The following is a 144,179-nucleotide window of genomic DNA, read 5'->3' as shown; positions in this document are numbered from 1 at the left end:
GTTACCTCTGCAGCCTGATCTTAGAAAGGCAGCAGGGAAAAGAATGGATGAATATATTTATCCATATGGTTTTATGTGAAAAACATAAAACCACTTTTTTAAATTGATGGTTAAATTATAGTCAGAGAAGCTCTCTTCCTAATTCTCTGCATTACTGTTTTCAACTTCTAGTTCTCTTTCTTACAATTGCCCTTCATTTTTGCATATATATATTTTAGTGTTTGTATTCAAATCTCATTCTACATTCATTAGATATTACTGAACCGAAACATGAGATCCAAGTGAAGGAGCAATTTATTCCAAATTTAGTGATACCAAGCATCATTAATGGAAATTACTATTCTAATTGACAAATGACGATCTGCCTGTAATGAAATTATAGGGTGAAAAGCTAAAGAGTTACTTTAGGAGAGAAGAATAAGGTGGCGTTTCTGGTAATACCCGTTTTTATCATGAGAGATAATAGGCGAACTCTAATTGGAGTGTTGATGAGGACACTACAATAGGGCCTCCCTCGAGAAGGGATTTCTAGGGTCTATCATTTAAAGATAGGCCCGCAATTTCACACAGATTTTAATTGAAATCCTGTGGAAAAAAAGAAGGAAGAAAACTTAATAGCTTTTGCCCGAGCGCTCAACCAATCAGAGATAGAGGCACCCATTGACTTGGGTAATTATTTCAGACTTTAATTCTTGCGCCCAGAGAGTGATTGTGTTTGTTCTTGACTGAAAAGCCGCTGTCAAAGACGTCATGTTTAGAGGATTTTGAGGCAGGAGGGGGTGCCTGGTGGAATTATGTTTAACGAAAGTTAATTTTTTGTTTTTATTTGAGCTGATTTGATTGAAGGACATCCACCAAGCTGGAACCAGGGAATATTCAAGGATCTGCTCACCGAGGCTGTGGCTTTTCACTGACAAAGGCTAGATGGAAGATAGATGACAGTGATTTATGCCTGGATATGTAATTTAATCACAGTTCCTCTCCAGCAGGGGAAGTACAGTGTAACCATGATGAGTATATTAATATATGAAGATTAGCAAGTGGTTACCTTGACAGAAAAAAAACTACTTCTTTGCTTCCAACTGTATAGTTCAATATTGTGATATGATATTGTTTCCTGCAGTTATTATACCAACAGGTATAAATCTAACCTTACAAGGTTCCAGCTCCCTTTGACCGAAGAACTTGATGTTTAATCGTGGTTTTGACACTCTGGCCTCATAGGCATCCTGCAAATACAGCAGGAGAGCCAAGAAGGAAAATAAGGACAAATTGTTTGATTACAAACTTTTACATGTATTCATTTATTTTGTGCTGATTTTTCCGAAATTAGTTTATATCCGTGTCTGTTTTGAGTTTAGGATCACTGTCGGCACCACAGTTCTGACTGGGTGATAGGTGAACAAATCGCAAATCCATAAACACAGACAGGAAACGTATGCAGTCCTCCAACTTTTTCCAAGTTACATTCATAATCACAAACTAAACAAAACACTTTTGGGACCATCGAAGGAAATCAGAGTATCTGCAGAAAACCCAAACTTTATTTGGGAAACGTGCATTTATCACACAAAAATGATGGCTGGGCACAGGACTTTATATAGACCTTAAGTAACGTTGATTGGCCGATTACGTCATGGCAGCATAATCTTCTTAAAAGTCAAATGTTCAAAATATTGAAAATAATGTGCTTTATATTGATATGATTTTTTTTCCTTCATTTTTGCTTCTTAGGAATGTCCACCACTTTCCAGTAGCATTACCAGTCCACAACCTTCTCATTGCTGGTCTTCATGCAGCTTTACTTAACAGATTGGTAAAAATACAGAATAAGCCTCCAGTGGATTTTTAGGCATCTTAAAATCACCATAGGAGCTCCAAGGTGATCATTTCTGACTAAGCTAAGTCTTCATAGCCGTCAAAGTCTAAGAGATAGAGCATCTTATAACTGAACGGAAAGAGGCTGATAAAGTCCAAGTACTTTTAAAATCCATCCGTCTGTTGTGTTGCACTTATCTGGCACAGGCACATCATCTGAAAAATGCAAAGAGAAGTCTGTAAAGTTACCACACACACACACACACACACACACACGCCCACACACACTCTTTTCAATTGACTAAACTCTGAGTTCCAGTCCACAAACAACACAAATGGCATCAGGGATATCAAGCAGCCTAGGTGGAGTCTAACACCCATTGGGAGCAAATTTTCTATATGAAAGGAATAGATTGCCTGTAAGAGCCACGTCTGTCACTTGAAGAACCCCCAACTAAATACCGTGAGTACATGGTTGTAAGGATTTTCTGAAACACATATAAAGCAGGGCAACAAATCTGCCACTCTGATGGTAAAGATGTGGTCCATGGTTCCACAGCCAGAAGGAAGCCTTCAGGATCTCATTTAAATTCATTACAATTCAGCTTACTTACATAGTGCTAAACCTCAGTGCCAGCTCTTGTGTGAAATCCTTTGCACTGCCACCAAGGAGCTTTTTAAGTACAATGGAAACTTCTCCCAAAGTGATGAACTTAGCTTCTTCTAGAATCAATCAGGCTGTATATAAGTGCTCCAAATATAAGATATTAATCTTGAAATAAATTACAATTCCTTTAAGTCAAGTAGATTTTTTTCTCGTTTATTTGCTTTAACAAGCTCATGCACATTTTGCAAAATTTGTTCTGTTTTGGTGCATTTACCAATTTCACTTGGACCAATGTACCAAGTTATGTATTTGAAATGTCTTCATTGAGGTTTTCCACCATGAGCACATTCACACATCTGAGTCACATGTGCCTACTGTACACTCACAATGTGTTACTTCATCTCTGAAGGGGCCAATTAAGCCTTCATGTGTCTCTGCATGTCTATCTTTTGCTTCTCTCTGTGGTGTTTGTGTTCGGTAGTTATTGTTCTTTTGTTTTCCGCTCTCTTCGGTCCTATTCGCATGGAGTTTTGGAAAATAGAAAGTGTCCAGTTGCTTATCTGTTTCTGACTGAAGGTGGGAATTTGTCTTTCTCTGCCACATCCAGCCTGTCAGGAGTTTGTTGTCTAAACCGGGCAGCTTGCCTGAGACAGACACAACACAATAACTCTCTCAGAGGAAGAACCCTTCTCTGCCAGAGGCACTGGGATGGTCAGCTTGTCCCATTTATTGTAAAAAGACTGAAAAAAAATAAAGTGTGCCAGTGACATTTTACGGAACATTGTTGCGTAGCGTTTTTTACAGAGGATGACATTTTTAATTGACATTTTCTGCGACATATTTGTGTGGCAGCAGAATTACGGCACCGTTGACCTTTAGAGAACTACGTCTCTATTGCTGACCACTATGTCTGTATATGTATTCCCTGACTATGCCTATACACCAAGACTACACACTTTGAGTCAGTCCAATGTCGAAAGCCATTATGTGAATATATTGATCATGCTAATGAAGCAAAAAAGCTAGCTAAGTATGCAGACGGGAAGGTCAAGCAGTGGCACAATTGACAAGTAAGTGTCAAGGACAGGACGGATGGAGATTGATTGAGTGTGTCAGTGTTTTTGTGTGTTTTGTGTGTCGAAAACCAAAGACACATATAGAACATGGGTTTTAAATAAGGTTTTTGGTCTTGTTTGTAAAAATGAGGCTACTGTTGGTAACTGTACGCAAACACTGTTTTAATTAACTGCAACTTTTTTTGCTCTGAGGGAAAAGTCAGTAGATTAACTATGTTGCTTGATGTGTGATGAATGCTGTCACCTTGTGGCGTCCCTGCTGAGATGGGGTGCGTGCAAGAATTTATCCCCACACAGACAAAATGTAACGCAGCAGCCAGAAAATGTCAGAACTGGGAATAGTGAACAGACGGCAGAGTGCTTCCATGGCGGCCGGGCGTCTTTTGTACATGCGTATCGGGAGTGAATGTCAGAGGGAAGAAGTGTTCTTCCCCCTTGCCACAGATAAATCACATTGATCAGGCGCAATATAGAATGAGCCATGAGGTACAATGGAGGAGTGCCATACATCTGCTGTTGCTTTCCTTCACAGGGGTACATTATCCTCCTGGAGCTGCACGTCTGTAACTAGGAGTGTAGAAACTTGCTCTAAGTTTGTTAATAAGAACACCTGAATGATATTCCAGAAAAGTGTTTATAGGCATGCAGCTTTTAAGTACATCTATTTTTTTTTCTTGGTGACAAATGAGACTGTTGTTTGTTCTTTTAATTACTCTTAAAAAATATGGAGCACAAGACGCTTAAAATAGTCAGTTTTAGAATAATTTCCACTCTATTCATTTGGCTTCACAGGAGCTTAGGACATTCTTTATGTCTTTTAAAATTAAACTACTAATGTACCAGGTCTGGATCTCGTTTTTAGGTGATGCCACTGCATGAGTAAAAGGGAAAAACACTGAGTGGAAGAGGAGGGAGCAGTGGGTTGGTAGATTCCTGCTGACTTGCAACATGAACAATGGAAGACTCGGCGCTGAGAACAACTCATCACTTTACAAAACACACACTGGGCTGTGTTCACACCTGCAGCTTGGCTTCACTGGGTCAGACCAAAGTGTGGGGAAAGACGGCTCATTGTTGATGCTCACTTTTAGTTTACTTGGTGTTCGCACTAACGCATGACAAATGGATTTCTGCAAACAGCAGATGGATAGAGAAGTAGCACATTGGACACTAATGTGTGGCATAGTATATAAAGCCAAACAAAACAGACACAATTAAATTTACCAGTTTAAAAAAGGAAAATTCCCAAAATGCATTACTGTGAAGACAGTTTTCTCATACATTTATACCTCCCAGTCTGTTCTACTGTCTGATGGTGGAGCCTTTGAGATTTTCTATGAGAAATTCTGTCATCTGTATCTTCCCTGTCTGCAAAGATCTTGTGCTTACAGATCTGATTTCTGTGACGTCAGACTAGAAAACAGCAATGAAACGTCAATTCAAAGGATAAAGAAATTGGCAGGTAAATAAAACAAAATCATGCATACAACAAAGACACAAAATACGACATTGATTTTTCTAGTGAAAAATTAGTCCAGGATTTAGTACAGGACAACTCAAAATTTGTCCCCTTATTCACAAGACAAGTGGTTATAACTGGGACACCAGAGAAGTGCTATCGTAACTCTTCTTAAAGTAGTGGTAATACTGTTTTATATCTTGTCATATATGCTCTTGAATAAAGTGTATTTAGTGAAACACAGTGCTGGTATACTGGTATCAGTGGAGTGGAGTCTATAGCATTCTGCTGTGACTGCTTAATCATTTTTTCACAATATCAAGGGACTAACTAACAATCTGAGATTTACATTTCCATAATGTGTGAATGCCGCCAAATGGTTAAATTGATGTCAGATGAAATAATCAAAGTAGGTCAAGTGCAATAATTTTGTATATCCAGGTGAGTAAAGCATTTCCATATCTGCGTGAAATTATGTTACATTATTTGGGTCACCACTGCGATGCTGAGATGCAGTTGCATTAATTCTGTTGCAATGGGGCAAAAGTAAAACCTGCAGCGCCATGCTGCAGGATTTTTAGACAAGTCCAATAAAAATCTGTGGCAGGCTGGCTTACAGGCGATCAAAATGCGTCTTAAGTGAGTCGGAAAGGTGAGGTGGGAGTGTTAATTTCCAGAGAGATCCCCAAGGCCATTAAAACAATAATCAGATACCCAATAGTGTAACAGCCCATCCAATTGACCAAATAGTAAATTATTAGGATTTAGACGGTGATGGATGCTAGGGGAAATGTGATAGCCTACCATAGATTATATCCAAGCAGTCCTTTTTGGTGGCAATTTTTACACACTCTAAAGTTGCAGCGATTATTGTGACTGGGTGTATTGTGCAGAACTACATTTGTGTATTTTCAGTCTTTATTGCTACTGCAAAACCTACTTCTTTCTCGATGCAGGAGATCTGTCCAAGGTCTAAATAGAACTAATGGATATCAAATGACACAGCTCACAGTATTCAGAGTGTTCCCCGTCCCAACTCTACTCCCCAGTTAGATGGCTGCACAGACTCTCTGTCATCACTACACTACATCTGTGAGCCACAGCATTTTTTAATTTTTCCCTGAGTTAATTGTTACAGGGCTGTCGTTACCACATTTGGCACAATCTTCAGCTTTCTTTTAACACTAAAGATTAATTCCTGGCCACTGTCTAGTTTACACATTTAACTAGAACATCAAACTCTGTTGTGATATTTAGCTACACATAGTGAACAGCAGATGGGATTTTGCTCAAATCTGATGGAGCCAACTGTAGTGGAATCAAGTCTGTAAGTCTCTGTTTCTCTTACATCTAATATATAATTGAAAGCCCTCTTATGCCGACAGAAACATTGCCGTAAGTTTCTGTTAAGTTAAACACGCTTAGTTTGTCTTGCCAATAACTATTCTGTGCACTCAAAGCTGAATTTGAATGGAGGAGATGTAGAAAGAGGAGCCGATGGGATGTGGGGAATCTGAGGGAAAGCCTGACAGTGTGTGGTACCCTGAGGGACTCCCAGCTATCTTTTATTCATACTAATTAGCTTTCTAACTAAATTAACTTCCTACCCCATAATTTGCAGAGAAAGACATTTGTAATGCGCACACACCCTGACTATAAATTCATGCATACACAATGAAAAGAATCTTAATTTATGCATATACATGTGTGAAAATGGGCCAGTACTCTAATTATGTATAACAGCAGCCCATTATTGTTTTTCCACTCCCAGTTTGCCTTGATCTACAAATACAATTATGAGTGTATATGAAGCTTTTTTATGTACATTAATGTACTACATGACCACTTAATTATCCTTTCTAATCATATGTGAAATACTTTCTACATGAGATGAAAGGTCATAAGGTATAGTAAGGACAGTTCATTTGTTCAATTCCAGTTCGTTATCTAGACACTCTAAAAAATGTCATTACATAAAAATAAAGAAACCTTCTCCTATTTACTTGGATTCCTCTGGTATAATTTCTACTGGGCCAATCAGTGAACAGAATGAGAAGTTGTGAACGATGACGCCAATTTTCTGCACTGTTGTAGAGTTGCCTCTAGTTTTAGCAATGGCAGCAGAGGAAGCTTGGCACTTCTCTCCAGAGGACGGTTGTTTACATCACATGCATTTTCCGGTAAGCTTTATATTATCAAACTGGTGCATTACAATGGCGTAGGACCAGGACCAGTACAAGGCATAAGCAAACTAAGCATCAGCTTAGGGCCCAAAGGCCACTAAGGGGCCCCCTCAGTGGAGATTTTTTTTTTTTTTAGTAATAATTTCTATATTGTTGTAATATCAAAAACACACAATTTCACTATGAAGTGATTTGTTTTTACAATAATATACTGTATATTTGATAATGTATGTAGAAATCGTTATTTTATGGATAAAAAGAAAACAAATTGCTCTAGGGGGCCCCTGGTGGCCGCGGTAGGTACCGCACGTTTCGCCGGTAACATGAGCCGGTAGAATGTGCAGAGCGGATCCAAAAGTTCAAAGCTCAAAAGTAAAGTAAGCAAAACAATGTCTCAAAAAGGACTTATCCTTCAGGGAGGGAGAAAAGAAAAAGGAAGAATAGAAAAAAGCCCAGATAAAGTTTGTTTTAATGTGTCTTGGTAATGTAATGTAGAAAATTTGTAAAGCTGCTAATAGAAAATTAGCTTGATAGCAACCTGGAACGTTCAACAGCCAAACATTTATGCTAGCGTCTTTGTGCTTGTGTGAAACTGAGTTTAAACTTTAAATGAGTTGATTCTCATCTCTGTATATTTCTGAGGTATTTTGACTACAAGACGCCGTGTTTGATAATGATAATTAAAACTTCTCAATGTTTGACATTGTCTAGCAAAATGTTTTTACGTCAGGCTACAAAGCTGCTACATCGATGAGCTACTCTATGCTGTAGTTGGGGATTTGTTGTTTGCTACTGAGCTTAATCATTTTGTGGCTAAAACAAACATTATTTTTACATCAACTTCTAAGTTATGTGAAACTTCTGTTAAAATCATTTGAAGGCATAAAATCAGTCCAGTTCCAATCCACATTCTCAGGTGAGAAAGACTCACCTGGTATAAATTAAATGTTTAGCTATTGGAGTTACGCTTAAGAAAAATTAATTTAATCAAAGAATATCATGAATATGTGTGTAGGGGCTGCACTGATTGCAGTTTTCTGGCCGATCCCCGGATCTTTAAAAAGCCTGACCTGCCGATTTTAATATTGGCTGATATGAATTTGTTTTGTCTGAAATGTCGCTAAATATAGCAAGAAAGTTGCTGAGTTGGCAACATTGGGATGAATATTGTTAACTGTAAACATGCAGACCTGACCTGGTGGGCCGGTCTGTCAGTCAAACCTCTCACTGTAGAGCAGAAGAGGACAGAGGCTGATTTTAAACCTTTGCTGATGAAGATAAGATCAGTGGATAAGATGGGCTTCATGTGTAAGTATCAGCCGATCACAATCCCCCAAAATTAAGGAAATTGGCGCCCAGAAATTAACTGGTCAATAAATCAGTTGGCCAATAAATGTGTCCTATTATGTATATGTATATAATGTAAACAGCACTGCCAGAGATGCAATAAGTTTATAGCAGGTGTGTGAATGATCTAATGATCAGACTGCTGATTGCAGCCAGTCCACACTGTTAGCAGAACTAGAGGGCCCCAAAACCACATTTCGCTTAGGGCCCCATGGAGGCTTGGGCCGGGCCTGCTTAGGACAGAGGGCAGTTTTTTACCAGGCTACCTCTGCCCAGTCACAAAGCCTTACTTTAGTTCGTCTTAAGGAAAAATGAAGGTTCTTCAATGAACAGAGGAAGTTGTGATAAACTGAGACCTTTGCAGTAAGGAGGAACAAGGGAAAGGTCATTGTGGTGGATGGAAGAAGGGCAGTCTTTGCAGTTTTGCCAGTTCAATAAACAAAGAGGGGAACGGTGGCATTGGCTGCTCGGCCAGCAGTGGACAGTGTGTGTGGGCCAGTTCTTTATCGCTCTCTCTTATAGGACAGTGAGTCAGATGTACCACAGAACAGCGGGCTTGCATACCAGCCACAAGGCAATCTCAGAACTACCCTAGACGGTCCTTGTGCTGCCACCAGATGTATTAAGTGCAGGTTAAATAAAATGTTGTCACTACATTCTGTCCACAAGACAACCATGCTGAATTTTGAAAAAAAACAAGGCTGAGAAAGCCAGTTTTTGAGTCAGAAATCTGACTTCAGAAGATGTTCTAATTGATTTTTTTAAAATTGCATAAGCATTAGGCTAACTTTCTATATTGTCTATTAATATGCGAACAAAGTGTTTGTTTTTGATATGTGACTTTTGGTTAATGTGGGATTCAATGAATAGCAGCAACTCAGTAACACTACTAACATCTGCTCTTTGTTAAGCCTTGTTTTCCTTATTTGCTCCATTTTAAGTTAAATAAGAATGTTTTAGTGGCCCTTATTTTCACTTGGGTGTTCATTAAGCAAAACCCTGTCATAAATTAAAATGTTGGCATGTTGTTTTCCTATACAGATGGCAAATACAATGATTTATTCCAAACCCTCCTCTTTTTTTTGTTCTTTTTTTTTACAGGCATCTTTTTTTGGAAACACACCATTTGGTGAAAGTGTGGACGGCGTTTGTTTGCCTGTGCACTCCATACAGGTGAATAATTCACAGCTTTGCTGACTCCATAGAAATTTAATGAGGCTCTGTCAGAGTGAGGAGTAGCGGAAAGTTTCAGTGGGATCAATAAAACAGATTTCATTCTCAATCTGCTTTATTGATGACTTCTGCTGACCAGGAAAAAGATGTCTCAGACCCGTACTCCAGACCTCTTTTTTTTTTTAAAGTATCAGCCAGTTTTCAGATTTTAGATTCATTCTTTTTCAAGTGAAAACTGTCAAAAACAATGTATGGAAAAATGAAGTTTGAAAAGTTCAAGCTTTATATAGACATCTTGGGAAAACTTTCTACTTTATCATGATGCTGTTTTATTCTGAGCTGTTTAAACTGGGCACACCGCTTTACAGATTTAATGAGCAACAAGGGCAAATGTAGAGTTCAGTGCCTTGACCAAGGACAAACGCAGGTCATGCAGTGAACATGTTCACAAAGTACTAACAGCACAAAATCATTAGAAACTTCTTAACTTCTGTAGTGAATTTACAGAAGTCAATTTCACACAACTTTTCCATGCCATTCACAAGACTTGAGAGCCTTATCTTTCACCCCAAAGTTGTGCATCAGTTATACTTTTATATTTTGAAAATACTTTTGCAAATTTAAGGCTAAAGTAATTATAGAAATACTGCAAATTAAAGATGTTTGACTTGGTTATGCAACACAAGGTTTCCTGTTTCTGGTGCTGTTTTCATGTGGAAATCCTTTGGGTTCATACCAGCTTTCTTCACTCCCGTTGGACTGCAATTAAGCTGGTTGGAGTGATGTGATGCCAGAGGCCTTAGTACGAGCTACTTCACACAGGTCCGCAGAGAAATAACAGAACTTACCTCTCTCAAACTCTCTGTCTTACTCAATCTGCCATCAGACCCTCTGTTTGATTTCTTTTTTTCTTTCTGTCTCATACTTTCCTCGCTTTCTGTCGCTGGTCTTTCACTCGGCTTTCAGTTGTTTTTCCTTCGTCCCTGTCTCACTCTCACTTCTTCTTCTATTTTGTTGACGTTGTTTTCTTAGCTGACTAATTTAAATAAACTGCCAGGGTTTAAATGAATTATTGATCATGGTGCAGGCTTTTAGAGGAAGACTAAGGTCCTATTAATCGTGTTGTGCATTGGATTACAGTTATCTTTTAATTAGTCAACGAAAAGGCTGGACTGAATCCTTACTACACAGCATCCTGCCATAGCTAATTTAGTGAAACGCAAAGTAAACTGAAAATTAAATGAATGTGTTCTTGAACGGGTTTTTACATTTGCAAGATGCAATGTGTAAAAAATAAATAAGCAAACCTTTTCTTTGGTCTACTATTTAATAGTGTTTTTCACATGATAACAATGAACTCACACCTTCGTCTGAATAAGACCTCGGATGGATGTTTATTTTATAGTCTGAACTATAAGAAGAAAAATAATAATGGAAAAAAGACAATTACAACATTATGCTCTTTCATACTCTCCCTACATAAATTTCTGGCATACAAAATGCTTCCTTTGTCAAATACAGCATCATGTTCATGCGTTAGATTTTCCTCTTTCTGAATGTCAGGGTTTGTTTCAGGACATGATGAATATGGCAGCTTGAGTGTCTTAACTACAGATAGCACACAGAGCGTTTTAGGCTTCAGAGGATTTCAGGATCACTGCCTAATAAAGATCTTTTACATTTTAATCTGGACAGGTTTTCCAATTTTCCAAAAGGATGTTCGGTCGCATAGTTCAGTTTCCTTAATTTATTCAATGACTACAGATTAATTTCCCTTTGCCATTGATTTTTAGCTCTTGCAGTATATGGACTCTATTGATCCACACTTCTCTGTCCTTTCTTCATCTTCCGCCTTATCTGATGCAAACCTCCTTATGATGGCAGAGGTGGCCATATAAACGAGGACAGACCAAGAGCAGGAAGAGGTATGCATGGCTTGGCAGAACAAGAACAAGCATGTGCAAAGAAAAACAAAAATCCAAGACTATTATGTCATTTTGTTGACACCTAAAGAAATGGTAAATGAAGTCTTTTTATTCAACCCTCCAGCAGTCGTAGCATGACGCTCAGAAGGAGCGCGGCAAATGTCATGGTGGGACAGCGGCGAAGCTGCGGGGTTGTCCCTGTTAGACCGTCAATTTCTGAAGCCCCACAAAAACAAAAACGCACACAAAAAAACAAAAAACCTCTGGGGTATAAATGCTCAAGGGTTAAAATTAGGTCATACTGCTATGAACATGTAGAAAAGTGAATAAATCCACAGAGCAGTGGCAGACAGCTACTCGCGTAGCTGGGGACACAGTCATCCCCAAAACTATGAGCTTCATTGTGGGCAAAAGTAGAAAAAAACAGACCTACATATCTACAAAACCTTGCACACTAACATGAAAGATGTTTGAGAAATGTAATGCTTACACTTAAAAGTGTCAGTAACGGATGTTACACAGACATATAGATAATTTTAATGGAGTTCAAATAACAGCAGAAGATCCTGTCAAACATGTTTAGCTTAATAAATAATGTTTGCGATCCATGTTTTCATTTTTTTATAACTGTTGCAGGTACTTGATTAAATTTCCATTTGGTAGTTTTCTACAACTCAATTTTCAGACTGCGTTGAATGTGAAGTTCTAGTTCAACCTGAAATAAGATACAGACGCCTCTGTTTATTACGACAGAAGCTACAAATATCCTGTATTCAACAGGGTAACATTCTCATCAAGCCAGCCGTGCTTTAGCTGATATTGAGATTAGTTTCTGTGCATGTAGGCGGCATTTGTGAGTGTGTGTGTGTGTGTGTGACAGACTCAGACCCCATACAGTCAAATAGAAGCTCTCACCTAATGGGGAACTTATCTCTCTTGAACACACGCCGACCGTAACTGACCTTCACCACCTGCTAATTGGCATAGGCAGGTTTTAGCTTTTACAAGACTGCTGTCAAGTGTGTGCATGCCCAAATGCGCATGTGTGTCTTAGATTTCAAGAGGAGAAGTTGAGGAAACGTCTGCCCTTGCGTCCTTTTCCAATTACCTCATTTAACCCTTTTGGGACCTTTTTCCCCGCCTCCTCCGCCCAAGAGCACCACTTACGGTGAAGTATCATATTCCTCTTGTTAGCCTGTCACTCCTACCAGTTATAAACACTCCAGTTTCCTCTGTTTCCATTCTTTCAACAGTTTTCTTGGGCGTTTTGAGGGCACTTGTATGACAGAGTTGGGTTTAAGTTGTAAGAAGGAATCATTGTTGAAATAGAAACTAAAAGGATCGTAACACAAGTAAAGCAATATATTCCAATCAGTTGAGATCCTGTGGGGTTTTTTGGAAGCTGTCTCCAGTTCTCTAAAACTTTTTCAGGATATTAGTTCAATACAACAGTTTAATGTGACTCTACCACAGCTTTTCCAAGAGGGATGAGACGTTAGATATGGAATGGACAGAGTAATCACCGCATAGAAAGAGTTGGTTGGTTGGTTGGTTGGTTGGTTGGTTGGTTGGGCAATTAGATTAATGGATATATTTTTAGAAATGAGCGCAGAGAATAAAATCTGTAAGTTTCAATATATTTTCATACTTTTTCAAACCTGTAAAAATCCTTAATGAAATTCCGCACTTTACTAGACACTGTAGGAATCCTATGCAAAGTCACCAATATTAGAGCTTCTTTCTAAGAGCAACAGCAAATGTTGATGTCTGCTGCTGTTATAGAATACAGGATGAGTGAAGTAAACACCCTCTTCTTCCCTGTGGCTTCAGAGACAAGCTTAAAAAATCTGTTTTTACTCAACTTCCTTTATAAAGAATACCAAAATAAAAAAAAGATTTCCTGACCTTCAGGATGTTGCCTTTGCATCGTTGCTTGTTAAAGCAAGCTGTCAGTAAAATCCTTGAATAGCCTAATTTATCTCATGCCACTAATGTCTGTCAAGTGCGGTTCTTTGCATTAGAATAAACCCGCCACATTTAACATTTCCAGCGGTAAGAACATTAATCATTGTGGTGGAGTGGCCTTAGATCTGATTGCTTTAACTGCTTCCCCTTCAGAAAGAAAAGAAGCAACGATCAAAGTCGGCGCAACCGAGCTTGCCACATCGTGTCTCCCCATAATAGGAGAAAGACAACATTACACATCGCTTCCTCATTCTCTGAATTATTCAGTCGCACCTCAGGCTATTGTCTATTGATGTTTCTGGATTTATCCAATCTACGACTGAAAATCCTGACACTAGCTGCGTCTAACACACCCGCCCATACCAGCACTCCTAATCATCACTATTTTATCGTGTGGATGTGCCGGTTTTAATATTCATAGTGAGGAAAGCGCTACAAAGTTGGCTGTGCGGCGATTTCATTTGATATTCTTCCCCAGATGTTGTAAAACATCACTGAGCGATTAGCATACTCCAGTTGGAAGTAATGTAATAATAATTTCATGAGGCCACACCCGCTAATGCAGGAGCATTTTGGGTATTATGGGGCATTAGGCGAAATACTGTGGCTACTGGCTAAATATATGTTCCATTTACATTTGCAAACAGCAGCTGATTGAAAGTCTTAAAAGCTTTAGTGATTTAAATTATCCACACAATTCTGATTATCCCCCCCTAAAAAAAAAAACTCCACTTCTCCAGTTTTAGGCACTATTTTATTTTCAGTGTAACACTTAATGGAATGAAAGTAGTTTGACTAAGTCGTTAATTGTGTTTCCAGACCACTTGGTTTCCAACCTCAAATTTGTTGCTTAATGTTCACCAAGAGCCCAACGCTTGCTATTAGTACAAACAGAATAGTAGTTTAATTTTTGTCCTTGCCAACAGCTTACTGAACTCAGCCCACTGAGCTGCTCACACACTGGAAGAGGACTGCGCACATGAAAGCGGAGACTGAACCTAAACATTTCAATGTGGGAGCTCGCCCTTCTGCCGTCATGTTTTCTACCTAGCTGGACTTTGCTTCAGCGAGTAAGAGCAGCTGTCTCTCAGCAGGTGCGAAGCCCACACACACACACACACCACAGACAGGAAATAACAGCTTCACCTGGGCCAGCACTCACCTGTGCTGCATCCTGACTCTGTGTCTGCTTCCCTGTGGGAGGGAGAAAGTCTCCAAACCTCAAACCACGCAACCTCTTTTCTTTTTTTTTTTTTGCCTTCTCTCCCTGATGTTTTGCTCTTTACCTTAGTTTTTGATTAACTAAATATTTTTATTTATTTGCTCTACAGTTATTCAACAGGTTTCCTTTCTGCAGGGTCAGCAGACAGTGTGAAACACAGCACAAAGGTTTAGGCTCACATCGATGAAGCTCTGAGTCTGTGCCTCTCGGTTTGAGCTCAAGGAAATGCCAGCTGGATGCTGCCTGGATTTTGAATAAACAATCGGCCGCTTGTCCTGTTGACCTCATGTTCTAAAGCACAGACAGAAAACAACGCTGGCAAGAAGAAACATTGTACAGTTGCAGAGAGACTAAATGCTGATTATTCAAAGTTTTATGAATATGTGTTACTTAATTTGCATCCCACATCTCGAGGTCTCGATGCATCGAGTTCCTGAGTTTTTTGTTTGTTTTTTCTTCACTTTTTTTTTTTTTTGTGAACAAGCACATAAACAGTCATCTCTAATAAAGTGACTACTGAGTGTATATATTATACTTTCAAAACCAGGACAGAGGTGTTCAGTCTAAAAAAAGATTTTAACAAATCCCCCAATGTTCCAGATGAGTGTGAATGAACTAAATGTCCAGCTGACATGGTCTTAGCCAGGCTTCATTGACTATCTAATGTAATTCTGTTCTCAAATTGCCATAAATACAATAACTGCCTGCCTAAGCTATTTTAAGCATGTGGGGGGAAAAAGCATGTAAAACCAAAGTATCTACCTCCTGTAGTGATTTAGAAGCTTGTCTAGCTCACGTCACTCACTTGCTGTCGTTGAATTTTTTTTTTTTTTTTTCCTCCGAAGAGTTTTTGCGGCGCTAGTGGCTCGTATTTTTTCTACAGTAGGCAGACAGGAAGGAGGGTGAGGAGAGGGGGGAAGACATGCGGTAAAGGTCGTGGGGACTGGGAGTCGAACCCGCGACGTCCGCGTCGAGGACTAAGGCCTCCAAACGTGGGGCGTGCCAACCCCCTGCGCCACCACAGCACGCCCCGTCGTTGAATATTTTGGTGCACAATTCTGATGCATCGCATCACTACAACTGCGAAGGTTTATTTGCACACTCACTGAGGAATTGGAAAGCTGTCACATCTACTATTTGTTCTGGTAATTAGTCGCACCTAAAGCAACAATGGCCTAGATCTGCATGATGTCTTCAACGAGGAGAGTGTAAACATTAAAAACAGACATTTGTTTTCCTTAAATGATAAAAAAAATTGTCACTTTTTTCTAGGTGCAACCAATAATCTTACTGTCACCTAAGGAGACACAAAATGCATATATTTATAGAGATTAAACTACAGTTATGCAGCCAATAAAGCAATGTTTTATTTATAATGCACAATCTCCACTGTTTGTTTAACAGACTGAGCTACAGTTCGACCCTTAAGGCTGCAGATGATGAGCTCTAACAGTCTGTCAGCGACCTTTCTTAGCTTTCTTCCTGATCAAAGTCTTCACTCAGCATCACCCGCAGGTCCCAACCCTCACTCCTTCACACTCAATGCGCTGAAGAACAAAGGCTGGAGGAGGACGTACAGAGGAGGAAGGAGAAAGTGAGGCTGAAAAAAAAGAAGAGAACAGGGATAGATGGGCCTGGGAGGTCACGTTTGATGAGAACTCTGGATCTCCTGCAGATGCACAATGAGAAAGGTCGGCTCAGCTTATCCGATACAGAAACGCGAAGGAGGCGGGTAGAGGACAAAAGACTGGGTGGAAACGATCTGAAGACTCATGAAGAGGAGGAGGAGAAAGGAGGGGAGGAGGAAGGAGGCTGAGACTGAAGGGGAACCTCATCGGACAGGCGAAGCAGCTTCAATTAAGATTGGTCAACAGATAAAAAGCTTCACATGTTTGTGTGGGAGAGTGTGACGACCTCAATCATTGTGGATGTTTAAAGTGAGCAGTGAATGTGTCCTCTGTGTTATTGTGAGTCCATACATATGCATCAGCTTTTGTGTAACCATTCAACTGTTTTTGTGTCCGTATTTTAGAGCCCAGACGAACGTCAGCATGCATGTGTTACAACTACTGTGCATAACCTGAGAGTTTCCGTACCGAAGTAAGGAAAGCGCATGAAGAGTTTGAGCTTTTTATTTTGTTAGCCATTTTTGCTTCCAGTCACTGTTTAGGTAAGTTAATACTAAAGAATAAAAAATAAAAATAAAAAAAAGTGTCAATATGTTGTAGCATAGAAATAAGTCCAACATTTTTTCATCCTCCTGGAAGGTTTACATTTTTGTCACAAGAAATATCATATCGGCCAAAATAAAAGACCATTTACAAGCAAGAGCTTATTTGAAAACACAAATCAAATTTCCTGTTTTTGTTGATGCTTTAACACAAAATTGTTGGTTAAAATTATTTATGCCGTTCTTAAAAACATAGAGAAAAGGTTCGGAGTAACAGCAATCCAACGCTTCATACCGTGACTCGCACCCGTTCTCAAACGAACATTGCATACACAATCTCCACAACTTCCTGTACAACCACAGGCTTGAAACTCAAAGCTATTCTAAATCCACAGTATTGGCAAAGTGTCACTGGCAGAAAATGCAAGCGACTATATTAGTGAAGATGGACAGAAATTATACATTTGATAGAGTTTTTATTATTCGAGCATACACATGCTGCAAATGAATTTTGACTTTTACCTGCGTTCAGATCAACTTGGACCCAAAAAGTAATCTTTTTTGGTTGATAGAAAAACCTTGAATCTTAGCCAAGGACAGGGTAGCAGAATATCCTCACCCTCACTGTGACTCAGCTTTTGTGACTCTCCGATGTCCGTCTATTGTTGTCTCTGTCCTTGTCTGTCTTTGTCTGATGTTCTTTTGTCTTGTATGGTGCTAAGTATAACCACAGTTTCAAGATCAGAAAGGTAAACAATCAGAGTCAGGTACATTATGAAAACAGTCTTATTGACTTTGAGGCGGGGCTTCATGTGTTTCTGATATTGCTATAAAGACAATCGGGATGAAATGATTTTGCATCTCATATAATCCCAGTGAGAAGACTTGCATTTGTATAATGTGAATGCTGATTTCCAAATGGTGATTTAGGGCTTTACCTAATCTATTTATTTAAGCCTTAATAATAGTTTGCATTTTACATAATTAAAGGAGAATCTTTAAGCAGTTTGTGTCCATCTGTTGGGATGTAATTTCAAACTACCCGTCCCCCGGTACCTATTGTGCCTGAAATATGCCGAGCACGACATGCCCTACAGCGAATTCTCGAGATCAGCCAGCTTGGAAAGTTGGCAGGAGTATCAGGCAATGAACAAAATCCTCCCTGTGACATCCACCTGCTAAGCTTTTCTGTTCGATTTTGACCCCACGGTTTGTGAGCTCTTCCTTAATTGAAGGCACTCTGTGTTGATCTTTCTTTGTCTTGACAGTTCCAGATGTTGCTTCACCATCTAAGAAGACTCCAGGGAGCAGTTTGGAGTTCCAGACAGACAGGTATGTGATGACCTTAAGCCTCATGAAGAGGAAAGTACGGTATATGAGAGCCAATAAAACTAAGCCTGCTGTCAAAGCATGTAGCATAAGCATGACAGGACTGGGATTCATTTACATGAAAAAGTGACAACTTTTTTCTTTATTTTATCTGATGCATCTCTATAAAATGAAAACACATTAAAACCAAAATAATTCACTTAACGGCCTTCAAACACATATAAATTTGAGTGACAATTCATCCTTTTTCATAGGGTTTCAATTGATGTTGGCTTTGCAGCTTATCATTTCAAGCTGCAACACCATCTCCTTTAGGATTTTTTCACAAGGTTTATGAGTATGTTTATGGAAAGCATTGACAATTCTTCCAAATAAGCATTTGTGAGGTCAAACACTGATGTTGGACGGAAAACCTGCCTCCTCTTTGATTCATCTGGAAAGTGCACCATCATTTTGAGTTTGGGTGTCTCTACAGGCCAGATAAATTCTTCACTCTTGTACATACACATTTTACATTATGGACCTTGCTTTATGTTCTGGTGCATTGTCATTTATGGAAAGAAACAGGGATTCAGGAATTGAGGGATTTAGGAAGACAGATTTTTATATATAATAATGAGAATATGCCAATGAATTGATTTTTGCCCTGGCAAAACAGAAAACAGAACATAGAATATAACAATAAATAAGGAGTCATAATTTTAAGATTTGCAATACTTTTTAAGACTCTATGGTAAACTGTATTAACAGCATTTTCATATACTGTAAATTAATTCCATAATCTAGCAATTACAAAAGTAGTTTCTCAGCTGACTTTGCATTAAATTAAAATCCTTTTTATTAAGGAACTAAGGCACTATGCCCAACACCTGACAGCCCCACTCCATAATCCCCTCTGAACTAAACTTTAGAGCTGACATAATGGACTCATGTAAGTACCATTCTCCTGATACCTGCCAAACTCAGACGCCTTCATTGCAATGCAAGACAGAGTGGGATGATTTGAAACTCTAGAGAATATGTTTCCACTCTTCTAGAGTCCAGTGGTGATGCGTTGAGGCTTTGCATTGAGGCTTGGATGCATCGGAAATCCATTTGATAAAGCTGTCTGCACTATTGAAGAGCTAATCTGAATTCTTTAACACATGAAGCTTGAAGGTCTGAAATCAGACTCTCTGGAAAGTTGATGGCCTCTATGCACCTCAACACCCTTTGACTTCACTAACGAGAACATTTCCAACTGGACTTCATGCGCAGGTGGTATCCTGTCACACGCTGGAAATGCCTAAGCTCCCGAGAGCGACCCATTCTACCACAACTGTTCATAGAAGCAGTCTGCATATCGGTGCTGGATTTTATAAACCTGTAGCCGTGAAAGTGAATTAAATGATTTGGATGGGTAAGCAAATATCGTCGGTAATATAGTGTATTATCCTTCTTTTACTGCTGGCACCTCGGAACAAGTCGTATTAAGTTAATAATTGAGTGTTACATTTTCTCTCTTTGTGACAGCTCTCAGATCATTTCAAGTTTCTCCCGCTGTAACTTTAATTTCCCCTTTCTTCTGCTTCATTCCACACTATCCTCTGTCCTCTATGTCTCAGCAGCTCTCAGAGGTTATATTCTCCATTCTTCAAGGCTCACTGCTCACAGCGAGGGATCTGTTCTCACCGCCCACCAGTCTGGGACCTTGAAGACCTGTAACGATGGGCTGCTAGCATGGCTTTATCCTCTTAGACTGAGTGAAAGCGGATAGGATATGAGACACAAATCTGCCTTAAGAATTTCATTGGAGATTTTCAATGTTTTTCCTTGTGTGGATAAATAAAAGATGTAATTCCTTTCTGACCTGTGGTGGGCCACAACTAAACAGCTTGTGTGTTTTAATGTTTCCATTAAAGTCTCTGCTGTGTGGTTTTTACTATGAAATAATTATCAGTGTTAAATATAAATAAATTGCATTTAAAACAAGCTAACCATTCTGTGGTGGAAACGGCACAGCAAGCAAATACAACAATTTTAGCTGCTTTAAATTCAGATGTTGCCGCAGAGTAGCTACACAGTCCGGGTTAACAGAATTAGCATTGCATCCTTAACAGAGTAGTGGTGTGCCAGCAGCCAAGTGCAACTGTTGCAGAGCAGAGCAGAGCAGCAGTAAATGTAAATGCTGTTACCCTGCAGAGTCCCAGAGCCCTGTGTTCCTAGCAGGCTTTAGGGGAGGACGGAGCTGTCTGAAACAAGGCTTAACCGTTAGTTCTGCTGGAGTCCCATTGCTATTCTCGCTCTTTACAAGTATCTTTCTAGCAGGAGCACCTTTCGGTCATTCTTTGCACCCTTTCCCACTGGTGGGATTTCTATCTGTGAAGACTGAGTAGCTTTTGTTAGAAAAATACTTACAAAACCTCACGTATGTTAGTAACTCTGTGGCACTTTTTGATATTTTTATTACTAAATTATTAAACAGAACAGATTCTTTTGTGCTTAGAGTATTTTAGCATAACTTCCTGTTATGATCCTGGTTTGGTTATGTTTTTCCCTGTGCTACTGTCAGTGTTTCATTCTTCTCAAATTCAGAGCTCAATGGTCTGTGATGAAACATGTTTACTGATAAACACTATGCAGTACTGTGAGCCACGAATTTAATCAGAAATGAACCGATTAAAGGGCCACACCATAGTCCCCAGAAGAGTCAGGAGTTCTAATAAATAGCTTATACACTTTAATTTTGTGTTAAGTGTTACAATGATGTTGGATATCGAAATCAGGACTGCTCAGAGACTTTCTGGTTGAATTTCAACTTGTGGTCACATTTTTTTTTTAGTTCTGACAGGAAACTCACAAGATCCTCATAGAACATGACTTAACATGTAATGTTGTGTCACTAAAACGGCTTTATCTGGCACTTATTTATGTTCTTACGACAGACAAAATAAAACGTTTCTATAATTTTTTGGAAATGTTTTCTTCTCTTTGGCCTGAAGAGACTTTGTAAGCACTCCTCAAGGTTGGAATATCACCTTTGTGACATCTGATATTGAAATGATGGTCCAGGATCTTTTATATTTATTTATTGTTGAGGGAAAGGGCTGTTTATGTTTGTGGTTTTTATGAAAACCATAATTTGCAACATCAACCATATATCTATTGAACATAACACAACATCAACGCGAGCAAATCAGTAGAAACATGTGAGTAAACCCAAAAAACACTGTTTTCCATCATTTACAGTACCAGGACAGTAAAGTCCACCTCTGCAGTTCTGCCATTTACCCATAAGTCTTTGTGAATTCATCCACCTTTTCAGCTTCACTGCACTTAAACTGAGATCTATGTCTTGGTCTCAAACAGAATGGCATTTGCAAATGTGTGTGCAAGGCTTTCTTAGCTGGAAAAACAAATGACCCCTATTTTTATTTCATTCCCGGATTAAATAGCTGACAAAGAAATGGAAAAAGCAGTAAAAAAAAGGTAAAAGCAAAACATTGATGGAAGATGTCTAAGGACTTCCTGGAAACAATCATGAAACCACAGTATGTGTTTACACAGTATTTAGCATGTGTCTTACAGGGGTACTTAATAATAAGGTGACAAGATGAAAGTTAAGCCTTAAAGTATGTATTTTTAAACGGGAATTTTCTGAGATTCGATATCTGACCCTTTTTGAGATTGTGTAACATTTTTTAAGCATTATGTGAGACTGTTTTCTGACTTTCGTCCCCCATCCTGTGACCTTCTCGTTGCAGCTGTGTTTGAAGCCTGTGTACAAATTAAAATTGTGTGATTGGTTAGAGTTGGAAGTGATTGTGTTTCCTCACTGATTGTGTTTCAGTTCATTGTATTTTTCCAGAATCGTTGCTTGTCCATTCGCACAGCTGTGTTACAGTTTTAAATTCTCATGGAGGCATTTCCGAGATCTCTGAAGGCCAGGAAACGCAAGCTTTGAATGGAGAAAGGGACCAAAATATTGTTAAGAATAATATAAATAAAATAAAACCTTTAATGGATGGGGTTTCAGTCGCAGCTCTGCTCAGCCTCAATGCCCGATCAACCTTCAATCCACAGGGCTCTTTCATCTCGCAGAGCAGCCCTGTCTCACCTCAGGGTCGGCTCTCACCTCCATCACTCAGCCTTGTTAGCCATTCACACCTGGCCTGTGAAATCACACTCTCTTCACAGGGGCTCTTCAACATGCCACACTCTTCCTCTCTCTTTCCTGGCCTCCCCCAGTCCCTCTGAGTTCTGACTGACTAAACTATGTATCCATCTCTCCATCGCCTGTAGCAAACAGATGGGGCACTGCCACTCTCTGCCCGTCGTCATTGTCGCTCTCCATCTAACCTTGTCGCTTCTTCTATGGTATGAATCTCTCACGCTCAGCTTTCTCACTCACAACATCTAAATGATGTTACTGCACTGGTTCAGTCCCAGTTTTACTGCCAACAGCAGCTTCTTTGATTTGCCTATATAGCATTTTAGTGCATTCCTGCAGCGATGTATACCAACTTTATTCTTTTTTTTTTTTTCAAAAATATTAATATATTGCATTTTCTGTTAATTCAGTGTGTCAATGAAACTGCAAACACAAACTAACTCTTAGTTTGTTTATCTGCAAAGTTAAATGAGGCAACAGAGAAAACTGTTTATTCAAAAATAAATTTGCATATTCTTCTGTCAAAGCATGACCAAAGAATAGCTTCACACTTAAATAAAGACAGAATATTCTATATGAAGCCCTGTCTAAAATATTCATTATAGACTAAGAAGGCAAAAATTGCTGGAGTTAGTAATTGTTGTGTTAATAAATGTATTAAAAACAAATAAAAATGCTGCAACTTGGATTGAAAGTACAAGAATATCTAGTACGTTTATTAGCTAATAGTTTATAAATAGTCTTAAAAAGTGCTTTAAGCCATTAAAGGTTTTGTCATGTATTTTGGGTAAAAATGACGGGTCTTTGTTTGAAACTAAAAATAAAAAGCGTTCTTTCCACAGCTTAAGTTGTACTACTATCTGTCTTGTATTTTCTTTCATTTCATTGGTTGATGTAAACCAAATGGCCAATCATATGTGTGAGGGCGGGACCTAAGTGAGGCAGGTGAAAGGTCATCTTAGCCTGCCTAAGATTCTGCAGCCAAGCGGTGCTAAAAAGAGACTGAAGAGCTAAGCTAAGCGGAAACGGCCATGAAATATCTGTGGACGCAGAGTCTATATTCTTGGTTTGAACTGTTTAAGATGAGTGAGTACCGGCTGTAAATGATTTAAAACGCTGCAAGTGCATGAATATGGTGCTAATCTCGAGTTAGCATTTAGCATTTTTGCTCGAGCCATTGCTAAAGGTATGTAGAGTACAGTTTACCATTAGCCAGATGTATCAAGCCAAACAGAGACTTCTACGGACTAAGAGGATTTCTCTGGACTCTTCTGCCGTTTATTGAAAGGTCGTGTTTTGCCAGTGATGTGAGGCAAACTCCAAATCATCTGTTGAGTGCTGCAGGCGTGAGGACAAGGCCTCATCCATCCCTCACATTTTCTACTAACTCAAAGGATTTGTGAGTAAACTCAAGCATGTGCATTTCTTTTCTGCTTGGTTTCAAGTGAGCGACCAATTGTGTTTTTGGGTCACGAACACAAGCCATGTATCAGACCTGCAACGAGTTTTCTTATTTCAGTAAAAGACCTTGTTATTTAAATGGTCAACTTCTGAACTGACTTTAAATGGGAACCATTTTGTAGGACTGTGATATTCAACATTTTTGTTTTTTGTTGGGACTGATACTCCTTGATATTCCACCTGTGTTGGAACAAATCTAAACTCTCATTTGTTTTTTTATTTTATGTCCTAATAATAATTTTTTTTACTAAAGTCTACTTTTGATGTTAAACTTTTTTGGGGTTGTGTCTTAAATTTATTGCTACAGATATACACAAGGTTTAAAAGCCAAAATTTTTTATTCTTAGTGAGTTCAAAATAAAGTAGCTGTTATTTTTTTCTGCTTATTGGAGACACCACTTAATTTAAAAATCATAAATAAGTGTAAAAGGTTAAAACCTATTAGTATTTGTTCCTCCTTTATCAGTAATTGCTTATTAGTGAGAAGTTAGTGTTCCCCGGGCCTTGCCATCACTTTGACCAAGGGTTATTATATACTTACATTGGGTGCTACGTATATATTATTATTGTTGTAATAAACATTCTAGTCTTATTCCTAGTATTGTTGTGGTCGGTCTTAATTTATTTTGCCTGGTATGGAAAAGCATAATCTTTATAAACATGGACTGAACAGTAGTGGTATTCCAATATAGGCTAATAATAGCACAGCATCTATAATATTTTTTCTAGTTTATTTTTTATTTTCTCTACATTTTTATTTTAATTCTTCTTCAAGAACTAAATAAGCTATATGACGACTTGTGCTCATGGTTGAATAACTGTTTACAAAATTTCTTTGAATTTTGAAGGGTGGGGATAATTTGATTCATGTCGCACAATCCATGCATGTGAACCGCGGGATTTTTTACACACAATTTGAAAACTAATATATATTCATTTTATCTATAATATACCCCTGGTCAACTCTACCATAATGGAATTTGGTCCTGCAATAAGAGGCCATGACTTCTCTTGTTTCATCAGTCGACTCACTTAAATGGAGATCAGAACCACAATGGAAGCAGGATACAACATAAGACATTCAGAACATACAATAAAAGTAGATTAATAGAGAGAGATGTGACCATCTTGTAATTATCTCAGTAATTAACTGCCAAGAGAAAAACATAATAATGGTTTAGCACATGGGTACAAACTGATTTGTTTACAGGTATAATTTTGGAGTGGGTTGGGGTGAAATGGGAAGATGTGGATAGGAATTGGAAAATGCACAAAGAACCGTTCACAACATATCAGCTTCTAAGAATGGGCAAAATGGTTCAGTCCAAAATAACTCAGTTAAAAATTTGCACGTTGCTTTTAGAAATCTGGTAAACCGTATAAAAAAAACTGCATTCTGTGCCAACTTTATAGGCATGTCTGCTTTCCAAAACGAGGCATAAATAATCTTGCTAAATGGCTGGCTGCCTCACAACAGTTGGATGGGATAACTCACATTTGTGAATCTGTTTAAGTGTGACTAATTACTGTGATGCTGATGATTTGGTTTTAAACTGTTCCAAAGCTCAACCAAACCAGCAGTTGTGGCATTTAGGAACACACAATATGGAGATAGACTGCTCGCTTATTCATTTTAAGCCAACAAGTTATTGCCTGGAGAAATTTTGGTGCCAAGATCTGAAGAGAGATTTTTTTTTTTTTTGGTTGGGGAGTAAGGGGGAAGGTGGGGGAGGCAGAATCTAATCAGCCTCCTACACACTTCACACTGCAGTCAAGCCAACGCAGTTTCGAGACTGATGGTGTAGCCGTGCAGTGCAGCGCTGGGCCGTGTTGTGTTGTGCTGCGTGATGCTGTGAGGGATAATGATCCGTGGCTGTGTAAGCCATTAGTGAGTAAGTAGTTATGTTGGAAACCCCGTATCCCTGGCGCCTGCTGTCACTTTGATAAATACGCAACACCTAGGTGCCCTCGCAGAAAACAGCTCTAAGCTTCTATTTAGTTTAAGTTCCTCAAAATGTACAAATGCTCCTAAATATTTTGCTTGTTTTGTGCTTAAAATGAATCTTTGCTGGTATCTCTTGCGATAACGTTTCAGCAGGTTTATGCCAATCAGCTCGAAAGATTGCATTGTGCTGGGGTTTCAGTTGGCGTTGCTGCAAGACTGAACTACAAACCACGTGACCCGACATCAGTAGCTCAGGCACACATTTCTGCGAACAGAAAGACAAGCCTGCATGTGCATGTTTCCCAGTGAGTCCTCTTCAAAAGCTGATTTGTTTGGGTCACTTCAGCAAACCCACATTCGAAGAAGACTTCCTGCTAAGCCGTCACTTTCAAGCCTGCTTATTTTCACCTCATTTCACACCAGTATGAGATGAACTCTTATAAAAATAAGCCCAATTCACGGTCGACTGGGCAAAACTTGTTTTTTTTTAAAGAATACATTAGTAGATTCAAATCGCGAATTCCCTTTATTGTGATACAAGTAACGAACCCTTACTACCATATGGCCTGCCCTCATTCACTGTGTTTGTGGGTGTTTGCTACAAAGCATATGAATACGTTTATTCATGGTGAGTGTTTGTTTTTCGGCTGGGAAGCTCTGTCCCACATTCAGATTAACGGCCCTGATTCAGACATGGAAAGGAGATGTGGCAGCTTTTTGTCGACATGAAAGGGTGGAGGGAAAGAGGCTTTTTCATGGTCTGAGTCCACTTTGAATCGGACTACAGATTCTGCCCAACTCTTTTGCAAGCGGATCTGATCCAAGTGCCATTGTACTGTGAGGTTCCTTAGAACAAACTCCCTTTCTCATTACTTTTTTATAATTATCTAAATCTTTGTCTAATTTTTTCCCCTATGGCTGAAAAATGTAGATAATTCAACAGGATTGTCAAATTAATGACAAGTAAATTTGCCTTCCTTTGATTTTCTCATTCAAGGGAAATTTATGGGTCAGTTAATGTGAAGAAATCGTCCTTCCTAAAGTCAATGAATATGGAGTGAAATGTATTGTGCAAATTCAGTTGTGGGAATTTTGTTAGGCTTGCTTTATTTTGGATGTCCACACACAAAGCAGAAGACAGTTTCACAATAAAGTCCCTGAAAGAAAAGATCTGGAACCTTTTCCAATTGTGCTAGTAGGTTAATCTCCCCCCCCCAGTCCTAAACTGGTTTCTATGCAAAGCTCACACTGGAAACGCTGGTCTGGCAATGAGCTTTACTGGCTTGCTGAGCCTCTCTCAGTTAAGACTGTCACTACTGTGGCCAAGTAACTGTTCTGACAGAGAGGAGATACCAGCTCCGCTTTCAGGATTGAGCCAAGACCACAGTTTTGTCTCCATGTGACAGTGAGCGGAAAAGACAGACCTCTTATTAATACTAATCTCCGGATTAGGAAAAGCAGCTTTAGGCCTTGAAGTCATTCTCTCCAATCAGCATCATTGTCTACAACAAATATGATCTGCAACTTCTCGTTCAATCTGCATCGGTGCAAACAGATACGGAGCTGTTGCAAAATCAGAGCGGCGATTGGGCCAGAAAAGTTGGCTTGGGGCTGGATTTTCTTCAACAGCAATACATGAACAAAAAGAGGCCACAAGGGAGGGGAGCACCGTTTTTTTTTCCCTCCTTCTTCAACTAAGTTTGTATGATCACAGATCTTTTGTGTTCAGTTAATCTCATAATCTATCAAATGACCTTCACTAATCAAGTGCTAAAGTGGACTTTCAAGGAATGGCATTGGCATTTCAGTATGCTTGCCAAATCACTAAAAGCTTTGTAATGAACTTCAACGTCACCTTTGGAAGGCCAACTTTTCATGCTAGATCTCAGTCATTTATATTTTATGTTTTATACATTTCTCCCCCGTTGATCACTGGAGTCATAAAAGATGTGAATAATACAAGATCTCAGAAATTTTCTGGCCAATATATCTGATTGCCTGCAGTGATAGCACATTCCTTAATATTCCAGGACACAAGCTGGCGTGTTGGGGTGTGTGTGTGTGTGTGGGGGTGTGTGTGTGCGTGTGTGTGTGTGTAGGCACTGTAAGCAAGAGAATGAGAGAAGAGGAAAGGGCTTGAGAGATGGAGGGTGGTTTTTCCTGGAGGCTTAGTGCTTTCTGGATTCCTAGAAATAGAATTTTGATCTTTTGAGTGTGATTAAACTTCACTTTGTTTGCATATGATGGAAGAGAAATTTTGGCAATCCAAAGAGGCAAGGGTGCAGAAATCGTGTGGTAGTAGGTGTTTATGTGCTTCTGTGTATGCGTAGGCCCCCCTATGTCTTTCTTTGTATGTATGTGTGAGTGCAGTATGTGTGTTCACCTCAGCCAGATTCCCTGGGGTTTACAGATGGTAACCCAACATGCCAGCTATACACAAACAGACAGACACACCCAGTAACACCAACACACACACACCTCCAGAGCCAACCTGGAGTCAGGGCCTTGTATCCTGGAGGTGATCCATGCCAGATTACGGCTCTTTTGCACAGCATGACACTTCAAGATGTCCCACTCCCTCTCTGATCTCAATCTGGATAATGCCTTCCTTCCCTTACAGCTTTAGAGAAAACGCCAATTTATAAGCTACTGTAGACTGCATACACTCTAAAAACAGATGTGTTAAAAAATAACACAAAAAATGTGTTATTAAATTAAAAGCATATTTTGAGTTAATTTTACACATTGTGTGTTAAAATGAATATAATATGACACGCAGTATGTGTTGAATATTTATTTGAATATTTCAACACATAATTGTGTTAGTTTGTGTTTGTCAGGTACAAAACCATGAATCTGATTAATCTGCCATTCAAATGGTAATTCATCTCAATAAATTTTCCTTTTAATTAATTTATTTCCTTTTAATTTATTTTTAAACTGTGGTTGTTAATTTAGGGTTGTGATGAGATTTAATAATTTTTAAAATGATGCAGAGGTATTTTTTGGGGGAGTAAATCAACACATAATGATTGATTATCACTTTTCATTAAATTACTACTATTCTTACATAATTTTAATACATGGTTATTATTTTTTAATTTTTTATTATTTTATTATTTATTAATTTTTATTCATTTTTAATTTTTTAACATTTACAATAAATAACAATTATTACATATATTAATTAGAAAATATATTTGAGCAAAGAAAGTTGATCAAATCAAACATCAAAGAACAACCTCAAATCAGCACAAGTGGCCACCAGATGAAGGATCAAGTTTGGATATTTATTCCCCGCACGGAGTAAGCAAACACATGCAGGAGGCAAATATGGAGATCTTATGAAATGCAACTTCGGTAAGTTTTAAATCTGTTTAAACACATAAATATAGTCTAGAATTTGAGGACTCAGTGGTTGGAAAAAACGTTATTTTTTTGTGCTTCTACAGGGTCTGCAAAGTTGTAACGTTAATTATCTCACTGTGGCACGTGAGATGGAGTCACTATTTTATCATTTGTTACAGTTGTCTTTTTTTGTTGTTTTTTTTGTCCAAAGTTTATTGAAGAGGGTAAAATTTTAAAATTAAATGTTAAAGGGAGCTTGTTGAAGCTTTGGAATAAATGTACAATACATGATGAATATTGCAGTGAGAATTTTTAGATGCAATGTAGACAAAAAATATAGATATAAAATATAGACAAAACATATTTTTTTTAAATAACACCTTTAATTCATTTTCGGGAAAACATCTGTACATAAGTGTAATATTGTAAAATAATTTAGCTTTAAATTAAAATTGGAAGCCTTTGTAATCTAAAATGCCTGTTTTCCTGTAAACTGGAAGTTAACAGTTTACAATAAAGCTGTTAACTTTTCTGTAAGTAAACGTGTAAGTTAACGGTTCTGTAAATTCACTTTGGCAGTGAAGGAGACACTAACGGTTGGAGCTCTTAACGGAAGTTGATATTCGAGTGGAAGCGCCAGTCCTCCGGAGATGTCGGAAAGTCGGTCTGACACGGTAATATTTACTGTTGTTTTAACTCAAAAATTAAGATGGGCTGTTAGCGAACTACCTTAAAGCTCAGCTGACGAAAAAAACAAAAAACAAAACAGACATAGAAGTATTTGTAAGATGTTAGCCATGTTAGCACTTTCGAGTGGAACTGACGTTGAGTGTCATACCGGAGTTTTGATCAAGTAAAATGTATGTGGTTGTATTTAACGGGGTACTTCTAAATTAATTGAAATATTAAGATGGGCTGTTCGCGGACGTCCTTAAATTGAACTGCGGTAAAACTCCGGTGGCGAAAAAAACAAACAAAAAAACAACAACGTAGAAGTAATTGGAACGTTACTTGCTAACTAATCATAACTTCCATGGTAACGTTCCATAAAAAGTGTTTAGCATGATGCACGTGTGTACTGATGCAGCCTTGCTGAAATTTTTACATTAATTTCAACCGCAATGCTACCAGATTTAGTACATTCATTAAACATGACCTGTTGGCTAAAAACTAAAACATTGGATTAGTGGGCACTGTACACAAAAATGCAGCTCTTTATGCTAGTACTTAAAACATTCAAGCTAACAGGCTGTGAGATTTAATCTTTTATGCTAAAACTTATTGGTATACATAAAATCAACTACTGAAAAGTCACAGTAGAGTTCAGGAAAAGCTTGTTTTTGCATATGGTCTCAATTTAAATATTCTAATTGTATTTTTTGGTGTATTTATCTTTTCAGCTCTCATTTGACAATCAAGAAATGGCGAGAGTTCTTGTAACAACATTCAAAAATGAAAAAGAGACTTCGAAAAACATTTTCAGTGTTTCAACTGCCAGCAATCTTGTTGAGGAGATTCTTGCCAACCATTCTGGATTTTTGCTGGACAGGCTACAGAAATTTAATTCTGACTTCTTGGAGTACATTGATGTTGACATTAATGTTGAAATTAAGGACTTGGACAGATTCTACGTGTTTCTATCAACTGGAGGGCCCCTGGTAGAAGTGTCTCGTGAGGAGCAAATTCCAAACCAGGTACTATTTGTATTGGACAAATTAATATTACCTTAATGTTCTTATGTTGATATAATAAAAACACTTTTTAAAAAATACCTCATTTATTGTGAGTGACTCAGTTTCATTGCCATTTATTTGTGATTTCACAAATAAATTGTGAGAAATTGGTTGTGGTTGAAAAGTTTGCTAATTTAAACACAAACCAAATTTCTATTCCGTTATTAGGTTCTCTAAGGTTATTTTGATGATATTAAACATAACTGTTACTCTCTACAGCCCCATGCTAATTCAGGAGAAGACGGTCAGACCCATACAGGAGAAGACAGTGAGCCTCTAAAATCGCTCCCAATGAAAAAAGCACCACAAATCTTTGAGGAGTATGAAAACACAGGCTTCCTGTCAGGGAAGTCAAGAAAATGTATAGTGAAAATGTGCGTGGGAGACCTAGTTCAGAGGTGTGGTTAGTAAGTATTATTTTTTGTTGACACTTTGCCATTTTTTTCTATAAATGTGGATTTTTACACTTTAACAGCCTCTGAACTGATGCATCTAAATGTGATATTTGAAATGTGATCTTTGTGTGAGTAACTTGAGCAAATGATTGAGAATAAGTTGTTTTATTTCCAGTTATCCTCTTAGTGGAGACAAGTTAGCCTTAGCGAAGAGCATCATTACCATCTTCCCATCTCTGAGTATCCAGGTGGCTGGAGAAGGGGAGGGATTTGTAAGTAAAAAAGTGAAATAATATATTATTTTTCAATAGGGATCCAAAGTAACGGGTTCAGTTGCTTTTTTTTTTGGTATATTTCTTCAGAATTTGAAAAAATATATAGTTTTTTTTTTTTCTTCATCAGGAGCATTTCTATGATCCAGCATCCCACAGTGGATTCATTGAGATAAAATTGCATAACCTTCGGCGGAATCTACAACAACATGAAAGACGCTACAGAAAGCGAAAAGTAACCAGTTACCCAGAGGATGCACAAACATCCAGTGCAACCGAGACCGAAAATGATAATACCATCAATGAATGGGTAACCTTGATCAAGAGATTGCGGCCCTCTTCGGAAAACCTTTCAGTAATAAAGTCTGGGATGGAAAAAACATTCACACAGCGCAGAGCATGGATTACAAGGGAATCGCCCACACTTGCAGAAATATTGCGTGAATATCCACGATTTATGGACATGCCGAGTCTGGTAGGTTTGTTCCTTTTCCTACCTGCTATTTGACTCAACCAACTATGTTATACTTGGAAATTTCTAAAAAAAAAATGTGGGTGTTTTTTTTTTTTTGCCTCGTTTTAGCTGGACTCAGAGTTTGGAAGGTTGACAGGTGAAAAGACAGACCTTTTCCTTCGTAGATGGGAGACCAACATCATGCCAAAACTTAGAGTTGTGGCTGCCATGGAACCTGGACTCAGCACTCTTTTGAGAGGATTTGAAAACATGACTGAAGGTATTTATGGTTGATGTACATTTACTGTGTATCACAGTAATAAGAAGATGTTTTTAATGTTTTGGTTTTTGTTCACTTTCAGAGGAGGCTTGTTACAGAACACTCGTGGTACTAACACACCTTCTGCCCCCTGTTAGTGGAAGACAATGTAGCGTCAAGGATACAATAACACACCTTCTAGATTTTGTGCCGGTAGGTGTTTATCCTTTGACAAATATTATTTTAAACAGAAATTACATTGAATTCCTGATTATTTCACCAACAAATGTGTTTTGTTTTATTTCTTAATTTTTGTTTCTAAGACTGGAACAAGAATAGCATCCCTCTGCAATGATTCTGCTACTTCATCAACAAACCATCAGCCCCAGCTCATCTGCATCAGTAATCTGCGGTCGTCAAAGCAGTATGTCATCGTTGCAAAAAATGACAAAGTCACCATCCCCCTGGATGATGGACTCACATGTGCTGTGGACAAGCTTTTTAAGCTGTACTGGGTGTTTAACTTGTGTTATCCATCCCAACTCGGACCTGTCTTTACATTTTTTGAGTACATCTATGATCTTCCATTCTCCACACAAAGAAAAACAAGGGTGATTGAATTGATTGCACAACTTAAAGCTTGTAAATGAAATGTATTGTTGTCCAAAATGTAGACAAACTGGTTTCAAAGAGGTGAAAAATCTCCTATGGCACCTCCGTGAAATACACTGCTTATCAGATGGACAGAATATAAAAATTAGATGTGCTCAGGAAAATTGTCCAAGAACATATTATAACTTGAATTCATTTACTAGGCATCTACACAGAGTACATTTTAAGATGGGTACAAAAGATATGCCTGTTGTGCAATCCTTGTTCCCAAGCGAGGGTTCAAACAGTGGAGAACAAACTCATACTGATAATTTGGATACACCCAATATTATGGTTGCAGCTCCACAATCAGAAAATTAAATTGAGCTCAGTAATTGTGCAGCATCTTTTGTTTCCCAGATGTATTCATCTTCAAATGTAACTTTTTCTGATGTCATGAAAAATGTGAACTGTGCAAAGGAGCTAATTACTAGAACTGTAGACAGGTTGCAGCAATCAACTACAACTTTGTTGAATAGTTTGCAAGTACCTGGTGACAGTGATACTTTGATGAAAGAGTTTGAAGATGCCAAGCACATATTTGATGATCTTGACACACAATATAAAATAAAAAAATGTTTTGCGAAGTTTTCACTTGTCAAACCAAAGGAAATATTTTTAGGTCACAGATCTGATACAGCAAGAAAAAATGGTCAAATAAACCAAGTTTTAGTCGCAGACACATTCCAGTATCCAAGGATAATGGCTCGTTTTGGACCTCTGTCTAAACTTTGGTGCATGTGATTTGAAGCAAAGCATAATCCATTCAAAAGACTTGCACATGTTATGTGCAACTTTAAAAACGTTTCAAAGACATTGGCTTTCAAACACCAGGTACAACAAATGTATCACTATAAACATTGCTCTCTCATCTCTAAGAAAGTCAGTGTGACCAATGCCTATCTTGTCATTCTGGGGTCACTGGACAAATCTGAGCTCTTGTTAAATCAGTTAATGTTAGCTCTAAAAACTGACATGTCTTTAGCCACGAAAATATATCTGTCTTACAGTCTTAATGTGTATAGTCAAATCTACATAACTGGCTCCATTTTGTCATTGAGAGCAGATTACCGAAAAGAACCTGTATTTGGTGAAGTTGTTCATTTTCTGGCACATAATGACTCCATTTTTATCTTTGTTCAAATACTAAATGTAATATACTTTGATGATCATTTTTATGCATATGTAGTACAAAAAACTAGTGATTATGAATTGATCACGCTTGCAGATATTTGTGATTTCCATCCTTTAGATGTTATGACGAGTTTTGGTAACAGAAAGCTGTATGTGGCACCAAGATACAAAATATTGTATTTTGATCCATGATTGTTCGGTATTGAAAATGGAAGTTTAAATTTGAGTGGGATTGAAAATCTCACGAATGTTGAAAGGGACAGGAATTTATTTTCATTTCTTTTTCATGATGTTTGTCATTATTTTCATCCATGTTCTCTTTTGCACATGTTATTGTATTTAAAAGTGCTATTTTGTTAGCTTGGTGATTTCAATTTCTATTTTAATTTTTTAATATTTGAACTATAAATTGTAGCTGTGTCAACTTTGCTATTTGCATGATTGTAATAAAAAAAACTCTAATATCCACAATTTGAAATGTCAATTTTTATAAGCTCTAATCTATAAAAAGTACATTCTACACATTTGTGTTTCAAAATAACACATCTTGACACATATTTTGTGTTGATTTAAGTGACGCAATACTTGTGTTAAAATGACAGACACAAAAATTGTGTTACAAATAACACGTCATGTGTTGTCCTTGAGCTGATGCGGCACGTGTTAAAATTTAACACATCATGCGTTGTTTTTAACACATCTGTTCTAAGAGAGTACTTCTGATGAGGATAAGTTTTTAGAAAATTACGCTCCATATCAATTAATATTTTGCTTTCATATGTGAAATCTTGAACATCATAGTCACTCTAAAAATGCAGTTTTTCCATAAAATACATCATAATTGCTATCTGCATTGTCCTCTAAAAGTCAATGCCCACTGGTGGTCACAGTGTCAGTGAGAGGCCAAGGAGGAGCAACAGTGACTTTATACAGGGGAACTAAGAGCATGTACAACTACAGGAGGTCACACTAAATCTACTGAATGTTTGGCCACCCTGGCTTTATTTAAGGTCTCACGTTTTCCTCAGAATTGGTCCTAACCTCTGTCTGTCCTCAGCAAACATGTTTTTCTTTCATCCAGCGCAGGTTCTGTTCTTCCTTCTTTGTTCCCCCTGCCCCATCTTTCATTTTTTGTAAATTTCCTTCTGTTCTCCGTTCCTTATGTTCTTTCTTTTTATTCCCTCTACCCTAATTTATTTCCCTGGCTGTGTCTTTTTTCCTTTCTATATTTATTTCTTATTTCCTGCCTTACTTGTGTCCTACAGCTATTGTTTATGTGATTGATCCCTTTTCTTCCTTTCCTTGTCTTTCCTTTTCTTCCTTCCTTGTGGCCTTCATTCCTTCTTATTGCCCAAAACGTTGTCAATATTTTGGGAGGTCAAACCTTTACCAGTCTTCAATAACCTTACAGTATATTGTATGGTTTTATTGTGGCATAAAGGGCAACCAACATGGCAGTGAAAGATAGGTTTTTTATGTATTTGACAAAGTATTGTATTTTTTAATCAACTGGCAGCAGTTGTGTCTGGTCATCAGCTGATGCTTCAAGACACACTGCGAAGGTTTCCTTTTAAAAATCTGTTTATTTAGATGCACGTCACCTAAAGGTGCCAATCAAAACTTGCAAACTGACAAGTTATATTGAGGTAATGTATCTTGTCTGATGTGTGCTCCTCTTTAATGTGGTTTTTTAAAAAGTCAGGCTGATGTCTTTGGCCAAAAAAAATCCTCTGCTTAAGGTACTCTCTTTCATTTCTCCAAACAAGATCTAACCTTTTTAACACCAATTCATTTCTCTCTACCACAGAGATATTGTGAAAAGAAACGTTTTATAATGCTATCTGATCTTCTACACCATTATAAAGATGTTTTCACATACAAACTGCTTTAAACATTGGTGGAAGATTGTTCCAAGACAGTCTTCGCTTTTTTTCTTAACGTCAGTCAGTTTTATTTATATTAGATTCTATAATAACAAGCGCTGCACCACAGTGCTATACAGTCGACCCCGACCTATTCAATGTGCGGTATTCATGGATTCACCTGTTTACAGATTTTTTGGTGGAACATAACTCTATTTATAGAAAATTTGCCCATTCACCCCAGGGTACATAGTGCTCCACAACAATTCAGCAATGTAGACCCTCTTGGCAAGACATGATGAATGAAACGGCTCGACAGTGGTGGAAGGACTTTGTCCAATGTAAGCCAGGATTCGTCATATATGTAATCTATTTAAAGACTAAGAAATTGTCTCCTTGTAATCCTCAAATTTGTACCATAAAACCTAAATACAATTAGATCAGCTTATCAAAAGCAATACTACATACACATAAAAAAGCCCACACACACAGGCCACTGTCAGCTCTTAGCAAAATAAACCAAGGGTCAAAATTAAATATTCATTCTCTGCAGTGAGGTAGAGGAGAGTACAGCCCAGGGAATTGTGTCCTGTGAAGGAGAGAGAGAGCTTGGGTCCTTAGTCCTTACAGTGTGTGTGACAGGACTGACCCTCATATCACCTCAGACTTTTACACTCACCATCATCTGGCATGAGAAAGGCGGCACTCCACCGTGGTGCAATAACCGAACAGCCTTACCTCTGACCCAGTCTGCAGCAGAATGCATAACAGTGACACCAATGACAAGAGGCAACTAAACAAGGAACAAAATGTAATTTTGAGCTAAAAAACCCCACTTGGGTAAACATTATTACGCTCATGGATCCCAGCTGCTGCCGTCAATCACTGCTGTCAGTCACTGTGCATGTAACTTACATTTAAAATAAATCGTAAGTGCTGAATATGCTCCTGTACCATTATGTATTTAAGACAGACCTCACTTTATATTTCACAGAAGACGAACAAAACGAGGGGAAAAGAAACGCCCCTGAAAACATCAATAGTTAACCATGCAATCATGGGCCACTGTGGAATTTTCTGGCATGAAGGTTTTCCATTTTGATCCTAGTTTCTCTCACATTTGCCATTCTTGCTTCCGTCCCACGACACTTTCTCTGTCCAGCTTTCTGCAAAAACAGAAAGGGCTGAACTAGAAAAGAAGTGGGGCATGGAGCTAACCCGACTGCCTAGCCAGGCATTCCTTATTTCTGTGGCTTTTGATGCTGACTGGTATGAAAAATGTATGGCTTGGCACAGAATGCAGCTACTTAAGGTGGACTATTTGATGTGCCTATAGTGTGTGTCTTTTTCTTCAAGAGACTGTATTTCTGTCTAATACATACATAGATAATGATGAGACCTATGAGGTAGAAGTGAAAACATTCTTCCTGCTCCCCTCCTGGACGACTGCCTCTCCACTTACAGTACATATACCAAATATTATAGAAGAACAAGTTTATGTCCCATAGGTTGAAGATCTGGTAAAATTAGGTCATCCAGGATGCGTGGAACATGCAATAACACAGCAGTCCATTTGTTTGTGGTAAAAAAATAAATAAAAAAGCAACACATTAGCTGATGTTCTCATCAGAACAAAGTGCAATCCAAAAGACCACAGTGCATTTTACCAGCTGGTAAAGTAGATCATAAAACAACATAAAGTGAATCTACAAACTTCCTGCGGCATTAAGTGCTACTGTCAGTAAACTGACTTCACTTTTATCTCAACAGAAGCTTTCTTCCATTTTGGTAAACCTCACACTTATTTATCAACAATTTCTCAAGGTGACTTGAAATGCTAAGTGGTTTCACTACTAAATATTACAAGCTTGGATTCAGCCAATGTGAACTACCAAGGCCATGGTGTCTCAATATTTCAGCGCGATTTATGACTCATCGTTTTTAATTAAACTCCCTCTCACAATTGCGTCTACAAGGAGATCAGTTGAGAGAAGGCAGTTTGGATAACCCTGTCACACTGGCATTAAATTAAAGAGCAAGATCTAATACATGCAACAAACATGAGTTTGGAATAGAGAACTACAGTACAAGCACATATAAGTATGCTTCATTATAATTAAGTAAGCCTGAAGAGGGACTAAAATGGTCACAATTATAGTTTGTTTTTTTTCCCCCGAAGAGTTTTTGCGGCGCTAGTGGCTCGTATTTTTTTTTGCAACAGTGGGCAGACAGGAAAGAGGGCGAGGAGAGGGGGGAGGATAAGCTACAAAGGTCGCCGGGACCGGGAGTCGAACCCGCGACGTGCGCGTCGAGGACTAAGGCCTCCAAACGTGGGGCGACTGGAACAACTGACTTTGTTATTCTTTTAAGGAAGAGCAAAGTGCATAGCATCACCTGGTCTTTCTTCTGAAATCTTATTAAACTATATTAATCTGAGAACTGTATGAATCTTGTGATTTTAAAACTGTCTTTGTTTCATCCTTATTTAATTATGATGACAGCAGCAGCTCTATTTTTAATGTCTGTAGTCTGAATAATCTTTAGCAGGTTGCAGGAATCTCTGTCAACATTAACAGCCTTTAATTTACAATGAAAAATTCACTTCCTGTACTGCTGATTAAATAACTACCAGTGAGACCATTGGTTTACATTTTGCCACGCAGGGAGCAGAGATATGCTCTGCAGATAAGAGGCTTCATGTAGAACCTCTGTTGCAAATATATGAACCTTTTTCAACAAATGGCAGCTATTTGAAGAGGCTCGGGGCAAAATCAGAAATGTTTTTCTGCCATTTTCAAATTACGCATGTGCTTTATTTGAGGCTTTAAATAGAAAAGCCTGGACATAATGTCATCTGTTTCTTTTGGCAACACAGAGCTGCTTCTATTGAATCCTGACCTTTTAAAGTGAGCAAAATAAAATTAAAGACAGAAACGACCAAAAGGGTAAAGTTGAGTTTTAGAGCCTGATGCATGGTGGTTCTACGTTTGCAGTCCCTCTTCATGAAGTATGCCTGACAGGCTTCGAAGCAGCTGGCTAATGCCGTCATCAGTGTCAATTTAAATGATCAAACCATGTAAGTCAAAACCGGCTCACTGCACTGTGGAAAATGAGAAAATTCCTCACTCTGAGCCCCAAAGGACCCACATAACCTTGTTTACATTTGCTGCTAATATTGTACAGATGAGCATGAAAAAACACAGAATCAGTGTTTTGATTCTTGCCTCGATACTAACGGCTTTCTGTAACTGACCCTGGTCACTGTAAACTGCTACTGCAATGTTTCCCATCTCACTAGATATATTGTAAAACACTTCATGTTGTCTAAATATGAGTAAATGAATCCAAATGAAGAACTCAATGCTCTTATTATGTTGTGAATAAATCAGAAAGTTGGCAAATCTGCCACTTTCCCTTTTATTCATCGCATGCGGAGGTGAGTGAAGCCGCTCACCCCATAATGTTATTGGTTCATTGCTGCAATGGTTGACTCACGGTGGCATTGATTCTTTCGAGGTGTTGCACATTTGACATATGGTACTCATCTGTCAACTTTTTTGACACATTTAAAAATTCCTGCTTAGGTCCAGTTTGATGGGAGAAGTAAAAATGTTGCCAAAAACATAGAACATTCATTGAATGTGCACAAACGGCAACAAAATGTCTGACGCAGTTACACACAAGCAGCCATGTCTTCCGGCAGGTTAATCAAGCCAGTGGCAATGATTGAGTCACACCTCCTTTAGCTGGAAGCCAGTAATATGGCTGTGTTTGCCAGTTATCTGGGCTAATATAAGCTCCCAACCCCCAATTCTGATTAAACACCCCCAGAATAACACCTTTACTAAGCACCATACCCCCATGCTGCCTCAGGCTATCACTGTGGTAATTATAGCATGCTTTTACAATTTTCAAATCTTTGCTGTCTAATTTCTTAATACCCATAGCCAATACATAATTTTGGCTCTAAGATGTAATTGTTTAGAAAAAGGTACAAAAAAAGAAAAAAACCAAGCAAGTGACCAGTACTTTTTCTCAGTCTGTAATATGGTGTCACTGTATGAAATAAAAGGCAACAGAGGGAAGTATTGGAGTCCTGTTTGCCCTGCAGTGATACCAAAGACACTTGAACATGGCATTCGTCTTTTTCTGATACCTCCCTGCCTTGTGCTTCTGCAGCAGAGGTCGCTGACCCAGCCTCAGTCCTGTCTTTTTACTGCTCTTCACTCTCTTCACCTCTTCTCTTTTGCTGTGAAATAGCGTTGAGGAAATAAAGAGCAAACACAAGTGTGTTAGTGTCACTCAAGCTTCCTGGAACGGCAAGTCAAAATTTATCCGCTGAAAAATAAAAGAAAAATACAGCACAGCAAAAAAAAAAAAGGGACAAAAATTCAATCTATTGAAAACCTCTATGGAGATCTTTTTGAAATAAACTGGTGTTGCACAATTGACAGGCTGGTGGGAGGAAATGCTAAGGCAGTGATTCATTAGAAATCATGCTCTTCTACCAGCAATGCTTGGCATCGCCGGACACAGCCAATTACTAGCAGGCCAAGGCTGGCAGTTCAGGATGCAAGCCATCATTTACATCCCTGGGAGAAAATGTGTGTATTAACAAACAATAATACTGATAGTAGTAAAGTACAGAGAGTGGACTGACTTGCCAGTTCACATCTTTACAAATACATTTTGCTAGTGCTTGAAAAAAATAGGGAATTACTAATTAACCCTACTTTTATTCATGTGAAGATGAAGTGTCCAAGTTCTTTTTATCATCTTAAATTTAAAAATATTTTTCTCCTGACAATTATTGTAATGTCTGATTTAAGTTGCTATGCAGTGCATTATTCCAAATGTTATTTTTTCATCACTTTCCTCAAAATTAGTATGCGAGTATAGACTTTTGAGGAAAGAGATTAATTCAATGCAATTTGGAATAAGGCTGCAACATTAAGAAATGTGAAAAAAGTGAAGTGCTGTCAGTACTTTCTGTATGCACTGTACATATAATACTAAGACGGGGTGTATGGGTCTAAATATATTTTATACTAAGTGTGCTACACCATAAGAAAAAACTTCAACCTCGTACAGCTCTGCTACGACAGACTCTGACAGTGTTAAATTTGGTTTAAATGTTGGGAGTAAGAATATAATAACTGATGCATGGAAGTAAATATATATATATTTTTTAGTGAAGACAAAAAAAGAAAAAAAGATATAGGAAGATTATCACTTCATCCACCCCCACAAAACTGATCCTCTTCAGTGACGAGATGAAAAATCCACAAAATAATTGTGAGTATGATTGACACTTGCAATAATTCAACCAGGGAAATTTATTAGTGCTTTACATTGCCTTTGTGTGTATGTTTGTGCATATGAGAGACAGGTGCTAGCAGCATAAAGCTGAAATTAAAACCTAGCACATTGATTCTGACAGAACCAGTCAAACTAGGACTGAAACACTGACTGTGTAGAAATGGCAAGCTGTCAGTATCGTGCATATGATTGAAAATAACAGCTATTCAGCTCAGACCGTGGACCTAAAGAATCACTCTTTGTACGCTTTTGCTACCATACATCTATTGTTATTTCAATCCCTGCTCTTATCTATAGACAAGGCAGCGATTTACCTGTTTTGCTTTCCTCCTCATTCAATTTTAACTAAAAACCAGACAATTAAATGTAATGAAAACTTTTCCGGGTGCTTGTTTTGTCAGGATTTTAAACTGTATGTGATACAAGTAAAGCACAATCTTCATTGATTGGTGGACCACAATTTTTTTTCTTAAAGTAAAAAAAAAAAAAAGAAAAAAATCAGACAATAACCTTTTGTCTTTTACTGCTAGACAGCTCAGACTGCGGGTTTTAGCTTCTGCTCTCTAAAAAAGGGCATCCCAAATGAACAGAAGGATACCTGCTGAGCGAACAACTTGAGCAAAGTTAGAGGGAAAGCAAGGTCAAAAACATCTGAGTGACCAACTTAGTGTCCATATTTATGTACTAGGAAAGAGGAACAAGATGGTAGAAGCATTTTGTTTATCATTCACCTCAGGGCTTTAATTATTTAACAATGACATAACCAAAAGTCACATAAATGCTGATTTATATAATGTTACAGGAACAGACTCACTTTCAAAGTACATAGAGACTGATGCTATTCTCCTTTATGGTTCAAAGAATTGCTTTTATGAGATATTTATTTGTTCCTGTGGAGAAACCAGCTACGATAAAGTGCTGTAGAATGCATTAAGCATTAAACATTAAGTTTGGATTTGCAATATATTTTAATGGTCAGTTACTATTTTATATGGGTTTGAATTTTTTAAAAATGATTATTTATGACATACAGATTTAAATACAGGGATTTATTAACATGTGACTGTGAGTTGATTTGTTCAAATAATTAAATGTTCTCTCTTCTACTTGACTTAAGAAATGAGAATACTATAGTGTTGTAGCCATTTATTGTGGATTATGAAGGAGCTAGATTAGATAAGGATGTCAGACTCCAGACCTCAAGGACCAGTGTTCTTGCTGCAACTTTTAGATGTATCCTTTGTACAAAACATCTGGACTGAAAAACTGAATTACCTTCTCAACTTGGAGTCAAGTTCTGCCCCACTAATGACCGAATTATTTGGTTTAGGTTTGTTGGGACTAAGACTGAAACCTTTGTTTCAAGGTTTCTATTGTTCACTCTGAAAAAAATATTTACCTTTCAAATAGGCATGGATACATTGATAAATGAATGAATTTGCATGGCTGAGATCAGTATGTTTTAGTTTTTTACACAGCTAATGATTGAAGATGGTAGGATTGTACTGCTTGCATTACTGCTTGTGATTTGGTTTTTAATGATAATTCAGGCTGCGTGATATTTGTGAAAGTGGTGCTTTTTTTATGTGCATTTGATTTTGTGGATGTCCATCTGCATCAAGAAGATGACTGAATGGACCAGCTCTGGTTATATTTGGAATAGTCTCCACATCCAAAAGCTTTGAAATTGAGCCTCATTGCATGTTTTCTTAAATGCAGACAAAGCAGTCAGATTGGAGAAAATGTAAAGTAAGAAAAAAAATCAATTCCTTCCTTTCATAAAAACTTCAACATTTTTGAAGTTTAGTGATCGGAGGCACCCACTGCCTCCGATCACTAGCGCTCCCGGTCTTTTATGTCCCCAGATTCACATCTTTCATTCCAAAAATCACAGAACGAGATAAAAGTGGTCTATGAGAAACCATGAAATAGTAAGAAGGTAGTAAGCATGAGAGGATAATTATAGAGCCCAGATGGCAGCTCCTAACTAATAGTCCAAATTATCAGTAATGGGGACCGTTTGGAATCAGAGCGGAAAGAGGTGAAATCTCACCATGACACCCAGCTTGTTGCTGCAGAGGAGACTAACAGCCTCTGATTGGGGGGAATTGGTTATAAATTACCAGCACACTGCCAGCTTTAACCAATCATGTGTCAGAGGTTAATAAACCACATGTCGCTAGATTCAAGACAAATACATGGAAACGCAGTCATTTGGAGTAATTATACTTTCTTATTATCGATGTAGGCAAACACAATTGAATTTTAAAAATGTGTTGTAGATACAAACTAATGCGTGTGAGCAGTTCTATTGCTCAGTGCTACAGGATATTGCATTGTGCAAGTTAATACATTTTGACTTGATGTCACATTTTTAACAGCAGAAGTAAAAATAATACATTTGTGTAAAAGTCAGATTTTCAAGAACAGTTTTGTGCATAAGATAATTATTTGTTCAAATTCTGATTAAGAAAGAATGTAAAAGGAATTCACATGTACTTTTAATAGTTAAACTACCTGTGATCTGTGACAGCTCTTGGCAGAGTCTTTAAATCAAATTATATTTATTTGTGATGTGGAAACAAGAGTCCATAAACGAGAGCAGTGCTGATGTTTTTCAAGAAGGATGAAGTAGGATATCCCAAAAAGAAGGATGAGACATGTTTGTCCTAAAACTCTATTAATAGATTAATAGTTGAAGTAATAATTACTGAGACAGTAGTTCTTGAGAACGGTAATTTTGAAGCTGTGCATGAGTGGATTTATTTGGTAGTTATTTTTCACTTTTGAGGCTGCATCTTTTATTTTTTTAACGTTAGGCACATCTCTTCTTTTGGTTCTGACTTCACTTTGTTGCTCCTGGCTGGTCAATAGGAATTGATTTGAGTTGTATAATCCACACATTACTGAAATGGTGATATCCACGGGGGGACATGAAACATTCCTAGGATTTCATTGTGTGGGCTGCTATACATGGCAGCATGCCAGAGCTTAGAGACCACAGACAGATCCCACACAAACACAGGTCAACACAGACATTTGACTCCTCTATCCTCTGGATTGTCCTCTGAAGCTTACTTCATCAAATAACAGTGAACCTGCTGCTCACCTTGTACTGTATTTACACAAACTCACCAAGATGCTCACATTACTGATCTGTTCTGATGTACTAAAAAAAACAAAACAGACAGAACTGTTTTGTGACAAATTTCTTGTTTGTTCAAATGACCATGAAGGTATAGTTTACAATTAATATGCAACAGAAAAAATAGGATGTATAATCCAGCCATGGATTAATGTAGAGTTCTTGTAATCGTCTTACATACTCCAGTATCATGCACATTACTTATGAATAAATTATGCTAATATATTGCAGATTGAGGAGGACGGCAAGGGGCTACATTTTCAACAGATGTTCCTTTAAGCAAAACCAGTACGAGTTTATGATATTTTGAAATGCGATTTATTCAATTCTCAAAAGACACCGCTGTTTCAAAAATGTCTTCTAATTAGCAAACTCATCTCCTCTGTGGTTTTGCTGTTTGTGTGAAAAACAGGCTTCAGATGCTCAAGGGACAGAAAAGATTGAGTCATATCAAAGCAGATCTTTAGCACTGATGTTGCAGTTCCCTATGATTATGAAATTATGTAGTCCCATGTGTCCCATTTAATGTCCTTTTGAATCCTTTCTAATGCTTGGGATAAATAATAGGGGAAATAAGAGTTGAAACATGTTTTATTATGCATGGGAACTTCTGTACACTTCTTCACTAACTTTATTTTTAACTTTCGGTCAGAAAGACAACAAACAGTATGTGTTACTGAGGGCCAATGATGAATTGATCATCAGGTACAAGTTTGACTATGATTGCAAAAATGATTTGTAGTCAAATTCGATGATGAAAACAGAAGGTCGTTAAACGGGGAACATAAGTTAATTTAAGGATGGATAACTAAAATAAAAAATAATAGAAAAATATCAGAGATCTGATGTATGATTTGGCTTTGAGTTACTTAAACCCTATGTGATTATCTCTTGAAAATGTAACCTGATGGAGATGTGTGTGACTTTCAATAAATGTAATAAACGGAGAAGATGGACAGTCATCAAAATCCACACAAACGCCTGGATCAGCTCTGACCTTGTCTTAGATCAGAAGCATCAAACTCAATCACAGAACTGGCCAAAAGTGTAAATATGGACTATGTTGCTGTTGAAGAGGAAAAACACTTAATATAAAAGAACATTGTGCTCCTTTGTAATCTCTGTTTACCACGTCTTACCAAGCTGCAGTGTCTGTGAGTCTAAATACTGGATGTAGATGTATTTCTGTGAGTATAGGTTTTAGTACCGATACTGACTTTGTAAGGGCCAAAGATTAAATAAACGTCAACTACTTGGAAGTATCAACATCATTTGCCTTTATTTATGTTGTACTTGGAAAAAATTAGGTGTATGAGGAATCTTTCAAAATTTTAGCGTCTAAATTTCATAGCTTATTTCATTGAAGCTGTGTTTCAATCGACAATGTAAATTTTAATATTTGGAGGTGGTGGGGGGAAGCTGGTGCAAATATAAGTCTTAAAAGTATTGCTTCCTTCATATCACAAATGGTAACATAATGACACACTAAACCAAAATAGAACTAGGTCTTACTTTCTCTGCTATTATTCCATAACATCTAATGAGGATACTTGGCATCGTTTCTTGGCATCAAGTTCATTCGATGTCTGATTCTGAGCTGTGGAAACTCCCAACACTTCATAGATCCACATCCCTAAGTGCCTCTGTGTGGCGTCTTGTTCGTTTTCATCAGTGAGAACAGTTGGTTGCACAGATCTTACATTTATACATTCAAGCAGCATGGAGGTGGAGTCGAGGCATCATCACAGGAATGAATCCTCATTGCACAGCATGTTCAGGTTATCGGCAAAATGTGCATTTAGAACGCAGCTGGAGTGACTTGGTTTTTCGTTAATTGATTGCGAAGAAAGTATGCACATGTTTGCTGCATCTGACTCTCCCACAAGTACAGCCTGTGCGCCCTCGTTTTCTCTGAAAGGAAATCTGTTGTCTTCTATAAATCCCAAGTTTGTCATTTGAAATAACATATGATCAACACTGAAGGAATCAAGCTGTTTATGGGGTTTTTAATATTTAAACAGATTTTGCAAACAGTCTGACAAAATTGGACAAGATTGTGAATGCCTGAGTAAGTCTTACTAAGCATTAATGATAATAACTATATCCAAACATTGTAGACAGTCCATTTATTGTGGAAACTGCAGTTTCTAAAGAAGAAATTGTGAAACAACAGTAGATTAAAATAGTTTTCAAAAGAGTGTTGAGATGGGCAAAGGAATATTTGCTTGGCTTCTAAAAGTAACCTGAGCAAAGATACTAAAAATTAGGCTTTTTTTAATCCCCTCAACTATATCGGACTTTAGCTGTGAATAGTCTTTCTATGTACAGCTTATATATAACATTTGCATGTTATATCAATTATTTTTCTTAGGTGTGGGTCTTCATAAGTAATAGTATTAATTTGGTAAGCATTTTGATAATATCTCAACCCATTAAAGGTGTTGGAACTCTAAAATCATCCTTTGTCCCATGAGTACCGGTATTTGCCTTACTGTTTCAGGTTTCACATTCCTGCTGAAAGTTAGACTCAAAGTATATTAATACCACTTTACACTACATCTGGTATGTATGCATCTCTATGATGCATATTCATCCCTTTTTTTCTCCTGTTTTTGTCTGACAACATGCAAATGTATGATGGGAAATATCATATTTCCCTTGTGGGTAATGCACAATTAGTCTAACCATATGTCTCTTCATGGAAGACTCACTGGCACAAAGGGCATGAACTGCATTCAATTTTGCATTTCACTGTTAGAGTAATGCGAGGAACAGCTGGTCCTTAGAACTTTGGTGCTGATTTTATGATTATTTTATTGAATTGTTCTTGTGAAAAGTTAACTGGAAAGGAGAATAGCTTCCAGATCAGGCCATGTGTGACAAAGATGCCAGACTGTAAATATTTCTAGCTATACTTTTCGATGCAAGATTATTTACTGCCTCGATTAAATAGCCTTACTTTATGAAACCTTTACAAAACAGGCGAAGCTGAATCTCAACACTTAGTTACTTTTTCCTTTTCAGTGTTGCTCCTATCATAATAAGGGAAATCTGGAATAAGCATTTGTTTAGTTTGTGCTTATACACACACACACACACACGCTCCACATTTGGCCATTTAGACTAATTGTGTGGCATCCGACAGGGGCTCAAATTGTTGAGTTTTAATGAGGATGAAAGGACATTTTCCCAGCAAGTCAAGGTTGGACTTTTTACCCCCACAGATGAGTTCATTGTACTGATTTAGCAGCTTTACACAGGTGGTTAACTGGGAGATGGACGACGTCTGTTTGCTATAAATAGGTGTTTAAATTTGAGGTTCAGTGTCACTGGGGCTCATCAGGTGGTTGGCCCTTAAGTTTATAATGACAGAACCTTAACTAGGCATAATTTGAGCCCCCGTGGCTAATAAAGTTTTGGTTGCCAAACCAGCCTTGACTCATCAAGATATGGACTCCACTAAACCTGTGAAGGTTTGTTGTGACATCTGGCAACAAGTTTCTGGCGGCAGATCCCTTAGGTGACATCTCCTTGGACTGCATTCTGACTAGTCTTCAGCTATGCAGCCCTATATGCGGCAAATTGTGTTCCACTCTGTATATTGACACTTTCTATCAGAACCAGCATTAACTCATTCAGTTGTTTGAACTAATGACCTACCATGACCCTGTAATCAGTTCATCGCAGTTCATTCCTTGGATTACTTTTGACAGAACCTGACTACTGCGAGAAAACCCTAAAGAAGTAGTATTTTAGTATTTTTGGAGATCATCTGACCCTCTTGGATAGCCAACACAATTAAGCCCTTTCTAGTTAATTTTTAAGCTTTACCTGCTTTCGACACATCACAGAGAAAGTGTTTACCCTATTCCGAATATAGACCACATACTAATTTGCAGCGATCCAAAGAATCCCATGTTTGTGGAGCTTCGTAATAGAGCTTACATGTGTGGATAATCTTCAGTGAACTTCTAAAGGCTAGTCTCTAACTCCGCTCATTGCATACCGTATAGTCATTGAGCGATTCAAACAGAGACTTGTAGTAGATGTTCTTATACCCTCTTCACGTGTTCTTGCTGCATCGTATCTAAATTGGGTTGACTGACATAAGGTCAAAGTACCTAAAATTGGATCAGGCATTTTCAGTACCAGTTGAAGCAAATTGAAAAAAAAAAAAAAAACTAATTTGCTACAAACTTGTTGTTTATCATATCCTATTTTCTTTGTGAAACAGACTGATGAACTTACAACCTTAAAAACACATTACCTTAAACATCACTAATGCTAAGCTTTCTGGCTGGCTCAGGGTAGGTCTGCCCCTTTCCAGAGTAATTGTTTCCCCAGTCTGTTCTTAAGTTGATTTCCTCGGCCTGGCAGTTTTTCCAGTTTCAGGGTTTCAAACGTCCTTTGATAGAGCACCTTCAATGTGATTAATTTTTCTCAGGTGGTGTCAAGTCATATTACCAAAACCAGAGTGACTCTAAACTTAATTAAGCAAGATTTTCATCAGTATCTTAACATTGTTAGGAGCCTGCATGAAGAAAAATCCCTTTTGATCTCCACCTGATGTAAGCCACACAATTTATATTGGCAGCTATTGTTAGGATGAGGCATTGATTCCCCTGGGTCTGACGAACAAGGTCTGTGAGGTTTTCTTTCTTTTAGTTTTTTTCCCCCATTCTGCTCAATGATTGATCTTTGTGATTGTGAAGGCTGTTTTCTATTCTGAATGGAAATGCAGTGAACCCAGTAGGAAGGCGACATTCCTGCTGCACAGAGCCAAGACTGGTGGCCTTTCTCGGACTCAACTGTCTAGACTTAAAAATCTGAAATTCAGGTAAATGTCAGGTGTTTTTAAAGAACGTCATAGGCTACATTTCACTCCTCTTTATTTCACTCCCCCCCCTCCGTCCTCATCTTTCATTGCCTTCCCTCTCCATGATGTCTGTCTCTAATGTCAGTGCCTTTGGGGTGAGTAGCTCAGTGTGATCTTTTTCCCTTCGTCTATGGGTACACTCCCTTCTTCTTTTTTAGTTCTCTCCTCACACTCTCCTCTTCACCTTGTTTCTGTGATTTGCCCGCCCTCCTTTCCTGTTTCATAAGTCCAGATATTCCCCTCTCTGTCACTCTTTGTCTGAATATATAGAGAGATAAAAATCTCTTAGCTCTGAATTATGTGGCTGGGATAAAGGTCATAGTCCTAATCATCCTGGATGACTGCGACTGGAACCAGCGGCAGTCATTAGCGGCAATCTGTCTGGAACTAAACCAAAAATGGATCCCAAGAACAGATTTTTACCTCCAAATCAAAGAAAGATCTATTTGGGGGAACAGAAGTTTTATCTCTTGATTAAATAAAAAAAGTTACAAAAAATGCACATATAGTGAGATATACAGTAAGGGTGTAGTAAAAACGTTTTCTAAGATTACATTGAAGCAGAACGACTACATTTATTGTAGGAAAGACTGCACTGACTCAACACAATGAAAACAATAAGGCACTAGATTAATTATCTGTAATTGTCAGACAAAATCAAAAGATCCTCTGAAGGAATAACACACAATAACAAGACAAAGTGGAAATAACATCAAGACAATAACAAAAATATACTGAAAGTTAAAGGTATAAATTATGATTAAGAAAAGCTTGATGCAAAATACTGTACCAACAAGAGTGACACACTCTAAACTGAGCTGAATAGAAAAGGCTTTACATGTAGTATGTCTAGCTCTTGGCTTCAATTCAACTTGCAGGCAAATTTATGCACATATGATAATTATTTAATTTCTCTTTATGACAAGGTCATCAAATACCAACATTTAGTCAAAGCCAGTGGCTTCTTGGACGCAGGGTTCACTAACCTGACACACCAGATGGTTTGTTGCACAAAACCATCTGGTTGCTTCTTTGTGAAAATAGCTTGCTGAATGGAAGGATTTTTCAAAAGTAGATGACAGAGTAAATGGCATCTCCGTTATGCCAGTCAAGCACAAATCTCAATACATTACATCAATGAATCACTGCAAATGAGATTTAGTCAAAATAATGTAGAAAAACTGATGTCTTTTTTTTTTTTGAGATTTTAAAGCAGGGGTGCTCAATACTTCCCACGATCGATCTACCGGTCGATCATGGGAAGGTTTTGAGTCGATCTCAGCAGTAGGTAACAAACTGAACGCCGCCAGGACGCTGAGACCAGCACTTCCTCTTCTGATGGGCTCATCAAAATATTCACTAAGATTCTAAACGTTTGTAGCTTCATTAAAGAATAATAAAATCAACAAAACGTGTTAAAATTAATAATCTCAGTAATTATTGTTTCAACAAGGTGCTGCGCAATTCAGTGCGTTTCGGTTCCATTAATAAAAAAAAAGGCGACTCAAAGACCGAGTGACTAGCAGAGCAGGAGTTTAAATTAGCTACTCAACCACTACGGAGGAGAGATATGTTAATAATCGAGAAATAAGTATCATGCTTGGAAACCTAATATCATAACGGACTGAATGTTATGTTTATAATGTAATCTCTGCTGGGCTTGAGGGGCGCAGGCGGTTGCCACGGCAACAGGTGTGCTAAAAATGACAGAGAGAGAGAGAGTAAAAAGTAGGAGTGGTTTTGAGTTGATCACCTGTTCGGGTTATTTTACCTTTGTTTACCTTTGCTGTGGTGCTTTAAAACCGTTGCAGTTTCTGAACGTTCAATAAACGATAAACTTGAACTAATTTCCTTGTTTGTTTGTGAGTATATGTACACTCACAACAAACATCAAATATAACCTCCATATAACCTCAAATTCTTATTCTTTCAATAAATACTATATAACACCCTTAGCAATTCAGCTTTTGATGCCTGTCATTTAATAGTGCAGATCAAAGAGGGAAACCCGGTACTTTGAAAACACCTTAAACCAGTTAACAAACCAGCAAAGTGTGTGATCAAAACGAGAGTTGCTGTCAGCAGGTGGTGGCTATCACGCCTTTACCAGTGTGTCAGTCATTCAGCTTTCTAGCAGTCCTCCCAGCATCTCTCTGATAGCTCTCTATCAACTCCCCCAGGCTATCTATTACTATACCTCGGTATCACTCCATCACCCCTGCAGCGTATCTTCTCCATCTCTCAGAAGCTCCCCGACCTTCCTCCTTTACCACCTTGCAGCTTTCATGATCTCCCTCGCTTTTACTGTTGTGTGTGGATCGATGGCTTAGTGATGTGCTGGATGTCAGGCCACCTGACAGAGGACGCGGCAGGCACGCCAAGGGACACGGCACGACTTCGTGTCCGCTCAGCGTCAGGAGGATGGCCGTGGCAGGGAAGGTGCAGGTAGGAACCTGCGTGTGCCTGTCCATTGATTCTCATCAGCCACTTTAAGTCCATGGCAAGTAAAAGTCAGAGGAGTGACCCCAAATCTGCAGCATGAGTCAGCAGAGATTTAATGTTTAGTCAAAGCAGCAAAGGGCATTCATGGCAGAGGTTGTGCTAATAATGTCACAATTTCATAAGCAGAAACTGAATCGCATGGGAAACTCGTGGTGCCTGTGCTAGTGTGTGCTCTTCATATGTAGGATTTATTGCTGACGAAAGCAAAATTTTAAAGCAGACCGACGTCTCTCTGTGGTAAAACTAATTTCCCATTTGTCTCTTTCTTTCTTACTTTCTTTCTTTCTTATATTTGGTGCAGGTTATACAAAAAAGAATCATCTAGTAAGTGGAATTTGTTAAATTTTCTTATTGGACAGGCACAATTTTCCATTTATATTAATAGAAGAAATAAATTTAATGGAGTTTTGGGGGGGAAAAGTCGACAGGATGTTTATTCTGATGGTACAAAATAGAGTAAAAGCAGAATTTATGTTTTTTTCAATGATGATTAACTTAACTGAATTTTTATCTTTGTGGTGCTTTAATTATGTTGTGTGCTCTGTGGTTGATAGAAAGCTAGTTTTTTATTCAATGTTTGCATGAATGTTGAAGTAAACTATGTTAAAATGTTTTTTTATTGAAAAATAAATGTGGTGTTAAAAATGTTTCTTTCCTTCTTTCTTTGTTTCTTTCTTTCTTTCCTTTTTTCTTTTTTTTTTTAAGGCTGTCCACTTTTCTTCCTCGACCCCAAAAATAATGAGTCCTGTTCCGCTCTTTTAACTGCCCCAGACACATGTTCAGACTGCTTGATTACCTGCGTGCCATTTGTGGACAAGGCACCGGCCTCAACTGTACTTCCCTCTGATGGAAGAAAAATGTCATTCTGACATTTTCTGTGTGCGATCCAAGCTAAAAACTCCATTAACCGTTCCAGGAAGAGACTCGCTCTCATCAGATCTGACTGTTTTTATGGAGCACACTAATGCAGGGTTATGTGCACTTTATATAAGTTCGTATCTCTAAAGACAAGTGATAAAATAAAAACATAAAATACAGATATTAATAAAGGGGGTATTTTTATGTAATATTCTATATTTTTGAATATATTCCAGTTGTTGATGTAAAAGCAGTTCGCTGTGAGGCAAGGCAGCAGGGAATTATGGGTGTTCATATAGCAGTGCCATGTCTCTCATTTCTTGAAGATCCCATTATTTGGTTTATTTTTTAACTAGATTCACAAATTAATAATCACTAAGGGTGCAAGAGTAAAACTCAAATTTTCACATGTTTTTGATGCAGGTCCCATGTAGTCTCTTTTCAACCACAAACAACTCTTTGTATTCAAAATGTTGTCTACCTCGAAATAAACTAAAAAAAAAAGATAAACAAAAATCACACTGTTTTATAGATATATCTAAGCTACCACACAAAAAAACCCTAAATATACAAAGATAAACATTAGTTTAGTCAAAGCACTTTCACTTGCAAAATTGGCTCAATCAAAGTACAGAACTAAATCCAACTGAAAAACTTTAAAAACTGATAGATACTCAGAAATCCAGTGTGACCTAGTCTGAGTTTTCAAGTGTAAAGACATGACTCCGAAGATTTGCAGCTCTAATTGCAGAAATGCTTTAATGACTCAGGGAGGCCAGACAGAAATTTCCTTTCTCATATCTTTTTTTTATTATTATTTTCAAATACCAAAATCCCTCTTTCAAATTCACAATTATCCATTTCTGTGTGTCACACAAAATCCCCACTAAGTTTACAAAAAGTTAACAAAGATTACAAAGCTGTGCAGATTTGCCCCTCCACTCGTTGACGCTTGCCTCGTTTTGAGTTTGTTGTGCTTTCTCTCCAGCTTGATGTTCAGCCAGAAAATAAATGTGAGGACTTCCAGTCGATTCCTAGTGTTTTTCCTCACACGTCAAAACAACAGCTTGCATCGCACCTGGTGAACCAAACCCAAAAAAAAGAAAAATGGTACAGTGTAGCAGGGAATAAATCATACTGGATCCGAGGCAACGTTTATCTCGAGTTGTGACATTCCTGCATCCCTTTTTCACTTATTGCTCTTTTCTGCCTTCTTTCTTCCTCTGCTTCACTGTCAGCTACCACGCAACAACCTGGCAAACACACACCCACACACACCCACACACTCTCACACACACAAACACCCCTGTTCCTGCTACTAAGTCACCAAAGGTCAGTCTCTTTAATCTCCACTGACACAGTCGTTATTGGATTCTCCTCCACACCTCTAATGAATATGGATACTCATACACACATAATCTTGCTCATGGACATGTGCATACACACACTCATTTTGTAGATGCATCTTGTTGCCATTATAGCACCCCTGTTACTAGCAGGGCATCAAACAGGAAAATGTGTCCTCGCTGATACATTTGCAGACCGAAATGTTTTATCAAGAGAAATGGCATCCTCAGTCAGATGGAAGGTCGTGATAGCTTTAATTTCACACATGTGTAGGCACAACCAATGTGAGCATTGTGTTATGCACCCCTTGAAATATGAAATGTGTCTCTCTTCCCTCTTTTTGAACAGGGCAACATGTTAGGAGCTACGGATCCATTTAACTCTTCAGTAGGTGATCATTTTCAGATAACCATCTTCAGGCAAATCTTAAAAGTTAATTCATCCTTATAATAAATTCATTTTTTTCAGTTGGAGATAAACAGCATCAATCCTAATGCGAGAAAAAAATCAACAATGTTCTCAGAATGTCTCTAGAGGTTAATAAAACTTTTCCAAATGGCCAACTGCAACGGATTGTAAAAAGTTTCTTAAGATGGCACTACCTTTCCTGAATCCGTCAAAATCACAACCTACAATTGCCACTACTTTCCAACGGCAACAACCAAAACTCTCTCATTAAGAAACGTTATACTAAGTGGCTCATGCTACATTTTGGTTCGCCATTGCAGGATGGGTCATTTCCGTGTTAATCCTTGAAGAGCAGAAAAAAAAGAATCTCAAAGGGCTTTGTTTGAAGTGCCAGTTGGTTTCTCCACATATGCAGAAAAGGTATATGGTGTTAAACACAAGGTTTAACTTTTCACCCTTTCTGCTGCATAATCATCATGTGGCTAAGGTTTTGACAAACCACAAAACGTATCTTTATACTGGTACATGAGCAGAAAGTGCCACAAAAAGGAGCATATTTTACTATAACCAGGTAAATGACAAAATAACTAATCAACCAAATGAGTAAGAGTAATGTCATTACTAATTTAGGGGCATGTTTATGGTCCTTATCTATTTGGAAGACCAATTTGTTCCAAAGCTTCAATTTTGTGGATGACTTCTTAATATTTTATTTTTACATTTCCACATAATGTTCTTTCCTCGCATTAACATTGTTTGAAGTGCACCAGACCCTCCTCCAGCAAAACTAAACATGATGCTGCCACTTCTGCACTACTTCACAGTTAAGATGGTTTCACACCGACACATATTCAATTTGAGACACAGCAGACATCTGCATTTTGGACAATATGGTGACCAAGCGATTCCCAAGGCGTTCATAATTTGCATATAATTGTTTGGAAAGATAAACATAAAGCGTTCAGGCATATTTTCAGGCAAAACATGTAACAAACAGACGACAGTGTGAGCTGGAAAGCTTTCATCTCAATAAACTCAAACAATGCTGAAATTTACTTTTGTTTTACTTTACAGGTTGCTATTTATGTAGTTTTTGGTCTGACTTGGAGCACAAGTACATCCTTCCCCACGGTTTTCTTTCTGGTGATCCTGAATTCTTTAAAATAAATCACTTCACAAAAAGTTAGCAGTAACAAAATATTTCATGCTTCCTACAACAAGATTTAATGCCCAATATGACTTTCAGGAGACAGAGCGTGAATAAAATACAAAGTACTGATGTAGCTTTAATGTTGTAAACGTGAATAATCTCTACTTCCAGCACTTCATGTTAGTATTTTATTCAGTTAATGTAGATTTTTTTTTATTTAAGAAAAAGTTGTTCTGTCTCTGATCTATTTCGATTGCTCTCTAGATACAAATGTGTATTTTTATAGGTTTAAATAGTGAATTGGGTTCTGTTATTTCATTCTTCAATCTTCCACGATGCCTTTGCTTACCTGAGATAATGACTGCCTCTTGCTGAATGCTCATTTACTGCAGCATTTGTAGAAACTAAGAGTCAGTATCTCGTCTTTGCTGCTTGGAGGCCTTGCCTTGTTTCCGTCATTGTCTCTCGCTGAACTATGAAATATATAAAGGTTAATGGAACAGTTAGCTAAGTCATGTACTGTAGTATTAACTTAATGACAGTACTTGCATCTGATTCTAGGAGTCTGGTGCTCTCACTGCATAAAAGCCTGAAGGCATTGCTTGATAACCATCTAACCGTGATGGCTTCTCTGAGTGGCACTTTCTCAAGGAAAGCTGCCATGTTAAATTTTGATTAACTCCAAGACACTCAAATTTTTCGATGCAACATCAAACACCTGTAAAAGATAGAATATCATTAATTTATGTTTTATCGAGTGACATATTGTTTCTTTGGTAAGGTTTGGCCATTTTAAACTTCCTCATTGTAACAACGGGTTGGGCTAAAATCTAACCTCATTAGCCTGATTTTCAACACATTCACTTTGATAAATAGTTTTGTTAATATGGAACCTGTTATCAGTATTATGGAAATGTTTGCCTTTAGGGCAACATGAAAGTACCGATTTAACACCCAATTAAGAGAGAGAGAGAGAGGCAGCTTTATTATTAGAGCTTTCAGTTTAAACATGTCTGCTTGCATGCAAGTGCAATGCAGAGAGATCTCTGTTTATGTGATCAGACTGTCATAAATGGGTTTTTTTAAGGAAGGAATGCAGACAAAAGGATTTTCCCATCAGAAAACCGCTGAAAGAGAAATCGGCAGAAAATTTTCACTTGATAACTAGTAGATATCGCTATATAATAAATGACAATAAAACTCCCAAAGGCAAAAATTAAAATCCCATCAAGGATGAAGGGGAAAATAAAAACTGTCCAACACAAAAAAAAGATCAGTATACAAGACAAGTCCACCTTTATTAATTAATTTTAGATTCATTTTAAAGAGCCTCAGAATATTAGCATTGAAAAGAAAACGTCTGTTTCAAGGTGTTTAGATGCTATGCTCTGATTTTTTTGTTTTTATTTTGATTGAATCAAAAACTTGTAAACTAGGTGTATCATTTAAATTCCAATATTAAAAGTTAGAAAATAAAATAAATGACTAATCACAGATCTTTGAGGACGGCCTTCTTTTCAAACAGTTTTGCTCTGACTTCTTGTTGCATCAGATTTGATCAAGACAGCAAAAAGGGAAAAATATGTCAAGGGGTTAATAGGAATATTTTAAAGAAACTAACCAAAGTGATTATATTTCTGTATACAAACTCTTTACATGTGCTTGCTAAGCTGTGTTCAGCTCCTTTTTTAAATGAAAGCTACACAGTTTAAGTGCCAGTCTCTTGATGTACAAGCAGAACAAAGTGACCCGTAGACAAGACTGTTGTCGTCTTCAGTGTCATGGTGACAGTGACTTCTTGGCAAAGGCACAATTTAAATGCAGCTTTGGAAAGCTGTTTGTCCTTTAAGGCCTGTGCGTTTAGTAGACTCAAACAGTTTTTGAGTATGTCGATGATTACGTTCTTGATTAACGGTTGTCAGTAACATTTTTGTAAAAAAAAATAATTGAAGCTTTGGACCATTTGAAATGGAGCTGTTTGAACTTGCTTGGTAATTTCTTTAATGTGTTTAAGTCAAAAATTGATGTAGGTAATAGGCGTATGATCCATTTATGCAAGTTTGTTGTATATGACACTTTCCTTCTCACTTTGTAAATTAATGTATTGGTACGTACATCATCTGTGGTGGACAAAATATATTTCTTCTCTCTGTAAAATGGAAATATATTTGTGTCCAAAATATGAGCAAACGGCAGAAATCTTTGAATCTGAATGCTATAGGCCACATGTGGTGCGTGGGTGGGATATGAAGGGAAAGATTTGAAATTTACATAATTGATTCGATTACTTTGCCAGAGTTTAAATATATGTGGAAACAAAGAAAACTTGAGGCAAATTATTCATGGATTGTCGCTGTTTTTGAAACAGACGCATGCACCTTTGTTATCCTTTATGTCTAGGGAAAGTAACCCTGAGAGGTCAGTTTTCCTCTTACGCCCGCATTGCTTTCAGCAATCGCACCCACATGTGATTTCAGAAACTGCAGGTCATCTTGAAAGCAATAGGAATCATATGAAATAAATATAAAGTAGCTACATGGTGTAAGTTTTATTTTTTATATATATATGATGAATTATGTTGTTCCTTTTCTGTCCCTCAGATACAAAGTCGAGAGCAATTAAAATGCACAAACCAGTATCAATAAATGCTACAAAGCAAACTGGCATTCATTTACAGATTTTAAGCCACTAAATGCAAAGTCAACTTAAATGCTGCACATTCTGCACTGAATGCGTCTGTCTCACCTCAAACAATGGGTTTGATGTGCTAAGCCCAAATTCAGTTCCCTTCATTAGGAAAAGAGCCATTTGCAGACTTATACAGTTTTAATCTTGTCCTTTTCACGTTAAGCTTTGCTTACACACCCGGAGTGTGTTGCTTTAAATTCTGCTCTATGAAAGCAGTTAGGATCCATGGGTTCCTGTTCTTAACCTGGAGTTAATATCCAGGCCCGGTGCTCCCAACGCTTCCCATTTTCACTCAGGTGGACTCATGAGAGAGAATTATTTAAGCATGAAAAGAAAGAAATGTCAGCACAGGAGGAGCGGGTAGGGACCATTAGCAGAAGGCTTTTCTCTTCTGCATGGCTCTGTTGCTGAGCAGTGGTCAGATGTTGCATCAGGCGCTTCAGGGAGGGTGTAATAATTTTACATAATATTTCCCCGGTCTCAAGGGAGGATCATCAAACTTCTGACCTGTCTGGTACAAGATTTTCACGTGCTGTAGTGTAACGTTACCACTCCGCAACGAGCGATCACATTGGTGATTTTATTTTTGTTATTAGAGAGACAGTTTTATTTGGTGGACGGTGGCAAGTTTGCTGCCCAGTTCATTATAAAATGATGAGGCTTATAAAACAAAGCGATGAACTCTCTCCCAGCTCTGTGAGCCCCCTCATACATCTTCTTATTACACACAATAAGTGCAGCAGCGTCCTTGTAAACACACAAAACCTACATTGAAAAACTAACGAGCTCCTTTAGCGTTGTTTCCTCATAACTAGACAATTCTTCATACCATTTTTTTTTTCTCGGTCTTGATTCAGTGCTGCTCGACATCGCTGATATTTTTATGGCGAGTCATTCCTACATTCTGAACGCTGTTAGGTTTGCAGGATGGCATGAATATCAAATCCCGGATGTCACCTTGCGAGGCTTGTGAGCTGTCCAGCATACGGAAATGAAAATTTGTCTGTGAAATTGAGTCACATCTGTTTTTCAGTTTACTGTGATGCATCTGAAGATGATTCAGAGTCATTTGCATTTTAGATGCTTCCCTGCGTTGATGGGAAATGGATCATATTCCTTTCTCCTTGTTGGAACCTTTTCTGTGCTGTAACAGCATCGTAGACATGTACATATATACAATTTTGTTTTTGCTACCCAAATACACACATTGCATGCAACAATAAAATCCCTACGTGTGAAGCTGTTTTATGTGCATAAGATAGTAAACTTTTATGACTACAACTAAAGCTGCCAAGACTTGATGTAATATGTGTGAGCTATAAATATACCTTTGTCAGGTTTGTATTTTTATTTCTGTATCGTTTACTAACAAATAAAATCCAGATTTCCATATTCTACTTTAAAGATAAGATCTGCAAATGACTTCATATTAAAATACACTTTGATGGCTTTTGTCTTCTGAGTAAAAGTTATTATGTAAGCCAGACTAAAACCTCATTGTAAAATTGGCACACTAAGTTTGTACAATGCAAATTAATCATAACTGAGAAACTGAATAATCTCATGACCTTTTTCAGCCTGAGCAATTTGTTATCCTGTGTCGTTGCTACATTAATTGAAGACGAACGGATTAGCTGTTTAATAGGCCCAAGTGTGTCCAGTTCCAGCTACCATGCTGACCCGCGTTGACTGAAGCGTTCTTAATAAGCTACGTGGATGTGCAAAAATATTCATACCTATTGAACTTTTGAGGCCTCAAAAGAATTTTAAATTATCAATCCAGTTTGACTTTCAGAGAAACGGTTGTCTACATGCCCTGATCTGGCCATCCAAGCACATTTATCCCAAGAGCAAATACAAAAAGTAGCCCCCAAATACACTTTGAATATCATCTTGGGATCATCAGCAGGCTCTTGTTATTGTTGGTGTGAAAGTACTGGTCAGAGAAATTAGAGTACTGCGAAAGTTTACCTTTCATAGGAAAAGACTGAATTATTTGGATATCAAAACAGAGGACAATGTTTGACACTAAACAAATGCTGTTATGATCAACTGGGTGATCAAAGCTTTGAGAATGTGACACCAAATGTTTTTAATCTTTTATTTTTGTAGAACAAAGAAGATATTAAGAATTCTCAATAATTTTATCTTTTTTTCTTTTTGATGTGTTGCATATCATATTGCCTGTCATTTCTGATGTAAAGAAAGCTGATCTACAAATTTCCATATTAGCATTTTGGTTTCTCTTTCTGGAAAAAAGACCAGCGCCAACTTTCAATTGTTTCCATAATGTCAAGGAGAAAAATGTGTTGTACAGGAACTAAGTTTATCTTCGCCTGATTGTCCCCAGTGGTTGTGGCAGAACTTCAGTACCATTTTTTTTACCTTTTCTTCTGGTTTCCAGTGGTTTACACCTTTTATTTGTATATCAGAAAATTTGAAGGCAAACTTACAACACATACCTGGATGAGTTTCTTTTCTATGTTTTTCTTTTCCTATCAACACCTATCTTCACCTCTTCTTCACAGCCTCCAACCCAACTCCCACTTGGCAACAAACAAACCAGGACAGACTCATCCTCAAGGATTATTCTTCCAGGATTAATCACCTCCTCTCTCCTGCCAGTAAACAAAGGAAAAACAAGTAAGTCATTATTCCAACCTCACATTGTGTTCATACTGTCCTCAGACCTCTTCCTCTGCTCTCTCCCACGATGGCAAAATCTTTGGATTGACAACTTCCCAGCTTCCCACAACCAGTAAGAAGAAACCGTCATTAACCTGTTTATTAAACTTCATTTAGCCTTTTACAACGGCTTCTCATTGACAGTCGGTACAAATTGACGGTCTACACAAAACTTGAAATCAAAAAATTATCTGTCGTACATGTTTTGGTGGGAGTGTGTGGGTAGGAGATTGGAAGAAATTATTTAAATTTCTAACGGGTAGACTTTTTTTTTCTTCCAAATACAACTACTCAGGATACAAACTGTCTGTTTGAATTAATTTGGGATTCAGTAGTTCTTTGGTACTTTGAGTCTTCTACTGCTAAATGCTTCTCCCGTACATGGCCATAAAACGTGTTTTAACTGTTTTATAGCTCAGATCTTTGGAAGTCCTGGTCTACAGAGGTTATGGGTCGATAATAAAGAATGCTATTGTCTTCAGTCTGAAACACGTTGGTTTCAAAGTGTCACAAGAAACCAAACATTTGGCTGTAAAACTGCAATCTCTACATCTTAGTATATATGTGTGCACAAAGTTTTAAAAGCTTCCCATTTCTGCCATGTTTGGTTTATATTGCTTATAAATTATTAATTTGAGGATGGAGACATCAAAACTTTGGGAAACATAGGGGGGTAAGACGGTCTGTAACACCCCCTCCCGTTACACACTGGCTCAAACAAACCAGTTTATACCCAAGCAGTTAAACATTACCTGGTGTCTGATGGTTGTTTTGTTTACATTTTTAACTCTCATGCTATTTGTGAAGTTTCACAGTTTTTGTTGGCATTTCTGTTAAGTGAATTCTAGTCCTTGTTTGGGCCTGCCGTCTTTTACAAAAATCCATGAGATTCATGACCTGATCCAACCAAAAATAATGCTCAACTTTCTTCTACAAACAGGAATAGTTAACAAATAACCATTTTAATTTAGGTGAAATAAATGCAAGAATAAAATATCTGGGGAAAATGGGCATACAAAAAACCAAATCTGTGGAAGTATGGTGTCATCTGCTGGTTTTGGTCCTCTGTGTCAATCCAGCTATCTACCAGAAAATTTTAGAGTACTTCCTGTTTCCTTCTGTTGACGAGCTTTATGGAAATGTTGATTTCATTTTCCAATAGGACTCATTGGATTCAGGTATGTAGAAGCAGGGATGCGTCTAAACGTTGCAGGATAGAATAGAATAGAAGTACTTTATTCATCCCAGCAGGGAAATTACTTCGCAGTTACAGCATAGAGACAAGACACAATAACAACTACCACTGAGTAGTAGTTGTAGATAAAATAAAAATAAAATATAAAATGCTATGAATTGTAAAAATATAAAATGCTGTTAATATAAAAAGCAACTTAGAGTAAATAATAAATAATATAGTAAATCTTTAGGTCTGGACATGGGCACCACTGATTAAGTGGCTTAGGAAACAATTGCGAGTGTTATGAGTTATCTAGGGGATTAGGGTGTTAAACTGTGAACTTTCAATATTGAACATTTTTGTTTTTCCTTATCTTTAAGCCATAATTATCAAAATCACAAGAAATAATAGCTTGAAATGTTAGTCTGCAAGTTTCACTCTGTGAAATGAGTGATCAAAAAATATTTTATATACACAGTGTTTCAGCCGTATCTCCTTGCTTCCATTCTTTCCCAGGTAACTGGGTTAAAAATACCTCCTCATTTTGTGAGAGTTATTCCACCAAGCGCGGTCTAAATCTGTAGGCACCCAACAGTTGAATCCAATATTTTCACTCAACAAAAGACAGAGAAATCTTCTGGAAAAACTTCTTTTCTTTTATTTTCAATAAAACATTTATGATGAAAGATGAGTCCAATATGAAGCAATAACACAAACACATCCTCATTAAAAAGTACTTTGTTATACTTTAACTCCAAAGGGAACCTAGGATGAGGAGACTTTTATTAACCCATTAGCATGGCAATTATTCCTGAAAAAGAACAACCCTGCCAGGTCACGCTCAAAGTGTGTTTTAAATGTCTTCAAACATGCTGCAATAACCCATTTATTATTAATATAAATTTTAGAAACACTGCATATAGCGCTACCAAAAACTGGTATTGTGAATGCAATGAAAAGACCGTGTTAAATCCTTGCTTTGTTTTTTAAAAACAAAAAAAAAATCAAGTTCCAATATCCAGAGATGGGTTTTCAAAAGGTCATAGGGTTTTTATTTTTGTCTTTGTTCAATCATATTTGACTCATTTTTCATCAAATGGCTGTTTTCCGCACAAAAAGAAACGGATGTTAAAAATCCATTGTCAATGGCTCTATTTTGAATGACCTGCATTCTTGTTAAATAGCTAAAGGCTGTTTCTTTCCACTGTGTATTAGAAAGAGTTTAAAAGATTCTTGTTTGAGAGGTGATTATAAGACACAAAGAGCCAATTCCAGTGCTGAGGGAATAAGCTGGTGCTAACACAATTGTCCAGGTGATGAGGTTAGGGTTTAAGATAAGAGCAAGGACATGGCTTTTGGCCATGTACAAGAACACACCGGAGATAGATCAGACCTCTGTGCATGTGTTTCTTTGTGTGCTCCTGTTAGCCAAAGACAGAAAGACAAAGAGGGGGAGTTTAATGGAGTGTCCCAGGGCGAGGCTCCGTTGTTCCCCCTCATCAAGCACGCTGGCAGTGCTTTAGCCCCATAATGGCTACCGCGTGCCCTGAGCTAGTACATGCTCCACAGTTTCCCTTCACTCATTGCTCATTCTTATAGACCAGGTGCATCCACAACCATACCGTTGGGAGAAGGGGTGGGTGGGTTGAAACGATGCTCCACGTTAGGAGACAAGAGGCAAACGGGTGTTGTGACAGGGGAAACAAAGGCGAGACGGATGAAACAACAAGGAAGGAGGGAACAGGGACTGACAGGGCGAAGGCTTGGTTTATAAGGTGATTACGAAAATAAAATCACGAAACAGCAAATTGTAATCACAGAAGCACACAGCTGCCAGTCGCTTATGGTGGCATGCCTATCAGTATCCGGTCACACATTACCAAACACTCAGTCACTTTGACACGAGCGAATACAGAGAGGAGGAGAGTAACACTTGGCTGGGCGAAGAGCAGTTTGGATCAACTGGAACATTTTCTCAGACTATTTATCGCTGCCAGACACAAATAAAGTCATAACAATGTGAGTCTGTCAGCAGAGACACGAAGGACACAAAAAGCAAAGCTTGAATGGGGACGCTGTCCATCCTCACACAAGGCGTCTGTGCCTATAAGTTTCCATTGTCCCTTCTCTGGGTGATTTGCGCATCTGCTTATATGAGTTAATCTACAAAATAATTATGACAAAAAAAAAATCTCTACTTAAGCTGAAAACAACACTTTTAGCAGCAGTTGTTTTTTTTGGTCTGGTCTCTGCTGCCCCCTAAAGGCAACACAAACACTCACCTTGAGTGTACAAAGGAACAAATCTACCATTTATCAAACAAACTGATTTTTTTTTCATGCAGAAACATGCAAAAAAATGCATGCAAGTCATTTAATTTAAAATGAGTAAAAAATAATCAGTTCTTCTCTACAATCACATTTCACACAGAAGCCATCAGTTAATAATACTGCAGCGCTGACATCGCACAAAGATCTGAAAGAAAATGTAAAATCCAGCCTTAAAACTTCATGGTAGCATATCTGAGTCTGCTAAATCACATGCCGTGCAGCTCCGTGCATGCTGAGTGACCTCTTTTTCAATCTCCTGCTGTCAGGGGAAATTATCAGACTGAGATTGGTGTTTTTAACTTATCAGTCCAATCCGCCAATCAGTAAGTGTCAAGCAGAATGAAGAAGGTGATAATAAGGAGCGTCTGACACAGAGCTACTGCTTAATCTAAGGGTGAGTCTGACTATTAACCTTTGTCCTGCATGTCATCCTAGGCTTTTATTTTATTCTTTTCAAATAAGAAACCTCTTATCAGTTATATATATATATATATATTGCTACAAAAGAATTGAGTTATCAAGTTGCAAAAAATCAACCCATAAACCAATGATGCCACATCTAAATTATGATTTGGTGTCCCAAGAGGGACAGGCTGGATTAAAATTTTTCTTTTACTTTTTACTTATGTTTTTGAAAATGAAAACCTTAATTGGAAAGTGATATTTGGAGTTAAACTCCTGCTGCACGTGGGACTCATTGTTCCTTTTCCCTCGTGGCGGTGCTTAACGAAGCTCGTGTGAGCAGGTACCCTATAAGGTCGGCTGCACTCCCTCCTCTCATCACAGACCACTTGTCATTGTGCTTTTTTTTTCCTATCCTGCTTTCATTGTCTCCGAAGCAGATAAGAAGTCAATTACGAGGTTCTTGTAAATTTCTACAAGGGCCAAGCAAAATGACCACCAGTGTCAAATCCAAGGTCCTTTGAAACAGTACAGGTTTACACACACTCCTTTTGTCTGGGTACATGCGTGTCACCCTGGAAGTCATCTTTTAGCTGCTTTCCCTCTTTAGAAACATCTTATCAGACCTGATAGTTCAGATTAATGATCAGCCGGAGCACAAAGCCACACACACAGACAGGATCATTTAGAACAGACCTCTTTTAAATCATGGCCCTGGTGAAAAGCACCATCTATTATTACCGTCTTTTCCCCATAACATCTAATCTTTGTTATGAAGAGTGTTTTTTTTTTTTAAAGCCTGATTAAAGTTCAAAAACTCAGAAGAACCGTTTGATTCTATTTTTGTGGTTTTGGTTTGATATGTTGTTTGAAAAGAAAATGGAACATGTATGCTCTTGCATAAAACTCTTCAGTAGGCTTTAAGTGATATTTAAAATCATCATAACCATCAACATCACCAACACCAGCATTATCATCATGATATAAGCTGCTTTACAATGAAATGACAATAAATTTATTTTATGAAAATAATGAGACCCAATGATGCTGTACAGAAAGAACCAGAATAAAATCCATTTCTCCAAGTTATTTTAAATCAGACAGGCTTGTTTATGTGGAGCAGCAGGATAATGAGTAATGCTTTAGTTCTTTGTGGATAACAACATGCAGCTCATTGCTCTGGGCCAGGGCTGGGCTGCTGAAATGTCATTGGCTGTTCTCATTCAGATCATATCAGAAGACCACCTGAGGTTCCAGGGCGAGATGTAATAAACTGGCCTGAGGAGAACAGCTGCAAGTGAGAAGCAGACTGTAGTAACAGGCCGAGGCTTCGCTATAGAGCAGCTCCTTAACAGTGTTGTGTTGTTTGGAGAGTGAATTTCTCCCAACAGCACACCGAGCTGGATCATAGCACTGGAAACCTGCAAAAACACACTTTAGTTCAACATCTGTTGTCTTAATGACAGCGATTTATGTCAATGGGAATGTACAGTAAGTGCCAACAGAAAGACACAACACCTTCATGTTTTAGCAGATTCATTACGATGTTTGCACACCTGTGTCAATATGGGTGAGGTATTTTATTTTATAGGGTTTTACCCATTTTATATAAAATGTGACATTCCTGGACTGTAGATGATTGGTTGCATAAAACTTTACAGGTCATACAATCACATTTCTTTTTATTTTTGAGCCTTTTTTGTGTGCTGGTCTTTATTTCCTCAAGACATATCTCCGTTGGTGGTCTCTCTCCCTACCGCCGCTTTTCTTTTCCCGTTCTCGTTGGCTGCTCAGCTGATACCTTTTTGAGTTTTTCCCAGGAGAAACTTTTACAAGCCAGCTTTACAAAAGTGGTCCGTCGTGTCCCGATGTCCTCCTATATCAACAGTTCTCTTTTTTTCTTTTTCTTTATCTTTTTTGGCGATCTGTGTATGTGAGGTGATTCTGTAAATCAAAGCAAACATAGACGATTTAACAGGTGCTTACAGAAAACATGCTTGAGAGAACCTGTACGCTGGTAATTTCTGTATAGATTGTTGAATCAACAGAAGCAGAAATAAAAGGAGGAGAGCAGCTTGGCTGAGCTGTCCAGCAGCAGCAGCAGCAGCAGCAGTGGAGCCATGTGGGATAATAATTTCCTCCTGCCCTATAGGCTCCTAATTTCCTGTGGTTCACCCATCTGCCTACGCCAGACACCCGAGAACATGTATGTATGTTCCATGTGTGCTTGCCAGGAAAATACTCACCAGTGGACACACAAACCCTCACATGTTCACTAAATTAATCTACCCACAAGCACTGTGGGAGAAGACATTAAGTGTGAACTGAGCTGCAAATATGCAGTTATTGCATTGTCAACGTGCAGAAATACTCACAAATAATCTTCCTTCTACTTCTAAACTTCCACTACGGTTTCCAAGAAAAAAGAAAAAAAGAGGGAGAAATGTCAGGTATGATTTGCTTCTTTTTGTGTTTTACTTGTTCAGGAAAAACTCTTGCATATCCGATAGTCTAACATCTTCATTTGTCCGGAAGAGAGAGGAGGCTTTGTCAACAGTGCCATCTTCAGGTGGAGACTCATTAATACATGCTGAACTTGTTTCATGGCTTTTATTTAAGCAACCTATCCTTTCTTTTGTAACTTATAAACGACAGAATGTGACTGTTTACATTTTATTGGTTACAAATTTCAGTATATTATCAAAATGCCACATCCACTAAAAGTTAAGTCAGGAAAACCGTTCACTGTCCAGAGTAGGACATTCTGATCAGATCTGGAAGCAGACTTTTCATTCTATGTATAAAATGACACATAACCCTTTTTAATCATTGCTTGACAAAATATTTTCCTAATTTATGCCAGTTGAAATTACTGAAATTATTCCTAAATGCCTGGATAATGACAACTAATGTATTTATTTTTTCTACTTTTTTCGGAGTTAAACTTTACATTTCATTCTCTCTAACTTTTAAAACTAGCTTCAAACCTATTGGTTCCTTCCTCGAGCTTCTAATAATAGTTCCCTGGAATTTTGGCTCATTCAATCCATGTCTGGTTTGTGGGCCGTTTTCCTGGTACATAAATTTTAGTGCAAGTTTTTAATGGGACTGAGATCAACCTGTGAGTGCCACTCCAAACACTTAAGCTCTTTCTAGCTAATTTGGCTGTATGATTAGGGTCACTAACCCTTAAAAAGAATAATTAAGGGCTAAGGTTGTGAAGTTTTGAAATGTTCATTATTTCAACATAATGTTCTTTCCTTGCTAACACCCACACCGCATGATGCTGCCACTCTCTCATGTCTAATGAGTCAAACAGGTTCTGAAACTTCCCGCAAGTCTTCGATCATGATTATTGCTAAACCTGTCAATGACAGAAATAATTTTATTCTAAATGTTTTGCTTGATATATTTATTTTTCATACAGTGACTGTAAATTTCTGCTTTGAATTGTAAACTGATAAGTATTTTCTCAACCTATATAAAAAGAGCCACAGACAACGTTAACTTAGTTTTCAACCAAATTCTTGCAAGAATTGAGAAGGCACAGATGATCAGCTCCTACAAGCCGATCTTGCATTCTGCCATCCTGCTGCAGAACTTTTATTTTTATTAACTGTGAATGGGAAGTGGGAGAGGGATCTTCACAAGAACGGGGGCTACCCTGATAACAAGCAAGGGAAACAGAAACTAAATTCAACCCACAGACAGTTAGAGGCACTAATGAGTATCTCAGGAAGGCCCCCTAAAGAAACACCTGTGAAAACATGCTTCAGGTCCAGGAAAGGTTAGTTATGTCTTACACACAGTTTAACAAGTTCCTCCTCTCTGGGGTGAGAACACTAAACCTTAAAATATAAAACAACTAGTAATATAAAACTACTAATGTAAGAAAGATAACAAAACATAGTAATTCTAACATAAACCTGTCAGATTGCTTCACAGAACGAAATTAATGTGTAACAGTAATAGACACAAGTTCATCCACAGCCTTGTTCTTCAAAACATTGTTTTTAATAATTGGTTGAAAAGCAGATGATCCTAAACATAATGCATAAGATCCATTAGCTTATACATCAGATGTTTTTATGTCACAGAGCCTTGGCTAAAAATTATGTAGCAACTAACTGTAGCATGTGTTTACATGACATGTATTTCTCTGAAGCTCAAGAAATTCCTCAAAACTGTGTAAATTACATAAAGCATTCATTATGACCACATAAATGAAGGTGGAACGCTGGGCAGAAACCACACAAAACACGAGGCTGGACAAAGGTTACTTGTCACATTTTAGCCTTGATACTGGAGTTTCAGGGCATGCACTTTAGACAGCATGTGACCCACTTTTACTGACTCAAAGAGAAACCGTTGCAATTGAAAATGGAAAAATTTAAAATGAGACAAGTCACACACTGTTTGAGGAAGGGCTATTTAAAGTTAAACACACAGTGTTTCATATCTATGGCAAATTAAGATTCAAAGTTATTTTCATACAACAAAGAAGTTTGACATTACTATATTAAATAGGCCTTTCTCACTAAAAATAAAAAACAGGAGTATCAATATTGAAAAGACTATTTGATTGTTTTATATTTTAAGAAAACTGTCTAAATTTATCTATGCACTCATTAATAATCAGTGGAAAGTTCTTTATTACCGTTAGAGTAATCAGACTCCACTGGTTCACCTGTTTCTTTGAACAATTATTTTATAGATACTTACATGTCAGCGGTCATAATGTTATGCCTAATCTATGCATACATAAGTATTTTACAGGAAGATATTTTAATTTCTTACAATCATTCTCTCTCATCTAGAGTGTTTGTAATATTCATTGAAATGAATGAGTGAAAAAATGTGGTAAGTGATTACACCTTTTTGTGGAAGAATTAAAAAAAAAACATCAGAACTAAATGACTCCGTTATAGATTACATTATACTAAAGTGCTTACAGATTTCATTAGTTTTTGCTTTTTTTTTGTTACACTCAGATTTTTTAGATAATCAAACATTTCACATCAAAGATAACCTGAGAAACACAAAAGACTATTTTCAAATGCTGACTTTAAAGATAAAACTATCCAAGCAAATCTGGTCCAATGTGAAAAAATAACAAACACAACATTTTTGAGGATTTATACTCTCAAAAGCAACTAGTGTATAACCATGTCAAATAATGACTTACAGTTTATAATTAAAATAGCTTTGCATATACTACATATTTTTTTCTTCTTAACGAATGACTGCAAAGAAATATAGGTTGAATAACAAACAATATCATAAAAGATGGATAATATTAACAGATAGTGGACAACAGATTCATCCAATGATGTAATTAAAAAACTTCTCTTTTTTTTTTTAGTGTGACTACACACACATGGGAACATGCAGCAGCCACAAAGGCTTCATCCACTGACTGACTCAGTCTAGCTGACAGGTGTCCAGCCTTTTTACCAGAGAACTGCACCCGCCTTTAACCCTACTGAACAGACTGAATATCACTGAGTGACTGCTGACTGATGCTTTCTGCTGCTGCAGTGCAATTATTAAAATCCACACAATCTAGTGGGATTTTTACCCTGGGTTACAGACTAAGGGTTGTTCAACATTTACATATGTTTAAGTACCATTGGATCCCAATGTTAAGTGAAGGAGCATCTTTAAATAAACTGGGTAACATCTCATTCTTTCTTGTAGCATGTCTTCTGTTTTCTCTGATATGCTGCTTTGTTAACAAATAACAATCAGTGTCTGAGTAACTTGGAGAATCTTAATGTGAGATAATGAGCCTGGTATTATTAGTGGAAGTGTGTCTGTATAAATGTGTGCGTGCCAAGCCCTTGATCTTCTCCTCGCACTTTAGAGTGACCTTGCAAATCTGTTTATGCCTGCCATCTGGCCATTTGTTAAATACTGGGCTTTGTATTTAACAGCTCACCGTGTGTCCGTATATGTCATACGTTTGCACGGATATCCGGAAAACATGCTCATGCGCATAATGTAAGACGAAAACCTGATAAAATTAGATCTACATACAGTCTAAAAGATGCCATCTTAAAGCTCAATAATGTTGGGATAAAGCAGGTAATCCTTTTAAAGCACAGTGGGTGGTGGGGAATACAATAACGCACACAGAGGGAGAACTGCAAGAATTGCATTTCTGACCAAACTATCTGACCTAAATAGAAATCTAAATCCCCAGAGAGTGTAGGAACTAATTCACACAAACACACACAGGGTGCCAGAAAGGGCCGTGAATCATCCCTGAAACAACTGCAGTCGAGAGAGATCCATCAGCTGGTCCAAGGCTGGCAAGACAGGAAGGCAGCAGAGACAGATGGACTAGTTTAACCACAGTAAGAGAGGCTGACCTTCTTCAGAGAGGAGAGAGGCGAGGAGAGCAAGTGTGAAGAGGGAGAGGGAAATGAAGGGACGATGTCAGAGACGGAGACCGTCCTCTGAAATAGCTGCCATTAATCTTCTCTATCTCTGCAGGCACAGAAATCTCTGGCAAATCAAGCTTCCTCAGCACAAGCAAATGACGTGGAGAGCAGCATTAATTAGATCGTGGGACGAGGAGACGCGACTACACTGGAGACTCAAAGCAGAACTGCTGTTCCTACAAAAGGAAATATATTTGAATTACAAGATGTGCGTTGTTGCTACTTTACTCCAAGACGAAAAATAAAAGATGAGCATATAACCAAACAGAACAGATCTTTAATGAAGCTCTTTCTACATTAGTGTTCAAATTATTTTTCAAATTATCTTGCAGATGCTACAAGATCAAGCCCATAACTGAACAAGCCTTCAATGGAATTGAACCCTGTCTACAATCAACTGGTAATCTTCCAGCAACAATCCCAGTTAATAACTGGTTACTGTAATCCACAGTAATGATGACTAATGGTGGATTTAAAAAGTGCACACACACTTGTTATAATGCCAGGTTTATGTATTGCCAAGAAATGAGACCAAAACAAACCAATTCAAGATGTTTTTCATCTTTACTTTATTTGTTTCAACTTAAAAACAAATAAAGCTGTCAGAGGGAAAATGTCTAGTTGAAGGAAATCTGCAAACAAACAAAGCTGAGAATAAAGCATCACAATGACTTCAGATATATGTCAAAACAAACTAAATGGGTTTTACCACAAGAACAAACTAAAAATGTGTGTGTGCGCATTAAATTGTGTCCTCTGTACACAACCTGTGGGTCCTTTCACCATCGTGCTTTAAAAAAGGCCTGTCTTTTAATCTGCCCTCAGGACATTATCGGAGACAAATGCAGGTCTGAACGCAGCCGTTGACTCATCTATATTTCATTCAGTGTTCAGGGATCCTTGTAAAGCAATGTATAAAAGATCAAAAGTAAAACTTAGAAAAGACCTTGAAAAATGTTGTGTAAGAGGTCCCAATACAATTAATGTCCTCATAAGATGACTATGTATGCATGTAGATATTTACTTTCGTAAGTAAATGGCTGAGGGTAAAAAGTTTCACTTGTTTTTTCTTTCTATATAAACAATAATCAACAATAACCATTGTACTATCTGAATCATTATGCAGTAGTTAGTAAAGAAAGCAGTGAATACCCCAACGTGCCACCAAGTTTCTTATTTTTCTTAGCTCGCAGACCCACGTTTTAAACGGTACCTGAGTTCTCATTATACATTTATCTCACTGTTAATGATTTTTAAAAAAATTATTCACATATTCTTTTTATCTGAGCAGCCATCATGTGATTGCTTTTGGCTCCATTCGTGCAGCTGAACACATTCGGCTTTGTGAAACAGTCAAAAGAGGAGCATAAAGACGCTGTAAATGACGAAACGCTTCCGGATCTGAGGCTGGGAGTGTGTTCAGCACATCTGTGCAGAGGGAGGAAAAGCCGAGTGTCCTGCTTGCTTGTACGTCCCTCACTCATTCTGCTCAGTTTGAGATCCATGCGGGCGTTGGCAAAAACAGCCAAAGCGTTTCAGTTGTGTTATTTAATATTTCATATCTGCCATTAACAAAGGAGATTTCATTCTCTTTCTCTCTCTGAAAAGATTGTTCACTGTTTCGTTTAAAGATTTTCTGGAGAACTTTGTCCTGAGGTTACTCTGGCTTTCTACTGCAGTCCAAAAAACATGACAGGGATCTTAAGTGGTCTCTTGTAAATTGTCCTTAGTTGTGGATGAATAAATTTTCCGAGCTTTGTTGAGCTGAATACGAGTGTGTCTGATTACTCATTTAGTGTTTTTATCATTCTAATGAAAGAGGTTTAATGTTTATTGCAAAGGAAATGCACATGTTTGCATTGTCATAAGTTACAGCCATTTTGCTTTGATTATTTTTAGCATCCTGTGCAAACCTTCATACGGAAACAAAAAACAAATCAGATTTGTATCTGGTATGTTAAGAGTTCACATCAAAACACATCTTTTTAATTGCCGATTATTCCAAATTTTTTGTAGTTTTTTAAAAACATTTTTAAAATTTCAGAGGTAAATTGTGTTTTTTTTTTCCTGATCTGTAGTTAATGTAGAGTTTGAAACCAAAGCCAGAGGAGTAAAATTCCAGTACAACAGAGATCTTGTCATACTGAGGTTACTTTTGCTCCTCAGGTACCTTTACTGCTAATGTCGGATTAGAGCCTGGTGCTCTTGGTAGATCTAACCTTGCTGGACAGGTTAAGGAGTATCGGCCAGACCAAAGTGTGCGCTGTTGTCCTTCAGGCTGAATTTTGTGAACTCAGCTTACATACCGCTAAGATAAAGAAGAAAACACACAAAACCACAAAAAAAAAAAATGGGGGTCTCCACGTGAGGAGCCACGGGGCCAACTCAGTTCTGTCAAGCGTGAAAATTAACATCAGCAGAAGGAACAAGGTGACATTACTCAAGGGGAAAAAGATCAGACGAGCAGCACTTTAGATGAGAAACTTCAACCTTGCCTGGAAATGAGAGAAATTAATGAAATAGTAACATGGTGGACAGAAGAAACTGACTTAGCGTGCCCAGGGGAACGGTAAGAAGGAACGAAAGTGAAGATGACAGGGGAACCCGGAGGCAAGAAACTGGGCTATACTTGGATCCAGCAGGAGAGGAGGGCACAGGACTGGGATGGCCAAAGAGCTGCTGTCAGTGACCCATTCTCAAGGAAGTAGATCAGCTGTTGATGATGGCTGGGGTATCTGGTTTATTTATGACCTCAGAAGAAATAGATTTGGCTGTGCAAATTTCATTTATTGATTCTTCGACTGTACTACATTTCCTTCAGGTACTTTCTCAGTCGTAGTATTTGTGTGGAGAGGTACTGAAGTAGTTGGTGTTGATCAACCAATCAGAATCAGACTTTAAAGAACATGTACGCACATTTCAGGCAAACCAATGAGAATTTTATTTTTTTTTTTTCTGATCACATTTCTCAGACTCATGGGAGAGAAAATATCTCCTGGCTGAAGCTCTTTCAAGCTCAATAAAACATTTTTATTATTTTGTAGACTTGCTTGTTTTATAATTTTTTAAGCCTTTCAAATGTTTAAGTTAGAATGACACCATATGTGACATATATGAGAATGTGTTGACACATGGAGACACTTCAGGGTCATACACACGTTCATATCGTTATGGCTCAGGATGCCACTCACAAGGGATAAGAGGACATTAAATCTAAAACATTCTTTACAACATTTTAAAGGGACCAAAAGAAGAAGAAAAAAGGGCTGATCTGGTGTTTTTGCGCTAATTCGATCTCTGATGGTTCAAAAATAATGTCTTAGAAATTTCTGCTTGTTTGGGAGAAGTGTAATCTAATTAGCAAAAAGGTGTATCCTGCATTTCACACATCATTTTCACTGTGCTTCTTTTTTTTTTTTTTTTTATCTGCAGCTTGCAAACATTACATTTCACCAATATTACTGACACATCTGTTTGGGAGCATGTAGAAGGTCCATTACATTTTTGCCACAAGGAGCTGAATGTTTTTGCACCTCGGGGGCCAAACTGGAACTCTCTTCAGCAAGCAGCCATCCATGAAATGGGAAAATCTATAACGCGTTTAATTCTGTTCTCTGTAGATCACGGCCTTCTCTCCAAGTGACAGGAGAAGGCCTGCAAGCAGCGGTAACCTGCAAACAACCTTCCCCCGTCCTTTCTGCAATATTGAAATAAACAATAACTCCTATGTTGTCCAGTCCTCCCACACTGTTTTCTTCTGACTAAGCACTTTAGTATTTGAGTTTCACAATACTACTACATTTATATTTAGACATATATCTTTATTTCAGCATTTTTGGCCAAATAATCAGTATTTTTTTAAGCATTAATTAATAGCTTTTTATGATCTACACCGCATTTCTCATAATCCTTGCATGAATAAGCAATCTGTGGAGCTGTCCGTCTGTTTTTCTCTTGTTTGATTAGCGTAGTTTAAGCCACAAACTGTCAAGAAATAGATGCATTAGGACGATCACCTTTTCAGTTAAAAGGAAAACATTTCAAAACTGCAGCCTCAAGGGATGCAGTCACATCTTTAGTCACTCTGGCTCGCAGCAGCCTGCCCTTTAGAACTATTCAAAGACTAAAAAGATGAATGAGGCAGATATCTGGCAGGAATTCACTGAGTTTCAATTTACTGGATGGGTCCGTAGGTTACATAATGCCAAACATGGATTTATTTATTTTTTTTCCCTCCCCCTGCCTTGCTGATTAATATTGCTTTCAAGGGCCTATAGCATCCTGGATGCAATTTTAACCAAGTGTTTTTAGTTCATTGACTGCTAAAAATAGGAAAGGAAAAAAAAAAAATCTAAGCCAATATGACTGATCCGTGCTTCTACGTTTTCTTAAAATTATTTCTTTGCAGCTGTTAAAGTTGTGTGAGACTTTTGGTGACATTAAATGGGAAATGTAGAGATGCTAAAACACTTCATGACCCTTTTAACCATGCCGTTGTTGTCGGCACCTTTATGCATACGTCACGTTCTTTCTGAACTTCTGCTCTTCAGCTTCCTGCTCTTGTTGTCCTACGTGTCACTGTGGCCTGAAGGCAACTCCTGCCTCATGATATCAGTGAGGTGTGAATAAGTAGGCCACCAATGTGACTGTCAGCTGTGTATCAGTTGTATAGATCTGTCCCCCTACTTGAAGCAGATTGCTACTGTGAATCTGTGAATGGGGGTGTAAAAGTAAGCGTAGCTATACAGCAAAAACTCCCTGTGTGCTGCTCTTAATCACATCAGTGAGACAGATGGGAGCAGATAAGGAGATGAGAGACCGTCACCGTGAAGTTTAATTAGGCCTGGCTCACTCACCTTATACTCTCTACAAAATATGACAACTAGGAATCACTGTCCCTTAATTGTGTGTCAGTGGCTTTTAAAACACAGGACAATTGCAAAGAACTGAAAATGTTCTAAAGATTGTTTTTTTTTCTCCTAAAGTAGAACATTTTGACAAAGTGAAAATCATATATTTCTATGGCTTCATTACACGGGGAGGGAAATATTGCAAGCCTTCGTTTCTTGAAATTTTGATGACTGTAGCTTACAGGAAATGAAACCAAAGATTCAGTGTCAGAAAACTGGAAGTTTACAGGATCAATTAAAAAAACATATATTTTAAAGAGAATTATCAAGCTTTTATAAAGTATGTTCATTTCTACGCACTATATACTTTTTTGGGCCTCCATTGTACTAATTTGCTATTAGCATATATAATAGCAAATTTGCTATTATACAGTATATGCTAATAATTTAAAAAAAAAAGAAACAATCACATAAAAAGATAAGAATCACATATACAAGTCACTGGTTTACAGAAAGGCTAGACTGCCAGTGATTCCACATTGTGGACTTAAACCTGACTGAGCTTTGTGAAATATACTTAGTGTCTGGATGATGTTGTTTGTAGAAACCTTACTAGATAGAACCAGACTATTATCAAGGCAGAATTGCATCAAATGATTCGCAAATATTGAACTTTTATCAGCAATATCTGCATTCATGTGGCCCACAATTGAAAACATGTATTAGTGTTTACTACTACTAACCACATTTAGTAGTATTTTCAGGATTCTAAAATTACCGGCCATTTGCTGACCACCAGATAGTGTCTTGATCCAAATGCTACACAAATTCACTTTAGTAAATATGAAAAATGATGAACTAGAGCTACAATTGAGCATGCAAGACAAGAAAACTGGCTTTAAGTGATGAAGCCATCTGAGATCAAGCTTTGTTGTACAAGGACCATGTTAGTTAATGAGAACATGAGGAAACATCCCTGCTGTGGCATTCCAGTCACAATTTCTTTTTGTTAGAGTATGTTTTTATTATTACGTGCGCATTGTTTGCTATTTTGTCTATGATTCCATATAAACTCTTACTACTGTCACTTATGTGCCTCATATGTGAGACAGTTATTTTTTGTTTTTAAGCATATGCACTGACTGATGGCACTTTTTAAATTTCGTTGTTCTTGTGACAATGACAATAAAGATTTATCTTATCTTATCTTACATGATCAACATCCTCAGTTCCACAAACTGCATAGAGCAACAATTACAGAAAAGCTGTAAAGGGTAACAGGACGAGTTTAAGACTATATTGAAACTTATTTATTTCAGCTACGTTCTCTCATAGACACAATAACAAATATTATTGAGGGATTCAGACACGCAAGCTGCCTGCGTTATTCAGAAACTCACATTTCCCTATCTAGACTGCACAGATCTATGGCCATTCAGTCGTGCCTTGACAACGTCGGGAGCGCGCATGTCAGGATCGTTGCAGAGATCCTGCTGCCTTGGCTCTCACGATCAATCGTGAGGAGGATGGCGTTGTCTGCGAGGGGCTACGGACGCCTCGTCATTTGTTTTTAAAACAGCTGTCGGGAGCCGATGAGATCACACGACACTCTAAAACCTGCTGAAGCCGACCGACCGCCTGCGGAGGAAAAGACGCCGCTGTCGGACCGAGGACAACGCCAGCCAACATTACTGATGGGATTCCCAGTCGCTGCTAGATGGAGAAACCGAAAGGGTGGACTCGTTATGAATAATTAAAGAACATATCTGCTGCTGAAATAGAAGGAACATGCATCTGCACCAGGTGCTGACGGGAGCGGTGAACCCTGGAGATTGTTGCTACTCGGTGGGAAGCGTTAATGACGTCCCCTTCACGGTGAGGCTTTGAATTTTATTGCTGTTTGCACAAAACGACAGCCGTCCAGGCTAACCGCGGACTAGCTAGCTGGGACGGTTCGCCAGCTGACGGGGCTGGCGAGCGAAGCTAACGCACCAGCTAGCCGGGTTGCCTCAGCAGAAGTGCCCAGAGTCCAGACTACAAGTAGCATCCTAATCCCATCCCCTTTCTGCTTTACTCCCACGGCCAGTCAGACATTGATAAACTAAATATTGCTGCGAATGACATGTTTTTTCCCCGCATTAAGCACTCAGGTGACCTTTAGCTGCATCTTAAAACGTTAGAATTACCGCAAGGGAATCCCTTTTTTTTTTGCGCAGCCGTAAGGTTATTGTGGAAACATATTTACTCCGACTAAACGAGTAAACATGGGCGGTGCACTTTTTACCGAGAACGTGTGTTTGACGTGATTCTGCACCAGAACAGCGTTAAGCATTGTATATTGCTGTATGTGGTCGTTGCTCAGGCTGAGCTCGCTACCATTTGGCGTTAAATCCTCCTCACGCATCATTAGCTCGCAGCATCAGCTGCGCCTGCCATGACGTAGAGAGCCATATATGGACACATGCGCTAAAAAAGCCTGACTGGCACTATTTGTTGTTCAGATTCAACAACAAATAGTCCATTTTAAAACCGAACTGTGTCTGCCACCGTTTTTACACGCATGCATCGGAATATAGACGAATATTGCCGACAAATATGAATTATTTATATTTTAGATACTGGTGTAGCACAGCAGCCATTCAGTAACGACCTACTGAATGCTGATTAAACTAGGAACACACACACAAAAAAGAAATAAATAAAAAAAATAATAATAATCTGTGTTTGTGATTTGTTGACCCCTTTGGGTTGTAAAAATCAATGTGTCAGTCTGTGGTCTGGCAGCTTCCCAAAATGACTGTGTGCCTCAAGTAGATAGCACAGAGACGCCAAATCAATATTCCATTTTGTGCAGTGGGAGATGGCAAAAATCTACAGTCTCTGGTATGCAACGTGCTCTTACTCCCAACACCCATTGTTGGCGTTTTTGCATTAAATGGATCGGTCCAGGCAAAGCACTGAGATAAGGAATGTAAATAACTAACAAAATGGAGGAATTCTTGAGTCAGGTGTTATGAATACCTGTATGAAACTTATCGAACATCTTGGAAAAAAAAAAAAGAAAACATAAAAACCTTGATTAGAATAACAATATTCTGAAATACTGTTTTGCTAAATGATCAGTACGAAGTATTGAAGGTAGCCTGTGTTGTACCTGTTTGCATGACTTGAATCTGCTGAATGTGTTTTAGAAATGCTTCAGCAGCTTTCAAGCACAACAGCAAACAAAAACGAAACTCTGTGGACCTGTTCCTGAAACACATTACAACTTATGGTGTTATTTATAACATCTTTTCACATCAAAACATGCAGATGGATCGCTTTTCCTCTTCTTTTTCTGATTTTCCCCAATCTGCTGGACTATACAAGATAAATATTGTTAAATTATGGTGGGGTCTTATCCATCCTTGCCCTAGAACCTGGTTTCCAGATGAAGGCAGTTCAAATGTAAACAGGCGGATGTTGAACCCGCGGCCATATCTTCTCAACAGCAAAGGACAGGGATGGTTGTAAAGCTAAAGCCTTGGTAGTCGCTACAGGGCCCTGATTTTTATGTCTGGTGTTTTTCTTTCTGTGTTTGAGAGCACTAGACATCATGTCCAATGCGTTTATGCTCACACTGACCCCTAGGGCTCCTAGGCTTGACCCTGACAAAACACGCGCACACACACACACACACACACACACAAATACATAGCTTACATCGTCCATGAATGGATAAGCGTTTCGTGGCCAGATTTATTCTCTTAGATACGATAAGAGATTTCCTTAAAGTAACACCGACAATGAACCTGTTCTGACCTGTTAGATGGTGTCTTGTTTTTTTTTAGAGTCTGCCTCCAGACTAGCTAAAGGCCTTTTGTATTAGTAACTGAGAAAAAAATAGATATCAGAAAATATGATGCTGACTAAATTTTAACCAGCATTTTAACACAATTTTTCCCCTACAAAGACAAAATAAAGATAGAAAGTGACACTGTTTTTATGAATTTGCTGGGTTTTTTTTTTTGTTGTTTTTTTTACAGATGTGCTTGGTTTTGGTGCAGACTAATGGCAGTGTCACACCAGAGTTGTTTGGATTATCTAATTTGTTTGAGCAAGATTGACTGCTATTCGAGCTCTGGTGTGGACCTAATAAGCCAATCTATCTGTGTGATTGACGGAAATCTGTGTGACCTGAAAATTATAGGAGTTTTTTTTAGTTTTGACTCATGTAATGAATAGGAGGAAAACAAAAATCTAATTTTCAACATTTATCCATCATTGAACAGAACTAAACGTGACGCATGAGAAATTGTACGATTCTGTTCTCTGTTGAATTAATTGGACTATTTGTTGAAGAACTTTAAATAACAAGACTACTGAAGGCCTCTTTTTATTATTATTAAGCAAAATTAAATTGTATTTTGAGTCATTAAGGGGCTTTTGTAAATCTAGGACATTTGACAATGACTTGCCTATTGCCTAAATACAAATCACCAAAAATAATCAAAAATGCAGACAAAATACACTTTATCTAGCAGTAATTATGGCTGGGGATTCTTGTTTTTCACCTCAATGTCGCACTTTGTAGAGTGTCTGTGTGTGTGAGGAGTCTCATAGTTGGCTGAACAAAGAGGCCACTGTTAAATGTGCTGTTTGTAGGTTATTGTGTTGACGGAAAATGTTAAATAGTGTCTGGGAGCAGGTGCAGAGCACTTTATGTTTTATAAATGGTGAAAGTCAAGTCAGCTGTGTGGACTCTATGTGTACACTTACCATATATAACTGTGTGGATTGAATAATGGCTGAATTTAATTTTTTTTTTTAAGATTTATGTCTACCTTTTCTTACTTGATTTACAGGAATAACCCACCAAATAAAAAAAAAAACAAAAGCAAAACATTTTGGGCAAGGTGTACAAGTTTTTGTTTCTCAAAGGAATATTCTCTCATGTGAATTTAAACTATAACCAGAATTCAAAGGTGAAAGCCTGATGGAGAGGCACCAAGCGTGATCCGGATCTCTTGCAGTTTTCTCGTTGCAAGCATCTGTTTTGTTTGCCGTCATGTGACACAATAGCAAAGGCCCCAAAAGTATAACTGCACACAGAGGGTCAAAGTGCAGGTTAAAGGGATAAACTGTGCCTACAAACTGACATAATCACCACAGCTTATTGCAGGACAGAACTGATCAACGGTAGTCAAAAATGTTCCCTCTAAACCTGCATGGATCTCACACGTGACACTAGCAGCTGTGGTTGTGGAAAATGTGCTTTTGATGCATAGAGAAGAGGCAGTTTTTGATGTATGAAGGCAGAAGTATTTTATCATTCTCCTTCCTCTTATCTGTTTCCATCAAAGCACATGACTGCTTCTGCTCCTTTTGTTGAAAATACACACAGTTAAAAGCAGCTTCATGTTTGTCCTGTGATAGTTTACCTTTGCTATCTTTCAAAAGTCCGCAGTCTGCTGACTTAGCTGTCAAAAGTGATACGGGAAGAATTCTAAATCTAAACTATGTTGTTGATTTTCTTAGAGCACTGTTTTTTGTTTTCTTCAGACAGTGCAGCTGAAAGTACAAAATTAGAATAACCTCAAAAACCTCAGATTTTTTTTTTTTAGAAAATAGTTTATTTTAACATGGCTTTCTAAAGTGCAGTTCCCTGTTTTCAGGCTCTGCTTATTGTTACACCATATCCAGTTGTATTCTTGCTAAATAATGCTTTTATGTCAAACAACTTTGGGGATTTTGCTGCATTTGCATTGCACTAAATAAACCACTGAATGTTTATGCTGCCTGAATTCAGTGGAACGATCAAAAGCAGTCATTAATCTAACTTGATCAATGATTGCAAATTAGATCTAATTTGATCTAATTAGATTATTTGATCAAATTTCATCTTGGATCAAATAGTTAGCTTTTCTAGCTTTATAGTGTTTTGATTGGACGAGGTTTTCAAAAGATGTCAGAATTTCAGGTCAGTTCATTTGGAAAATAAAGCCATCTGTCGATCAGTTCCATAATCTCTCTATATACAGTATATATCTCTATTGTCCGTATTAAACCATTTGTTGTTGTGGATATTTTATAACCAACTTTTTATGTATGACAATAAATCTTTCTGTAAATATGTTAGTGTTATTGTTGCATTGTGCGTTGATGAATCTGTCATTTTTTCCTAAGGTGTGGCCCAAACGAGAAACGGAACTGCTCAAAATGATAATATCCTCAGAAAAATATCTGGATAATTAAATTTCAGGTTATTTTATTGGAGCATTGCTATGGAAATGTATCTTCACAATTCTTCAGAGTACCGTACTTAACAACCAAGAAACCAAGTATATTAGTAGGAAATGGTCTGGTACAGGTGTACAAAGTAGGTTGTTGTTTTTGGGATGATGATTGTGATTCAATACTTAAGAGTTCTGATTTAAAAACATTAATACATGCTAATATTAGGACCTTAGTTTCTCATTGAACTGCTTTCAGATACATTATTGTTTTTACTTAAGTCCTGCATGTGGCCATAGCCGACACAAGGATAACGTTTTGCCCTTATCTAAGACCCAACTGTTAGCTACTGATGGTTTACTGACAACTATAAACAGCTTTTATTTAAGAACATCTTTCAGTAAAAACCTGCAAATTGTCAGTTTGTGTTTTCTCAAGAAAAAAAAAAGATGATTATAATATAATGTTCTAATGATTTCTCATTTTAATTTTGACTCTTAAGTCTTCCCCTTATTGCTGTTTCTCACTTTAACACGTACTTCTTTTTCACAGAAACCAGTCGTCAGATGATGTGCTAAAATGCTTTTTTGTTTCAAATCAAGGCACACAATGACTCGCGCGCCACAGAACTTAGTGAATATAAAACTGGTTGGAGTTGGAGAGTTTGTTGTTTGGGCAACATTGTCTTTTAAAGGACAATCCTGAATCTCTATATCATTGTGTAACAATAAAATTAACTTTTGAATGGGACCAAATTTTAAATTGCCTTGTGATCCCAAAGCAATGTTTAAACTTTGAATATTTTTAACACGTCTTCTTTTGTGGGAAGAAAGAAACGATGCAAACACACCGAAGCTCAACACTTCCAAGGTGCGAGGTGTGCCGCCGACAAACTGGGTAGAGTGAGCTCTCATATTATGCTTGTGTGTATGTGTGTGTGTGTGTGGGGAGGGTGTGTATGTGTGTGTGAATAAGAGAGAGAGGTGCAAAGCAGTCTTAGACAGTGCGTGACGGTGACTGCTTTTAATTTCTGCTGTAATGTGCAGGTGGAAATGCTGCAGCAATAGTAAAGCAGCAGCTGCCTTAGTGCTTTCTACGTCCCATAACCTAAATCTTAGTGAGGACCAAACATGAGCCAGCAGCGGTCTCCAGTATTAACTTCACCCAGTGGCTGTGGCGTTGTGCTGCTCCATGACCCAGCAGTTCTCAGCTTCTCCTCCTGTTCTCCTGCATAATGAAAGACACGAGTCGTCATCTCGGCTGCGCTGTTGCTCGTGAGGCCAAGCTTGCCTGTCTACCAGGTGCTGTTATCGTCTCTGCCATTCTACTATTGCACGCTAGCTGACACTTCTAACTGCTCTCAGATCAATTTACCTCTCAGTTCATGCTCCAAATCCAAATACAGGTCCTCCCATTGAGCCTGGAATCTAAGCCGGTGCTGTATTTATTTCAGCAGACGGTTACTTTTGAATTCTGCAATGTGTGTGGGTTATTGGTGATGTTATATAACTGCAGCAATGTGTTTAATATTAATTAGGTCTGTTGAACTTTTGGTTTTCTTTAACAGTAAATAAAAATGCTGCAGTAATTATTCTTCTGTTGTTCCTTTGAGAATGTTTCTCTCCCTTTTTCACCTTGCCTTACAAAATCAGCATGCTGTTTTGCAGGGCTGTGTGACATAGACCAAAAGTAACCTATAACCAATCAATAATCAATCCTTCAATCAACATTAGTATACAGTAATTCACAATATTTTTAATGTCAAAGTAGAGCCACGTTTGATATTTTCTTTTCAAAGATGGTAAAATCAAGAGAGAATCTTTCAAGGATGCTTAGAAGAAGCACAAATATGGAAAAACATTTCTTCCCTGCAAGAAAGTTAAAACTATGGAAACCTCAGTGTTTTACCTAGACAACAGGTAAAGCTATCCGCTATACGGATCAGTTGTCACTCAACATGTGCAGCAAGATGTTTGAGCGTGTTGAAGCGTGCTGCTTTGCATGTCTCTTTAGGAATTAACAATACAGTTACAGACTTTGAAAGAAAGGCCTGTACAAGGTTTTCAATGTTTTTAATGCTTGCATTTTAAAATACCCTGGGAATGTTTCTAATGATTACAACCAATCTGGTCACTTGCGAAATACATAAACATTTCAGAGCAAAAGCAGGTTCTTGCACACTCAAGGTTTTTCCTATAAACTAAATTGGGAAAGTGGCAAATATAGTAACACCGAGGAAACGCTGTAAGATGATGTGCCCGTTTTTATTTTCATGGTTGGTTCCAAATCATCAATAAATATCAATTGGAAGATTTGCCATAATTGTGTAAAGTGTAGCGGTGCAATTTAAATAAAATTTTATTACAGCACTGTTTGCAGTGGTGGAGCTCTGATTATACACAATGAGATGTATTGCCAGAATGTTTGTGATTAATTTTTTAAGCCTCTTTTCAGCCACTGTTATGGTTATTGTAATGAAGACCAGAAAAATGTTGTGCTAAAATCTTCATCCCTAGTTATTCAACTGCTGTGCTTTTGTGCAGCACCTCCCGCAGGTTCTTTTTTCTTAGCTGGACGCAAATGATTCTTCTAAAGTAGAACTTTGCAAATATCCACTTCTGTTTTTATCCAGCACTATTTTTTACGTTAAGTTACAATTTTGCTTCTGTACTTCCAGAAAAGAATAACATCCCGTTTTAAAATTGTGATTTAAATTAACATAAGAGAGCTGATCTGTTGCTTTCATGCCTCATTTTGACCTGCAGATATGCATACAGGATTCTAATATTCAGCTTTAGTCAGACTTTATTGCATATTTATAACAGCTCATGTTTCTGTTAATGGAAACCTGGTAGTTTGTTGCAGCCAGAGATGCTTTTATTTTCCATTTACCAACTTTCACAGCTGGATATGCGAGTCATGATGACAGGTGCACAAGAGCCTCCCACACTGTGCATTTGTTTTTTGCATATTAAAGAAGGGCATGACGATTTACTTCTATATACACATGCATTGCATATCCTGAATTTTAATTGGCTTGTGTCGAAATTGAAAGCTTCAAAAATGGTGGGCACCGTTGTGAAGAACTAGAGTGCAAGATATCATCTTAGGCGTGAAATTTAAAATCTTTCAACCTTCTTTCCTGTGTGTCCATCTCATCTTCAGGCCTATGGATCAGGATGCGATGTAGTCATCTTGGCTAGTGACTTCGACTGCGTTCAGATTATCCCGGGAGCTCAGAATGGAAACATACAGGTGGGCTGTGTGGAGTGCTCCCACCAGCTTGGCAGGGTAAGTGTTGATTGCACCCTTCAGATTCGTTCGCACATAGTTTTTGTCTGAAAACCGAGGATATTACCAATTATGTTGAGCAGAATGAGGAACATTCAGCCCTGTTTGCACCAGTCTTGTTCTGCCCAAGCTCTGTCTGCTATCCTGCGCTCTTGTTTCACTCCCCTCTCTACCCTTCTGTCTTCTGGGAATGACTGTGCATAAGCGCTGATGGGGTGAGTAATGCTGTGATGATGAACACGGCTCTTTATTTTTAGATTGCAGCTTCTTACGGAAACACGGTCTGCATCTTTGAGCCGCTTTCTATCAATCCCAATAAACGCCACAAGGTGAGTACGGACACCAGCATATTTCACATATTTTTGTGATTTCAGACAGCCTTCAGTGGATTTTCATTAAACTTGTGTGCAAATAACATTGCATGGTGTGTCTCGCTCTCCTACCGACTAATAGCAACTTAACTACCAGTGGCAAAAGACAGGACAGTTCTTTCTTGATACCATCACCTACAACCTGGCCTGGGACCCGCAAGGTATACATACGCTTTCTGTGTTGTAACCTTTTCCCAGAATAAAACGATCCACATTTTTACACAGCTTCCACCCTTAGCCCCTTCGATTTGTCTGTAATGACATCTGTGGTATGAAAACATGACCCTATGCATGCTGCGTCGTGTGCTGTGGGAGTCGTCGTGGGACGTAGGGTGTGTTAATGAAGTGCTTTTGTGACCTCAGGGAACCGTATCCTGGCAGCAGCTGAACGACTCCAGCTGTGGGCTCCTCCACTGGCAGACGCTCTCATAGAAGAGGAGGATGGGCAGATGATCGAGGACAAACCCCACCCTGTCCTCAGTGACTGGAACTGTGTCTGGCAGTGCAAGTAAGCGTTTGCACTTTTCTATCCATATAAGCGTAAATCATCAAACGAGTCTGTTGTCTACAGTCAGCAATGGCAGTTAAACAAATACCAAAAGGTCTTTTGACAACATATCTGTTGATCCAGAGCATATATCATAATTTTACAACTTTTCATTTGCAATCGTCTCCAAGCATGGTAGTTATTTTCACTGCCATGTCCAAAATCATAAAGTACCTACTCAGACCATTTTATTGACCAGAAGAGTTCACATAATACTAAGAAATAATTTACTGGTTGTGCAAATATCTCCCAATGAATCTGTCATTTTTATTTACACTACAGGTGACAGTATTTCAATAACATGTCAAAAACACTCAAACTCTTAGATTGTATGCAGTTATTTTTCTCCCATATTTTCCTCTCATAAATGGTTTGAAAGGGAAGTTAAAACCAAGATGACATCTGCACTCGTATATTCTCGACTTCATTTGATTTCATTTGGAAAAAATCAATGATGCTAAAGGTAATTAGTCTGAAACTGTGCTGGTTTTTCTTACATCACATTTGGATTATTCCTCAACTTAAGTCTAAGGTTTCAGTTGTGTCATTAGCTTGGAGTTTAAGCGTTTTTTCATCAGAGAGAGTGTCTTTTGGTGAGGAGAGATCCGCGCTCTTTACTGTGTTCACTTCCACAAAGCTTTTCCACGTATCCTGCCTAGATGATCTTAAGAGTTCTCACTCCTTCCCCTTTTCTGTTTTGCCAAAAGGTGGCTACACATGAATTTGAATGATTCTGTTAAAAGGTCTCAGTTCCTTCTGTGATTGCCGTGGAAGTTTCCAGATTATGCAACTGAAGACACTACGTCATTGTCCGTGTGTCGTATTGCCTTCCTGTGACTCAAAAGGCTTTTCATTGTTACAGAAAAGTGAGTTTTATAATTACTTGATCACTTTGAAAAACAGATACTGAGATCATTTTTTATGTTTTATACTTTCAAGATTTTCACAAAAAAATTATGAAGGTGTTTGCACCTTACCCTTTAGTTTTTAAATGTCACATGATATAAAGAATGTTGTTTCCTCTCTAAAACCACTGTCCATTTTTGCTGTGGGAAATTTTACTATTTCTAAGTGTTTTTGCTTTTATAGATAAAAATTGAAACCAAAATTTTTTTTTTTCATTACCTTCCTGTATTCTAGAAAATTATTAACCTACATTTTACACCCTGAACCTTGTGGAAGTGTAACTCTTACTCGTAAAATGTTACTGGCAGCTATGTTTTCTCCAATCTCATCCGCACTTACATAAAATGACTTTATGCCCAGCTGTAAGCCACTCCACAGTCACCAGACCTAGCTTAAAGCTGGGTAAACACACACGCTACGTTACTAATTGGTATGTGATGACACATGGAAAGCCAATGAAACAGGGAAAAGTGCAAGCTCACGATGAAACAGCACTCTGGACTTCCAAAATACCTTTTGTTTTGTTTTTGTGCAGTCTTCCCCATTGAAAAGTGAACATAGCCAAACATGTTTGTTTTTTTCTTTTGCAGGACCGCTGCGTCTATTCACACCGCCAAGTGGTCTCCTGATGGGGAGTACTTTGCAACGGTTGGGAAGGTATGGCTTTCACTAAAAAAAAAAAAAAAAATGGAGCAAAAAATTATTGTCTGTGATGTTTGTCTCATGTAATGCTGTATGTTGATGTTTGTGTTTGCATAGGATGACTGTCTACTTAAGGTGTGGTATCCCACCACTGCCTGGCGCTCAGCAGTGGTGGTCCAGGACCCATCTGATAAAAAGTCTCCACCTGTTCACTTTTCCTTTGTTTACTTGGCCCATCCTCGCTCGGTCACTGGTATGTCTTGGAGGAAGACCAGCAAATACATGCCCAAGTAAGAAAAGACAGGATTCTAGTGAGAATAATGTCTTTTTTTTCTTTTATTGTCAACAGTGCATGCAATAAGTGCACTCTTTTTAACTGTTTAATCCATGATATATTTTAAACAGACTGTCATAAAAAATGTTAACGTTAATGGTTTTGCCTACAATCTTTACCAAACTGGGTTTTTTTTTATTTATAATGTTCTGAAAACTACATCAGTGCATCTTTTTTATGCATGATTCTTTTTACAGAATACGCTAACACATGCTGGACCTTTCCCTAAATTAACAATCACAACTAAATATTTATTCCTACCTCATAGCTTAATGATGATTTGCTGACGGGCCTTGTTTTACAAAAATCACATAGTAGTAATTGCATGAAGCCACTGGAAAATCTTCATCAGGTAGCAGAAAAACAAAAACATTCTTACACGGTGACCTGACAGGGATTGGTTTTAACCAGCAATATAGCGCTTCTCTCTTGGCCTACTAAAATCCAAAATGAAAACATAGTCAACCTGTCTCTCAGGGAGTTGTGTTTCAGACAGCATCCGAATCCCAGGATAATTCAGAGCTGGCTTTAAATAGCTCTTGCAGAAGAAAAAGCTTTCTGAAGAGCTTGATCAGACCGTGTTGTTGCAGATGAGATGCTTCCCGCATTGATTTGTTTGACAATTGAAAATATGCATATATATTTTCAAATATTAATGAAGTTTTTATCTAATCTAAGGTTTAATTTGATCCAATCTCTTTAATCTTTGATCACAATGTATCTGCTCCCAAAGAAATTTCCTATTTTTAGTTAAATTTCTGGCAGGAATGCTGCAGAAATACCACTAAAAAGATATAAAAAAACCCAACATAAAATAAAAGTTTTATTATTCTTGATCTGCAAATATTAGCAAATATTTCAGTTAATATTTGCCTGGTGCAAAAATATGCTGTAAAGGCTTGATGAGTCAAAGTATTTTTGATTTGAAACTGAACTTAATCAGTTGAAAGCCAGTGATATTTTAAAAACCAGGGCCGATAGTCATATTGCTTAAATATGACTCTCTGTCTGGGTTTACAATGATTGTCTTGACATCTTTGCATCTCAAAAGCGATTCAGAAAGTTTTAGTGAATGAATCACGAACATTTGATTTGTTTCTGATTTTTAGGGGAACGGTCTGCAATGTCTTGCTCACGTCCTGCGAGGATGGTGTGTGCAGGTTATGGTCAGAGACCCTACTACCAGAAGACAGTCTGCTTGGTGGGCAGATCACTGAGAACACACACACTTTCAGCTCCAGCCTCCCGGGCCTGGCGGGAAATAAGGACAAAATCCAGCACGCTTTAGAGGTATGTTCTGCCTCAAAGTGTTAATTTGAAAACTGAAAGAGATATTTGTAAATCTGCATTTCTCATCGTTTTTATTTCTGAACTTTGCTTGCTTAGTCAATCCACCACCTGAAACAGTTGCGCCGGGGCCGGCGGCGGTCGTCTGCTCTGGTGGCCCACAGTGACCTGCTGCCCTCTCAGCTGGGCACACAAGACGCTCACACTCACCGCCACATTGCTCATCATGCCAACGCCCTGTGTCACTTTCATATCTCTGCCAGTATTAACCCAAATACAGGTAGGTTTCCTTTTCTTTAGATGTTTTCACCCTCATGCAGAGTTTTCATCTTTACCACAGTTTCTTTCTTGCTCCCTCTGCTCCTTTTTAGACATCCCCTCAACGCTGGCTGACTCCTCAGTATTCAACCCTGAAGACAGCACTGGTGGTGGAGGCTTTGTGGTTCACTGGCTTAACAACAAGGACCTCAGTTTCACTTCATCAATGGATCTTTTTATGACGCAGCTCCGCAAGTTCTCCGAGCAGCACCTGGACCAGACTACTGACGAGCCTCTAGACGCTGAGGGATCCCCTATGAAGTTTGATTTTGGTATGGTTCACTTTCAGTTCCTCCAGTGACTTTCTAAACAATCCTAAAAGCCCAATGAAGTGGTGAATAAAATATGTTTTCTTTATCTTCTTAGACCTGGATGAGATGTCTGACAAAGCATCTTCAGAGCACGGAGAAGAGGGAGATTCAGGGGAACAAGGAAGTACTAAGGCGTCCTCCCCTGGATCCAGCTCCAGCATGCCGTTGCCGTCCATGCTACTGGAAAGGAAGATGGAGACTTTGACCACAGAGTGGAACAAGAGTCCAGACATGTTGTTCACGATACACCCTACTGATGGTTCTTTCTTGGTTTGGCATGTAAAGTACTTGGACGAATTCAACCAGGGGATTTTCAGACAAGTTCAGGTAAGCAAGAAAATTAGCTATGAATAATTTCATAGCTAATAGCTCTTTAATGCTAAAGAGCTATTAATGCTCTTTAGCATTAATAGCTAAAGATTAGCTATTAGCTAAAAAAATTCACAAAAAATTCAGTTTTGAAAAACCCAGTGAAGAAAAATACAACTAATTCTGCTTCGAGTGTTCGTAGTCAATGACATTTAAGAGGCAGAAGAGCTAATCAGGTGGTATTAGTGAGCAGTTTGAGAGGCCGTTGACAGATTTTGACAGATTCTGAAGCATCTAAGTGTCAAGTTATTGAATCTATTTATATTTCTGTTTTGAGTTATTCCTTCTAACTAGATTTTGTCCACATCCACCACTTGTAAAATGAGCAAATGCCATATTCAGCTTGTATCACCTTCCGTCATATTCCGTCATATTACTGTGATTTTATGTTTTATTCAGCTGTACAGAATACAACAAAGCATTTTTGAAGTATCAATTTGATTACAGGCATAAAAAGAAAAGAAATCACTATTGACTATTTTTTTTTCCCTCCTCCAAATCTTCGCCAGGTCTCCTTCTCCTCCCGCATTCCGGTAGCATTTCCTACGGGTGATGCTAACTCCCTAAGTAAAAACATCCTGATGTACGCCTGCACTTTGACTGAGGGCGAGAGCGCCGGGACCGGCGAACAGGGAAGAATGATCCAGCGGATGTCCCGCTCAGCGTCCATATCCACCGGCCTGGGCTCCACCGCTGTCTCCCCCTCACCAAAACTTCGCCCTGGCATTAGCCCTGCCGTCATGATGGTCTCGAAGCACGTCGACGGATCTCTCAACCAGGTACAAACCTGGGAATCACCTTGTTATTTCGCACATGAATTTCAAATGACGTCTTTTATACTTTACATAATTTAATAGCTTCCTCCTAAGCTATAACATCCTACTGAGCAGATTGGCGAGTACTTTATATTTTTCCTCACAAGCTGTCTTCGTTCTCTTTAACTACAGTGGGCAGTGACATTTGCTGAGCGTTCCGGCTTCTCCAACGTCCTGACTGTTTCTCACAAGATTCGGTACTGCGGCCACCGTTTCCACCTAAACGACCAGGCCTGTCACACCGTGCTGCCGCTTCTGCTCACCTCCTCCCACCACAACGCGCTGCTCACTCCCCCCTCCGCCCCCAGCAGTTTAGAAGGGGAGCAGCCCCAGTCCTTTCCTCCACCAAAAGGACTTCCCAGGTACAGAACAGACAAATAATGCAAACAACACATCCTTTATTTGTCAGGCTGAGAGAGAAAATAGACTGCTAATTATTGTGATACCAATCTGAATATGAAGCATTTTCTTCTGTATGTCAGGATCTTCTTACATAATGAGAGCGACGCCCACAATCATTGCTGTGTCCTCCAGATCAGAAGTGCAGTGTTTTGTTTACTGCTGCTTTTGCTTCCAGCACGTAGACTAATCAATACTGCCACTCGAGTTGCCTAAAAATGGCAAAAGAAAATCCATCCTGCACTCAGAGAAGCATTCTGCATGATAAGAAATGGATTGCTTTTTTTTGTGTCAGATGAAGGCTGTGTCCAGCCAGAGCCTGATGGGTAATTTACTTTGTGTGGAAAATTCACACTTCTCTTAGTCTTTGTATGTGTTTATGCAGCTTTTTTCAAGAATAATGTAAAAAAAAAATTAACTGGGAGCTTATTGTAAAAATGTCAGAACTTGCTTACTGCAACAAATCCTGAATGACGATTATAATGGTTAAACTTCCCATCTGCTTGAAATAAGATTTCACCTACATTTGCACCGACAGGAAGCAGCTTCGTAATGCAGCTACAAGGACTTTCCACGACCCAAACGCCATTTACAGTGAGCTGATTTTGTGGCGAGTGGACCACATCGGACCCCTGTCCTGCACTGGAGGGGTCTCTGAACTGGCCCGCATCAACTCTCTGCACACGTCTGCCTTCAGCAATGTGGCTTGGCTGCCTACACTGGTACCCAGCACAGTACTTGGTAAGTGCTTCATATAAGGCTGAAGGATGATATATTGCAAATATATCATCATCAATGTGTGCAGTGTTAATATTGTAAAGGACATCTAGCATTCTGTTAGATGTTATATTCATAATAAGGATTGCACTAATCAATATTTTGTCTCATTTCTAACCTGTTTTATTATCTTCAAACAGACTAAATGGTCTGTTCTAGTGTATGAGTTTATTTCTAACACGAAACACAAGAGTTAAAGAAGCAAGAAATATATAATAGTAAACAGTAAATAAAATAGCTTCATTGATTTTATATTATTTACTGTGTAACAGCTGAATGTTATGTTTATAGGGAGTAGTATAAACTTATTAAATCCAGTAGCTCAACGTGAAATTTTATTTTGGTGGATGTGTCAGTAGCCATTACACTTTTCTTAAACATTCATCAGTCATTAAACTTATGTCAAAATAGGATTGTTACAAAGTTAAAAGTTGCGTGATTAGATCTGTGTTTATTGAAGAAGAGATCCCAGACATTTCCAGCATAATGCCAACATTTCCAAATCTAGCAATTTTCATAAATAGGCGTAACGCTTAAACATCAATCAATCAATCAATCAATCAAATTTTATTTGTATAGCACATTTCAGCAGCAAGGCATTTCAAAGTGCTTTACATCATAACAAACACAGAATCACAATGCAATATAGAATCAATCATTAAGTCAAGTTACATCAATAAATTTGTAATTGATTACATATTACATCAGTGTTGTGCTCCTTTCAGCTGAAAGTTTCAATGACTTTTCTATGGAAGCCTGAATTAATCTCAGACGTGTCTTTCTATGCACAACATAGTTTCTCTTTTAAACAGCTCATTGCGTCTCTGTTTCCCATGATTACATTTTTAAATGCTTCAGTGTTATTTTTTTTCAGTAACAGCACGACTTGTACTTGGCAAAGTACATTCACTGGCTGGATAAAGATCACACTGTTGCATTTGCAACTGTAACGATAATGGGGTTTTTTTTCTTCTTGTTACATTAAAACCCAAGTTTTTATTTAGCTAAAACATCAGAATTGTGTTTGACAAAAGAGTTAAATTATATTAAGATGATATGCTTGAACAAAATAATGTCACATATACACCTAATATCAAGACATTCTAGCTACGTATCATAGCTGCTTACTAGACATAAACATGTTTGTATGAGAGTGCCTTGTATCGCCTAACACGATTCTTCTCACCTGAAATATATTTATCAGCACATAATAATGAATTAATTTGATATTATGTCGTATTTAGGTGTTGTTATGAGTCTGTAATTTGGTTATAACATTACTTGAGCTATAAACTGCATTGTTTCTGCCAGGAACCTACTGTAACAGTGCCAGCGCCTGCTTTGTGGCATCAGACGGTAAAAACCTGCGTCTCTATCAAGCCGTTGTGGATGCCAGAAAACTACTGGATGAGCTGTCAGATCCAGAAACATCTGTGAGTGAACACGTTCATTGCTGCTCATTTGAAATATGTTATTTCTCTCTTGAACATATAAAACCTATGAGAATATGTTTTCCAAATTTCTTTACTGTAAACCTAAGGAATCTGAATTTTTGTTTTTCTCATCTTTCTGATCTTTTTTTCTTTTTGTAAAGACTAAAACGTGCTTTACATCTTTAAAACTCTCTACACCTAATTCATGCTATGCATAACAATTAGTGGAGTTCACGGATAATTACCAAATGCTCATGCATATTTCTGTCCAGAAACTGGTGGGCGAAGTGTTCAACATTGTCAGTCAGCAGTCCACAGCCAGACCTGGATGTATCATCGAGTTGGATGTCATTACAAACCAGGTTAGCAGCTCTGCTTTCACACGCAGCTCACATCAGCGTTGTGCAGCAGTTCAGTGAAGTCCTTGTTAACCTTTCTGATCCCACGTCTCCGTGCATTCAGTGCGGCTCCAACACCCAGCTGCTTCATGTCTTCCAAGAGGATTTCATTTTAGGTTACAAACCTCAGAGCGAATCAGAGGCTTTCACACCAGCCTTCTCGACTGGAGAAGGTAGAGAGCAACTGCAAATTTAACAGGGATGTTTTCTTTCTGTCAATTTGGTAATTAAATACACTTTTTTTTTTTTCTGCGCATGCAGATTACCAACCTGCCCCATTTTCTGAGAAGTTCTTCTTGGTGGTAATAGAGAAGGATCTTAATGGGAACTCTGTGCTGCAGATGTGGCACCTGCACCTCCAATCTGTGCAGGCCTGCGTTGGTAAGTCCAGCTTTGCAGCAAAAGATAGAAATCAGATTTATTTTGGATATTATTAACACTGAAGTACATCATATTGAATTCCTTCTGCGGAGTTATAGGCCAGAAATCTATGTAAAATTTTCCAGATGAGCCCAGCCAACCATTTAGCTTCCAGAGCCAGCTCCTGGTTCCCAGTCAGGTCGTGAATGCCGACTCGTCCCCGGAGACCTCTCCAATCAGACCCCTGCCTCGATCTGCTTCTTCAGCCAACTTGCAATCAGCAAGCAAACTTATCCTCAGCTCCAAGCTGGTGTGCAGCAAGCGACTAGACTTACCGCATGGGGTGGAAGTTACCAGGGCAACACCATCTGCAGGTTGGCCAGAATTTATTTTTATCTACCTTCTATGATGATGATGATGATAATGATAATTTATTTCAGACAGACATTTCACCAACAAAACAGACTTTCATGTTTCTAAGTGTAAATACAATACCTTACTATTAAATCTACATACTCAAATCCATGTAAATACACCACTTACTCGGTGACTGTGAGTCTGAAAAGAAGTATGATGAAGTTTAACTTATATAATCATACTCCTTTTCCATTCATTAATTCATAGCATAAATATTCTTCCTGTTTCCGGTATCCTTTCCAAAAAAATAAAACAATAATAATAATAATAACTATAATAATATTTCCTGAACCAGATGAAAGTAATACATACATATACAGTATGTACATACGCATCTACCTGCATATATACATAAATAATATATACCTATTTACACACCCACATATATTTACACACCCCTACACCCAATTGCCCAAGTCATCCACAGTGCTGTAATTCCCAGCCAAACTCATCATCCCTGTTCATCCTTATACTTTTGAATAGTAACCATTTTGAGTCTTTTCTTAAAATACCTCATGGTTGGACTTTGCTTCAGCTCTTTAGTGAGTTTATTCCAGATCTTCATTCCAATTACAGAAATATTTTACAGTATTATTTTTGCCTTGCTGGCACAACATTTTTCACCTCCGTTTTTTTAGCTATACTCAATTAGATTTGAACTTTTTCCATGTCATGGATAATTTGGAAAAGCATGTTTCCAGACATTTGGTTAATTTTGGTATTAAGATGAAACATTTCATAAATCTTCTTCTCCCTGCTCCTTCTTCCAGGTCACCTGAGCTCCTCCTCCATCTACCCTGTGTGTCTGGCTCCGTATCTGATCGTTACCACCTGCTCTGATTCTCACGTGCGTTTCTGGCGCTGCGCTGTGGAGGGCGACGATGGAGACGACACGGACAACCGAGTGTACCGCTGGGAACCGTGGGTGCTCATGAACGAGGAGGAGGACAACAATAGCGCAGTGTCGGTGTCGGGACGGCCTGTCGCCGTTTCCTGCTCCTACATCGGCCGGCTAGCCGTGGCCTTTAAGCAGCCATGGCAAGGACTGGTAGGATATGAGAACTCTGTCTTTTATTACCATCTGAAGAGATTCTCTTTGAAACATTTTCATATGGTAAACGTTGTAATATTATAGTTCTGCTTAACCACTCATAGATGAAAACAGCAGCATATATTATATAAATGCTCTTTAGCTAAAGAAGTGAATGGAGCAGAAAGATGAACTAGATTAGAGGAGATCATGCATTTAAACTCGATGTGATCATTAGTTCTATCATATCTATTGATTATTCTGATGATTAATAAGATAAAAAAAAGTTGTCACATTTTTCAGTTAACCACTGTAGCTTGTTTAGACATGCATATGAGCAAATAATCAAATTTATTTTTTAAATAAATTCTGCCTAAAATGCAATGCTAAAACTACACCACTTCAGAAGTTTTGGGTAAAACATATTTACTCCGTACTCCGGTTAGCGATTAATCAATGACTAAATTTGTTAATGATAATTTTTATAATTGATTAATCACGATTGTCTTCAGGACCTTTACTTTTTCTCAGGCAGAATTCTCAAAGAGTCTCCTTTTTGTCTTCAGCTGCACAATTCTGTCGAAGACTTCTCCATGCACGTTTCCATCTATGAGTGTGAATCCACTGGAGGCTCTGAGTGGGTCTTAGAGCAAACTATTCACCTTGATGACTTTGCCAGACCTTCTTCAACACTGGATCCGAGAGTCAGTGTGGACTCCAACCTTTTTGTCTACAGCAGGTCAGAATGGAACCATTTACTTTTTATTATTTGATGCCTTCTGTATCTTATGGACGTGTTTTGTTATTTTTTTATCCTTCAGGTCTGATTTGTACATGAGCAGAGACCATAGCTCGCCCAACATCAAGCACTTCATCCACCTGGACTGGCTATCGAAGGAGGACGGCTCCCACATTCTCACAATTGGGGTGGGCTCTAACATCCTCATGTACGGCCGCATCTCTGGCATGGTCAATGAGCAGACCAGCAGCAAAGAGGGGGTGGCAGTAATCACCCTTCCTCTAGGGGGCAGTATCAAACAGGGCATCCGTTCACGCTGGATCCTGCTTCGCGCCATTGACCTCCTGTCGTCTGTGGACGGGACGCCTTCGCTGCCGGTCTCCCTGTCCTGGGTGAGGGACGGCATCCTGGTGGTGGGTATGGACTGTGAAATGCACGTGTACGCCCAGTGGCACCAGGACAAGAAGCCCGGTGAAGGAGAAGAGGGCAACCTGTCATCCGCAGACATCGCCGGAGGTCAGAGCGCAGTTACCTCCTCCGTCTTTGAAGGGAGAGCCAGGTCCAAGAGTGTTTTTGAAGGGAGCACTGGAGTGGATGAGGCGCTCCGCGCCCCCGCAGGACTACAGGAAGGTGGACTGTTTGAGGCGGCTCATTCTCTCTCCCCCACTCTTCCGCAGTACCACCCAACTCAGCTGCTGGAACTCATGGACTTGGGGAAGGTCCGGCGGGCCAAGGTGGGTCCCTTTCCGCTCGAAAATGAATGTTCAGAAATAGCTACTTAAAATCTAAAGCGTATGTCTGAATTTGTTCAGGCCATACTTGCCCATCTGGTGAAGTGCATAGCCGGAGAAGTCGCTGTGGTCAGGGATGTGGAGGCAGGTGAAGGCGGATCCAGGAGGCATCTCTCCCGAACAATCAGCGTGACCGGAAGCACGGCAAAGGACACCATTGTGGCTGGCCGAGACGGAGGGAGGGATTACACGGAGATCAACTCCATCCCTCCACTGCCCCTCTACTCCTTGATGTTGGCTGACCTCGACACTTCGTTCAAGGGAGCGGAAGAAAGCGCCAAAACGGCTAAGGTTGTTGACGGTGATGCAGCTCAAAAATCCTCAGAAGACCAGTATGCCGATCTCTTCCAGGTGAGCTATTAGAATTAGTCTCTTCACTGTGCATTTTGATCTTTAGGTAACTAAAACTGTTTCCTGAATGTTCAAACAGGTGCCAACAGTTACTACTGATGACTTTGTGAACTTTGCTACTGATAAACCAGAGAGGAAGTCTCGAGTCATCAACCTCTCTCAGTATGGACCCTCTTATTTTGGACCAGAGCATGCTCAGGTAATTGCTCTCTTTATTGACCTTGCAATTTCTGTACAGTTTTTTTATTATTATGTGGATAAATGTAGAGCAAATAATACTGTAATAAAGAGAATTAAGTACATTTTGACATGTTAATACTTTATTTTGATAATCTCATAATTTTATTGCTGTGTGGGTTGAAAGCTGAGAGAAACTTAACTTGTTCAACAGTTTGCTTCTCTGCACAAAAAGGAAAATATATATTTTTCAGTTCTCTGTTTCAGTTGTTTTCTTTTTCTTTTTTGTTTGTCTCCAGGTGTTATCCAGCCACCTCATGCACTCGAGCCTCCCAGGACTGACCAGGCTGGAGCAGATGTTTTTGGTGGCCTTGGCCGATACGATTGCTACCACAAGTGCTGAAGTTACGAGCTCCGCTGATCAGCAGTACACAGGTTACTATAGGCTTTGCGTTTACCTGTATCCGCTGCTGTCTCTTATTTTGTACCTTAACGGTTACACATGAGTGTGCATTCTGGCTACAATGTGTTTATTCTACTTTAAATGCTGCTTCAGTTTCATAGTAAAAGCCAAAGATCAGATGGTAATTCTAATGCTATCTACTGAACAGCAGCAGGTGTTCTGCTCCTGCATTGATTCTTGTCATTGAACATTTATATTAATACCAGAGGCGATGTCACACTGTGTGAGAGAACGAGCAGTTGCTGTAAAACAAGCTTCTATTTAAAACAACGTGATCTGACTTTAAAAACGTATATTGGCTATTATCATTACTAAACACTAAAAACAATCCCAGTGTTTATTCCTCAAAGAATGAAAACTCTTATCTTGACTCTATTTTGTTTCAAAACCCTAGAAACATTTACAAATCCAGCATGGGCAGTAACAGATAGACTGAAAAGAATAAAAGAAAATCTCTTAGCTCTTGTTTTGTGTACTGTAATTTCTCCTTATTGTAGCAACTTGATTGACATGCTTCCATAGAAAATAGTTTCAGTTCTAAAAAAGAAAAACAACTGAATCTTCTTCAGTTCTAAAGTAAGTTTTTAGTTTTTCAGTAACGATTGACTTTGAGATTGTAAGAAATGTATATCTTAAAATTGTTCTTGGATCACAATAATTAAACTTAACAGCGTTCAGTTTCAGCATTTTTTAAAACCTAACGATACACGGTGCCTTTCCTCCAGTGTAGGCCATATTTTCATATTTAGGATTATGCAGCTCGCATTTAAGATCATGGATGCCTCTGAAACGACAAATCAATCAACATGTGGTGTGTTGCCCTGCCTTTTTGTCTACCATCACTGTAGGTATTAACCTTTGTAAGAGACAATACTCTTTAAAAGTTGTCTAAAGGTTATAAGCGTGTAAGACAAACATGCTTTTTTCAATTGTGTGTTCCAGCGTGTCTTTAATCTCCAACCATCAAATCTTCAATGACCAAATCAGCAAAAAATGCCTGAACTGTTCCTCCGTACATTTTCATTATCATCGTCTTTTTTTCTTCTTCTCCAATTTTCCCTCTTGTTTATTTAGTCTTTTGAGAGCAAGACATAAGCAGGTTGTTCCAGGGCAGAGTAATCACAGAAGAAGGTTCAGGGTCAAGAAACACATTTTCTTTGACAGGATTGCATGAACTGAAATATTACAGGAGGTACTTTTTTGCATTTATTCTGTAGCTGTTACTTGGTAATAATAAATCCCTTCTGTTTGTTTAGGTGGTGAGGCTCTTGATGAGTGTGGACTGAGGTACCTGCTCGCCATGCGTCTTCACACCTGCCTGCTCACGTCTTTGCCTCCCCTGTATCGTATGCAGCTGCTTCACCAGGGTAAAAAAAAAAAGAAAAACGTAGTTTGTAAATTCACCAGTTAAGGCTGTCGGGTGAATCAAATAGGTTTCAATATATTGATCCGTCTTGATCTGGAGCACCAAAAAGTATTTAATAGTGTTGTTTATGTATGGGTGTTTGTGAACTGTGTGTGTATGGAGTTAATGAAGTTTTGCTCATTTAAAATGAAGATAAGTGCTACTAGTTACAGTCACGTACACACGTTTTCTGTCTCCAATCTACTGCAGCTTTTACTTGGTACAATCTGTATAACCTATTTGGAAAGTCTTTAATCCTGACATTTATGTATATTAGGAGGAGATGGCTAAGTGAAATGTAATATATTTCCTAAGCAGTCATCCTTTATTAATTATCCTCCTTGTAGAGGGTGTTACTGACCTTCTGCTGTCAACCTTGTAATCTGTCTCACGATTTTGTCAGACATAATTTTTATTTCTGTACTAATACCCTTGTTATTGCCCCTATGCAACGTTCAAATCTTCCAAGAAGCTTAGTTTTTGGTTTTAATTAGCTGAAATTTGAACCTCTTTGATGATATGTTTTAGCCTCATGTTGTTTCAAGGCATTTTACAAAACTGTCGGGTTCATGTTTCACTTCTATTAAATCTGTTTCTGTCCAAATTCAATTCAAGCCAATCATGCTTCTCTCTTCTCTCCATCCCTCCATCCATCTCCATGCCAGGCCTTTCCACGTGCCACTTTGCATGGGCCTTCCACTCGGAGGCGGAGGAGGAGCTGCTGAACATGATTCCTGCCATGCAGAGAGGCGACCCACAGTGGTCTGAGCTGAGAGCTGTGGGAGTGGGATGGTGGATACGTAACATCAACACGCTGCGGAAGATGGTGGAGAAGGTACCGATAAAAAAATGTAAAAAAAATCAAGTCTGAATACATTCAGAAAATCTAGAATGAAAATGTACAGTAACCTATAATTTTTATCGAGAAAAATTTCTAATTCATTTTTTGCTTCATCTACATATTTATGGTAGAAATTTGCTAGATTAACTACTATCAACATTTTGCTCAGCATGTCTGTATATTTGCTGTTAAGTATCAGATTAAGGATACAAGGAAACCAAGTAACTGAACTGTTCTGTGTGACATCAGCTGGGAAAAGCTGCGTTCCAGAGGAACAGCGACCCTTTGGATGCTGCGCTGTTCTACTTGGCCATGAAGAAAAAAGCTGTTCTGTGGGGTCTGTTCCGGTAGGATCACGTCACGGGATACACTGCTGCTCTGTGTATTGGATGTTTGTTTCCAGGGTATTTTTAAACCTCATTGAGATATTCAACAGTCTCATTTCCATCTCTCAGGTCTCAGCATGATGAGAAAATGACTCAATTCTTCAAAAACAACTTCACCGAGGACCGGTGGCGAAAAGCAGCTCTAAAAAACGCTTTCTCCCTGCTGGGAAAGCAGCGCTTTGAACAGTCTGCTGCTTTTTTCCTATTAGCTGGCTCCCTTAAAGACGCAATAGAGGTGAAGAGAAATACACACACACACACACACTTTCTGATTTACACACACAGATACCCAGGCACAGCTTATTACTTCTGAGTCTTCTCCTGGTCTCTGTTTTCATTTCCCTCACAGTGGCAGTAAAATGAAAGAAATGAAAGTCTATCAAATTTAAATTTCTACATGAAGCATAATAATGATATATGTTGCTGAGAGCAGCCTTTGAGTAAACACTTGACGCTGATAAAATTCATAACAATCTTGCATATTTTTCTTTGGCCTTAGGTTTACAGCCACACAGTCAAAACATGCAGATAGAAAATAACAAGAAAGCAACTTTGAGCATTATGTGTTTCTAACTCAAGGTAAAGTGAGACAAGAATAACCAAGTTAAGGAAATCTAGGATGACTACATGCAAATTGCATTCTTAGGTCCATGCTCGGTGAGCTCTGTTGGAGTTTCACAGCAACAAAATAACAGGGTTTCTACATAGTCTGTTATTAGTATGAAAAAATGGGGGAATTTTTTATTTATCACATTCCATGTCTTTAAGTATGGAAAAATTACATCTTGATTTTGGAGAAAAGTTTGAGTTTCTATACTCCTTCTTATTCTGCAAAGACAAAATAATGGCATTCCAGCAAAATAAAAGCATTTTTACATAAATTTATGTTAAGATGTTCATCTGTGTATTTGGTAATGCTAATCATAACTTTTTTTGTCCAGTTTGATCACAGTAGTTTATGACTTACAAACATATTTACAATTAAACATTTAAAACAAAATCCAAAAAGGCTGTTGTCTTTTGTTTTTGGTCACTACTTCAGCTTAACTCTGCATTTATTCAGCTGATTTGTGAAATGAAGGTATCGCTTGTCATAAATTACAGGATCTAATCTAGAATGTGTTAGGAACAATTGTTAGAACCCTCAAACTTTTAGCTCTATTAACTGTTGCTCTATCATCGATCAGAATACCTGAGTATTATGAGTTCAGCCATTTGAAAATGTGTCATGTTGTCTTGTTATTTTACCCTTTGTATAAAGTTTAGTTGTACAGTACTGTAGACTGAACGCTCCTTCATGATGTGCAGGTGTTGATGGAGAAGATGGAGGATCTCCAGTTAGCCATGATAGTAGCGAGGCTGTACGAAGCGGACTTTGATAATTCGTCCACCTGCCAAGGCCTCCTGTACGAGAAGGTTCTGGGCTGCAACCGGGACGGGAGCGCTTATCACTGCTCCAGGCTGCATCCAGACCCGTTCCTTCGCAGCATAGCCTACTGGATCATGAAAGATTACACCCGAGCCCTGGACACACTATTGGAGAGAAACCCAAAAGAAGAGGAGAATCCGGGTAAGCAGAAAACCTGGGGATAAAATGAGTCTTACTTGCTTTCATCGTGATTTTTGTTGTATGCAATTCTTATTCTTCATCTCCTTCTCTTCCCTCTTGTGCGTCAGATGTGATGGTGAAATCTTGCAACCCTGTGGTGTTTAGTTTCTATAACTACTTAAGGACACATCCTTTGATCATCCGTCGGCACTTTGCGAATCCAGAAGGCACGGCGACAAATGTGGGCCTTACTGCTGAGAAAAGCGGTGCCGATGAGATCAACCTTATAGAGCGCAAACTGTTCTTCACTACTGCCAATGCACACTTTAAAGTAAGCTCAGTTCTGAAACGGTTACTATCCAGTAGATGTCTTTAATCTTTGATTTGTCATAATTGTGAGGTTGATCTGTTTACCATGTTTATTTTGTTCTGTAGGTGGGTTGCCCGGTTTTGGCTCTGGAAGTGCTCTCCAAGATTCCCAAAGTAAGCCGGAAATCTGGCTCCTCGTCTCCCAGCAAAGCTCCGTCGAAGGCAAATGTGAATGCGAGCCAGCCGTTAGAAAATGGCACCCAAGGCGGTTTGGACTGGGGCTCCTCCGCAGCGCCGGCTCCTGCCTGGGGAGCCAACGATAGCGTTGGTGGGCTGGACTGGAGCCAGCCTGTTGTCAAGGTGAAGGAAGACGAGCTGCAGCTCGACTGGGGCGATGACAAGGAAGATGATGAAGATGAGGATGAAGATGGCTTAACCATGAAGAAACCAGAGATTGAGGACAAAGGCTCAAAGAATGATGGACCCAAACTGCATAGAGAAGACTCACAGGTATATATAGCTATTAAAAACAGCTCAAATCACAGATGAAATCTGTCCTTATTTATTTTTGTTTTCACTTTGCTTTAATATTCATATTTTTCTTTTCATAATCAGTTTGAACAAACTGCTATATATACAACAATCATACACATAAAATAAATGTCTTCAGTCGGGAGCAGCAATCCCACCAAAAAGTCAATCTTTATTTTCTTTGATTCAATCAAATTGTCCTGTGTTTTTTGTTGCTGTTCTGTAAATGTCTATTTTGGCCATTTTTCCTTGTGTTGGTCTACCTGTAGTGTGTCATTTTTTCAATTTTTTTCAGTTTCTTCTACAGTTTGTATTTGTTGGGTTATAGTAAGGGATCTTTTACTGTAACCCAACACTACTATGTGTATTTTAACCAAATATCCGTTTCCTTTTTTATACTTTCTGTAGATAAATTACACAGGCTTAGTGTTGCACAAGTCATAGGATTCTTGTAACCCAAGTATTTTTAGTAACAAATTATGTGACTTCTTCCTAAATTATTTTATCACATTTTCAAAAAATGTGCGCAAGTTCTGCCTCTAATTTTCCATAATTTCACCAATAGGGTACACTTTTGAAATCTTTTTTTATTTTACTCATAAATGCATCTAATAAAATGCCAGCTGAGGAAGTAATGTGTGATTTGACCAATGCTTTTAAAGAGATCTATGATAAGTGGCTGTGGCATTATAAATGAAAGAAAGAATCTTACTATAAACAAAATAATAATAATTTATGGTTCAGAGTTCAGCATAAATTTGCTCTAAAATTCTGAGGATCCTCTAGAAATGTCTCTAAAAGTTTTTATGTCAAGTACCTCCTTAGCAGCACTATGATGGCTTATTTTGATGGAAAAATAGCTACTGTCTCTTTATCTGATGAACAGTCATGTACTGTATCAGAGTTAATATGTTTGTATTTAACTTGCAAACAGTTAATAGCAAGATTTGTTCTTTATGACACTAAAAGCTGCCCAAGTACCACCAGTGGAGCTCATAGAACATCCTGAAAACCATGGCTTAGAGGATTATTATTAGAAGATGAAGTAATATTTCAAACTTTATAGGACTGCTTTTTTTATATCATTTTTAAACCTTATAAACACTCAGTTTTCTTGTTTTTTAGGGTGAGTCCGAAGTGGATGTGATTGCAGAGCAGCTGAAGTTTCGTGCGTGTTTGAAGATCCTGATGACCGAGCTGCGAACGTTGGCCACGGGTTTCGAGGTAGATGGAGGGAAGCTCCGCTTTCAGCTCTACAGCTGGTTGGAGAAGGAGATTGCAGCAATGCACAAGATTTGCAACTACAAGGTAAATGCCAAGAAAATGAACTCAGCTGGGGAGATCAGAAAGCTTTTCTCATTTAGTAATTATCTGTACATATTGGTTAAAATACACAGGTGGAGGGAATAGAGGAAGGCCCAGAGGTCGAGAGGGATCGTACAGCGTCTGTGGACATTTCAGACGAGGCGCTGGAGAACATGGAGGCCGGGGCTTACGAGCGTCACCAGATGGAGCGACGTCGTCTTCAAGCCAAGCAGCAGCACTCTGAGAGGCGTAAAGCCTGGCTGAGGAAGAACCAGGCCCTGCTGAGGGTCTTCCTGTCCTACTGCAGCCTTCACGGAGCCAAAGGAGGAGGGGTCACCTCCGTCCGTATGGAGCTTCTCTTCCTTCTGCAGGAGAGCCAGCAGGTGCACGCCATGCTGCCATTCACACATCCTGTATTTGCTGTTTGAATGTTTGGCACAGTTTTGAACGCTTCGTCTGTGTTTGTGTAGGAGACCACGGTGAAGCAACTGCAGTCCCCTCTGCCTCTGCCTACGACCCTGCCTCTGCTGTCGGCGTGTATCGCCCCCACCAAGACGGTCATAGCCAATCCCGTTCTCCACCTCAGCAACCACATACACGACATCCTTTACACCATCACAATGATGGAGGCTCCGCCACATCCGGACATCATCGACGATCGGGTCAGGACTCAAAACGAGAATTTTTACTTTTGAAACTTGCGGGGATTGAATAAATTATGCTTTTGTGACTACTCAGAGCACTTCTTTTTTAAAATATGCTAACTTACAGAAACTCTGTGTCGTAACTAAGGTGATTTTTTTGAATCTACTCCTTAAAGCACTGAAAACTGGAGCAGTGGCTTTTTTCTCTTCATCTCTATTCATATTTTATGGCAGAAGTTTGAGAGCAGCTTGGAAAACATTTGGCACCACCAGTACCAAATGTCACCGATGCTTAAAACAGAGAACAAGTTGCAAGCTTCTTGTCAATTCATGTGTGCTTGAGTTTGAACGCAACCCAATGTTCTGCCAAAAAAATATTCTTTTTAAGGAAAGTACTGCTGGAGTTGGAAGTGTGCAGCTTTTCCTTGTATTTGTTGTTCATTTTCATGATACAATAACTATTCTTTCATCCTCAGGTAAATGCTCTTCACACCCTAGCAGCGTCTCTTTCTGCTTGTGTCTACCAAGCCCTGTGTGACAGTCACAGTTACAGGTAACCACAGGTCCATCATTCGGTGAGAGACTTGATTTAACCCACTGCATGGTGAAAATAAACACTGTTTTGTCCTCTCAGCAGTCAAACAGAAGCCAACCAGTTCACAGGGATGGTGTACCAGGGGCTGCTGCTAAGCGAAAGGAAGCGGCTTCGCACAGAAAGCATTGAAGAACATGTTACTCCGAACTCTGCTCCTGCTCAGTGGCCTGGTAACCAGACACTCTTCTTGGGGTTTTCAACATTTAGGAGAGCTGCCCCGCCCTTAGGGGGCAAATCAAAACATGCATCCCCCCCAACTACATTAGTGCGATTATTTCCGTAAACGTTTTGCTGTTCCTATGCTTGATGTTCCAGCCATGCATATTTCACTGATGTTGTAGGGTTTGCCTGCTTTAGATTACAGTAAGAGCTTATGGACAAACAATGAACTTGATTTAAGTTGCAAAATGTACTGTAGAAATGAATAAATGGACATCGTATATTCAGACAAAATTAAACCAGTGACAGAAACAATTCCCCCGAAACATCAACATTTCAAAAGATGCCAAAAACGCCACAAACATTAATGAACGAGTCGAGGGCAGTTTAGCTGAATTGAAACATTAACTGAAAATAATCAGTTGTCCTATTTCAGGATCTTAAATAGTTTTATCACAAACTTATCAAAAAATAATCAAATTTCACCAACAGTAAAATTAACAGCCCGCGACAAAGCCGCTGAATTTTGAAACTCCAAATCAGGTTTTATTGAGTTTTGGGATGTAAAAACCAGACAGGTTCACTCCTGCCAAGCACAGCCAGCACTTTTATGACAGCGCCACCGGTGGCTGGATGAATGAACAGGCTTATAGGCTTGGTGGAAGTTGGTTGAATACCTGCAGTTATTTTGACCCCCCCTGTAGAGCCCTGCTCTACATGGAACAATAAAGATGACAGAGACTATAATAATTTTCCAGAATCCTCACTGGGTGAGCGGGATGAGGAAGTAGCATATATGAAAGCATCAAAGGAATGACTTGGAGGAAATGTGAACAGCAGAGGGAGGTGTGTGTGTGTGTGTGCGGGTGTGTGGGTGTGTGGGGGTGGGTGTGTGTGTGTGTGTGTGTGTGTGTGTGCGCAGGGAGCTGGGGAAGCAAAGCAGACAATCTGTGTTTATGCAGAGAGGCAGATGGTGTTCTATAATAGGAGCTCCATGGCCTCCAGGAAAGAAATAGAAAGACAGAGACTTATCATGCAAATGTTTCATAAAAGAGCTCTTCATTGTGTCTGTTTTCTTTTTTTTTCTATGACTTTGCAAATAATTTTGGGGAAAGAAAAAAAGCACCGTGTCCCCCCTCGCTGCAGGTGTGTCCTCCCTGATCTCCCTGTTGACGTCTGCGAGGGAGGAGGACCAGCCGAGGCTCAGCGTTAGGCTGTGTGAGGCGGTCGTGGCTGTTTATCTTTCGCTGCTTATCCACGGCCTGGGCACTCACAACAGCAACGAACTCTTCCGCCTGGCCGCGCATCCCCTCAACAATCGCATGTGGGCGGCTGTCTTCGGAGGAGGAGCAAAAGTCATTATTAAGCCAAAGAGGCCTGAACTTCCACCAGGTAAAAAAAGAAAATGCAGTTTTGCATTCACACTCACACGGTCCTCACATCGTCTTCATCCCCCTTTGCCCTCCTCTGGGTATTCACATCCCAACTAACTATGATCTCATCTTGCGTCCGAGGCGACCGCTCCATCTTTCCGGAGTCTGTCTCCATCATTTTTATTCACCTACCCCTGACCTGATGATGTTCCAAAGATGCTGCTGCTGCCACTGGTGTGTAGTGTCTTGTGTGAGTGTGCCCTCTGCCCTGTGTCCCAGTGCCAGCTGAGTTTGAGGCAGCCAGTCCAGAGGAATCTCAGGAGACAGGAAGACCTGAGCAGAGCAACCTCTCCCCAAACCCCTCTCCCATCCCCACTGAAACCCAGAACCCCAATCGACCCCCTCCTCCTGTTTCAAGGGGAGAGGGGCTGGGCACTGTGGCCCCAGCAACTAAGGCCAGCTGTGAGTAACGAGGCTGGTAGATTGCAGTGCTGGTTTGCAGGATTGCGGTGCATGGTAACTGTACAGGTTTGCGTTGTTGCCGATGCTTGACTGACTCTCCTGCCTCTCTCTCTCTCATGAAGCTCCTGCTGAATGCCCTTCGAGAACATTAGAGCTGATTAGTGCTATGAAGACATTTGTGCTCATTGTTATGATAAGCAGCAACCATGTGAGGGTGTGAGTGGATTTGTGTGCGTACGCAGCATCGCATGTTCATGTCGTAATGTCTTCTATGCTCATTTTTGTTGTGTCACTAAACAGCTGCCCTTAGCCAGGAGTGTTCAGTGGCCAAGGCTGAGCAGCCCTCTCAGACTAGATCTGAATCTGAAACTAAACCAGGTACACTTGAAGAGGGTTAAAGAACTATGTGTTATCTAGAATACTAGAATGACGTCTACTATTTTTATAGCTGTATTTCATTCTGAATGTACTGTGCCTTGTAACTTTTTCACATCTTGACACATTACCACTACACACCTGGTTGGGTTTTGAGATTTTATGTTGTAGACCAACACAAAAGAGTGCATGTGAAGTGAAGGGGAAAAAAAATAAAAAGAATAAAAAAACGTTGACAAAAACTCAAAAGTCACTTATGTATTTTCTGGGCCATTTTAGAGCACAATCAAGTAGCTGCATTACATTTGTTGTTTCAAATTGGTGTAAATATCAAACATGACTTGAAAGAAATTTGACTTTGTAATTTCACACTTTGAAATAGGCCTCTTTCTCTTTAAGAAGCTCCTACTCTTCACAACACTCTGCCTTCAGTACGTAATTGCAAAAGGGCTTCTCATTATGGCGCTTACAACCGTTTTTAGGAGTGTTGGACTAAGAAGTAGTGTGTATGATTAGCTCAGCAGATGAGCACTTCCACCAGATGTTTGCTAATTGCTGCTGGCTAGTCTGAAGGAGCAGAATTGGGGCGTTAGAAGGGAGGGATGCTCTGAAAGGCAGAAGCTCATGAAGACCAAGGACCACAACAAACAGGTCCGGGGAATAGTTGTGAAGATGTTTCAAGCAGGTTTGGGTCATAAAATAGTAGTCTAAGCTTAGAGCATCTTATGTGCCACTGTTAAATGTGTCATCTGAAAATGGAAAAAATGTTGCACATCTACAAACCTACCAAAACATGACTATCCACACGCTGTTCAGGGAGAGCCTAAATCAGAGAAGCAACCAATAGGCAACTCTGGAAGAGCTGAAGAGATTCACAGATAGGTGGGAGAATCTGCAGCAACGCAGCAACAATGAGAACTCATTGTTGAAAGCCTAAAAACGTACCATTCAAAGTTTTCTTTAAGTTTTATGTAGGAAAGGAATAAACATGTGGAAGAGGCTGCAGGAGTCTTAAGACTGGGGCAAAGGTTTACCTTCTAGCAGCACAACGAATTAGAATGGTTTAGCCCACAGGTGTCAAACTCCAGTCCTCGAGGGCCGCTGTCCTGCAGTTTTTAGATGTGCCACAGGTACAAAACACTGGAATGAAATGGCTTAATTACCTCCTCCTTGTGTAGATCAGTTCTCCAGAGCCTTGCTAATGACCTAATTATTCTATTCAGGTGTGGTGCAGCAGAGGCACATCTAAAAGTTGAAGGACAGCGGCCCTTGAGGACTGGAGTTTGACACCCCTGGTTTAGCCGATCCATTTTATTTGTAAGATATTTTAAAAACTATGCATTATTTTTGTGTTGGTTTACAAAGTAAAATGACAATAAAATACATTGAAGTTTGACTTTGTATTGTGAGAAAAAGTGAAAAGGTTTAAGAAGTATGAACTAGCGTTTGAGACTATATGAACAAAAAACATTTTGCTTTTCTTGCGAAAATGTAGTGTGAATGCTGTAAGCTGAATGTTTTTTGGTGAAAATTGGAGAAGAATTTGAAGTCAACTGCAGAAGACTTGCAAAAGTGTAAGAAATGGGCAAATGCATCCGAAGAAAGCAAAAGCCCCCAAAACATATATAGTAGAACAGTTGAAGAGGAGTGAAAAACTTTCAGTCAATGCAAAAATCCAACCCAAATTAGAAGTCGGTGCAGAATACTGCTTTCAAATCTAAACTGTGAAATCAGTTTGAGATAAAATGAGCTACAAAACTAGCTATACTAATAATGGCATGTAGGTTGTCACTAACAAGTTGACCTACAGTAAAATACCCGTAGGTCAAATTACGCAGTTGACCTAGCGTAAAAAAAACCCCACATGTAAAAGCTAAAATTAGCAACAACAAAAAAAGGTAAAGCTAGCTAAAATGCCAATAGCATCAAGGCTAAAAGTAACATGTTCTGTGAAATCTAAAAAACTCATGTAAAAGCAAAAAATATCTTAAACATTACGTCTAGCTATTGGTAGCATGTAGGCATGAGCTAACATGTTGACCCTCAGCAACATTAGCCATGCAGTGTGAAAAAACCCATGTAAAAACTAAAAATAGCTAAAATTAGCTAAAAAGGTAATGCTAGCTAAAATACCAATGATAGCATCGGAGGATTGAAATTGGGTTTAGATTGGGAACCATCAGAGCTAGTGGGGTCAATGTTTTTTTTTTGTTTGTTTTTTTCCCCCACTGAAGATAAGATAATGCGAGCAAAAACTTGAAGAGGGATTTTTTGAAATCTTCTAACGATGCAAAAAGGTTTAATTAAACAGAAATAGCTGAAGGATATAACTACATTTTACACTTTAAATGGCGTTTTTAACTGAAGTAGTTAGATGTGAAAGAGCGCAAAGATTTTGCCACAATTTTTCTGGAAATTATGAGATGTTCCATTCAATTCAATGGAGGCTAAGATTATGACAAAAAGCTGAATATTTCCATGTGCAGTAGAAGATGTCAAACTAAAAGACGGCCGTAATGTCCTCAATGAGCGAAATATGGCAGAAGTTGAATAAATAATAGATTTAACGTGTGGCTCTTTCGCCATGACTAAGTGTTTTTACTTGCGTATAACCTAATCCACACTTGCACTACCTATGCTGCTAGAAATCCAGGTTTATGGACAGAATTGAACACCGTTCATTTATAGTATTGCACTCTCCAGCTGTTATTGTGTGGAGAGAAGATTGGAGCTGGCATTTGGATGGCACATCTCTGTCATGTCTGATGTAGCTCTCAGCGCGGCCGGGAGCTACAAAGAGCTTGTTTGGAGCTCAGACGATCGTAAATGTCAGACTGTTGAATGAGATCTCTTGTTGAAACTCTGCCCTTTTGAGGTTTGCTGCAGTCTCACCTTCATGCTGCAGAAACTCAGCCATGCAGAAACTACATTTATTTTAGCTCCTTATTGACATCGTTAACACTTTTTAATAAAATAAACAATTATATCTGTCTCACTTGAGTGCTGTGGATTGAAGACAATCCTTTGTTTATGACTACTTGGCAAATGTGTCATCTGTGTTTGTCGTTTGTGTGTTTTAAGTATCACTTCCTGTTAGTTATTTATTTATTTATTTTTTTGTTATGTAATAGACTGTGTGGTATCTGTGTGTCTAACTGCACTGTCTACTCTGGTTTGTGTGTTGTCTTGTTTTGTCTGGTGCAATGCCAGAGATAGTCACCCAGGATGATGGTGCAGGTTTGTGCATACCCTACAGTGTCTTGCCCTGTGTCTCCATCCTAAATGTCTGTGTGTTTGTCTTCATGTCACCCTCTCCCAAATGGCTCACTTTTCATTTGGGTGGTAAAGAGACAAAGCCAGTCCTGGTATTTCTGATATGAGTAAGATTGTTGTTTGCAGTTTTAAACTCAAAGTCCATGTGGCTTAGGCCCCTGATAGAGTGTGGATGCAGTGTTCCTCCTTCTGATCTGCTTTTACCTGCTTCTGGAATGGAAATGAGGCTGAGCCTAAGCTCATCCTCATTCTTCTCGCAGCCTCCCGACAGCTTTCCTTTTCTGAGGTTAATCGTAAATATCTTAAGCTCCTTGTTGCTCCTTCACATGCCAGCGGCCCCCCCTCAGCCGCCTGCGGAGGATGTGGACCGATACAGGCGCAGATTCAACATGAGGATGCTGGTTCCTGGACGTCCTGTGAAGGAGACCCCCGCCACCCCGCCTCCTGTGCCTGCAGAGAGACCCACCTACAGAGAGAAGTTCATTCCCCCCGAGCTGAGCATGTGGGACTACTTCGTAGCGAAAGTAAGACATTAAACTGACAAGCGGTTCGTGTGACGCACAGCCTCCTTGTTATATAAAACAAGAATTATTTTTTTCCCCCTTACCTTTATTCCTCTCTTCCTCTCAGCCTTTCCTCCCGCTTTCGGAGAGCAATGCTTTGTATGATTCAGACGAAAGTGGCGCCGAGGATGACGACGATGACGACGATGCCTTCCTCTCAGACACACAGATGACGGAGCATTCGGACTCCAACTCCTACAGGTTGGCTCCATCTTCTCCTGCTTAGATATAACTTTTTTTTTTTTTGAGCCGGTGTTTCAGAGTGAAGTCTTACCGGTTTTTTTTTTCGTTTTTTTTGGGACTCAGCTGGGCTTTGATCCGTTTGGTTATGGTCAAACTGGCTCATCACAACATCAAGAACTTTATCCCTCTCACTGGACTTGACTTCACAGGTACTCTGCTTCGTACTTCTAAGCAGCTGCTTAAATCGAATGTGGACCCACACATGCAACACATCAGTACACCCTTTCTCTTTGTTTGCTATGATCTCAGATCTACCAGTCACTTCCCCTCTCAGCAACGCAGTGTTGAAGACTTTGGAGAACTGGGAACAACTTTTACTGGAGCGGATGAACAAGTTTGAAGGTCCGCCTCCCAATTACATCAACACCTACCCCACTGACCTGAGCACGGGATCTGGGCCTGCCATACTGCGACACAAGGCCATGCTGGAGCCGGACAACACGCCCTTCAAGTTAGTGTACTCAATCATACAGTGTGGGTTGATGAATTATTTGGAAAAAAATGTCATTTTTATTTAAAGACTCTATTTTCACAAGCATTTGTATTCAGACCCTTTTACTCTGACGCAATTACATAAAATTTGGGGACAATTGCCTACCGTTTGTATATGTATAATTATGACTGGACGCTGTGAGTGCTTGAAAATCAAAGTCAGATTGTTTGTTTGTACACAATTATGGGGAAAAAAATACTATTCTGGTAGTATCACTAGAGTAGGGCAAGTGTTTTACAAATTGCTGGAAAAATCTAATTTTAATTAAAAAATTAACTGGATCGGTTTTTTTTTGTTCTGTTATTGTTTCCAGGAATAAAAGCCATCAGTCCTTCCCAGTTCGACGTCTTTGGCATTTCCTGGTCAAACAGGAAGTTCTCCAGGAGGCTTTGATTCGTTACATCTTTACCAAGAAAAGGAAGCAGAGTGAGGTCAGCAGAAGATTCAAAAAGAGAATCCTGGTTCAGTTTTCCCTGATTAGCTGACTAAAAACAACATATCTACTTATTAAACGGTTCTTTACTTGATCTGGCCCGTTGGATCGATTTTATTCCATATTTTGTCCGTAATTAAGAACAACCTCCCACATGATTATTTTGATGGTTTGAAGAGATCCTTCAGATTCTCTCAGTGAGGGTTTTATTTATATGTTGTGAAGAGTCTTATCTGCGATGAATAACTTTCTTAATGTTCTCACTTTAATATAACACATAAGTTTTCCATCTGGTTGAAAATCAGAGCAGGACTAAAGCAAAATCAAATCTCAGCTTGTTTTCTTTCTTTCTTAATTGTTTATTATTATTATTATTATTATTATTATTTTTATTTGCATGCGGATAAATGCTAAATATAAACAATTACAGAACACTGTAACATTTGTAGCCTTAGCAAATTTGCAATACACACCACCACAACCTATAACAACACAAAACACTATAAGACAATAAAACAACATGGCAAGATAAAATATCATACACAGCATAAATCCTAGAATTTACTTGAAGTAGACCACAATGAAACGAGAAGTCATGGAACCATCGTGCTGGTAACCATGACTACAAAGCTGGTCTTCTTTAAGAAAGTCTTAAAATGTTCCAGTCTGGAATCAGTGTCAAGTCCACATATTAAAACTTTACAAAAACATATCCATTTTAATAAATGTCATAGAGGCACAGGCAAAAACTGTTTTATAAAACTTTAAAATGGTTTTACTTTTGGAATAAAAACGTTGTGGTGATCTAATGAAAGTTATCTACTGCAGATAAGACATTGACTACTCACAAGTACATGATAAAACCCCAATTTGAAAATTTTGAACTATTCCTGTAAGGATGGGGCAAACTATCCACGTTTGATGACATTGCTTTTTTAACCTTCTCACTTTATCTTGCAAACCAGTTTAATTTTTTTAGATGAACAGACCAAGAATCACAACGTTAGATTACAATAACCATTATATGCTCAGTGAAAGGATTAATTAGGCTCATTTAAATGAAGCAGGTATTATTTTGTTAGGTCAAAGGAAGAAAGCCATCGAATCTTTATTATGATTTTACCACATGTTTGTACAGTTTTCCTCTAGTATGAACAAACAATCTACAAAGAGCTCATGCAATTTTGCATTGAAAGCTTCCTGCTTTGATGTCTTTTGAGACCTTTTAGTGTGATTATTTGGACCAGTGAGGAATCGTCCATCAAACAGAGTGGAGCCCTGACCATCCACCATGATGCTGTCAGACAGAGGGAGTTGCCCACTGAGCTTTTTCTCTCTCTAGTTATGTTTTTTCTTAGTATCATTATCTTTGCTTTGACTTCTCATCTTTAATCAAGCACAAGACAGATCACTGCCTTCTGTGATGTTTGGATTTGTTTGGAAGAAAGTAATAACTTATTCCCCCCCAAAAAAAAAGAATGAGAAAAGCTTTTATATCTATGAGACGCGTTCCAGAGGATTCATGTGCTTAGTCTCGTGTTATTATAAGTGATTTGAGTGAGATTTCAGGCAGCAGCTACAAATTATCTATAACATTCAGATTCACTGTTCATCCATTCTAATGACGAGGACTTTATTTCAAGAGACAAATTTAGTTATTTCTATTTTTTAACAAGATTACAATGAGATTCTGTGAGTCCTCTTCATTTTCATTTCATGTTTTTTTTTTTTTCTGTTTGTGCATGTGTTTTGTGTTGTGCCATGTTGGTTTGTTCCGTGTCTATATTGCCTCTGTGTGTTGTGTAGTCTTTAGAGAACCATGTGGACCGTATAAACCCAAACTGCATAGCTGGAGCTAGCAGTCCCTATAAGGTAGTATCATTTACTGTCCCAGACCGGGCCCTTTTGTCTCTGAGCATCACTGCAAAGCCAAGCTTGAAGGAGGAAATGCATGAAAATGTTTATAAAAATTTTAAAAAAGTAAAAAATAAAAAGTCTGCTGCATAAGATTTTGGTTTGCGGGTTGTGGCGTCACCAAACTGGGTGAAGTACTGGTTTTCTCCTCTCCAGCTTGGCCTAATAGTGACCGCTCTGGCTTTTTGATTTTTTTTAAATTTATTTTTCCATAAAGTCTCCTCCTGGCTTTTGATCCTTTCCTCTCACTGGGACATCCGTTCACATTTCTCCTCACAACCAAATCCTAAAAATAACACGTCTCCCTTTCACTGCTTTTTTCCTGCCTAACTGGACTGATTCTGCTGGACTTAAAGCAAGCAAGCGATGGCACACTCAGTAGATCCACTAACTTGCATGCTCACTGTCAGGGCTGCAGGAGGCTTTTGTAGCTGTGCAGTGTTTTTTTACAAAACCTTTATACTTACATTAAAGCCATGAGTCTACCATGCAGTGGTGCATCTCCACAAACTAAAGTGCTATCAGAAAGTGACATTTTTGTTGGTAATTCAGTTGAAAAAGTGGAACAGTTTTACAGATCCACTGCTCATAGAGTGATACATATTTGTTTCTACCAATTTTGACATAAAAAGAAATGTAAAATTCAGTTTCTTAGAACAAAATAGTTGTAATGCAAGAAAGTGTTAGCCTACTGAAACAAATGGGCGGTTTCAGCGCCAAAATTAAGACTACAGTATTGCGCACCCAGTGGTTGAAACTTCCTTGTCGCAGGAGGTTATATCCATTACTTAGCCGGCTACGATCTGATTAATGATGGGCCGACACCGGTAACTGAGCAAGCGGACGACACTCACAAATAAGGAGGAGGCTATTCACTTGCTTCAGCTTTGGAGAGGCTAACTCCTCTCTGCCTGCTAGGAGAGGCTGCTAGCATGCAGAGGCTACATGCTAGCAGCCTCTCCTAGCAGGCAGAGGTTGGTCACCCACTGCATTTCCTTCTTCTTCCGCCGGCCACCCTGGTTTCCAAATGAAATACAAAATCCATCCTCCAGTCCTTTTCCCCCTCAGTTTAGCTAAGTTGTTTTGACATAATGTCTGGTTCAGGATTGGATTAGCACAACCAGTATAACAGCTGTTGCTAATGGTAACGTAGGTCGTGACATTTCTGTGTAAAAATAAATTTTTGTTAGTTTTGTGCAATAAAATATTCAAAGAGTAATACATTTTTGATTGTATGAGTTAACAATCATAGAAATTAACAGAAATAGATGGTTGAAATATATCACTATGTGTAACGAATCCATATGAGTTTCATTTCTTAAAATTGAATTACTGAAATAAATAAACCTTCCGATATAATTCTAATTTACTGAGATGCATCTGTAATATTCTTATTACTGCCTTTCTCTTTTATTTGAATGAAACTTCATGGTGCGGGAATCTTTTCTGAAGCAACTCAAAAAATCGAATGCCCCAAGCCAAGATTTTAAATTTACAGTCCTTTCCTGCTTCACTAATTTTACCGGGAAATTAATTTAATATTCTTTTCAAAGAGCAAATCTTTCTGTCTTTTACTGACTAGCTTCAGATCCCTGAGCTGTAGCTCTGATGTCTCCTCAGCTTTGGTTTTTCTTTTGCTGTTCAGGTAGAGGCAGATCTGGGCTATCCTGGAGGAAAGGCTAAAATCATTCACAAGGAGTCTGACATAATTATGGCGTTTGCCATTAACTGGGTAAGTATTTTTGCATTTTATGTCAGAATCTTTCTTAGAAATATGTATATTTTTTGCCAACGTGCAAGAAGTGTATTGGCATTTGTCAGAAAATGTCCTTGAATTTAACAAATTTGTGTCATTTTCAATAAAGTTAGAAGCAGTTCCCCTCTGTTAATCATTGCCCCTCCTCCTCTTCCTCCCTGCTTCCTTCTTTTCTCAGGCTAATTCCAATGAGATCGTGTTGGCATCCACCCACGACGTCCAGGAGGTGGACGTCTCCACTCTAGTGGCCGTCCAGCCCTACACCTGGATAGGAGACGACTTTGATAAGGAATCCCGAAGGTCGGAGTCGCATCAAATGAAAGAATAATTTTAGTTTTTTGTTGTTTCCTTCCAGCACAAAAAAAACCCTACCCCTACTAAATCTGCACAATGCCTGTTTTTCTGTTTTGTTTTGCAGCTCTGACGACTTAGACCCCCGCTCCTCTCACACAAATATCGCCCAGGCGAGCTCCGTGTCCTTTGCACCGCCTCCGATGCCAGTCTCTGCATCCATGCCGTGGCTCGGTAGTGGCCAGACCAGCATGGGGGCCAGCGTGGTATGAGCTACTTTTGTTGTAAAACCTCCAAATTTTGCACCAGACAGTGTTGAGTTTGCAGTTCTTAGCCTCTAACAATAGGGGGAAACCAGGTTCTTTTCCCAATTCTGCTGTTGGGTAAAACTCTGTGAAGTGACTCTTGGTCTTTTTTTTTGTTTGTTTTATTTTGGTCTGGTTAAAAATTCCTCGTATTTACTAATTGCAGAAGGAACGTAAAACGTCAGATTCAATCTTTAGCTCGAAGTCTCCGCTCATCCGCAGACAAAGTTTATGTTTTTAAACCTTATCAACATCGAGCCAAACAAAGCCACGCCGACTAAACACCTGACCTGCTGCTGAGTCTATGAGCGCTGATACAGAGGAGAGGGCAGCTCCGCGCGGCAGAGATGGCTTGCTTATAAACTCAGATAGCTCTCACAGCCGTCTGCCCAAGGTGCAGATTTACGTCACAGTACCTTACAGCCGGAGACCTCGGCGTCCCAGCCGGGCTGATAAACATGCGGTGCGATACAGTGAAGAGGACGGGGCAGGCGGTGATCCTCTGCTTTATTTCTGTGGTTTTTACAGATCTGAGTCCTCGTGCTCCGCTGTGCTGAATAGTGGAGTTTTTCTCTGCAATAAAAACAGGGGATCATTTTATAATGTTCCTGGTGTTTGCTTTTGAATCTTTAGCAGGTGAAAAATTAGTTTAAAAGCAAAATTTTTCTAGAAATTTCTGATTGTTTTTCTAAATTATGGTTTATTTACTTATTAGGACAAACGTACTGACGTGTGGAATATTTGACCCATCCAAGAGCATTTATTTGGAAAATAGGTTTGAGGAAATGTGTGGTTCAATGGTGGGGCAACATTCAGCTCATATATGATGTATACAGCTGAATTTGAAGGTGGCTTAACCTGAGCTGAACAGAAAGAAAGACAAAAGGAGACGGAAACTTTTACTCCACTTTTAGGGAGTATATCAAATTTTGCTGCTGCGTGTTTTTTTTATTTTTTGTTTTACTCCTTTGTTTTTTACAAAGTTTCTAAATGACAAGAAAAATGCTTCACAGCAGCAATAAAAGACACAAAGCACCAGATTTATTTTGACACCTAATGTGTTTGGATGACATTTTAACTTTCTTGCTAAAAATCTTAAAAAGTTGCCAGATGAACGAAAGCCGTCTGAGCATCACCGAGCCTCAGTGCTTCACTGTAGACACAGATTTCTTTATTGCATGTATTATTTTTCCTCATCCATAGCTTCAAAGCACTCTTTGTTTTGATTCCTCGCTCCACAGAACAGAGTGGGGCTCGTTTAGTGCGTCCCTTACTGTGGAAACTGAAACCTCAGTGGCCGCAGCCACCAGCTGTTGTCACAGTTTTTCAGCATCTTCCTCCTCAGGAATCTGGTTTCAGCCGTTACTTCCTCTTCAGGCCACGCAAACACCAGTGCAATGCTAAATCTTTTTTTTTTTTTTTTTTTGCCAGTAAACCCCCTCTGCAAAAATTTGCATAGGGGGTTGAATATTTTCAGATTCATCTCTAATTATACAGATTTAAAGTGGGTGGTTACCAAGCTATATAAATTAACTGTTTATAAACGTACATAAACTCTATTAATGCTCTAAATCACTTCCTGTATTTTCTTATTTTGCCAATCTGGATTGTTGGATGTTTTGGAAGACTTTATCAATATTAACTATTTATTATTTAACTTTTTTTTTCCAGATTATGAAAAGAAATCTAAATAATGTGAAGAGGATGACATCGCACCCTGTTTATCAGTATTGTAAGTGACTCCGCTTCACTGGTTTCAACCGTTAGTTGTGATGAGTTTTCCTCTGACATATTGGCGTGTGCCTCAGACATGACGGGGGCTCAGGACGGCAGTGTGAGGATGTTCGAATGGAACAGGCCGCAGCAGCTCATTTGCTTCAGACAAGCAGGCAACGCTCGTATCACCCGGCTCTACTTTAACTCCCAAGGCAATAAGGTACACACACACGTACTGAGAAAGGGAGAGAATGTTGGCTGTGTTTTGTCTGCTTGCTGGCTTGTTCTGATTTTTCTGAATTCCTGTTGCAGTGCGGAGTTGCTGACGGAGAGGGATTCCTCAGTCTCTGGCAGGTCAACCAGACGTCCTCCAACCCCAAACCTTACCTGGTGAGGTCGACTCCCCGCCCTCATGTCAGGCTGTTGGCGACAAAACAAAAGCTTCCAAGTAAATCTTGAAGTCATTGTTCTTCATTTTTGTTCTTTTGTTGCTGTCAGAGTTGGCAGTGTCACTCCAAGACCTGCGGTGATTTTGCGTTCATCACGTCTTCCAGCCTGATCGCGACAGCCGGACAGTCCAACGACAACAGGCAAGCGTCCGCACCGAGAAACTAAATCGAAGACGTTTTGTTTTTAAGTCAGGTTGATTATTATGTTAATATTTGCAGAAATGTTTGCTTGTGGGACACTCTGATTTCACCTGGCAATACTATAGTCCACGGTAAGAAACTTGATGTTTATAAAAAAAAAAAAGTACTATTCCACCATAACAAGCTGCTCTGTGACGCATCCTTCATATTTCTTCCCTCCTGCGCCCCCCTCAGCGTTCCCCTGCCACGAGAACGGGGCCACTGTCCTCGAGTATGCTCAGAAGCAGCAGCTGCTCATCACTGGAGGCAGGAAAGGCTTTGTGTGTGTGTTTGACATCCGCCAGAGACAGCTGCTGCACACTTTCCAGGCCCATGACTCGGCCATCAAGGCGCTCGCTCTGGATCCCTTTGAGGACTTCTTTGTCACCGGTTCTGCAGAGGGAAACATAAAGGTAACCAATTTTTATTGGATTTTTTAAAAAAAAGTTTATCTTATGTTTTAGTTTTAGTCTGATTTACATATTTCTTTTGGTAACTTGCATAAATACAGAGTAGTAGATATGACTTAAGTAAAAAAAAAAGAAGAAATAAAATGGATCACATTCCACAGCCTGCAAGTCTTTGGACACTCCTTCTTTGGTCTCTATCCGGTTTCTGTTTGTAGAAACAAAAATGAATCACATAAAAAGAAATAAAAGTCAGAGAAGTGAACTGTGCTAGGTATAGCACTATGTGGAACTAGAGATCAAAATCACAATAGATTGAGTCAATGAATCTTGGTACTAAAGTACAAACTAGAATCAAGTAAATTGTAAATGTTATAAATTATTATACCCGGCATTTTTTCCAGTGTTTGTAAAAGGTAACAGGTTTTTAAATGCTCACACGCTAAGACACATTTGCTTTTGCAGGTGTTTTTTTTTTTTTATCAGTATAAACAACAACAGTGAAATGTCCTCTACGAAAAGGTTCGTAAATGTTGATTGGAGAAAAAAAAAAGAGATATCAGATCTGTGTTTTTCTCTCCAGGTCTGGAAGCTAGCGGGCCACGGCCTCATGCACTCCTTCAGCAACGAACACGCCAAGCAGTCCATCTTCCGCAACATCGGCAACGGCGTCACGAAGGTGGAGACGCGTCCCGGGAACCGCATCTTCACCTGCGGCGCGGACGGCACCCTGAAGATGAGGGTTCTCCCTGACCGCTACAACATCGCCAGCAGCATTGTTGACATCCTGTGATGCCTGCTTCCACAACTCAGGGTCCAAAGATGAAAAAGACAAGTAGAAAAAAAACAAAACAATGCGAAGGCTCGTCAAACAGCCTATAGGTGAGGATATATCGTCAACAGCTTGCCACGCTTTTTGGCACCTTTGAGTGTGCAGAGGTCATGGGTTTTCTGCGGAAGTAGATGTTGTCCAGAATGACAAAACCAGAGCTGCAAATGTTTCTTTTCGCCAAAAAGGCTGAAAACAAAAAGTTACAAGCAAACGGTATCATACTTGATTTTAAAAGCTAGATTTGTTGTAATTTTATTGATGAATCTCTTCTCATAGAGTGTGTCCATAGGGAAGCTATGCATGTCCTGTTCTCGTTCCGCGGTGCAATCACAGGTCTATTGATAGTGCTCTGTAAAAGTGCTCAAGCAAAAATTTTAAAAAAGTGTGTAACTGTCGTCATTTTGTGCCCACAGCTGAAATCTTTTAGCCTCTACTGTAACCAGCACTGTGGTTCGTTATTAAGTCAGTGGTTTCCGGTGTGATTCGAGTCGTTGGAATCTGCTTTTCGTTTCAATAGTTTTGGCCCCTCCGGCTTCTCGCTGAAGAGTCGACGGCGCGTCGCTCTTAACGGCGACGCCTCTCTTCCCCTTTTTCCCCCCCGTCCACTGATCACTGGCTGCCCATCGCTCACTGTGGCCTCTCCTGGTTTGAGTTCGACCTGATCCAAGTGTGTGTTCTCTCTGCCGTGTCTGCCTACCCGCCCGCCCGCCTGCCTGTTAGTGCGACAGCCTCCATGCTAGAACATCGAACGCCCCGCTTCCCCCGTGACTGTAACTTTTAATGTTTCATCTGTGTTGTCCAACGCTAAACACCCGACCGCCCAGAGCAGAAACACAAAAGGTTCACTACTGGTTTTTGCACAAAATGTTATCAATTCTGTTTGTATGTTTGTGGGTTGTTTTCTTTTTTTTTTTGTTGTTGTTTTAATTGAGTAGATTTTAATATTTAAAGTATGTATATGTTTGTGTTTGGTTTACTGTTCCTTTGAAGAACTGCTTTAACTTATTGCCTTTTATTTTAGGAATGTAAGAGCTTTTACTGTTTCCGATTGGACAACGTGCAACAGTCTACTGTTTGTGTGTTTACCTCGCCAGCTGTTTTTATTTCATCCATGAGAAAATAGATATTTGCACTCAAATTCTGAAGACACTAAAAGTTTATTTCAAATATATAGGTTATCAAAGAAACTGTTGTATACAAATGAATGTCTGGCTTTATTTGCCCTGGTAGTAAAGCGTTTAAGATAGTTTTACTATATAAATTATATAAATATATATAAATATATATATACAGTATGAACTACAACAACAGCTTGTACAAACATGAAGACATTTCTTTATTTTTTGGTTTGTATCATACCAGTTGGATTAGTTGTGACTTTTGTTAAGTGTGTGGTATTTATTAAAGAGATTAGTGTTCCTCCCTCTTTCTGCCCACTACATGTGCTGTATGTGTTTTAGGAGTTTTACCAATACTGTTCGTGTGTGTGTGTGTGTGTGGGGGGGGGGGGGGGTGGCTGTGTGTGTGCATGCAAAGAAAGCCAATATCATCGTTAGACGTTTGCCAGGCCCATCGAGCCTGGGGGTGTTTGTGAGAGACGGGTCAAGGTAACAGTTTTACCTTTGTAAAGTGAATAAATGATTTTTATTTCATCGGGTTTGCTTTCTTTTTCATTCTAGAAGTTTTTTTTATTGAGCAGCGTAATCAGTCGGCACTGATGCTGTTTCACCACAAACTGTAGAAAACATGCAAACGTGCGGCTAAGGCCAAAATTATTCATATTCTTGGCAGATTTTACTTTAAAATCGTTTTCATTTAACCTAAAAGTTTGTTTCTGAAAGGAAGTGAGACGAGCCTTCCTCAAAATCTGAGTGTTTTTCTTTTCTTTTTTTAACTGCTTATTTACATATTTCCATAGATTATCTACAGCCACAGCAAACTGTAATGTTACTTCTAAACAGAAGTAATATGTTGGTGAAATTAAGTTTAAATGTAAATCTGCCATGGATATGGATAATTGGGGGGTATAAACTTTCTACAAAATATGGATTGCCATGCATTTGTCATCAAAAACAGATACAGAAGGTAAATCATTGGTTCAGTTTGTAACAACAAGTATTTATCACAGCTTTTTTTTTTTACTTATAGTGGGGAAAACAAGTCATTTTATGGTGTTTAAAAAGATTGTGGTGCCTTCACTGCCTTACTTAGACTAACTGTTAAAAGTTGCAACATTAAAGACATTGAAATGTTAACGTGTGCAGTGAAAAAATACAAAATTATATTTAAAAAAACCCAATTAGTATTCAGTCTTAGTAACACTGAAATCCCACTTTCAACTCATGCAACAACAAACGCACAAACGATATAAATTCAGTTTCTTGTAGAAAAAAAACCTATTTAAAATCTGTTCAGACTCATTTGGACTAAATGTTCCACATGACAATGAAGACTAATGTATATAATTGTTGTAAACGTTAAAACTTTCCTCCCCCCCTCTAAATCTAGTAGCGCGTAACTTTTGTCAACACGGGGTTTGCTTCAGAGCATAACGTAATGGTTGTGTCTGCGTGATTATCACTCATCAGAGATGTAATGGACCACAAAGAGCCTGACGTAGCTCTGGTCCCAAACGTACAGGTGTCTGTCCTTCGGGCTGTAGGAGAGCATAGCCAAAACTCCCCCAGGAGACCTCAGGTCAAATGTCATATTCACTGCCTTCCCCTTCAGCAAGTCGAAAGCAAAGGTAACTCTGGCGTCCTTGGTGTCGGTGACGTACAAGACGCCACAGGCGATGAAAGCGTTGCCGGCCTTGGTGCGAGGGTACGTGGTGTTTATGTAGGACGTGACGGAGAAGGTCTTCTGGTCCAGCTGGGCTACCATGATGCTCTCATCCGCTCCCGAGGCAAATATCAACCACAGGCCGTTTTCGTCTGCCGCCATCTTGAAATAGGTCTTGGAGTTTGTCAGCAGATACGACAGGTTGTTGAACAAGGCGTTGTCTATGTAGAGAGTGTGAAGCCTCCTGGTTCTGAAGTCAAATCTGGGAAGGGATGAAGAGTTTACCGAAAAGAAGTGAATCTAATGGAACTGGAATGGAACCACTCTAAGACAAATAACACTTACCTGGCGATAGTAGAAGTGCCAGCGATGTGATAATAGAGAGAGCCGTTGTGGACGGTGTGGCCGCAGCCTTGGTAAAACTTCCTAACATCCACCGTCTCGCTGCTGCCGTTCTGGAAAGCAGCCATGTTTTGGTACTCCTTCACCATGCGACCTGAGGAAGTTTTAGGCACAGCCTTCACCCAACCACCGTCTCAATGTGAGGCCTCTTTGGGAGAAACGAAGAGAGTCAAAGCGGCTCACCTGAGAAGTGTTCTGCCACCCATATCCTCTCATCGTTCATGTGAGCTGTGTCTTTCATCCACGTGCCAAACGTGCTCTCCATCTTCGCCACAATTCTGGGATTTATCAGGGACTTTATGAGGCACTCTGAGGGAAAACAAAACACGATCAGATGTTTACGTCTGTAGGTCATAGATTATTAGCGTCGGGAAAACAACACGCTCACCCTTCTTAACCAGCTTTTCGTGAAGTTTCACAGCTTGTTTCACGGTCAAAGTTTCGTCGTTTGGCACGGCGTGCAACAACCCTGTCAGGCACAGTGTGATTGGTTTAATGTTCTTCCCTTCCAACTACTGAAAGTTACGCTGAACTGCTTGAAAACTTCTAGCAGTAAACATGTCAAATTCAGAAATATGGAATGATTGTTTCATCAGCGTTAAGGTTATAGAGTCCAAGTTTACCCAGAGTATGAGAGGTTTGCAGGTGAGCTCTGTGGTGCCTTGTCCTTGGAGGCCCTTGAGGCCCAGGAGGTCCCATGGGTCCAGGAGGGCCAGGTGGACCAGGAGGCCCTGAGCAACAAAAGATAGCAACATGAAGATGTCTAAACCTTTGCAATTTAAAAAAAGGCTTCTAATAAAATGCATTTGGGTTTTACTTTGTCTCCTTACCCTCAACAATGACATCATTGGATGGTTCATATGCCTCTCCAGGTGGACCAGGCTCTCCTGGCTCTCCTTGTTCTCCTGGTTCTCCTTTCTCACCCGGAGGTCCTGTAGAGGACATCATGTTAAACAGCACAAACTCATCCAATATACAATTTCTTTTGGATGAAATACTAATACACAGGCTTTGTTGCATCCACAATGCAACATTGTGAAGTGGAAGTGGGAGAATTGGGAGATTTTCCTAAGTCATTCAGCTGAAGGCCAAAACCACAGTAATGAGTAATATTTGCTGGAAGTGTGGGGGAAAAAAAGAGCTGTTTCCACCTCCTCTGCCATTCACGAGTAAGACAATGCAGCATTGAAATATCTGACTAAGAGAGACGAACTAGCAAAAAAAAAAATCATCATCTACAGTTAGTCAGCCTGCTCACACAGCTAAACAATCAACACATTCCCTTTTTATTGTTGCAGATTTACTGTGTTTACATAAAGAGCCAAAAACATTATATTTCTTTGCATGTTAAGGATTCAAACACAAAATGAACATGTCCGTAATACTTTAGTTTCAGATTCCCTCTTAAAGTTTTATTTTATTCTTGTGCCACAGTCTAGTCTTAGTTTGAGGTTTGGTTTGGATTTGCTCTCAAAGGATCATTTTTGCATTTTTATTTAGAAAAAAACTGCAAAAATAATCATGTCAGTATCTCATTAAAGTTTTTCGCAGATTAACTTTGTCTAAATGCTGTCCGAGGATTGAACACAAATAACTAAAAGAAAAAAAAACACAGAAGCATCTAAAGGTCAGAAGTTTGACAACGTGTCAAACTTAATGAAAAAGTATTTATATCGATATTGACGATATGGGCTCTGTATTTTCTTGGTATTGGATTAACACCGAAATATGCAGCATCACACACCTCTAGTGTGCCAACAATTTAATGAAGCACAAACCACCTGAGATGCTCAGTTTATTACCGCAGATACCTTCAGGTTTTGGACGAGCAGCAGCCATATGAGTTTGAGAATGATGAGGCTTCAAACTTTTCGAAACTGAAATCTTGATTTTAAGCAGCGTTCCAGCTGATTTGTCTTACTTGTCTTACCTGGATCAAAGAGAACAGACGGTATGTGCCATAAACCTAGTTAATATTTATTTATTTATTTACTTATTGATTTAAATAATTCAATAATTGAATGGTTGCATTTAATAAACTGCACTATGAAGGTCATGCCTATGCTCAAGTGAAAGGACGTAGCAGTACAATTCAAAAGTGTAAAAACAATATGTAATACCAGTGCATTGCAAGATTACAGAAAAAGTTTCAGCCCCCAAAAATTGCTAAGCCGTCCTCAGCCTGTGAAGTGGGGCTTATGTTTATTTGTCCCGTATGTATCTGAATTCTCGAGTAGAGCGCGTTTGTTCGTAGTGGACTTTTTAACCTCAGGTTATCCTTGGCCCTTTCATTGTTCCATTATGCCAGTAATTCCTCTCTATTATGTCCATAACTGCCTGGAGCTTTAATAAACATGGCCAGAGTAGATCCTCCCTCTCTCCTTACCCTTCTTCCCTCTTTTTCCGTCCGCTCCAGGCAGTCCATTCAGTCCTGCTATGCCATCGGTCCCATTGTGGCCTGGCAAGCCGTCTGCACCAGGCAGACCTGCACAGCAAATGGATAGAAAGGAAAAAATTAAAATTAAAAATGAACAGACAAGCAGCTCCTCCACTGATGGGAAAGATGCATTTCAGATTTGGGTTTAAGATGTAAGGCTTCACTCACCTGGTGGCCCCGGCGGTCCTGCAAAGCAAAGTGAGAGGTTGCTGATGAGTAAAGTGTGAGTTATGTCTTTACATATAAATATGTAGCTAATTCATGAAGGCATACCGGCGAGGCAGACTCCCTTAGTGCTGTTGCAGATGTCAATCAACAATTTGATCTGAAGAGGAAGAAGGAATGTCTAAATTTATGATGATAGTAAAATACATTGGATTAAAATAAGAGCAGATTTTTAAATCCATTTTAGGTGATCGTGCAGATAAAGATTACTTTGATTTATGCCCATGCTGATCTATACAAATAACAATGTAGGAATCTTATTGGTTGAAAAATTCTCCTGTTATAGTAGTTTTGTAATCTGCACATTGCATTAAGCAGCTCATCGTCTCGGATGCGTCATAATAAACTGGGATAAAATGAAATCTGCAGCCTGTGATCATAGAATAAGCCAATTTAGCTCAATTAGATTTAAATGCAGGATTTAAAACAGGAAGGTGGCTGACTTTAATGAAATGATTAACAGTACAACCATCTCACCGGCACCATGGAGTAAGTCATCATCATCATCATGTCATCCTGTGTGTTGTAATGCTGGCCGTGTCGATGCTTGTGCTTCAGCTCGAGCTTCAACTCGTCCTTCTCCTCCCCGACCTCCTGGCTGGCCTCCTTCAGCCGTAACCCCTGCCCTTCATCGTCATGGTGACGCTCCCGCTGCAGGTCCTTCTCCAGCTCCTCGCTCCTCTTGTTCCTGGAGTACTGCTGGTATTGTGAGCGGTCCCCGGGGCCCGCTCGCAGCCCCGCCGCTCCCTTCGGCACCTCCCGGAAGAACTCCACCACCGAGCTCTGCTCCACCTCGGCCAGCCTCGCTTCGGTCTGCTGCAGCCGCGCGTGCTGCTGATTCTGCTGAACCATGAGGACGAGGAGGCCCACGGAGTTGACCAGCGCCACCACGCAAGTCCCGTACAGCACCATCCGCTGCGGGACGGTCATGCTGGGGGTTGGGATCCACATTGTCAGAACCTCACTTCCTCGCTTCTGAGGGTCCACGACGTGCTTCAACATTCACTGGAGGATAAAGTTCCAGCTTAGGGTCGGAAGTCCAAAATGCCAAATCACTGTGGTCGATTGAATTCAAAAGAAAGCCATTTGAGTGCTCCAAATAATCCCGGTGAGCCTCAGTGTGTGCCCTCTACCATGGTGGTCTAATCTGAAGACTGACTGACTGGTAAACACAGTTGTGGATGTGTTGTGCACCCAGTTGCTGCAGGGGTAGTGTGTAGGGGTGTGCACGGCCAGTGTAGGAGTGGGCATTACACAATCTTCTGAGCTGGTCTGGGAAGAAACCCCAGCCTGTTCAGTCACCTGATTTATATTCATCAGAAGCCATTTTACTGCACCGCCGTGGGCAGACTGACATCACGCACATCGACACACGCATGCACATTTTATTTGTGTGATGCACACGCAACGGCACTCGCATGCACAACACATTGCAAACATTCAATGCACGCTGGACAAAGTTCTGTGACGTCACGTTGTAATTTGGATTCAGAGAAAGCAGACAACATCAGAGAACATCAATGTCACCGCGGTGCCTCTAAGTTGGTTCATTTCCCTCGGTTTCCAAGCGCCTTTGTCCTCCCCGAACCTCCCCTCCGGCTCCTCAACCCTGTCACATCTTTGCGGCTTTCATTCACCGACGGCACCACTGACCCATTTCTTTTCCTTCAATTTGGCCCACGACGGGGACATTTCACCTGAGGAGTGACAGTTCAGGAGGGAATTACATAAATAACAACCTTCCAAACGCTGAAAGATCTCAGAGCTGGTAGCGGTACCGCTTTGGAGTTGTTCAAAAACCGAATCACTTAATTTGTCTCTGGAGATGTTCACTGAAACAGACTTGATGGATTTTCCTATCTACTTTCTGTAACTTTTGCGGATAAAGACGTACAGATTTCCCATGGAAGGAGGAAGGAAGAAAGCAGATTCTCACTACTGCTTTTTGAGTTAGTGTGGGGGGCTCATGCCTGAGGCTGTGGGTCATGGACAAGCAGCTTGAATTGCTCCTCCAGATGTGTAGACATGTGCACAGATAACGTCTTAAAAACATGGAGGCTGTTCCTTTGTTGCGCGTCATTCACTGCCCCAAGCTTAGCTGATAAAAAGCAGAGAGATGCAGATGAACGCCAAAGGAAAATGTCGACTCCTTACAGATGGCTTAACTGGAAGATGTTGCTATAGCCGATGTTTTAAATTTACACAGTAAACATTTGTGTTTTGATCATCTCCAGCTTTAATGATTTTCCTGCAGAGCATCTTCATGTCTTCGTCCAGGCAGTTAGACTCCAGTCCAGAGTTCATGAAGGGTACAGAGATAACCTGGCGTATTTTCAAGGAAAGTTCACCCTCCTGCTCAGTGTTTCCAAGGTTGAGTTTTATTAAAGCCTGTCTGGTACAGTTCAGAGAGGAGGCCAGCTGAACAGAAAGCCATGATCAACATTAAAACACTGCTTTAGAAAGAAAATCTTAATCAAAGACAGCAGCTGGTAAAACGTCATTAAAGGTCTGAGTTAAAGAGAACTTAATCAGAACAAAAACATTTTCACTTCATATTGAATCCTGTGATACTCGCATGATAAATATGCCTGTAAGATTTTAAAGTTACTGCTACTGCATACAATAAGTGAAGTTAATTGCAAAATTCTAGGAGGGGACCATAAAACTGCACTCTCTCTGGCTGCCATCTCCACGTTTTTATGAGAGCTTAGAGCCGAGGCAATCTTCTCTCCATTATCATATCTTCCTTCCAAAGCCCTTCTAAACTTGATGAGATACATTTGTCAAGGTTTCTTAAGTAAGTCTTACCGCATTGAGTTGGTGATTTAAACTGAAGTATAGTCACATTTTCTTTGTGTGGTAATCCAATGCACATCTTTCATATTTTATTTAATAAAATATGGGCAATTAAATATCCAGCAAGTGATTCAAAAGTTGTAGGTTTTGATTGCAAGACAAAGGCAAACATGTCATCATCTAACATTTAACTGTTCAATCATCACCTAATCTTCAGATGCAGTAAAGACAAAGATGTGCTTGACCACAGCCCTGAACCCAGAGACAAGTTTACCGAGGGGCTGTCATTGCCTAATCATCCAGAACAATCTTGGTCTTAGCCATCACACAGGCCTTGGTTATTGTGGCAGGCCCTGAGCGCACAGTCGTGCGTTTGAACCGTGCGCATTCTTGAACTCGAATGTGGGCGGTGAGTGAACTGACAGAGCCTTTCATGCAGAGCGATTAAACACAGCGAAGGGAGAGATGAAGCCAAACACTGTGGACTTTGTCTTGAATTACAACCCTCAGCTCCCAAAACAAGATGTTAAAGGAGGGTATTATGTATATTCCAGGCACATGGTGCCATTTTATGGCACAATCAAGAAACTATTAAGTTACCTTCAGTTGTCATAAAAATGCTGTACATATCGAACATAAATCGAAAGAAATTGGACTTCGCAATTTGATGCTTTGAAATTTGCCTCTGTTTCCTTTAGAAGCTCCTTCTCTTTTTGACACGTCGCCGTCAGGATGTCATCACAACAACGTGCCTCGTTATGTCCACCAGGTGTTTGCTAGTGCCTCTAGTTTGAAGGAGCTGAGAGGTGGTGTCACTGGGGATGGGTGCTCTGTGAGGTGGAAGCTCAGCTGGAGACTGCAACTCCATGGAGGATATTTGTGGGGAGAGGTAGTGCTTTGTATGAGCAAGAATTTAAGCCTAATGGCTGCTTTGCTAGTTCCAGGTAAAATGAAAGAAGTACAGAAGGAAACATAAAGTTCTGGCAATACTGATGTAGGCATTCACATTTTTGAGTTCCTCCACTTTTTCCCCACAAACCTTTCACCTTTCACCACTGAACTACTCCTTTCTGCTATTTCAACCATTCAACTTTTCCCATATTCTGCCCATTCAGCACACTGGAGATATATTTTTTATATTGGCATGATTTATGAAATATTTAGCTTTTTGTGATCATCGTGGTTTCCATTGAAATAAATGGAACATCCGATAATTTCTGAAAGATTCTACTAAAAGCTTTGCGCTCTTTAACAACTAAGTACATTCTGCGTACTATCAGCCTGAAACACCGTTAAAACTTTAAAATGTGGTCATATCCTTCCACTACTTCTGTGTATTTCAGGTTTTTCATACCTTCTACAGATTTCATAAGATCACTCTTGAAATCTTTTGTTCGCATTAACCTTAGTCTTCAGAAAAAACAGTGACCCACTAAAAGGGTTTCCAGTTTAATACTAATTCCAACCTGAATACTCCTGCCCTCTCTAATTCAGCTATGTCAAACCCTCCTCGCTTTCCAAGCCCGACTCTAATTCCAACCCTGATGCCAACCCTGACCCTCTGTAAAACCCTAATTTTAACTCTAATCCAACCTTCCTCTCCATCCTCCTTACATTCCAATCCTCCCTCCAACATTAGTGATAGCCCTCTTGCTAATGTTAGCATTTTATTAAGTAAAGATTTGGTTTTCATGTACTGATACATTACCATTTGCATGTTGCACAAATTAATTTACTTAGTCAACATTCAAGTGAGGGCTAAAATTTTGGCTCAAATTATTTTGAGTACATTTTATGATAACCTGCCAAATTTAGTAAATGTCAAACAATGTGCTGGTGAAGGTCAGAAGCTATTGACAGCATTTCATTTTTAGCTAACATCTTATACATTACTGTTGTCACACTAAATGGAACAACTTAATGTTAGAAAACATGGTAGTGACCCACAATCATTAGGATAATATTTAATATACTTTAGCTAATTTTAGCATATAGGCTTCTCTGCACTACATTAGCTAAAAGTGACTTTTTCTTACTGTTTATATTCTTCAACATTTGATAAGCAGAAAGTTTTGCTTCTAAAGAAGATTGCACTTTATTTCTTTAATGTTTCTCAATCAACTAAATGATAATCATGAAAGTGATGATTTCTATAAATAATAAAAATCAAAAGTTTGATTCTAAAAATCATATTTGTTGAATTGCATTATGGGAACAAATTGGCTTCCTAAAGCCAGGAAAGCTGTTGGTGATGATCATTAGACAACAAAATCCCAGAGCAGCATGGATTTCTGCCTTTCTTTATAAAAGCTTTATCCATCTGTGAGATATGGTGGTATTGTGGTGTGGGCCAGTTTTACATTATACTAAGAATGTAGAGAATCTGTGTAAAAGGCGTTAATATTATAATATAGTAGCAGGTAACGTGTAGGACTGACCAAGACAAAGAGATGTTCCACCCTGAAAAAATAAAAAAGGATCAAATGTGGTGAAACTGTGAAGCTTAGGAAAGGGAAACAACTGAATTTAAAACATGGAGAACAGATGTTTTAGGTAATGTCTGAGGCAAATGCATGAAAAAAATATGATAGTACTTACAAACGATTAATGAGAGCAACTTTTTTTTTTATCCCATCTATACCTTAACAGTAGATCTCGAAATCCTCATTTAAATCACATAACATTTTATTTTGAGTGATTCATGAGTAAGGAGACAGAACCTGTGAAGCTCATGTTCTGCTAAAATGTTATCCAAATGAATTTACAAAAAGCAAGTCGTGATTTTCAGGAATTCATTAAAAAGCTATTAGAAATCCTAATCTGACCAAACTGAAAGAGACAAATCGTATTAAATAAAAAGTGAGCTTGTAGTACATTATCCCAACTTTATCAGCCCTGCCTGGCCTGCAAAGACGAAAACTACCAACGAATTTGGCTGCAGAGATAAACCTCCCATAATGGCAGCGATAACACGGGGTTTCCCATACACTCTGAAGCCAGCTGTTGTGTGTAGGATCACATTCCTCTGATGTTCAAAGGACGACGCGATGCTTCTCATCAACAAAATGACAAACAAATGGTCCTGCCGACTTGCACTCGCTCAACTAAGACCTGTACGCTCAAGGGCACAGGCGCAAATCCAGTTTCTCAAGGTCTTCCCTGTATTGTTTACCATTTTCCAAAGATGTTGTGGCTTTTGTTTTACCCTGACCTGGCTCGTCACCAGCTCAAAGAGCTTATAAAGAGAAAGCTCAGACAGCTTTCATCATTTTACACTGGTTGGGCTTGAGGAGCTACGTCGACATCGTTTCATACCCTCCGTCTTATGGATTCGATCTCTTCCTGTGGTGGGACCATGTCTACTGTGGATATGGATGGTGCGGTGACAGACCTGGTGTCCATTTCCTTAAATGCCACAGCACACCTGTCACCTGGCATCCCGATAGCAACAAGAACCCTCATTCTTCTCATTTGTCTGCTGGTGGTGGCTTGGAGTCACACGGAGAAAAACACGGTTCCAGGTAGGTCCGGCTTCAGTTTCTTAGCCTCAGACAACGAGCTTAGTGTAAGCGCCAAGAAATTCACTGTCATCTACCACAACAGGCCCTTCGTTCTGCCTGGGTTTTGGTCCACATTTATCATACTTGAGATTTATCTGGACTGGGATTGGCACAGCCAGCAACTACTATAACAAGAAGTACGGAGACATTGTCAGAGTTTGGATCAACGGAGAGGAGACCCTTATACTCAGCAGGTTGGTTTTCTCCTTTAACGTTAAAGACACTGTACAAATCCTCTCAACTTTTATGACAACCCATGTATCCCTTTTTTCCCCTTCATCAGGGCCTCAGCAGTTAATCATGTTCTGAAGAATGGAAAGTACACCTCCCGTTTTGGGAGCAAACCAGGACTCAGCTGCCTCGGCATGAATGAAAGAGGCATCATCTTCAACAACAACGTAGCCCTGTGGAAAAAGATACGCACCTATTTTGCCAAAGGTATCATCTTAGAGCCTCAAACCGGCGCTGTAGAGTGCAGATAGTTCACACGACTGTAAATCACAAACAAAAAGGCCCCTGTTTTAGCCCTGACAGGTCCCAATCTGCAGCAGACCGTGGAGGTTTGCGTGTCCTCCACGCAGTCCCACCTGGACAACCTGGACAGCTTGGCTCACGTGGACGTCCTCAGTTTGCTGCGCTGCACTGTGGTTGACATCTCCAACAGGCTCTTCCTGGATGTCCCACTCAACGGTGAATACAACCAGGCATCTCGTAAAATAAAAGGAGTGGTGATTCAGAGCACGTTAAGCTAATCACTTGTGTTGTCTGCAGAGAAAGAGCTGCTGCTGAAGATTCACAGGTATTTCGAAACGTGGCAGACGGTGCTGATCAAACCTGACATCTACTTCAAGTTTGGCTGGATTCACCAAAGACACAAGACAGCAGCGTGAGTCAGTGTGCTGCCATGTGCATATGTTGACCTGTACGGGGTTATTTTGAACTGCAAGGCAACATTAATTTACCTTCTCACAGCCAGGAGCTTCAGGATGCCATAGAAAGCCTCGTGGAACAAAAGAGGAGAGAAATGGAGCAGGCAGATAAGCTGGACATCAACTTCACGGCAGACCTCATATTTGCACAAGTCAGTGAGATAATTGCACGTTTCCAAACAAAGCCTTGAGTGTTTCTTTTTATTATTATTTTCTCCCTAACTCTTTGTGCGTATGCTCTCAGAACCACGGAGAGCTGTCGGCTGAGAACGTGAGGCAATGCGTGCTGGAGATGGTGATTGCTGCTCCGGACACTTTGTCCATCAGCCTCTTCTTCATGCTGCTGCTGCTCAAACAGACCCCCCACGTGGAGCTGCAGCTGCTGCAGGAGATAGACACTGTCATAGGTGAGCTGCTCACTGTGCTGAATAAACACAGGTTGCAACTCGTTCCGTAGTGTTGCATTGATGACGTTTTTGCTCACCAAATGAGTTTGATTCAACATTAAACTAAAAGGGTTGCATTCAGTTGTTTTTCCTGACATTTATTTCAAACAACTTTCTTAGTTCGTTGGACTCCGTTAGCTGTGGAATATCCCAGCTTCTGGTAATGAAACAGGATTTTTGTCTTTTCTTTGAAGGCGACAGACAGATGCAGAATGGGGACCTTCAGAAGCTGCAGGTGCTGGAGAGTTTCATCAACGAGTGCCTGCGCTTCCACCCGGTGGTGGACTTCACCATGCGGCGAGCCCTGTCGGATGACGTCATCGAAGGTTACCGGGTGCCAAAGGGCACAAATATCATCCTGAACACGGGCCGCATGCACCGGACAGAGTTCTTCCACAAGGCGGACGAATTTAGTCTGGAGAACTTCCAGAAAAATGTGAGTGGTGAGAAGGTTCACGGTCCAAAAACGAACTTTTAATTGTTTAATATGTAAATGTAAGGGAACAAACTTCATTTTCAAACTCTTTGATTGTTTTTTTCCTCTTTACTTTCCTCATTGATGTGGATTAAAATCTGATTAAACCACTTGGCAGAAGTTTCAGCGAGGCATTTGGGGATTTTGCTGCAACATTTTGAATCTTCAGTCTGGAAAATGAATCGCATCAGAAGAAAATCCTTTTTCATGTGAAAATATAACTAACTGCTGGAAACACTGATGATTACGGCGGTTAGTCATTGCAAATATTAGCTATAGAGAAACTGAAATATGGTATGCATTATCTGCCTGAATAATTACAGTGTTTGAAACTGCAGCTTTTGGTTTTAGTTTTTTAAACTTGACCATTTCAACCGGCTCTCTGCTCAGTCCTCCCCCTCAACATGCCGCCTGTCCTCTTCCAGACTCCCCGCCGTTACTTCCAGCCGTTCGGCTCGGGCCCTCGCGCCTGCGTTGGCAAGCACATCGCCATGGTGATGATGAAATCCATCCTGGCGACTCTGCTCTCCCAGTACTCCGTCTGCCCCCACGAGGGCCTGACCCTGGACTGCCTCCCACAGACCAACAACCTTTCCCAGCAGCCTGTGGAGCATCAGGAGGAGGCCGAGCAGCTCAGCATGAGATTCTTACCCCGACAGAGAGGAAGCTGGCAAACGCCTTAGACGCACCAACAATGTTCACATAATGTTGTATGGATACGCCCTCCATCACTACATCTGTTTATCGTCTTGTGATTGTACAAAGCACTGCTGTTTCATTTTACGAGTCATATATTTTGTGTTTATACTCATGTTGTTATGAACTATGTACAATGTAAGTGTCTATATGCTAACTTTGAAGTAAATGTAAATTATTATGTTAAGGATGTGTGTTTTCGTCTGTCTTTTGGTGGTTTTAACGCTATACGAAATACAGCAAGGGCAAGGAAAATTGCTTAATGTAACTGAAAATAGTTAATAAATAACAGTTATTGTAATACATAATATATATTTATCAGTACAACTAAAATTGAACAGATATGTTTCTAATGTTGCATTAAGATTAGAATCATTCCATGGAAGTTAAATTAAGTGTGAAAGGTCTAGACATCTGTTATGTACCATAAGTATCTACTTATAAGTTGAGATGAATTTTGAAAAGCCAAAACATTAACAAAAAGTTTAATTTTTTGTATATGATGATATTGATCAGCAGAGGGCGCTATTGTACTTCCAAAAGGCCTGCAGTTTATGGTTTAGCAGCCACGTCTAAATAAAGTAACCAATCTGTTCATTATGCTTAATTGGTCTTCCTCTGGGCAAATTTCACAAGCTGATGCTGATGAAAAAAGAAAGAAAGTCTTTCTTTCTTTTTTCGCTTTCTTGTTGTCAACACCACTTCAGGAATTTAGCACAAAAGAACCCCCAAAACAAACAGACAAAGAAAACTCAAGAGCACATCTCAGAAGTTTGCTTGCCTCAGGATGCCCTTAAAACAATAACAGAGATAAATGGTGGTAGAAGGTTTCCTCTGCACAGCACAGTCCCTCTGGAGATGTCGGTTGTCAGCTGTCTGTCAGGGATGCAAGACGGCGAAATATCTAAAATGAATGAGTGGGCTCCGTCCTTTACTGACGCAAAACCACCTGAGACCTGCTTTTGCTGACTAAAGATAGACGAGGAAAGAAGAGACACGTGTACTTTTTGGAGCAAATCAGCATCTGCAATAAAGCATTTCAGCACGTCAGCGACAACTTTACCGATTGTGTTCGGGTTGGGTTGGGGTTTTGTATCTGCATTGATTCCTGCTGTAGGACAAAAACAGATATATGTTAAAAAAAAAAACTCACATCTGTAAGGGAGGTTAAGTTATTAAACTTTGCAACAAAACAGTTTTACGTTAAAACACAAATGAGAAATTGCTATAGAGGTAGATAGACATGGCTTGGGTATGTGTTAAAATTATGATTTATATTAAAAAATCGTGTTATCTTTTCTTATTAAAGAAAACACGTGTAAAGTATAGAAACAGTGTGAAAGAACAAAATGTGATTTGATTTCTAACCTGCTCACACCCACTATTTGAAAACAGTTTTTCCAGAAACACAAAGCATGAGCATCCAGTAGAGATGTCACTGAGTTCCTGTTAAATCTGACAGTTCCTCATCTGTGTTTTGCTTCGTCTCCCAGCATTTTTTTTTCTTCCTTGCTTTGCTAAGCTAACCTGTCACATACCGGGAAGTTTGACCACAGCCTGAGCCACTGACGAGGACAAGCTGGGTCCAGTGAGAGGCTGATTTTAGTTTAAAAAATAAATGAATAGAAGAGGATCAGTGTTCAGCCGAAGTGTTTCCTCCAAACGCGATCTGACAAATGTGTTAACACTTACTGAAGGGTACAGAAATGGCTTCAGGCAAAAAAAAAAAAACATGCCAAAATTATGGACTACTCACCCCAGGAACCCAACTACTGTCATATTAGTTTTGAAACATGGTGGTGGTAAAACATGCCCATGATACAATCTACCTGAGCTTGGCCAATTCTGTCAAGAGGAATGGACAGGTAGATGTTAGTGAAGCAGATTGTGCAAATCCGATAAAGGATTTGCAGCAAAAGTTGGTTCTGTTCCCGACTTTTGACCGAGATAGGCTGAACGTACAGTAAATGCACGGCTGAACCCGAAGCCTCAAATTGTTTCCTCCATGTAAAAAAAATGACACAGAAGAATTTCTAAAGTGACTTCACTGAGAATAATGGGATCCAAGATGGAAAATAATAAAAGAAATGTGGCTCCAAACTAAGGGATGCCAGACATCTGCTGAATAGATCTGTGGTAACATTTAATTCACATGCGCTGCTGTTGTTGGATTGATGTGTGTGTGTGTGTGTGTGTGTGTGTGTGAGCTACAGTTTATGCAATACTTTTAAGAAGGAAGTGAAAAATGCTTGTGTTTTCATTTTGTTCATCTGCGTTTGTTTATGACACAAACATTTTGCTGCATGCAGTGTCCTGTTGTTGTTAGAATGTCTATGATGAGTCTTCTGTATTACAGCCCGCTGAGCTGCATTTCGCTTGGAGTCGATTGTCAATACCAACTAAACTTTATGTATTTGCTTATGAGAGTCTATTATGTTTATTTTGTGGTTATTAGAACCCTAATGGTCTATGTATGCATCTAATTCAGCTTCCCATTTACAAATTCATGGAGCCAGGATGACAGATGGCCTTTAAACCCCCCCCCAACAAACTCCAGCCTCTCAGCAAAACTTTACACAGTCTTGCCTCGTACCCTGATTGACAATCTGATTGATTGATACTGCTAAGGACCCACACAAACACAGCCACAGACAAACACACACCCACACATCATTTTCAGCTTAGATTCTCAAATGCCAGCGGCCATACTGTCTTTCTGTTTAAGTCCCCTGCTGGATTAGTGCTTCATTAAAAAAAAAAAAGGAGCACTGGTGGTCATGGAAACATCCAGCAGAAAGGAAAAACTGGCAGTGTACTCATCTCCCTTCATCGTCGGAGCGCTGTCACTGTGAATAGTACCTCCTACAGTCAGCAGTGACACTGTTTTCCATGATGCTCCCAGACATTTGCCTTTTTGCATGCCTCTCTGCCTCCCTGGTAATGAGTGCACCAATTTTCAGAACATTTCATAAGAAAGTGGGACAAAATATCTCACAGTCCTTCTCATCAAGCTGCTTTGTAACAGGAAACCCAGACAGGCAGGACACAGTCTTTTATGAAGCTTATACTTGCCAAACTCAACTCATTTGTTTCCTGTTAAACAGCAGAGGAGACTGGCGACTCTCATCATCCCAGCACAGTTTTCTGCTTCATGTTCTGTTTCTTTTATTTTTTACAAACAAGCCATGGAGGGTGAAGTTTGAAGATTTTCAGAGTAAACATTTCCCTTCGTAATCTAAATTTGGCTCTTAGCATCCCACATGAACAGCTCTAAGAGTAGAAATCTGTGACATTCTTGGTCAAAAATAGTTGCAGAGATGTAGTTTATCATATATATTATAAACCAAATTAGCAAAACCAGGCTTTTGAAGGATGCACGATTCCCAAAAAGAAGGCATAAATAACTGAGATGCATCTTTAATCTTGACTGCTTCTACAAACATTTGTGGTCAGTCTGAGAAGCTCTGTGAACTTCAGCATGGTGCCTTGATGGGATGCCACTCTTGTAACAAAGTTAGTCTTTAAATTTTGTTGACACTAAATATTCCAAGGTCAGTTATTGGTGGTATTATAAAAATCTGGAAGAAATTTGGAGCAATGTGACCCATCTTGAATCCAAGGTTTGGGGTGCGCACAGGTTAGATTCAAAGGCTACAGATTAAATGTCATGCTATGTCCAGATTAGATCAAAAACAGCACACAGAGAGCTTCCTGGATCGGTTGATGCAGCGATGTAAAGCACTCTAGAATGGTGTAAGGAGACAATGCCCAGGCTAGAGTCTGGCCTCATAAATGCATTTCTGGTAGAATGGCCATAAATTTCCCAAGCGCACTTTTAAACCTTTTAGATAGAGTTTAATTTCAAAACCACATTGAGGGGGCGAATTTAAACATGGTACAAAACTTGTGTAACGAGGTCGTGGTTGTCATGAGGTGCGGGTGGTGTTGGTGGTGAGGCAGACGCAGCGGACCCAGGTAAGATGAATTATGGTGTTTTAATAATAAATAAGTCCAGTACACGGCAGCTCGCACAGAGACACACCGACGACGAACAGAAGCTAACATAGACGAACATTGACGTTGACATAGACGAGGACCCGACGAGGAACAAGGAACACAGGTGGAGTTAAATACACGGGAGGGTAATCACAGAGACGAGACACACCTGGGAACAATCAAGGGGAGGACAGGACAACGAAGAGACTAAGGACACAGAAAACTCTAAATAAACACAGAAAAACACAGATCCTGACAGTACCCCCCCCTCAAGGGCGGCTACCAGACGCCCAAAAAACAAAAACACAACAAGGGTGGGCGGAGGGGCGCCGGATGGGGGGCCAGAGTCCAGAAAAACAAAAAACTACCCACCATCGTGGGCGGAAACACAAGAAGGGCCAAGAGTCCATAAACAAACAAAAAACTACCCACAGGGTGGGCGGAGGCAAAGGAGGCAGGAACCACGGAGGTGGTCCGGCGGTCGTCCGCGGCGGCGGGAACCACGGAGGCGGTCCGGCGGGCGTCCGCGGCGCTGGAGGCGGGAACCACGGAGGTAGTCCGGCGGCCGTCCGCGGCGCTGGAGGCGGGAACCACGGAGGCGGTCCGGCGGCCGTCCGCGGTGCTGGAGGCGGGAACCACGGAGACGGGAACCCCGGAGGCGGGAACCACGGAGGCAGTCCGGCGGCCGTCCGCGGCGCTGGAGGCGGGAACCACGGAGGCGGTCCGGCGGCCGTCCGCGGCGCTGGAGGCGGGAACCACGGAGGCGGTCCGGCGGCCGTCCGCGGCGCTGGAGGTGGCGAAGAGTCCCGGGGGCCGCCCACAGACGGCGACGACGAGCCCCCCGAGGCAGGGTCTCTGGTGGAGCACAGGGGGTCTCGGTCGGAACGCTGGGGGTCTCGGTCTCGGGTGGAACGCAGGGAGTCTCGGTCTCGGGTGGAACGCAGGAGGTCAGGGTCTCGGGTGGAACGCAGGAGGTCAGGGTCTCAGAGGACGCTGGAGGTCAGGGTCAGGAGGAACGCTGGAGGTCAGGGTCTCAGGAGGAACGCTGGAGGTCAGGGTCTCAGGAGGAACGCTGGAGGTCAGGGTCTCAGGAGGAACGCTGGAGGTCAGGGTCTCAGGAGGAACGCTGGAGGTCAGGGTCTCAGGAGGAACGCAGAAGGTCAGGGTCTCAGGAGGAACGCAGAAAGTCAGGGTCTCAGGAGGAACGCAGGGGGTCTCGGAAGGAACACAGGGAGTCTCAGTCGTCTCGGAAGGAACGCTGGGAGTCTGAGTCATCTCGGAAGGAACGCTGGGAGTCTGAGTCTCGGAAGGAACGCTGGGAGTCTCGGTCTCGGAAGGAACACTGGGAGTCTCGGAAGGAACACTGGGAGTCTCGGAAGGAACACTGGGAGTCTCGGAAGGAACACTGGGAGTCTCGGAAGGTGCGCCGGCTGGAACGCCGGCTGATTCGGCCTCGGGTGCGCCGGCTGGAACGCCGGCTGATTCGGCCTCGGGTGCGCCGGCTGGAACGCCGGCTGATTCGGCCTCGGGTGCGCCGGCTGGAACGCCGGCTGATTCGGCCTCGGGTGCGCCGGCTGGAACGCCGGCTGATTCGGCCTCCGGTGCGCCGGCTTGAACGCCGGCTGATTCGGCCTCGGATGCGCCGGCTGGAGGTGAGCCGGAGCGGAGCCTCGGGGCCGGCTGCGGGGGCGAGCCGCAGCGAAGCCTTGGAAGCGGCCGCGGGGGCGAGCCGCAGCGAAGCCTTGGAAGCGGCCGCGGGGGCGAGCCGCAGCGAAGCCTTGGAAGCGGCCGCGGGGGCGAGCCGCAGCGAAGCCTTGGAACCGGCCGCGGGGGCGAGCCGCAGCGAAGCCTTGGAACCGGCCGCGGGGGCGAGCCGCAGCGAAGCCTTGGAACCGGCCGCGGGGGCGAGCCGCAGCGAAGCCTTGGAAACGGCTGCGGAGGTGACAGCTCCGGAAGGCGACGAGGGGCCGGGTCCACCGGCGGCTCACGTCGCTGTCTCCGGGCTGACCGTGGAGGTGGCGGCTCCGGAAAGCGACGAGGGGCCGGGTCTGCCGGCGGCTCACGTCGCTGTCTCCGAGCGGGCAGCGGAGGTGGCGGCTCCGGAAAGCGACGAGGGGCCGGGTCTGCCGGCGGCTCACGTCGCCGTCTCCGGGCTGACAGCGGAGGTGACGGATCCGGAAGGCGACGAGGGGCCGGGTTCACCGGCGGCTCACGTCGCTGTCTCCCCCGGCGTGAGTAACGGCGGGGGCCGAATCCGGAGGGCTTTGGGGTGGGGACTGGTAGGATCTGGCGTTGGCTAATCGCCAGGGTGTAGTCCGACACCAGTCCCATCTCTTCCAGCAGCAGCGGAGATGGCAGGATCTCAACGTCCCTGTAGAGATCCCGCTGAGCCAACTCCAACTGCTGCTGGAACCATACCTCCGGGTCGTGCTGGGCCATGAGCTGCTGTCTCACCATCGGTCTGGTCGGGTCCTACTGTCATGAGGTGCGGGTGGTGTTGGTGGTGAGGCAGACGCAGCGGACCCAGGTAAGATGAATTATGGTGTTTTAATAATAAATAAGTCCAGTACACGGCAGCTCGCACAGAGACACACCGACGACGAACAGAAGCTAACATAGACGAACATTGACGTTGACATAGACGAGGACCCGACGAGGAACAAGGAACACAGGTGGAGTTAAATACACGGGAGGGTAATCACAGAGACGAGACACACCTGGGAACAATCAAGGGGAGGACAGGACAACGAAGAGACTAAGGACACAGAAAACTCTAAATAAACACAGAAAAACACAGATCCTGACAGTGGTGGTTTAATCCTGCAGCGCCAGCGCTGAGGATCTGGGTGTAGCATGGAGAAGCATGGTGGAAATGGTGGGAGTGTGGACATTACACTGGCATGGCCGGGTCACCAAGACTGTGAAGCAGGCCTGAGTCAGGATGTGATGCGATCACATAAATGACAGAGTGGTCGTGGGAATGTGCAGCTGACGTGTAGATTATGATGCATGCAGTTAAAATGAGGAGTGGAGCAACATGAGGAATCCCTTCAAACTGAAGGAGAGTTTCTGAATTTGCCACCATCCAGAGAGATTCTCTACATCTTGGCAGTGGGTTTTCATCCTGTTTGTATATTGATTCAAACATTTTCATTACAATACAATACTTCTGTTGATTGCTAATGGAGACACGAGCAGCATAATCTCTTTTAAAACTAATTTGACTGGATTACATGTTCTGTTTATTTCATTTGTCAATTTGTATTTAGCATTCACAAATCTACAAATATAGCTGCCATTAGTATAGTCTTAAGAACCCAGTTAGTGCTGATGATAGGCGGCACCAAAAGGCTAAAATTAGAGCACAGCTGGTATGACCTACACAGAAACATGCTCACTGATAAGATCTGTTTTGGTTAGATATTTCTGTTTCTCCAAACACACAAAGGTACAGCAGGCAATCATAATGCTGCTCTGTCTCAGGCCAGGAGTGGTGTGTGCTTCTATTCATGCCCACACAGGCCTCACATCCACTCTCCATTTCACATCAGGTCAAAAAAAAAAAAAAAAGAGAGCAGGCTATATTGCCAGGATCAAAGAAGCGCAGCTTGTTGTTATTACTGCCACATCTTTTTTTCCCTCTTCTTCTTCTTCTTCTTATTATTATTTTATTGCCTCCGCAGAATTGCAGAGGCGAGTCGACGTGACACGCAAACAGGCAACAAATGCTCGCCGAGTCAAAGATAAGTGAGCCTCGGGCAGTGGGAAGGAAGGCTGATGCCATCTGGTC

The 144,179-nt window shown here is 39.7% G+C and overlaps 4 protein-coding genes and 2 long non-coding RNA genes across 9 annotated transcripts; 5 read left to right on the top strand and 1 right to left on the bottom strand.

Annotated features, from left to right (window-relative positions):
- Positions 1–15,815: 15,815 nt before the first annotated feature.
- Positions 15,816–22,163, top strand: LOC116718245 (uncharacterized). Its single transcript, XR_004338902.1, has 4 exons — positions 15,816–16,712; positions 16,808–16,945; positions 18,214–18,277; positions 19,882–22,163. It is a non-coding gene; the product is annotated as an uncharacterized LOC116718245 (long non-coding RNA).
- A 6,792-nt stretch (positions 22,164–28,955) lies between these two features.
- On the top strand, positions 28,956–31,817 carry LOC116718692 (uncharacterized). Its single transcript, XM_032560884.1, has 7 exons — positions 28,956–29,190; positions 29,758–29,852; positions 30,579–30,872; positions 31,131–31,318; positions 31,482–31,578; positions 31,709–31,770; positions 31,808–31,817. The coding sequence occupies exons 2-7, from the start codon at positions 29,829–29,831 to the stop codon at positions 31,815–31,817; spliced, it is 675 nt and encodes a 224-aa protein (XP_032416775.1). The 5' UTR covers positions 28,956–29,190; positions 29,758–29,828.
- Positions 31,818–31,843: 26 nt separating this feature from the next.
- On the top strand, positions 31,844–34,547 carry LOC116718099 (uncharacterized). The gene is made up of 4 exons (XR_004338871.1): positions 31,844–32,053; positions 32,162–32,312; positions 32,395–32,504; positions 32,615–34,547. It is a non-coding gene; the product is annotated as an uncharacterized LOC116718099 (long non-coding RNA).
- A 43,045-nt stretch (positions 34,548–77,592) lies between these two features.
- dmxl2 (Dmx-like 2) lies at positions 77,593–121,705 on the top strand. 4 transcript variants are annotated; one of them, XM_032559714.1, is made up of 55 exons: positions 77,593–77,993; positions 85,497–85,622; positions 85,880–85,951; positions 86,076–86,154; positions 86,357–86,501; positions 88,037–88,103; positions 88,206–88,378; positions 89,532–89,712; positions 89,809–89,989; positions 90,081–90,299; positions 90,394–90,665; positions 91,217–91,486; positions 91,655–91,884; positions 92,460–92,662; positions 94,010–94,131; positions 94,404–94,493; positions 94,594–94,702; positions 94,791–94,910; positions 95,036–95,263; positions 96,077–96,354; positions 96,903–97,075; positions 97,158–97,809; positions 97,888–98,217; positions 98,297–98,416; positions 98,694–98,829; positions 100,114–100,224; positions 100,928–101,097; positions 101,353–101,450; positions 101,559–101,724; positions 102,798–103,059; positions 103,167–103,369; positions 103,474–103,857; positions 105,004–105,186; positions 105,276–105,566; positions 105,654–105,845; positions 106,304–106,380; positions 106,462–106,592; positions 107,728–107,973; positions 108,234–108,416; positions 112,398–112,588; positions 112,695–112,828; positions 112,934–113,019; positions 113,120–113,321; positions 113,677–113,794; positions 115,603–115,668; positions 117,356–117,442; positions 117,645–117,766; positions 117,885–118,023; positions 119,734–119,794; positions 119,871–119,998; positions 120,091–120,168; positions 120,277–120,368; positions 120,447–120,499; positions 120,603–120,820; positions 121,398–121,705. In XM_032559714.1, the coding sequence occupies exons 1-55, from the start codon at positions 77,907–77,909 to the stop codon at positions 121,605–121,607; spliced, it is 9,345 nt and encodes a 3,114-aa protein (XP_032415605.1). In that variant the 5' UTR covers positions 77,593–77,906; the 3' UTR covers positions 121,608–121,705. The 4 variants fall into 4 exon arrangements, with proteins under 4 accessions (XP_032415605.1, XP_032415606.1, XP_032415607.1 ...); XM_032559715.1 differs by lacking the exon at positions 115,603–115,668 and having other exon boundaries at positions 77,594–77,993; XM_032559716.1 differs by lacking the exon at positions 108,234–108,416 and having other exon boundaries at positions 77,594–77,993; positions 121,398–121,607.
- Positions 121,706–123,484: 1,779 nt separating this feature from the next.
- On the bottom strand, positions 123,485–128,691 carry gldn (gliomedin). Its single transcript, XM_032559718.1, has 10 exons — positions 127,969–128,691; positions 127,540–127,591; positions 127,435–127,452; positions 127,216–127,314; positions 125,660–125,761; positions 125,453–125,560; positions 125,218–125,298; positions 125,013–125,138; positions 124,773–124,923; positions 123,485–124,689 (listed from the first exon to the last, which is right to left on the bottom strand). Exons 1-10 carry the CDS (start codon positions 128,491–128,493, stop codon positions 124,224–124,226), a joined length of 1,728 nt encoding a protein of 575 aa, XP_032415609.1. The 5' UTR covers positions 128,494–128,691; the 3' UTR covers positions 123,485–124,223.
- Positions 128,692–132,452: 3,761 nt separating this feature from the next.
- On the top strand, positions 132,453–136,580 carry cyp19a1a (cytochrome P450, family 19, subfamily A, polypeptide 1a). The gene is made up of 9 exons (XM_032559719.1): positions 132,453–133,808; positions 133,891–134,041; positions 134,131–134,285; positions 134,373–134,537; positions 134,619–134,733; positions 134,820–134,928; positions 135,021–135,183; positions 135,417–135,658; positions 136,123–136,580. The coding sequence occupies exons 1-9, from the start codon at positions 133,613–133,615 to the stop codon at positions 136,378–136,380; spliced, it is 1,554 nt and encodes a 517-aa protein (XP_032415610.1). The 5' UTR covers positions 132,453–133,612; the 3' UTR covers positions 136,381–136,580.
- Positions 136,581–144,179: the final 7,599 nt, after the last annotated feature.

This window comes from Xiphophorus hellerii, chromosome 4 (genome assembly GCF_003331165.1).
Source record: "Xiphophorus hellerii strain 12219 chromosome 4, Xiphophorus_hellerii-4.1, whole genome shotgun sequence".
In the NCBI taxonomy this organism is placed as follows: Eukaryota; Metazoa; Chordata; class Actinopteri; order Cyprinodontiformes; family Poeciliidae; genus Xiphophorus; species Xiphophorus hellerii.
The sequence above is the reverse complement of the archived record's forward strand: the minus strand, read 5'-3'. Positions and strand labels throughout refer to the sequence as shown.

Excerpts from the sequence above, each read along its gene's own strand:
- dmxl2 (XM_032559714.1), top strand. The coding sequence starts at position 77,907 with ATGCATCTGCACCAGGTGCTGACGGGAGCGGTGAACCCTGGAGATTGT. Across the intron at positions 88,104-88,205 it reads ACTTTGCAACGGTTGGGAAG|GATGACTGTCTACTTAAGGT; the intron begins GTATGGCTTTCA and ends GTGTTTGCATAG. Across the intron at positions 117,767-117,884 it reads TTTGATAAGGAATCCCGAAG|CTCTGACGACTTAGACCCCC; the intron begins GTCGGAGTCGCA and ends TTTGTTTTGCAG.
- LOC116718692 (XM_032560884.1), top strand. The coding sequence starts at position 29,829 with ATGTCGGAAAGTCGGTCTGACACG. Across the intron at positions 29,853-30,578 it reads CGGAAAGTCGGTCTGACACG|CTCTCATTTGACAATCAAGA; the intron begins GTAATATTTACT and ends TTATCTTTTCAG. Across the intron at positions 31,579-31,708 it reads CTGGAGAAGGGGAGGGATTT|GAGCATTTCTATGATCCAGC; the intron begins GTAAGTAAAAAA and ends TTTCTTCATCAG.
- gldn (XM_032559718.1), bottom strand. The coding sequence starts at position 128,493 with ATGTTGAAGCACGTCGTGGACCCTCAGAAGCGAGGAAGTGAGGTTCTG. Across the intron at positions 127,592-127,968 it reads TGACTTACTCCATGGTGCCG|ATCAAATTGTTGATTGACAT; the intron begins GTGAGATGGTTG and ends CTTCCTCTTCAG. Across the intron at positions 125,139-125,217 it reads CGAAAAGCTGGTTAAGAAGG|AGTGCCTCATAAAGTCCCTG; the intron begins GTGAGCGTGTTG and ends GTTTTCCCTCAG.
- cyp19a1a (XM_032559719.1), top strand. The coding sequence starts at position 133,613 with ATGGATTCGATCTCTTCCTGTGGTGGGACCATGTCTACTGTGGATATG. Across the intron at positions 134,538-134,618 it reads CCTGGATGTCCCACTCAACG|AGAAAGAGCTGCTGCTGAAG; the intron begins GTGAATACAACC and ends TGTTGTCTGCAG. Across the intron at positions 135,659-136,122 it reads TGGAGAACTTCCAGAAAAAT|ACTCCCCGCCGTTACTTCCA; the intron begins GTGAGTGGTGAG and ends GTCCTCTTCCAG.